Raw genomic sequence first — 141,250 nt, 5'->3', positions numbered from 1 at the left:
GTAGGTCAAATTTGATACATATTGCTTTACATGATTAACTTAGATTAATCAATTTAGGTAAAGATTAGGCACCAAATCAAAGATTATGTCGCACTCAAGATGGAGTTGTACATCTATCATAACACTCAAAAGGTTTAAAAAATTGATCTGACCTTGCTGGTCTACCAAATCCAGGTTAATTAATATCTAAGCTAGTCTAAATCAACTCCGTTAAAATTTACTATGAGTGCAGGTCAGCGATTGCATGTGAAATTAACCTAATAGATAGTTACTAGTTGTTGTTCCACGCTATATTTTTGTCAATTTAATTTTTTTTAATATAAATATTAATATTTTTAAATATATAAGAAAAATTTGAAACTTGAATCATTGACATAACAATGTTTAATAAATCCGATTAATTTAATAATATAATTAAATAAAAGGCATCAATGGTAGATAAAGGAAGCAAAAACATGATAAATATTAATTATAAAAAATGAGTTGTTAATATTATACTCGGAAAGAAAAGAAAAAAAGTTCGTTGAAGACTCATCGTCGCTCTGCCATGAAATCCGCCCCACCACAAGAAAAAAAACTCATCGAGACGGTTCTAATATCATTACAAAAGGCTAGATGACAACACTAAAAAAGATCGCACAAGCTGTCACATGAAAAACAAACCAAATAAAATATCATGAAGTTTGTATTTCATGCTTATATATAATCCATTAATTTAATTTAATTCAAAAACAAATTATGAAAAAAAGCTAAATTTAATAAAGAACGACAAATAAAAAAATCTAAGATAACCCAAGTTATTTTTTAAATTAATGAGAAATCCTATAGATAGCAAATAAAAAAATAATTGAGCCCGATATCCGATTAAATATATGCTGAAAAATAAAACTGAAAAAAAATATGAGCTTAACAAAAGGGAAAAAACCAAGAAAACTCTGGCAAATCTCCTTAAACTAGGTTAATTTTCCAAACTCACAACTCATGAAATCATAGACTCAAACTCAATCAAGAAACTCAATTTTCAACCAATTTAATATTGAATGATGAAATCATTAAAAAAATATCAATTAAAAAAATCCCAGGGTAAAAGCATGGTAATCAAAATAATTATAATTAAATCTAATAGGAAAAAAAACTAAAAGATAATGAAATTGTAAAAAAAAAACAACTAATTTTAAAAGTTATTCAAATAAAATAATAGCAATAAGAAAATGATGACCAGATTTGATAGATGAAAGATTTGATGAATGAAGATGGAATTGAAAAGCAAAATTATAAATTTATAAATTATTTCAAATAAAATAAAAACTAATAAAAAAACAAAACCAAATATGAAAGAAAAACAAATTGAAGGGCAAAGGGTTATGCGCAAAAATTAAGAAAAGAAAAAAGAAAAAAAAAAGATCACCAACACTAAATTGAAAATAAGTGGCTATGTTGTCTAATGAGACAATTGGAAGGCGGTGTTTGGCCTCTAAGAAACGCTGCATGCACCGCCTAAAGAGTATTGATGTCTCCCACCCGCGCTAGCTCGTACTTTGCACACACCAATTATTTCTTTGTTTTAATTTATATTTTATATTTATTAAAATATCAAATTTTCCCTCGTCAACTTGATTATAGCTAAAAACAATGAAAATATAAAAATACCCTTAGAAACCAGTTAAAGAATTCTTGCTTATAAGGATAATTTAATTATCTTATTATGCTTTTAAAAAGTAGAAACAAAAAAAAACTGGGACAATGATTAGATATTCCTTGTTTTTTAGAGCAATTTAGTTATTTTACTATGAAAAAAACTAGTTATCCCAATCAATTTAATAATAATTAATCAATCATGTGAAAAGTTTAATAAAAAACCCAGGATAATGGTTAAATATTCTTTATTTTTTAGAGTAATCTAGCTATTTTATTATATGAAAAAATAATTGTTCCTAATTAATTTAATAATAATTAATGAACCAAAAAGTTTATATTAACCTCAATAGACGGTAGAGGATTTTATTTGGAAATAGCAAATTCATCATTGCATTGTTTCAATGCACATCCTTCTTGATGATGCAAATTATTACTTTTAATTTAATTGTAATTTTAATTTGTTGTATTCACGTCCTTCTTCTCCTTCTTTTCATTTTTGGGAATTACAGGTGTCGGATGTCAGTATTTATTCTCTTCCTTTTTCTTCCCAAGATTGTTGAATGATAGAATCTTTCCTGATATTATTTAGAAGACGTAGCTATTGGAGTGATTATTTTTTATTTAATTCGGTTTTTATTAAAAAAAAATAATTAAATTGAATTTTTTTAAAATAAAATCAAAACCGGTTCAAACCGACCGGTTTTGGTTCAGTTTTTTAGGACAAAAACCGGTTCAAATCGGTTTGGCTTGGTTTTTCCGGTTTAGCTCAGTTTGTTTCTTGTTTGGCTCGGTTTTTTTTCCAGTTTTTTTCGGTTTGGGTTCGGTTTTTTTGGTTTCGGACTTATAAAACCGAAACTGAACCGGTTAGTTTTTTTAAAATTTTAATCGGTTTAATAGATTTTTTTTCACGGTTCGGTTTTTTCGATTTTTTTTTCTCAATTTAATTAGTTTTTTAATTTTTTTTTCTCACCCCTATGTAGCTCTGTGCTTTTTTTAACATTTATTATTATTATTATTATTATTATATCCTTATGCATTCGATGAACTGATGGAATGCAATAGATTTAGACATACAAAACTAAATTTTTAATTAGAAAAGGTAAGATAGAAATGTGGATATGGAATAAGTTTCTCCTAGCATCTTATAGGTGCATGAAACTATAATATATAAATGAAGTTCTTGTTTAATTCTATATACCAAGCATTACTCGATAAAGTTTCCTCCTCTAATTAAAAAAAAAATCGAATATTTTAAAATTAGAAATTAAATTTAAAAAATTGGGTAAAGTATACACCCTTTGTTCCTATAATTTTAATTTAGTTCTTTGATTATCAAAATTCGGCCCTTTTTTTAATCATTTGCTAGATTTCAATGCATAATTTTCCCATGTCTCGACACAAAAATTAATGATACGTGATATTAAATATAACAAAACTGAACCCTTGATGAAACTTATGGTAAAAGAAAATAAGGGATCAAAAAGTTTATACAAAAATCTATTAAAAATTAAGATTGGAGGAGTTAGACATGGCATTAACACGTCAAAATACGCAACGCAAAAGGTTTTTTTTAAATTATTATTATTATTTATTAACGTGGGTATCTGAACCAACTTTCGTGTATTTCGAATAATTCTACGGACCTTGAAGTTAATGATTATATAAGTTTCCAGTAAACTGAGATTTATGAACTTAAATAAATAATGTTTAAGAAGTTAAAACCTAACTAGTTGAGTTATATCAAGATTAATAATAATAATAATTATTATTATTATTAATTTGTTTGCGGCGGTGGAATAATACATTCACAAGAGAAGTCATATTTGAAGGTTGTTTGTTGTCAAATTATTAGCGGTCACGGGAGATGAATATGTCCTGTCCCGACAGAAATAAGAATATTGGAAAAAGAAGTTTTTTTAAAAAAACAAATTAGCATTTTTTAAAAAATATTAAAAAATAACATAATTTTTTTAAAAAAAATGATGAAATAACACAATTCTTTTTGCTATTTAGAAATGCATAAATTTCAAAAAACAACTATAATATGGTTAATAATAATAATAATAATATCAAAAATACATTGAAACTTTAATTACAACACTTCTTATACTATCAAAAAAATCTTTAAAAGATGAATTAACGACATCTAGAAATGTTATCAGTAATAACTTGAGTGTGCCAAACCTATCGTCTCAATATGACGGGTACGTAGTTCACTCAAATTATTGTCGATGATCTTTCATAATGTATAATTAGATTTTTTTTATTGATATTTTTTTATTAAATTGGTGATATAATAATCAGAATTTTTTTTGAGATCTTTTGCTTTTTATTTTTTTCAACTCTTGCATTCCATTTCAAATTTTTTTTTATTGTTGTGTTACTGGAAGTCACAGATTTAAAAGTCATGATTTTCAAGTTCCACATATATAATATATTATTCTACCAATATTTTTTTAAAAAAACCATGCTAATAAACAAAAATAACCGGAAAAGAAAGCTTCCTGTAAATCTAAGCATCTCTAGGCTCACGAGTTGCTACAATACTGTATTATTTTATGTGAAAAAATCATCACGTAAGCTGACAAAACTCACTAATGTCTTCATTTACCTTGTGTTTTCAATTCCTGATAGAAGATGCCTCGAAAAGTAGTCTTTTGATTATTTATTTTATTTATTTATCTGGAATTTTGAGAATTGATTTAGAATATAAACGTCTTGAAATTGCCATGTATCATGAATGAGCTCGAGCAGTTCATTTGGAGCATGGATGTGAAATGCTTTTTAAAAATATATTTTATAATTTATATTTAATTTTAGTATCAACGTATTAATACGAAAAACTTGAAAAAAAAACACCATGTTGATATTTTTCCGAGAAAAACGGCCGATTATCACTTGCACTTCACGTAAAAAGCAAGCCACAATCATCTTAAAATACAGCATGGCAATTTCCTCTTTTCCGCAAAAAGATAAAAAGCATTAATCATGAACTCAACTTTAAACTTGATTCTGCAGTTCAATTAAAGAAATTTAAATGGCAGCAAGAAAGAATGTCTATGTATTAAAGTGAAGAAACAAGCTGACAAATGGATTGGATTAGAGAGATAAAAAGGAAAAGGAGAGCTTTGGACGGGTGGAGATGCTTTAATATGCTCTTCAAGATTTGACACCTGTCCATTTCTCTCTGTTGTTAACTTTATATTTCTTGATTTCCCATCTCTTGTCCACCCTCTTTCTTGCTCTTTCAGCTTCCAAGACTTGAGCATCTCCCAGATATTATTAAATAGAGATATGCCCAAGGGCTTGATAAAGAATCAAGCAAGCCAAGTCTTTTTATTTGAGCTGACAGTATTTTTTAGATGGTAAGGTGAGCAAGCACTACTCTCCATATCTTGTTTCTTGATCTCTTTTTATGGTTCTTGGTTCTGAAGAGAAGTTGTGAAAAGCGAAAGCCTCATTTACAGTTGACACAATTACGTAGTGCAGTGTCTTTGTTTTTCTCTTCCTTGTACCTTCACTTTCCTTCTTGCTTTCAAGATTAATTTTTGCAATTATTAGAGAGAGAAAGAGTGCTAATTTACAAGAGGCTGAGATGGGTTGCCTTAGATCCAGGGATGTGAGAAAGGGTAATATCTTTTTTAGGGTTTTCTTGTGATTATTGGGACTTTAAGTTTTCTTGGGTTCTTTCTCATGACCTTTTTTTATTTCTCTTTCTTGTGTTTAAAGACAAGGGGTTGGCTTCCAATTTAGTTGCTCGCTCTATTTTTCTTTTTTTTTTTGAGATTTTGTTCCTTTTTTTTTGTGTGTGGATTTAAAGTTACTTTCGTGGTTGTTTCTCTCTCATTGTAGTTGATGGTGCTAGATAGAGAAGACTCCAGAGAAGAAGTTAATGAGGCCATTAACAGGTCTAGCCCATCTACCTAGAGTCTCTAATTTCCACTAATGGAAATTTGGATCCATTGCTGTTGACCAGATCTGACTAACCATTTCACTTTCATTAACTTTTAACTCACCCATATCTTTGCATCCTCTGGATTTGCCTCCTGATTTAGTTAAAGTATTGAACTTTGTTTAACCTTTTCCTAAAAGGCATGGAAAATGGTCTGTCAAAACCTCTTGCTCACATTCCAAAATCATTCTTGATAAGTGAAGGGTTGATAATTTTACTTGAATAATGACAGGCTGTGTGATCTTGGAGGGGTTAGAGGGTAACTTTTTGTACTGCCCAGATAGTGATTTTGATGGAGGAGATGTATCCGGCGGTTGCAGTGCCATTTAGAGTAGGTAATTCAGCCTGTGAAAGTCCATCCATAGATACCCACATGGATATCACAAGACTTTTAATGGCAGACACGGCTAGCTTATTATCTGATACTGTAACTAAGGTTCCTACTGCTGGGGATAAGGATTGTAATTGTGGTGATTTAGATAATGAAGTTAAAGATACAGCGGCTCCAGCTTCAAAAGAGGACAGGGGAGGAAGAGGAGCCCCTTTGTTGGATATGATCTCTGAAACTGAAAGAAATTGGGTTGTTGGCGATGATGGGATAACACGGGAAAGTGAGGAAGATGATTCTTTGTCGTTGGAGGGTGATCCAATTCTTGATAGTTCTTGTTCTCTTTCAGTGGCTAGTGAGACAAGTAGCTTATGTGGAGAGGATCTCTTGAGTTTGGAGACCACCTCTGAGGTAGGAACACTGAATTCTGTAGAAATTAAAAAGAGCATTGGAGGTGTTGATATTGTTGCCAAGACAGCAGATTTGGGGGATTCAAACGGTGACACTGTTGTGAGCGATCCCTCTTCGGTGGCAGGAAGTGTTGAGGAAGAGGCTGGGGATGGATCTGATGCAAAGACATCTTCTGTGGTTCTTCAGTTGACTCTGGAAAGAGGGACCAGTGGAACAGTCTCAAAAAGTGTTTTTGAAGTGGACTATGTACCCCTTTGGGGATTTACATCTGTTTGTGGAAGGAGGCCGGAGATGGAAGATGCAGTTGCTACGGTGCCTTATTTTTTAAAATTTCCTATTCAAATGCTGATTGGCGACCGATTACTTGATGGAATGAGCAAGTATTTGCCTCACCAGACTGCTCATTTCTTTGGAGTTTATGATGGTCATGGAGGCTCGCAAGTAACTTATCCTTTTTTTTTTCTATGCTGCTTTGATTTTCTTCCTACTTTCAAATCATGCTGTTGCTTCCTTTCTAGAAGTGATTAGTTTACTTTCTGCTGGCTTTCTTTGTTTAGGTGGCAAATTATTGTCATGATCGTATCCATTCAGCTTTGTCCGAGGAGATAGAATTTGTTAAGAATGGCCTGAGTGATGGAAGTATTAAGGATAGTTGCCAGGAGCAGTGGAAAAATGCTTTCACCAATTGTTTTCTCAAGGTTGATGCTGAAGTCGGAGGAAAGGCTGGTGCCGAACCAGTTGCCCCAGAAACTGTTGGTTCTACTGCTGTTGTGGCCATTATTTGTTCATCCCACATCATAGTAGCAAACTGTGGAGACTCACGAGCAGTTCTTTGTCGCGGGAAAGAACCAATGGCATTATCAGTGGATCATAAAGTAAGAGCCTTTTACAACTGTAAGCTTGGATATTTTAAGTTTTAATGGTAGTAATAGACAGGAAAGCTGATTCTTGTTCATTTGATTCTCGTGTTAAATCTTATCTTAGCCAAACCGAGAAGATGAGTATGCAAGGATAGAAGCAGCTGGAGGCAAGGTCATACAGTGGAATGGGCATCGTGTCTTTGGTGTTCTAGCAATGTCAAGGTCTATTGGTATGTTTTTCTACCCTGATTTTTTTCTGTTTCTTCCTTCTCTAATTAAGCCATGGCATCTGTCAGCAATATCCTTATCTGGTTTCTTTTGCATATAAGTTAGTATTGTGCTCCAAATGGTTAATTTTGAAGGCAAGCATAAAATGACCACATTCACTTTCAAAAAGGACTCCATGGCATCCAATGACTATTCGACCATAGCTGTCTTTTCCCTCATCGTTGATTGTCTCTGGTAACAATTTAGGGGATGCATGTTCATAATCATAAGACGTGGCAAGTTGGTACTTACTATCAATGAGATGCTTGGACATTCTTGGTGATCAGAAACAAATATTCTTGGATTAATTTTAGGTGTTGGAACCTCTGGAGAATATGTCCAAGTCTGAAAGAATTTCCTTGTCCATGTCATCAAAGACAAGTAAATAGAAATACTTGGTATTTGTAATGCTAGGATAAGCAAGTGATCCATCAATGCCTGCTAATAATTTTTACATGTTAAATTTCTCTTTTTCCTACTTTGTTTATTTTCTTGGATAGTGAGTTCTTTGATGTTGAGGTATTTTTTGGCCAGTTCAAGGACTTGATGATTATGGGCATATAAATTTGTCAGTCTCTCTTTATGAAAATAAATGGATCATATAGCCTAAAACGTTATGAATCATTCTTGCTTTTGGATTGCAGGTGATAGATATTTGAAACCATGGATTATTCCAGAACCCGAAGTTATGTTTATTCCTAGGGCAAAAGAAGATGAATGTCTCATTCTGGCAAGTGATGGTTTGTGGGATGTCATGTCAAATGAAGAAGCATGTGATCTGGCACGCAAACGAATACTTGTCTGGCACAAAAAGAATGGCGTTGCGCTCTCCTCCTCAAGGAGCGAGGGAATTGATCCTGCAGCTCAAGCAGCAGCTGAGTTCCTCTCAAACCGTGCCCTTCAAAAAGGAAGCAAGGATAACATCACTGTAATCGTGGTGGATCTGAAAGCGCAAAGGAAGTTCAAAACCAAAACATGACAGTTTCTTTTGGCAGCTCATTTTGTATACTTCTCATCTGGTATGATATAGTGTTGCCCGTCTGTTTTTCATCTGGGCTTTATTGCTAAATGGAATTAGATGCCTGTATGTATCTGTAGAACTCGCAGCATCCTAGAACTCTTCTTTAAACTGAAGAGTTGCCATCTTCTGGCTAGTTCTGGCTATGTAAATCTTAGCTGCTTGTTGTAGGATAGGAGGTCGCAACGGTTCGTCTTATGACATTATGGGCTAATGTATTTGTTATGCCTCCGAGTTGGAAAAGAAAACAAATTGCTCTGTGAGGTATTAACTTCCTATTATTTTAAGCATGTGCTTCTTAAAAAGGAATTAGATAAACTTTGGAGGTGGTTGCCAGTTTTGATGATGCCCGTCATCTCACTTTCTGGAGTTTTTTCACCTAGCTATTATGGAGTTTATGATCATCCTAATTAGTTCTACTGATGCAAAAATAGCAGAGAAGGCTCTGGTTGAAGGCAAGGAATGTGTGTAAAGCGGGCGACACCGAAGTTTCAGGTCATTGGCAGTGGTTCAGGGCAGCTCAGCAGCTTGATGCTATTCTCTTTTTCAGTCATCTTATACCCAAATGTATCGAGAATATGTCAGTAGCTTGGAGGTGGGATGCATGCCAGCCAGCCATGTTGTCAGGTTTCAGTTAATGAGTTCTCGATGTCCAAGTAACAAACAGATTCAGAAAAAAAATACAGCACTTTCTTTTCTGTGAACCTGTGATTTGCAAGTTTGATGATACACTGCCGACTACTTCATTGCTAATGATCAAATATATCGAGTAGTTGATGAAAAAACATAAACGCTTGTGATACTCAAGTCTCTTTACAGGCTAATTTTTCAATACCAAGTTCTTATTTTGACACAGAGTCCATTATTTTTCTTCCTCAAAACATAAAGCCACGACGCAAGCATGGGGAATTCATCCCTAGTATTTCCTGAAAGCCAATTCTTTCACAGCCTCGCCAAGTTTTGTTTCCTTCTGAATGCTTTGAACCCAATTTGCATTGATGTGCACCCGCTCAATGCTCTGCTTCAAGGTTCTAGAAATGGCAGGCTTCGTGCGGCTTGCAAAGAACTCCTCTACCTCCTTGGCCTTCTCAAATGAAGCAAACTGTAGAAGAGAGAACAACATAAGAACATATTTCAGAAAAATATTGTCCAGATATAAAATATTTACACTAGAAAAAACCAAAAGAAAATAAAGCTTGAGAAATCAATAGTATGAGAGAGAGGGGGCGAACCGGTGAGACAATCATGCTGACAAAGCGAGTTAATAAAAATCCTGAACCCCAAGTATTTGTAATGTGATCCCATTTATCCTGCGTACAAATAATATAACAAATTTTATTTTATTTTTTAAAAAAGGAATAGGAGGAAACAAAACCAATTAGATGAAAAGCAGGTTTCATATTGTTCTTCCAAGTAAGAGTTGCAAGATGGTAATTCTGTGAACAACTCGTGTGCGGTGTCTTGGAAAACTACCCAATGTTGCAGATGTTCATGCTCACCAAACAACTTTACCATAAAGCTTCCCGATGCTTCTAGGATGACTAGCTTAGTAAGTATTACCTTCAGCCAAGCCCAAGCTGTTTCACGTCCTTCCTTGCTAACAGCAAGTCCAAAAACAGCATCTTGACTACGAACCTATATAAATAAAAAATGCACTCGTGGCCGTTAAGCTTCAAGAGATTTTACTTCTAGATGTGAAATGCTGACCTCAATAATTGTTCAAAAAAAAAAAAAAAAACCTCTGATGTCAACAAAAAGTTGAGAGCTTCAAGAATTATGTTTGGATCTGGACAAGATGCTATTGAACCTGCAAAGCATTAAAACATAAATTTACCAGAAATTTAATGGTTCATATATCAAGCATTACTTTAGCAAAAGACAGTAAATACCCAGAATGCGTGTTTTCTCCTGGCTTAGATCAGTCTCTCTATAAACCTGTAGAAGAGAATCATAATCTGATCTGTTTGAAGTGCTGACTCTCTGCATTACAGCCACATATGCTGCCTGCAACCATAGTCATTGGCCATTAGGCACTATAAATGGAGGAACACTTGAATTTAATAATAAACTGCAAAAAGCTTACAAACCTTTCTTATATCAGGTGGGAGGAGTGGCGTATTTCTGTCCTCTAAAAATGCATGAAAGCGCCTACTTGCTTCATCCAGTGTCAGATCATGTCGAAAATAAGCAAGGGCAGTCAAAACTTCTCCTCTTAACATTGCATCCAAATGGCTTTCGCCTTGCTTAGGATCCCAACCAAGCTTCCTGCAAAGACAAATTGAACATTGGAAAAAATGGGAGCTAAAAGCATAAGAATTAACGAAAAATTATGCTTTCTGGAATTGATAATGCTAGATATTTAGACCCATATATACACACAAACATATTTTGCTTAACATATGTATTTATATAGCTTGATATTTTGTTCCCTATGTGTTGGAGAATCCCTCCAGAACCAAACCTCTTGGTAGTCTTATACAAGCTTCTGTAACTAATTTCTTGCAGATTATGGGAAGTGACTTTGAATCTTTTTAGTTATGTTTTTATTCACAATACATCACAAGAACCTTAAAAGTGCAGGTTTGATGTTTTAATGAGTATGGTGAGCATGATCTTGGATCCACATTTTGCTTGTGCGCCACTTAATGCAAATACATGTTCCAGTTGATAGGGTGTACATGCTATAATTTCTAGTCGGTAAAACTTACTCTGCAGAAAACTGGAGAAGATTGATAAAAAATTGGTTAATGTCATCCTTTAGATCAGGGGTTGCATCTGCTGCAATCCTTCCAACTTTAGAACTTATCTGTGAAGAGAAGGGATCTTGATCAGGACTAATAAAGCATTGAAATAAATTGAGATGAAAGATATATGTTGAGGTAAAAATTACATTAATCAAGTTAGATAGCACAATGTACTCAAGTTCCTCTCTGTAAGCACCCATCAGTGTAAGCAAAGAGGTCAAAGATTGCTGACGAGCCATACAAAGGGCAAATGAATCATCCAAAATGCCTGTTAAAAGAATAACTGGGAGTTATTTTTCTCTTTTTCTTCACTTGTCAATGAGAAGCAATTAGTAATCCAAATTACCAAATCTGTCTGTTTCAGTGAGGTTCTTCTTCTCTATAGCACATCCAAGTCTAGCTCTGAGCTCCTCATCATACTTAACCCTATAGAAACCAGTCTGTTCCACATTAACTTTAATCCAAGAACTTCCACTCCCCGCCTGGCAGGAACCCAGGAGTTCCTTGACATCTTGAGTTTCTGACTTTGTTTGCAATAAGAAACTCTTGTGTGCATCGTATGAACAGCAGCATAAAGTTATTGGGACAATCCATTGTCCATCTCCAGGGGCACCACTTGACAGGAATTGTGACTGCCAATTGTTACATTTGCTTGTTAGAGAATGAGTCTTCTAGAAGACAAAGTATTTGAATTGAAGTAAATTCAAGCTTTAAAAGAGAGAACAATAAAATAAATGTGTTGAAAATCAGAAAAGAAAACCTGTTCAAATTCCAATTTCTGATCCTTGAATTTGACAGATACAACTGGATATCCTTGCTGCCTCGTCCATGAATTCATTAGCTTGTTCACAGGTTCACCAGATCCCTCCTCAAGAGCAGCCCATAAGTCTTCTGTCTTTGCATTTGAGTACGCATGCTTTTTTATGTATGAAGCAAGTGACCTCTGATTTATATAGACAGGGCATCATTAATTAATTAAATCATGTTCACCTATAACATATGCAAGTAGTGCGAGCATGCATATGCATTACTCCAACAACAATAAGCTACAGTAATTGAAAATAAAAAGGTTGACTAAAAAGGATCAAGAGGCATGTTATGACAGACATTTATCAAATGAGCAACACATGCTATGCTTCTCTATGTCTCTGTTATATAGATGAAAATAGATATAAGAACAAAGATATAAAAGGCTGCTTCAATGGTAAAGATAAATCTTGAATTATGTCATATCAAAATATGAACCTGAAAGTTCTTGGCACCAAGATAGCTTTGTAGCATCCGGATAACAGACGCGCCCTTTCGATAGCTTATTGCATCAAAAATTTCATCAATCTCAGAAGCATGATTTATGTCCACCTGGAGACAAAATTTTGGTTGAGATGAGAAATGCTAGAATGAAGTGATAGTGTGGGAAAAAAAAAGTCCATTTACCTCAATTGGGTGGGATTCTGCGAGGCCATCCAGCTTAAGACCCTCCGTACATTCATCAAGAAACTGGGTCCATATTTTCCAATCTGGGAACAAGCTATCAGTAGCTAGATAGCTCACCTGAACACATGCAAATCATTTATACATGATGCATTAACTAGCATCTGCTGCAACTGGTGTAAGAATAGAGCAAGAAATATACCCATGTAGCAAAACCCTCGTTTAGCCATAAATGCGTCCACCACTCCATTGTTACAAGATTGCCAAACCACTGGTGTGCTAGCTCGTGTGCCACAACAGTAGCAACCTGGACAGCAACCAAATTGAAAATAATTAAACGTCTCACCCAAAGCAATCATACATTATGTCAATAAAAGTCTGACATCCAAAACCAATTTTAGTTAATGGACCTACCCTCTGCTTGTTGGCAGCAGCAGAATGCTGATCATCATAAAGCAAGGCTGTTTCACGGTATGTAACTAAGCCATAATTCTCCATTGCCCCAGCAGCAAAATCAGGGATTGCAATCATATCCAACTTCGGAAGGGCGTATGGCACAGCAAAATACCTGTGCCAGTCAGAAGAGTTGGTTTAGCTTTGACAATCAAATAGAACACTATAAACAACAAATAGGGCAAGAACTTTATGCCATAGGTGGTATAGTTTTTAGTTACTATTGATCTGTATCCATCTGTTGACAGCAGACACCTACAGCTAGTGGTCAAAACAAATCGGCCAAGACATAGTTTCAAACTAGTAGAGGCATGAACGTTAGTGATTTCCTTTTTTATCCATCCAATTCTGTTTAGAATCGAATTTTCAGTGAGCTATTGCAATCTTACCTCGCTGGCCCCACACCTATTTAGACTACCCCACCACTTCTTTACTCCCGTAACTTGAAATCTAATCACTCTACTGGACTGCCATACACGGCTAATGATCAATTAATTGAAAAGGTTACTAATGAGGGTAAAACATACCCTTTAAATAACTCAAGCGTCTTCACAGCAACATGCAATGCAAAGTTCCCTTGTTTTGTTTTCCCAACTTGACAATATACACGAACTTTCACCCCTGTGAAAATTTTTATAACATCCCATCATCAAAACAGAAACATTAACAATCATAAAAATCAATTCAAATAAGAGAAAAACAGCACCATCAGATGTATGATCTTCCACATAATCAAACAGGCCAACGACAATTGCAACCAAATAAGTAGACATGATAGGCGTTTCTTGATATGAAACCGTCTTCAAATCTCCATTCACTTTCTCCTCGATAATCGGCATATTAGAAAGAGCCACAAGTTCAGCTGGCACTTCCAATGTGATCTTGAATGTAGCCTACAAAACACCAGCAAACAACCATTAATAAAGAAAAAATAACACACTCACTCCAATTTTTGGGTTTTAAATTGACAAACCTTGCAAACAGGCTCATCCCAACACGGAAAACATCTTCTAGCATCAACAGGCTCAAACTGCGTGACGGCCATGTTCTTCTTCTCTCCATTAATCTCATAAGTACTAAACACAACCAGAACAAAAAATCATAACATAACTAAAAAAAACTTACGATTTATTAACCTTTTTTTTACCTTCTGTAAAAACCTTTCATTTTGTCATTCAAAACACCATCAAATACAATGTCAAGAACCCCAATCCCAATCGGAAGCGTTTCCGCAAATTCCAACACCAATATCTCATCTGCTTCAACCAACTCAACTTTCACTGGTTGCAAAACCTGCTTTAATTTTTTTAATTGATTAATTATCAATCGCATTAATATTATTATTTATAAAAACGACATCGGATGAGGTCGGTTACCTTGGAGGAGGAGGAGTAGGAGACGGAAGCAGAGTTGATGGAGAGGTCAGCAGCGTTGAGGACGATGAAGTTGGTATTTTCAACGATATCGAGATCGATCGCGACGGAGCCAGCGAAAGTGCAGGCGGTTAATTCGGGTTTGAGGCGGATGTCGTAGCGTTTAGGGATGGCGAATTTTGGGAGGCGTGCCTGTCCTTTGAACTGATCCATTTTTCTGTTTGTTTGGGTTTGAGAGAGAGAGATAGAGAGTCAGCGTGTGAGATGAGTAAGAGAAGATAACCGGCGGAAGGGTGGGAATTTATAGTATATAAAGCGTTCAGTACTAAAGACAACATCGTTTTTTAGATGACGACGTTTTGGAATTTTGGTATTCGTTTTTATTTTTTACTTGAAGTATATTAAAATTATATTATTTATGTATTTTTTTAAAATTAATATATTAAAACAATCCAAAATCATAAAAAATAATTTAAACATAAAATAAATTCATAAATTTTAAACACTTTTTAAATGCACAACAAACACATTCTTAAAGGCCATTTGAGATTATATTCAAGATAATATTTTTTTAATATTTTTAGATCATTTTGATATATTAATATCAAAAATAATTTTTAAAAAATAAATATAAAATATTATTTGATATATTTTTAAACAAAAAAATATTTTACAAAAACAATCACTACCACACTCTTAAACATCTAATTTATATATTATTATTATGAGGAATTTCAAATTTGTTTTCTAAACGATAATGATTGATTGAGTTGGCTTGGTTAAATTTATTTTTAAAATAATTTTTTAAGAAAATATAATAAATTAAAATTTATTTTAGATATTTTTCAATGTAAAAAAATATACTGATAATAAATTAAATTTTCATACTTGATTTTTCATATAAATTAAGAAATGTATTGATAATTAACATCTCATGTTACTATTATTTATGCACACATTTTTAAGAATATCCTTTTCCAATTATAGAGATCATACAGATCGAGGTTTCATTAAAGGTACTGTAAGAGAAAATATATAATATCATGCTTTAATCAAATAATTATTTTGAGATAAATAAATAAAAAATTTATTTATATATATATATATATATATATATATATATATATATATGTATGTATGTATGTATATATTGGATAACCATTAAAAATTGTTAGACTTCATAACTTTTGAGTATAGTCTCTTGATTTTTCATGACACTTAAATTTGCTAATATCTTTTAATGTTTTTATATATATATAAATAAACTATTTGTCTTGTATTTAAAGATTGAAATATATATATATATATATATATATAAAAGAAAATGTATGAATTTTTTTAAAGTTTTATTCTAAATATGCATGTTTTTACTTATTTTTTTTTATTTTTTAGTACATTATCAGTACGATCACTTTATATAATTTATATTGAAATCTTAGCATGCATTAACTCCTATATTACGGGGCTTGTATCAATTTTATTTTATTTCTTTTCATTATTATTCATATTTTATGAGATATATTTAGTTTTGTAACTTATCTTGACAAATTTTATTTTCTTTTTATTTTTCAAGATTTAAAGTTCCTGAAAAACTAGTATGGTAAGTTCTTGAAGAATTAAATAAATCAAATATAGCTCTTGAAGAACTAGCATTTCTAAATAACTAAATAAATAGCAATCTTAAAAGACCGATTTTTTTATATTCATGATTTTATTTAATAAGTTGTTTTTTTTTATTTTTTAGATAATATCGAATATGATGAAACTTGAATCTACCGCTCTTGATATATCCAAGAATAATTTTTTGTCACGAATCCTTGATGCTGAGATTTATTTAGAAGCTATGAATCTTTAAAAGACCATCAAAGAAGAAAATAATGTAGTCTTGCAGGATTGTGCAAAAGTAATAATTTTCATTCGTTACCATCTCATGAATAATTAAAAGTTGAACATCTCATAATAAAAAATTATTTTGTTATGTGGTAAAATCTAAAGGAAAGATATAACTACTAAATGTTTACTATATTTTCTCAAGCTTGTTATGATTAGTTGCATCTAAAGTTGAAAGATTTTTAAGCGATTAATGAATATAGTTTGATTTTTTTAAAATTACCTAGTAGTTAAAATTATATGGTGAAAATATTACAGATTGATTTAATTTCCTTTGCTTTCTCGCACACTACATAAATTTCCGCCTCCAATTTTAAAAGATGAGAAATTAATTATTTTTATAAAATTTTAAATTTTAAATATAGATTCATTATACAACAAAGATGGGTTTTTTATACAATTTTATTTATGTTTATTTCTAAATAAAGATATTCTATCTTATTTACAAATAAACAAAAAAATATATAAATTATGCAAGCTTCGTCGAAATCCTACGTTTTTTCCTTTCGTTTGTTGCTTTCTTATTTTCTTTAACGTAGTAAATTACGGTTCACATTTTTTGGCAAGTCGCCTTTTATTATTTGAATAAATTTACAATTTTGTTTTCGAATTTTAATTTTATTTTACTTGGTCAAATATGACCTACATAAGGTTGCATACACTTGATAGTTTCTATAATTAAAAGCAGTCAACCAACAAAGTTTTTGAATTTATAAAACAGTTAAATAAAAAAATAAAAGTGCACATACTTAAATAAAAAAAGATTATAAAAAAAAGTAAAATGCTTATGAACATTTGACATACACACTAGTTTACTACATATCAATTTAATGATAATATCAGTATAATAATCAATAGAATATAATATAAGCATCTAATTAATAAAAACTACACACTCAAATAATATAAATAAAATATAAACATTCAAATAAAAAACTGAAAATTAACACATTAAATATATAATAACAGCTAATATCAGTATAATACTCAATAAAATAAAATATAATATAAATTTTTGATATTAACACATCAAAACTATATATAAAAAAAAATACTCTTACCCTGTACTCTTATTATAATAACACAGCTATTATATGAAATTTACTTTTACTGATTCCATTCTCAGTAGTGAGAGGGATAAAAAGTCACTTTATTAAAGGTAGAATATTTGTACCCATAACTACATTATTACTAGCCAAAAGCAGCATCGTTTTGAAATTTTAAAAAGTGAAAGCGACGTGTGTTACCTTGAAATTGGAATAAGTTCTTGCTTCCCGGGAGAGGCATAATTTTTATTATCATTAGGGTATAGGATATTATATATATATATATATAGAAAAGCAAGCTACGAGGGGCTCAATGTTTAATTATAAAGAAACGAGAAGGAGGTTAGATGGAAGATTTTGATTAGAAATTGATGCATTTTATGAGAAAATAAAACTATCAATAAACTATAATGACTAAAATGTAGTAAATTATATAGTTAACTCTTTTAGTGTTTGGGCATGGTGTTTTTTAGAAGCATCTTAAAAGTTGCGTTTTAAAGTGTTTGTTACTTAGAAATATATTAAAATAATATTTATTTTATTTTTTAATTTTATTTACATCAATACATTAAAATAATTTTAAAAAATAAAAACAAATTAGTTTTAAACATTAAAAAAAAAAACATTTTGGACGAATTATATATTAACCGCATTACTAAACATGCCATTATCCTTCATATTTGTACTGCCATGGGGATATCGATGGCAGTCTGCCAGCAAGCAGTCCATTTTGGGCGTGCAAGCTTTGCTGCATTGAAATCTTACCCCGTCGGCTGATCACGTGAAACTTACCCTTCCTTATTCCATTCTCACTAGTGAAAGGGAAAAAATGTCACTTTAAAAAGGTGGAATATTTGTACCCTAACTACATTATTACTGCCCAAAAACAGCATCGTATTGGAATTTTAAAAAGAGAGAGGCTTCGCGTGTTCCCTCGAAATTGGAATAAGTTATTGCTTCACGGGAGAGGAATACTTTTTCTATTATTATTATTATTATTATTATTATTATTAACATGAATATTCAGATATATATCTCATTTAATTCAACGAGTCTTAAAAATTAACGACTATATAAGTTTCAAGTGGTCGTAAGGTTTGTGAGACTTGAACTGGTAATCCTCGAGAAGCACAACCTAAAACATGACTAGTTGAGCTATGCCCCTCAATGTTAATAATTCTTATTATCACTGATGATATATTAGCTCGCACTTCACGGTTTTACAGTATAGATGGAATGCAGTACCGTTTGAAAACACGATGCAATATGTGAGACATTTTCCGACGACCAAACATAGCTTTAAAATAATTAGGCATAAGTCTTACACCATTGTTTTTCATGATTTGGTGCCACCATTTTAATGGCACTACGTTTTTTATAACTATGGACCATATATAAAAAGACCTTTTTTGGGTTGGGTTTTTCTTTAGTTAATTTTTGGGTTGCTTTCATGTGGATTTATATGAAAAAAAAGTTGTAATTGGGACTGAAAAATTTAGTATTTTATGGCTGATATTGAGGTTGGAGATGATAGTGATTTGGTTCGTTGTTTCTCTGTCCATGTTCATGGCTTATGATTCATGAAGATTTGTCTTTTCAAAAACTTCACCATGTGAAAAAATGAGTTCCAATCATATCTAACTAGTTTTTTCCTCGAGATTTAGATAGTGTTTGAAATTATAATAATAATTATTTTTTAAAATAAATTTTACTTGAAAAATATATAAAAATTACCATAACTACTCTTTAAAAAATCAGGAAGGCATTTCGCTGTTGCTTTTCAAACTTGCCCACTATTATAAAGCGAGAGAAGGAATCTTGAATAATGCAGCTAACTTCTTTTGTTTGTTTGTTTTTCCTTCCATTAGTGTTTAATGAATCATCTAGGTGGTGGCTCAGTGGTAAGAGTTTGGGACCAAGAGGTTTGTTCTCTTTGTGGTTTCAGGTTTGAGCCTTGTGGTTACTTATATGATGGCCACTGAAAGCTTAAATGATTGTTAATTTTAGAGCCTGTAGGATTAGTCGAGGTGCTTGCAAGCTGGCCTGAATATCATGTTAAACTAAAAAAAATTATGATGGTGAATAGCTTATCACTTTGGCGGATTAGACGACCGCCCGCAGAGAAGACCCGGGCCTAGCCAATCACGTACAGCTATAATTAGAAGTGGCAGCAGTGCTGTACTGGGGAGGCGATGCCGTGGTTCATGCATCGGGATTTTTTCTTTTTTATAAGCTGACTTTGTGACATTATCAAGAATGTGGTCGTGTTGTTATATGATCCCATGCAATAATTGTTCTGAAAAATAGAAGAAGAAAGGAAACCTATCCCAAACCGGATGAGCTCACCCTCTGAACTCTACTATATACTTTTTATTCACTTTGTTTTATTTCCTGCTATAAAAAATATTAACAATCCATTTTATCTATCTATCAAATCTATTTTTTAAAATATTTAATAAAATAATAAAGATTTTAAAGTTTTAATTTAAAAAAGTCATATTGTAGCATACTTCTTGCTTTCAACTTGCAGCCTATAGTACTTATTTACATGCTCTAGTTTGTTTTTTAAAATATTCTTTTAAGATTTTGAAATGATGATATCAAAAATAAATAAAAGATGTAAAAAATAATTTTAATATATTTTTAATTGGTATATATTTTTAAAAATTATCATGAATCATGTTATTGATAACATATTTAATCAGTAAGTTTAATCAATCATGGTTTGTATGATTTATCCAATACGATATTAAATTGATATTTTTTAAAAATTTCTTTTATGATTTAGAAGTGATAATATAAAAAATAAATAAATAATATTTTAATATATTTTTAATTAGAATATATATTTTTTAAATAGTATGAACCATGTTATTCACCAGACATTTAATTAGCAAGTTTAATCAATCATGGTTTGGGGATGTCTTATCCAACACGACCGACTTTGACTTTATTTTTGAATTTCGAGCACAAAAGCGTGTGAAGTATTGACGAAATTAGTCTTGGTTCACGAAGCTGGGAAATGTGGTGGTTTTTTCTACAAGTGGTAGGCTGATAGTCGTTTATTTTCAAGACACGACAACGACTCTGAGAGAGTGGATGACGTAATATCTCCGCGTCCTTGAAGCTTCCCGCCTCCTTCCTCTTCTTTTCCACAACAGTAGTTTTACTTTTATCCACTCTCGTAACAAACATAAGAGTATCTTAACTTGTGATTCTTAAATATCTGTCATCCATGTCACCGTATGCTACGACAAAAAGTATTGAAGAAACAGTACTTTCCAATTATTAATATATTGCATATACCTTAATTAATTTAATCGGTTTTAAAGTTAATGATTATATAAATTTTAATTGGCTCTGAGGTTTATAAGATTCGAACTGGTTACCTCTAGAAAATAAACCTAAGACCTGACTAGTTGAGTTATACCCTTCAAGATTAATAATTATTATTATCACTGATGATATATTAGCTCGCACTTCACGGTTTTGCAGTATAGATAGAATTGCGATACGGTTTGGAAACACAATGCAATACATAAGACATTTCCCCACGATCAAACATAGCTTTAAAATAATTAGACGTAAGTCTTACACCATTGTTTTTCATGATTTGGTACCACCATTTTAATGGCACTACTTTTTTTATAACTAGGGACCATAAAAAAGACCTTTTTTGGGTTGGGTTTTTCTTTAGTTAATTTTCGGGTTGCTTTCATGCGGATTTATGTGGGAAAAAAGGTTGTAATTGGGACTGAAAAATTTAGTATTTTATGGCTGTTATTGAGGTTGGAGATGATAGTGATTTGGTTCGTTGTGTCTGTGTCCATGTTCATGGCTTATGATTCATGAAGATGTGTCTTTCCAAAAACTTCACCATGTAAAAAAATCAGTTCCGCATCTTAGCCAGTATTTTTCTTGAGATTTAAATAGTATTTGGAATTGTAATAATGATTATATTTTAAAGTATTTTTTATTTGAAAATATATAAAAATAATATTTTTTTATTTTTAAAAAATTATTTTTAATATTAACCCCTTAAAACATCCAAAAATAATAAAAAATTAATTTTAAAAAAATTCTAAATTTTTTAAATAAAAAACAAATACACTCTTAGCGTGCATTTCCCGAAACCTCTTTTTTCCACTTCCAATCAAAACAAAAAGACTCGATTGTCCATGTCCAAATTGTTTGAGAATGAAGGTTGAAGTTACAGAGGAAGGGAAGCCACGGGTATGGGCAGAGGTAGTGGTGGTTTATACGTTGCGTTAGCTTCCTTGGCCTGATGTGAAGATGTTGCCGGTTAGACTTCCAAGAAAAAGATTAGGAACCAATTTTGGGTTCCCCATAATTATTTTTTTAAAAAAATAAAAATAAAAAAAAATTGCAAGAGGACAATCGATTTGGTAGGCACCATCAGGCTGAATAAGAATCTAAATACAAAACTATCTAGGTGGTGGCACAGTAATAAGAATTTGAGATCAAGAGATTTGTTTTTTTTATGGTCTCAGGTTCGAGCTTTATGATTGCTCATATGATGGCCACTGGAGGCTTACATAGTCGTTAACTTCAGGACCCGTGGGATTAGTCGAGGTGCGCGCAAGCTGACCCGGACACCCACGTTAAACTAAAAAAAAAAAGAATCTAAATACACATATGAGAGATGAAAAGATCAAATTGTATCTTTGATAATATTGAAAACGCAATTGCACCATTAAAGGATCTAAATGTAAGAGATAATACAAGTTCAAAATTAACTTAAAAATATTAGATGAATTTGCTTAAAAACTAAGTCTGAGAATTTAATTAGATTTTTAATAGGTTGATTTGATTTAATCATGAGCCTAATTAAAGATTTAATTAAGTTTAAAATTAATTTATGCCAACATTAAAAGAATTAATCAAGTGCAATGACTTAATTAGATTTTTAATAAGTCAAATTAATTTTATCAAGAACTTAATCAATGAAAAATTAAGTTTGAAAGCTTAATTTATATTTAATTAAAAAGATTAAAATTTTAAAAGATCAAATTTAATTTTTACAATTTAATTAGTAATGAAATTGCAAGAAATTTAAAGAGTCAAATTAAAGAATTTAAAAAACCAAGGACATTTTTTTGTATTTTATGAAATATTTTCTGACGGACTTACTTAAATTTACGACTATGATGGCAATGCGAAAAGTAAACACATTTACAAGTTCCTTTGATAACACTAACTATGTAATTAGAAAGTGTGGAATGGAGATGAAGATTTTTATATTTTCATTGGGCAAATCTTTTATTTTTGTTATTTCATTGTGAGAATTTTCAATTTTTTCTATTAGATTTCTTTAAATATATGTCAACATGCCTATTAAATTACATATGTTACATTGACTTGCACATCAAATATTTATTTTTCTGATCGGGTTTTTGCACTTTAATTTTTTTTTATTCGAGCAAACCTGTGTATGTTTATGTATATTTTTTTTTATTTAAGTGTTTGTGCTTTCAAAAAATTATCAATCATGTATATATCATTTTGAAAATATTTCTAACGAATTCAATTTTTTTTTTATATATATATGTTAAGTTTCTAAAATATCATTTTTACAAGATTTTCACTTCAAAACCACAGAAATTTTATTCTAAAATGCCCTTATAATCCAGACAAATTGAAGGCTTTCAAAATGGTCCTCGAAATCATTTAGATTTTTTTTTTGCTTTTTATTAGACTTGTTTGGCTAAATATTAAAATAAAGATAAATTAAAAATTAAGAGAAAAACATTAGGGTGTGTTAGGCAAACACGCTTTTAGCCTAAGAAATGGGTTGGCTGGGCCCGAGGCTCGAGCCCGGTCAAGTTGGGTTAGACCGACTGAAGGCCCAATATTTTTTTTTTTTTAAAAAAAAAGATGACCTGGACCAGCCCCACCATATGGGTGGGGCTGAGCCCATCTTAACCTTCGTTGGCAAAAGCCAGCAGATGCAGGTTCATGTCATGCATGCAATAAAAGAGCATATGCAGGAGCTAAGGATGATTACATGGCATAAGAGAGAGATGTTACTACCATTATTAGTCTATTGGCGTGGCTGAGACGCTGCTAGAATTGCTCCGGGCGACGTTGCTGGAGGTTATGATGTAGAGGTTAGAATTGCAAAAAGGAAGCTTGCGACGCTGGACTTGTTTAAGGTGCAGTCACTTATAGTGGAAGGGGTTGCTATTGAAGGAGAAGCACGACTATTGGTATAGGAGGCTGGTGTTGGTGAAAGAAAAAAATGGTAGGGAGATGTTTGGTGGTGAAGAGGAGATGTGGGGACTGGGGAGGTCGATCTGAGAGGGAGAAGAAAAATAATGGTGTAAATAATGATTTTTTAACTCTCTTTTCACTCTGATTTCTCCTTCCCCGATGCACGAGATTCACCTTATTTATAAGAGATGAAAGATGGATATTTGATGTTTATTGAGAATAAATCTTGGCTCTTAATTCAAATGAGAACGGTCTCAATCATTGGGAAAAAATCATCATCACAAGTTGTAAATTTTGGCTGCAAAGGTTGTTCGGGTCGGGCTTTTTTGGGCGGCGATGTGGTGGCTACATAGGCAAACAACCGACAAGAATTACACTGGGATGTAGTATGGTGTCAAGCCATGAAAGTGGTGTCTTGTTTGTTTTATTTGGTGTAGAGATTAGACATTAAATGCCCTTGAAAAGTAGTCACCCGATCAGCTTTTCGGGTACAAAAGGTAAAAGATTATGAACAGTAGCCAGACGACAAGTCGCCTAACACCATTTTTTTTTGTTTTTGTGTTGGTCAAAACGACATCGTTTTGTACCAAAACAAATCGTTTTGGTTAAAATGCATCGTTTCATTTAAATGAAACGACGTCGTTTTGATATCCTTAGGGATTTGACTAAAATTTAATTTAGTTTCTTTTCTTTTGATTTTTTTTAATTGTATCCATAATTGACTTTAAAGTTTTAATTTTATGTGATTTTACCCTTGCCAAACTCAAATATCAACCTTGAAGTTCAACACCTTTTTATTTTGATAATTGATTTTAGATTTATGCAAATTGATCATCAATTGACCATTTAACTTTTAATTTGCTTCAATTTCACCCATGTTTTCAACCAAATTGAGTCATTGAAGTTTAACGTCTTTTTCAAAAAGGTCTTTGGTTGTGAATTTCTCCAATTTAACCCTTAATTGAATCTAAATTTTGATTTTCTTGTAATTTTATCCTTGATTTCAATCAATTGACTTTGTAAAAATTAAGTTTGGTCATCTAAAATTCCAATCTTCTTGATTAAGCCAAAATTGGGCTCCCAAACTTAATTATTCACTAATTAAGTCTTCAATAAAATTTATTTGACCCATTAAAAGTATAATTAAGTCATGACACCTAATTAAATCTTTTATTTTGACCCAAATTAATTCTTAAACATAAATAAAATTTTAATTTGGCTAATGATTAAATTAAATTGGTCTATTAAAAATCTAATTAAATCCTTTGACTTAATTTTTATTTAGATTCATCCAATAATCATTTAATTTAACCTTGAATTTATATTGTTTCTTTAGTCTTGGATACAATGGGGTATGATTAGGCTTTCAATTTTGTCTAAAACTCTAGCTTGATTCTTCTATACATTTGAAATCCTCATCAGCTTGCTTTTGCTAAGTTTCTGGTCTTCTTGTTATTATTATTATTATTAATTATTGATTTTTTATTTTAAAAGAAAAAAGATAATTTTTTTTCAGGGGGAAAACCAAAAATAGGTTATGACACCCTTCAAAGTAATAAGAACTAGCATCTAAGGGTTTTTTCGTACTCTCACCCTGGTTTTTTTAGCTATACTCAAGTCAACCGAGAGACAATTTGGTATTTTAATAAATATAAAATATAATTAAAAAATAAAAAGTGATTGGTGTGTGTGACTAACGTGTTAACGTGCAAAGAACCTCTGTTGTCTTTAGACGACATGTGAGGCATCTCCTGGCAACTAAGCATAGCTTTCACGGTGGTGCTGGGAGTATCGCATTGAGCTTTTTTAGATGGTAGAGCGCGTGTTGGAGAAAGATCAATAATGGAACTTTGGCAGACTATTTTTTTTCCTCAATAATGGAACTTTGGCAGACTATTTTTTTTTCCTCAATAATGGAACTTTGGCAGACTATTTTTTTTTCCTCTCTCTCCTCGCCTTGAGTTTTGTGTCTATTCTTCCAAGAATAAAATATGTTGAAAAAAAGAAACTTTAGATTTATTAACCTTTGTTTACCTTATGTAAAAACCTTTCATTTTGTCATTCAAATCAGCATCAAATACAATGTCAAGAACTCCAATCCCAATCAGAAGCGTTTTTGCAAATTCCAACACCAATATCTCATTTGCTTCAACCTACTCAACTTTCACTGGTTGCAAAACTTGCTTTAATTTTTCAATTTGATTAATTAACAATCGCATTATTATTATTATTTATAAAAATGACATCTGGTGAGGTTGGTTACCTTGGAGGAGGAGTAGGAGACAAGCAGAGTTAATGGAGAGGTCAGCAACGTTGAGGATGATGAAGTTGGTGTTTTCAACGATATCCAAATCGATCGCGATGAAGCAAGCAAAAATGCAGGCAATTAAGTCGGTTTAAGACAGGTGTCGTAGTGTTTAGGGATGGTGAATTTTTAGAGGTGTGCCTGTCCTTTGAACTAATCCATTTTTCTATTTGTTTGCTTGGGTTTGAGAGAGAGACAGAAAGTCAAAGAGTGTGAGAGGTGAGTCAAAAATAATATATGACATATGCTTGTGTGAAGATGTATTTTTTTTTAAATTATTAATGAAAGATCTTGATGGTTAAATATGTAAATGATATATTTAAATTGATACGAAAAATTATCATGGAACATGTTGAAAGTAAGAATAAAAAAAAGAAAAGAGAAACGGTTGTTTCTGAATTTCAAAGAGTAATATTTTTTTTTTTAGTTTAACGTGGGTGTCCGGGCCAGCTTGCGCGCACCTCGACTAATCCCACGGGCCCTGAAGTTAACGACCATGTAAGCCTCTAGTGGCCATCATATGAGCAACCACAAGGCTCGAACCTGAGACCACAGAGGGAGCAAACCTCTTGATCCCAAGCTCTTACCACTGGCCACCACCTAGATGGTTTTCAAAGAGTAATATTAATCAATGGATAAATTGATTTGCAGAGTTACCTTGACAATTGGGCCACTCACTTGAGCTAGACAAGGGACTTCATATGCATTAAATAGGTACCTAATGCCAATAAAATTTTCAAGTTATGTTATTGCTATTATTGTTGAATTTCATTCTCTCATTCTCGGTATTATTATGAAAAATAAGTAAATAAATGAATAATGACAGGAAAGAAATATATGGATGAAAAAACTTGATTAGGTATTCCTAATAGAAGGCTAATAATGTCAAATGACCTTTGATATCGATATTAACGAATGATGAATTAAAATATTTAAAAGAATTTTATTAGCTATTCCGAGTTTGGATAACTAATGATATCAATGAGTTGCATTGATGTCGATATTTACATAGAATTTGATTAGCTAATTCGGGTTGGAATAACTAATGATGTCAACAGGTTACATTGATATTGGCATTGGCGTGGAACTTGATTAGCCATTCCTAATTAGAGGTTTAAGCAGTTGGAATGACATTCCTCAGCTTGCAGTTCTTTATTTGGATTCCACTTGTTAACTTGGGCCTGCATGTAGTTTGAAATTTTAGTTTCACTTTTTACTACAACTTTTTGTGAGAAACAGTCTCTATAATTTTTTTTATTAACGTGGGTGTTCGGGCTAGCTTGCGTGCACCTCGACTAATCCTACGGGCTCTAAAGTTAACAATTATGTAAGTCTCTAGTGACCTTGAAATGATTCGAACTCGTGATCATTGGGGGACAAACCCAAGACCTGACCAGTTGAACTACCTCTCAGGTTTACATGTGATGTACTTAATTATATAATAACTATGTTAGACCTTTACTTTTGATGAATGAATGTAAACAAACTCTTTAAATTAAGATGTTTTCATAATTGATTTATAATTTCCTTATGATACATGATTATATATGAATATTTCCTTGAGAATTTGGGTGAAACAATGAGTAACCATTTCTGAGGTTAAAATCCAAGATGATTGAATCTTGAATGGAAAATATGAATTAAAAATGTAATATGTTTTTTTCGATAACTTGGGATTTCCAGTTTTAAAAGAAACTCTGTTGAAATTCAATAAATAAATAAAAAATCTCGTGTTTTAACAAGTATAATTGCGTTTGTTTTGAACCAGTATTTAGAAATATTACATTAAAATAGAATGTATCATTACTATAATATATTCTGGTCACCTCTAGTGATAAAAAAATTATAGTCCTAAATTTTGAATCCATAAACCAAATTTTAACTTATTTTCACCTCATAACACCTCCTTAAATATCCTAAAGACCTTAATAATTTCAACCTTAACACACCCTTTAATTATTTTAAAATTTGCACACCCTTTAATTATTTTAAAATTTGAAAATCAAATTGAATTAAAAAGCTTTATCCTATCTATTTTATAGTAATTCTTCCAGTTTTATAAAACCTAGAAGGATAGGAGCAAGGCTACTTAGGTATAAATAAAAATCATTTCTAATTATACAAGTATCCCCAAACTCAAAATTAAGCAATTTGTTTTTCTATTAAGCTTCTATTTTAAAGTGTGATCTAAACAAAAATTGATTAAAATTTATTTATTTTTTTAAATTATTTTTAAATTTTTTTAAAAGTCATTTCTAATTATACAAGTATCCCCAAACTCAAAATTAAGCAATTTGTTTTTCTTATTAAGCTCTTATTTGAGAATGTAATCTAAAGAAAAATTAGTTAAAATTTATTTTTTTGTTTAAAATTATATTTTAATATTTTTATTTGTTTTAATATGGTAATTTTTAAAATAAATTTTAAAAATAAAATAAATTATTTTAATATATTTTTAAATAAAAAATAAAAAGCAGTAACTATGATATTGGAACATCCAGACCAAGACGCAGCCTTTATTTGTTGTTGCAGAAAAAGGGGCAAAATCATTAGGGAAGCAAGATGAGGATTACAAAGAAGGACAAAAGAGATCAATCTTCAACATCTCCCTGTGCTCATCTCAGAGCTGCTTACCACAATTGTTTCAACAGGTCCTTCTTCTTCGCTCCCTTAACAATAACGGGTCTCGTTTCCTTTTCTTTTTCTTGGCTGTTTTCTTCACTAAAACCCCTCTTAAACCCTAACTATTATCCTCTGCATACTTTTTGCATAGGTGGTATTCAGAGAAGTTTGTCAAAGGACAGTGGGGAAAAGAGGAGTGTGTTTCTGAGTGGCAAAAATACAGAGCTTGCCTTTCTGTATCTTCCATTTCCCTTACTTTCTTTTTCATATTTTCTCTTTAAAAATCCTGAATCCCATCGTTCAAAGTTTATAATTTTATTCGTTTATATTTTGTTATAGGAACATTTGGATGATAAGCATTTGAGTCGTTTCTTGGAAGCTGAAATAGTTCCATCTGATTTAGGAAAGCCAGTTGACGGTGTTTCTCAGTGAATTTTATACTTTAATCTTTATTTAACACGCTAGAGAACAAGTTAGAAGGTGAGTGCTGTAGCTTTTGTGGGTTTGCTGCTTGATTGGTTATATTTTTTGTAAGATGGTGTTGGATTAATTCGATCAAATGGTTTACTGGGTTGTTTGAGTGGTGTGATTCTATAAAGAAATTGATTGCAAAATATTTTGATGAAAATGAACTAGAACCCGTAACCTTGCTCTTGGACAGTAGACTGTCTATCTGTCTCTATTTATGTAATCTGTGATATCTCCATTCTGTAGCTCTTCGCATGGTTTAAATTCTGTTCATGCTAGGGTACATGTTCAGCCTAAAAGATTATCGTGCTTCAATTACAAAACAAGAATCGGTAATTGTTCTTTGTGAAATATCAGCTCACTTGTTTGTGTTTGCTATTCTATTGAAATGATGGGTTAAATCAACATCTCTGGCAAACCAAGAACGTGCGTATTTTACTTTTACAAAATGTCTTCCTTGCATTTTGTGTTTTTGCTGTTTTTTAGCAAGGCAAATATAGGATGAACATACTAGCTATTGATTTTCGTTGACTGGTGATAATTGTTGTTTTCTTCAGGTAATAAATCTGCAGAACCTTCTAGCAAGCAAAACTGATAAAATGTATAATGATGGCATCTGGATGCAGACTATTACCATGCGCTAAATTGCTGGAGATGCATATCCATTGAATCTAGAAATTTATCTATCCCAGGTTCCTCCTTTTGTTTTGCAATTTCTGATGTAGGAGAGGTTCGTTCTGTAGAATAGATGGAGAGAAGCCTGCTGTTGAATTATTTTATGGGTTGTACCATGTGAATTTGAGGGCATGGCTCAGGAAACTTGTTCTGACATGCTAATGTTGAGAATTTCAAGTTATATGTTAGTTATTTACAACAACAGATTTTGATTTGGAGATCTTGTTCAGTTGCATGTACTCATTGATGATGAAATACAGCCAGGTTTCTTGTTTCCTTTCTTCTTTTGTACAGGGCACTGCTCTTAAATGATCAGTACTTGATACTAATGCTCAAGCTTGATGGCAAACCCATTTATTACACTGCAAGAGGATTTTGAATCTATTTGACAGAATATATCTGCTTGCATTACAATGCTTGCAAAAGCTATTTTTTCTATCACGTGCTATGTTTGGCAACACGGTGCGCATACTAAGCTCAAAGTTACATGGTGACTGAACATGACTTCACCCTTGTCCAGTTCCACCACCTGCACTATACATATGGTTTTATTCCACCAGATACTCAGATAATAGCAAGCAATTCCTAATATAGCATTGAAAACTGAAATCAAAGAAGGAAATTTTAATTGAACTGAGAAACTTGGATCATAGCTGGCCATAAAGCAGTTCCTGACATTGATTCTGGGAGCCCAATTGCAACTGTACTTGTGATATAAGAATACTGTTATTCACCTGATGACGGGTTACACTTTCGAAATGCTAAAATACATCCTCCTTATTCAATCGACAGATTCGCTTAGACCATATCATGAAGGCTTTATTGACTTTGACAACGAGATTCACAGCACCACCTCTTCCACCATAGTATTTTCTGCTGAAAAGGAGCTAGGAATCCTTCATTTTTTCTTAAATAGGAAATGTGCAACCATCCACCCTTCTCCATTGTTCTATGCAAAGAGTTCTGCAACAGCAATGAAGAATGTTCTCCTGTAGAAGGTCCATTTAACAGCTTGATCTTTACCATAGGTGGAATCCTTTATTGGCTTAATGGAAGCCAAGTACTGGTCCATTCTTTTGAGCCACTCCTCATCGCGAGATTTCAATGTATCTTGACGAATGAGATGATCCATGGCAACCACACACAGAGTAGTTGATTTGGCAAGTTCTGCACTTTTTCCCAGGAAGTAAAGCCTCTTAACCAAGTCTATTTTTATTAGCACAATTGCAGAGTTTTTCGTCTTCACCTTGTCTATGAATAATGTTTCCCATTCACAAGCCAATGATCTGCAACGGAAACACCATCCTGCACAGCGAGTTTTTAGAGGGAGGCTTTCACAAGTGAGGAAGTGAAATTCATGCCGCGGTTGGAATTCTTTCTTGTTTGAGTATGCTTCTACATATGATTTCATGATTTAATTTTGTAATTCTAATCCTTTGGCACATCACCATACATTCATTGAGATTTGAATCTAGAGCCTGGTATGCTCGGAAAGTAAAGCATGTATTTGAGAATGAGATATGCAAGCGCAGACCTGGAAATAAAGTAACAGATTTGCAGAAGGCATTGCACCTCCGATGAAGAAATACCTAATAATCTCCAGTCATCTTCATTTACATCCTGAATATATTAGAAACAGAGGCAGGAATGTAACTTTATTCAACATTTCAGGTGCTCAATGAATAGATGCTTCAGATATAGCTTACTTAGAGCAATAATATGAATTGAATTCCAGGTAACAAATTCTGACAAGCTTTACCTGAAAGTTGTAAAAGCAAATGCTCCGTGGCAGAAATATTAGAACAAAAAGAAGGCTATCTTGTTTCATCCACTTGGATATCTTGTTAAGAAGATCGCTATAATTCTTCATATGCTGGGATAGAACAAATTCGATCTTAAACCAAGTCAACTACGGTCATCACATCCCTAATGTGGCATGAAATTCACCGACCTCAAACATTCCAATGCAGTGTATACGGTCATAGGACGCATCCTTTTCAAATGTGCTGATGTCTGCAACAATGATCTCCACAATCTGCAGCTGAAGATCTCTAAAGAAACGAAACCAAGAGACTAACTTTTGAATATAAAATGGGAATATAGTTATCAATAAGACAGTCAACACTCGACGTCTGAATGGAAAGCCAGAACCCTACAAAGTACATGCCAATATAACAGGTAGCATGCTGGCACTGCTCGTCAACGTATGCATTCTGTGTTGTTGAGTTACAAATCCCAGTAATTTCACAGTTACTGTACTTTTGAGCAATTTATAAAGAGAGTGATCCCCAGCCACATCCAACGTCGAGGACAGCGTGTCCATCTCTTAACTGTGACCTCTAGCAATACAGCTCCAACAATGCTTCCTCGGCATCTGACAAGGTGTTCGGTTCATAAGAAAAACAACAACAGCTGCACCATTTCATGTATAAACCATATCAGCTCACAAAACAGTAACATTGATGGCATTTACTCACTACTTTGACATAATTAAAGGTGGAAATGCTGATAACTTGATTGCGTTGAAGGTTCCATGTCAAATTAGAGACGATGAGTAGGGTGGAAGTATAGATACTGTTTAGCTTGTTTTATAGAAGATATGATTATTCAAGAGATCTTCTACTGTTACTTGCATGGTTGCAAAAGATGTGAGAAGTCTTCAACAAGACAGCTAGGTAGATTTGGTTTTGTAAGCCTTAGGATGTTGATGGGTTTTGATTGGGGAATTGAAAGAAGCTTTAGAGAGAAGTTAAGCACTAGGGATCTTGATTGTAAACAGAGAGAAAAGAGATGTGACGAAATGAAAAAAAATAATATATATATATATATATATATATATATATATATATATATATATATATATATATATATATATATATATATATACACATGTTGGACATTTATAACAGTTGTGTTGATGAGATTGAATTGGCCACGAGGCAATTTTTTAAGTTCAAATATTTTAAAAATCCGTATCCTCTTCCAATTGTAAAGAATTTACAAGTTCATTAATTAATTTATTTTCTATTCCTTTCTCATTTAAAACAATATAAAATTCAATATATTTTATTGTGACAATTGAAAGCTTAATTTGAGGATTGATTCAAATTCAATATTTTATGATCAAAATTAATTATATACTTAATTCAAAGCAACCTGAATTTTTTTAAAAAATAATGCATCCCAAACTTACCAAACCAATGTAATAACTAGAATCATTGGACCGTTTGGTTAAATCCTCCTCCTAGATCGAAGTGCAATATCTTGTTTATTGCATGGACAAACATTTACACAAAACATTTCTTTTCTAATTCAAGTGCTTATTGATATTCTAATTTGAATTTGATAAATTAATCGGAGTTTTTTTTTTTTTATTTTTTTAATTTAATTTTTCAGCATGAAATTAATTGAGTATTAAAATTCATTTTATTTTTTTATTTTTTATGAGGTTATGATAGTTTTATAGTCCGAGTCACGAGTTATGATGATTTTTAGTCAATTATTTTTTCAATTTTATCTTTCAATATTATGTTTATTAGGAATTAAACTTCATAATTTGCATTAGGTTATTCCGATCTCATGACTCAGATGAATTTGATCGGTTGACTCAGGTGATTTTTTGTGTCCTTTTTTTAATTGATTTTTTTAAAAAAAATTTCACTCTTTAACATTATGTTAATTGAGAATTGAGTTTCATAAATTGTTTCAATTTACTTTCTATGAGATTATCCTGGTCTCATAACCACGGTTAACCTGGGTTAATTCGATTTTTTTTAGTTGAATTTTGTTTTCAATTTCATTATTAAATTTTGAGTTGATTGGGAAATTGGGTTTGATAAATTTTTTGAATTTTTTTTCTATAGTATTATCATAGTCTCATGACTTAGGTAGCGAATTTAAAAATTTAACCCGAGTCGATTTAATATACTATCATTTTATTATTTTTTAAAAAATGTTATCTTGTTTTTCTTTTGAGTTAAACTATAGTTTTTTTTTGTTATCCTATTGTTTTTTAACTTTCTAAATTAATCAGATTGTTTGATTTTTTAATTAAAAAACATTTTAACAATATTTTTTACATCCAAAACAAATTTGATTTGAAATTTACCGTTGCACGGATAATAATATAGTTTCTTTTGTAATTCAAAGTTCTTGGTACGAAGTACAATGGCAGATCAAATGCAAAATCATTAATGTGGATTTGTTTGTATCGTTTTTATCACCAACCAATTAAAATAATTTAAAAATATATAAAAAATAATTTTAAATAAAAATAAAATAAAATATTTAAAAAAACATAATGTCAACTGGATTATCTAACACCACCGCAGACAAAACATTGATTTTCTCACTCAAATCTCGTGAAAACTTTTCAGAAGACAAGACACGATCCCCGATAAATTACCGGTATAACCAACTGCAATTATCATATTTTTATCCCCATTTCCTTCGACCTTTCTTTTCCCTGTTTTGGACCCATCCAGAGCTTAGCTATTGAAACAAAATTTGATCATTGGGAACCGAGTTTTAATCACTGTAAGTTAACTATTCTATCTTTTGTTAATTTTTAGAGCTCATTTGATTTGATTTCTTAGAAGTTAAAAAGATTGGTTCTTTTTGTACGATGTAAGTGTTTATTTATTTATTTGAATTGAATGAGAAGTTCAAGATTGATTGGTATGTTATTTTTTTTTTCATTTTTCATTTTTGGGGTTTCTTGTTATTTCCCTTTGGCTAAAGTGATCTGGGTTTTGCTTATCTGAAGGGGTTGTTTCTTTGTTTGTTATTTGATGCATCCAGTAATCTCTGATTGATTAAATTGTGGATACTTATTTATCTTTTGTGAATCATTAAACAGTGAAAACTGAATTGGCAAGATGTTCTATTGAGAATTGGGTTGTATGTGAGAGGTTCTTTGTTTTGATGATGCCAAAATGATGCTTTCGAAAGCTGAGTCTAGAAATGGTGATGGTGATGGAAGTTCGAATAGTGGTCAACTGCTGAGAGACATTGAGGCAATAAGCAAAGCCCTATACTTGCATAAAACCCCACAAAAGGCTTTGATTTCCCCATCCAGTGCTCGATCTAAATCAGTTGAGAAACCCCGCTTACCAGAATCAAAATCGAGTCTGAACCCACAAAGTTTTAATGAAACTGTGTCATCTAAGGACAAGAAATCATCATCAGCATGGAATTGGAAGAAGCCCTTGAAAGCTTTAGCCCACATTGGTCGTCAAAAGTTCAATATTTGTTTCTTTCTCCACGTGCATTCTATTGAAGGGTTACCCCCGAGTTTTAATGGTATGAATTTGTCTGTGCATTGGAAGAGGAAGGATGTGGTTTTGCAGACACGTGCAGCAAAGGTTTTGAAGGGAGTTGCTGAATTTGATGAGACTTTGATGCATAAATGTTCTGTATATGGTTCAAGAAGTGGGCCCTATCATGCAGCAAAGTATGAAATGAAGCTTTTCTTGATTTATGCATCCATAATTGGGGCTCCTGGCATTGACATGGGGAAACAGTGGGTAGATCTGACACTGTTGTTGCCATTGAATTCGGAGGAACTGGAGGGAGAGAAAAGTACTGATAAATGGACTACAAGCTATAAGCTTGAGGGCAAGGCTAAGGGTGCTACTCTAAATGTTAGTTTTGGTTTCTCGGTATTGAGAGACAATTTTATTGAATCAAGAAGTAATATGAGTGTCTCTGACCTTCTAAATTTAGTGCATGATAGGCCTGCAGTGGATCCCAAAACAGGTATTGGGCACACTAACAGTAATGGAATGCTTCGGCGACTTGAAAGTGTTCCTAGTGATTTAAATCGTCGGCCTCCTCTCTCTTCTCAATCTGTTGATGCGAAGAGTTACCATGATGTGTCATCAAATTTGGGATTGGAACTCTCCAAGTCAATAAATTTTCTATATGAAAAACTCGATGAGGTGAACTGGCAGAATTCAGAAAAACTTGACGCATTATCTGGCCATATGCAGCAACTCAAACCAAAGTTTCACTTGGAGTTTGAGCTTGATGAAGCTGACCGTGGAAATGAGTGTGATATTGAGTTTACTGTTGTTGAGCAGGGGATAGAAACATCTGAAATGGAACAAATGGAACCAGAACAAGATGATGTTCAGACTACTGATGGTTCTGCAATTGAAACCATTGACTTGGATGAAATAATCAAGGATGATGATATAGCCCCTGATGAGGAGACAAAGTTCCATTCGGAGGGAAATATTTTCCATGGACATGTAGATGAGGTTTTAATGGATGATTGCAAACATGAAGAGAATAGTGCAAGTAGGAAAGGATCAATTATGGAAGATCTGGAATCAGCTTTTAATAACCAGCTCATTTCAGAATCTGAGAAGTTGGAATCCCAGCTTGCTATGAGCAAGTTTCTAGAGAATGAAAATTACATGGAAACTAAATCAAATTACAAGGCTAATAAAGTGGCAAAGAAATCGCTGAGCCTGGATGAATTTACCACGTCTGTTGCAAGTGATTTTTTAAATATGCTGGGGATTGAGCATAGTCCATTTGGTCTGAGTTCAGACAGTGAACCTGAGTCTCCTAGAGAGCGCTTGTTAAGAGAGTTTGAAAAAGAAGCCATAGCTTCCGGCAGCTTCATCATGGATTTTGATGGAAACAGAGAGCATGAAGAATTGGGTCGCATTGCTCAGGCTGGGTCTAGTTACGAGGACCTTTCTGATGATCTTGATTTATCTCTGGTTATTCAGGCTGCTGAGCAGGAGCACTGGAGAGCAAGTCAGTTGCTAAGTGGAAGAAGGAAGGTGAAGGTGCTTGAAGACTTGGAGACAGAAGCTTTAATGAGAGAATGGGGCTTAGATGAGGGGGCCTTTCAGAATTCTCCACGTTATTGCTCTGATGGATTTGGGAGTCCAATTGAGCTTCTTCCTGAGAAACAAGTTGAATTACCTCCACTTGGAGATGGCTTTGGACCCTTTATCCATACCAATGATGGAGGTTGTCTGCGGTCTATGAATCCTTCTCTTTTCAGAAATTCTAAAAATGCAGGGAGCTTAGTTATGCAAGTTTCTTGTCCTGTAGTGCTACCTGCAGAATTAGGTTCTGATATTATGGAGATATTACAGTATCTGGCATCGGTTGGCATCACAAAACTATCTCTGCTGACAAACAAATTAATGCCTTTGGAGGATATCACCGGGAAGATATTGCAACAAATAGCAGAGGATATTACTGAAAGGTTGGTGAGCATATGAATTGCATTGAAGCATGTTTGCCTAATTTTTTATCATTGAAAAAGTCATTTTACATGTTGCCTTATTGGATCTTATTTTCTCATTGCTGTCACAGGAAGGCTCCTTTGTGTCATGAATCATTGTTTGGGAAAGATCCATTTAATAGGAGAAAGGAAGTTGAAGGTGTTTGTTCTCATCAGTTCTTTAATAACATAAAGTCCAGCCTTATCGGCAGTGAGGTAGACTGGGAATATGTTAGTCTTGAAGATCTTGCACCTTTGGCAATGAAAAAGATTGATGCCATGTCCATTGAAGGGTTGAGAATCCAGTCCGGCATGTCTGAGGAAGCGGCACCATCAAGCATCAGTCCCCAGTCTCCTGGAAAGATGCTGGCTTTTGAAGGGAAGGATGCCAATCTTGTTGGGTTTCTCAGTTTGGGAGGTGCAGAATTGCACCATCTTGATGCTGAAGATGCTGACAGTGGTGCTGATGGATTATTGTCTCTCTCTATAACATTGGAGGAGTGGTTGAGACTTGATGCTGGAATCATCAGCGAGGAAGATGAAGTTGATGAGCACACAATAAGGATCCTTGCAGCCCATCGTGCTAAGTGCATAGATTTTAATGGAAGGTTTACAGGAGACATTAATTGGGGCACAGCATCTGGTGGAAAGCATGGTTTGTTGGGGAACAACCTCACGGTAGCTCTCAAGATACTGCTTAGGGATCCTCTTCGAAATTTTGAGCCGGTTGGTGCTCCGATGCTTGCTCTAATCCAAGTGGAGAGGACTTCTATCCATCCCATGTCAAAAGTGTATGGTTCGGTGTTAGAAAGAAGTAGAAATGAAGAAGATGATCATGAATGGATCCAGTACGAAAAGAATGATTGTCTTTGGTTTAAAATCACTGAAGTCCATGTTTCAGGGTTGAATACTGAACCTGGCAAGACACAACATTGGGCTACCAAAACACAGCAACAATCTGGGACACGCTGGCTGGTGGCAAGTGGCATGTCTAAGTCGTACAAGCAACCATTTTCGAAGTCGAAGGCCATTGTATTAGCATACCCACAACTAATCAGAAACGTGGAGGCAGGTGATATCTTGTGGAGCATAAGCTCTCAAGCTAAGGACACAGTAACTAGATGGAAAGACCTGGCAGGATTTGTTCCACACGTACGGAACCCTAATGTTATCTTTCCTGGATGAAACTGTGAAAATTTGAGTATTGCTCTTACATGGTATTTAGCATGAACTGAGCACATTTAACCTTGCTACTTGGTCTATTGAGTTTTTGAACATAGCAAGACTGGATCCTAGCATGCTCAGAATAGATTTAGCGAACAAATATACTTGATCGGTCTAACGGACCCTGTGAAAATGGTGAGATATATAAAACCTGCAGTTGCATATTGTTTGTTGATGCTACAGAATTGTCGAACAAGAATACATTGCTGAATTCCTTCAATTCTTTTTGTAAAATCAAATGTTTTTAATGCTTTGCTTTGTTGCATTCGCAACAGTGTCAGTAACAATACTGTAATCAATTGCTATTGGAAAACCATAGGATATATATACAGCCTCTATATTTATATATGTTAAGAGAGAGATACGAAACTATTTTTTTCCTTGGATTTCTACTAATTCTTGATTCATTGGAGAATTTCTGAAATGATATTCATACATTTCAAATACAGGTTGCTTCTATATTCTCGCCGGCTGGACTCCCAGTTGTGTTTTTGTGGTTTTACAAATAAAGAATTATTGCGGTCTGGAGGATATAAAGGGTCATGGCAAAAACGGGTAGCTTTTACAAATATTGTAATATAATAGTAACTGTAGCAGAAAAACACACCACAATTTCGTAATATCTATAATTAAATATTATTATCTAAGATCTAATCATCTATCAAGTTTTATTTTCTCTTAAACATTTACAAGGATTTTTAAACTGTAAATATTTACTAATTTTTTTTAATCGAATCCAAACTTCAAGAAATATATTGTTAATTTATTATCAAATTTTTTAGTATACATTGTAATCAACTTATCAAACTAATTTTATTCTAAATTTAGTTATTATTTATTTGAAAAGGTATATTCAAGAAAAAATTGTACAAGAGGATGCTTTTATATATATATATATGACTAAGATAATTCTTAGCATATCATATTTATAATTCAATATTAAGAAGTTCAGCACAAGCTTTCTAGCCATATATTTTTCCTTGTAGGCAGCAACAGCTCTGATAGAAAATATATCATCAAAATTAGGCACGAAAACGAGATGAAAGGCAACATTGAAGACTATGTACTTAGTTAAAGTAGAAGCCAACACTACAAGAGTTTCCTCCTCACCAAGAATCAAACAAGGCTTGTTGTTCACATCATGAGAAGGTACCTTCCATTGAAATGAGCAACCCTAGATTTGGTAAATACCTCCCCGATAACTTACTACCCCACTGTACCTCATGATTAGCCTCCTCCCTCTATATTTCTTTAGGTGCACGAGCTTATCTTTTATGTAAAGAACCACTAAATGTTGCTACTATCATAGGTACTCTTGACCAATTGGTAATAAACCTTGAAGAGGTTTATGATAGGCTCTACACAAACAAACACATGAAACTTGTCAAATCTTGACAATATCACCCATTTGCTAGGGTGTAGTTGTCCCAAGCCTAACCTATAATATCTAAAAACATCATTAATAAACCCTTGAAGAGGGAAGGAATATCCTAATTCATCCATGCACAAGGGGCTGTAATTTGGAAGGACTTCTGAGTAGAAGTCAAGGTCTCCTCATTGATTTTTCTCTCTCCTAAAAGGCAATAGAGCCACATAGGTTTCAGGTTGTTGACTATTGGCAAAAGCCACCTCCCCGTCACTTAAAGTGTCGGGAGTCTTATCTACAAAAGTTTGAGGTGACTTTTCTCTTCCATAAAAATCTCTTGAAACACTTGGTGAAACGATGTTTATGGCTCTAGAATCAAATTTATCCTTATAGAAGTCTATTTTTTTTTTTTTAAGAAAAGGAGTAACAAAGGAATGCAAGACGAAGAGGAAGAGATAAACTTACTTAACAAAAATCTTCAAAGAAAAAACTGACAAAAGATTGGGAAAAGATAAAGAAAAGAAAAGGATAAGCAGCTAGGATTATAAAGAAAATGATTTATCATCCCCATTGTTGGATAAATGACCCATCATGTCACCACAAATCCCTATATTGCAGCATTAAAGGTGAGCTGCCATTTTAATTCTCGAGAAAGATCCCCTTTAATAAGAATGTGATGTCTAGCCTCAAGAATCTCAACAGTTCTACATTGAGAAGACAAAATGCAGGAGGAAGGTAAGAAGATTTCTCAATTAAAAAGGATGGCCTTTTCAAGATTTTTGTGCATTAAATACGCTAAGACTTGGAGGCTCCAAATAGATCGATGTATTTCATACTAAAAACCTTTTTTTTCTTCTCATAAAGCCTAGAAGGGACCAAAAGAAAGAAGATCCATTATAAAAACTCAACGAAGATCAAGGCCCATGGCAAGAGGGTCTGACATAATTTCTCTAGGCTCGACTACGCGTTAGGCCTAAGGGTTCACTTTCTTACAACTTATTCTCAATATTTATCATATATTAACTAAGAATAAATTTTCTTGTTCTTAAAATATAATGTTTATTTACTGCAACTTCTCATAATAAAATCATTGACTTTATTATCGGAGAGTCTCTAAAATTCTAAAAAATAGATTGTTTTGTAGGAAATTCAGTCTTTGTCACTAACCCTTGGAATCCTCAGTTATGGAGAATGAAAGATTGACATGAACATATGATCATCAATCATCCAAACATTACAAAAAATAATTTCCCTAGCATTCTGGATTTTAGAAGCATCATCATGTATATAAATTACATTCTTCATATCCTTTCAGAAAATTTTCACTTTACACCTCCGGTAATACCATTAAAATATTTTGTTTTTTTATTTATAAAATATCAAAACCGTCTCCTTTTAAGTTTAGCCAAAACACTTTTTTTCCCGTCTCTTCTCCTCCGTTCTTCCATTCTATTGCTACTTACTCTCTCCCCTCTCCCAATACTTGCCAAAATTTGAACCAGACACAAATCTTTTCTTGTTTTATATGTCATCAGTCGCCATGGGGATTGACCTAAAAATTAGGTCAGAAGTCCTTTTTGCAATTAGCCTTAAAAAACCATGATTTCTTTCCCAATTGAAGTTTTTCTTTTTTTAACTAATGCTAAACGTTGCTTATATATATATATATATATATATATATATATATATATATTGGTTCAATGCTTTGACAATTAAAACTCTAAAAAATACTTCAAACAAGTTAATAAAAAACAATCATATTAAAATTACATTAAAATCCGTAATATTATTATTTTGGATACTTCCTTACTTTTTTTCTTATAGGGAATTCTTAGATATTGTCTGATGTTACTTTTGATTTCTTTGATAATAAGATTATACTATCCATTTTTATTAACAATGCTGATACGAAAAGAAAAGAGAAATATTTAAAAAAGGATTTATAATCTTTTTTACTCATATAATATCTTGAATAAAATCATGCATCCTATCTATGCATTTGATATAGATAGATTTCGTTCAAAATAAAGGAATCCTTTGAATAATTGAGTTTAATTAGAAATATTGTGATATAATAGTCGTCATTGTAGTGGAAAAATATCTGCAATTTCATAATATTTAAAATTAAATATTATTATCTGACATCAAATGATCTATATCAAGTTTTATATATTTTCTCTCAGACATTTACAAGATATTTTTTAACTATAAAAATATTTACTAAACGTTTGTAATCAAAACCAAATTTCAAGAAATATATTTTTTATTATCAAATTTGAGTTTCGATTTCTTATTACCAACTTATCAAACTAACTTTATTTTAACTTTAGTTATTATATAGTATTTGAAAAGGTATATACAGAAAGACATAATTAAAATTTAATTATAACAACATGATCTAAAAAATATTATTTCAATTTCTAACGATCCTTGTTAAATTTCTTACTGATTGTTAAATTTCAAGAACTCCTGTGATGAACATATACAGTCTAGCTATTGAAAGAGAAGCCAAACGAAGTAATTTAATAATTAATTATCAAACTTTATAAGAACGCATCCTCATAGCACATAATCAATGACAGCTGAAATTGTATCAGACACAATATTGCATAGAGGGGATCCCGGTTAATTAGTACCAAAAAACCACTCAACGTCCTATATTATAGCTAGTCAAGAAGTTGGCAAAGCTGACTGTTGTCTGATATTCTCCTCAGACATCTTGCAAGTCGTACATGAGCTTTCCAACACTTAAAGATTGCAGCAAAGTGAAACCAAGATCGATGCAATACGTTATCTTTAACAAGTTCATCAATATCAAGCATGCCCGAGGATCTGAAACCATGAGCCAATGCAACTTCAGTACTTGAGTATTAGGAAAAGCTCTGGTGAGTGTGAATGCCCTCGTAGGTTGTTATTACATATCTTGGATCATCCCTGTCTCTTTCTACTCTCTTCTTCACAGGGCAGCCTTCAACCGAGCACCTGTAGTAATTCCTGGTAACAAACACATGATTCTATAAGGTCATTATGACATTATGCATTGCAGATTAGTACTGATCTTAGCTGCAGTTCTCATTGATCAAGTTATGGCTCGCAATTTCTTAACAGTGGTAAAATATTTAGTATAAATCTCGTTCATCTAGCCTATGATCCAAAGCACAAATATGTAACAAAGCATTGTATGAATATATACCTCGGGTTTGGACTATTCTTCACCATCTTTTTCCCATATTTCCTCCACTTGTACCCATCATCTAGTATTTCAATCTCTGATTTTGTTTTGAAAGCAACCCTTTCTTTGGCTTCCTTCTTCTCTCGCCCTTCTTCACCCTCTCCTAAATAAGACACGAGCAATTAATTACTACCACAAACACGAGGATGCGAGAAACATATATGGAATTAATATATAATGAAAACAAAGATATCAGGTTGCTAATTATCAACATCCTTACAGCAATGGCTAAACTGCCAGAATTATCATGGCTTCTTAATATGTATGTGCACGTACATGCTTATTGATTCATGACTTAATTTGCTTACCACCACTTAGCTCTTCACGAGGGCTGCTACTTCCACCTGACTCACCAACGACATGTGCTCTATAAACCGGGTTGCAGGCATAACTGGAAGCTATGGACGATGGAGCATCTTCTAGCGCTATCCATTCATCGAAGGTCAAGAACTCTGAGAGCTCAAAATTGGAAAGCTGGTCGTGAGCGAAGTCACTCAGCTCGGGTGTATCCTGCTGTGTGCTAAACTTAGGACTGGACATCTTAGTATAAAAAAATCAGATCATAATTCTCTTGATCACCAAAGCAATCAACCTGAATGTTCAGTATTATAGAATTATATATCTAAGTGTCTCTATTTATGGCAACCTAGTGTTGGCTGCTTCGTTACGACCTTCCTGTGACGTTGCAGGAAACTTCAATGCTAATGCAAAGTGACCGGGAAGCTTGATGGTCAGTCATAGCATTTTAGCTTCTTGACATTTAAAGGTGGTGGGGCATACCAAGGATGACTTCGAGGAAGACTTGGGCTTGATTTTTGTGAATTTGGTTTTAGGTCTCGTGGTTAGACCAACCCGTTCACAACGGTGAAGATTGCTATAAGTATAAAAAAATGATAATGAGGTCATTTGAGTGTGACAGTTCTAAAAGAAAAAAGAGGGTGTAGTAGATTATTTCTAGAAGCATAAGCATTTTTTTTTTATTAAGATAATAGTTATTAAACCTCGAGGTTGGATTGTTAAAATTTGAGTTACAGAGTAGATAAGTTAACTTTGTATTGTCCTTGAATTAGTTTTTTTTTTTTAAAGATTAAATTAATGTTATTTTGAAAAAGAAAAAAATTAGTTTGTGATAGGATTGAACAGGTTTAACTAGATAAATTACTAATTGATTTTTTTTATACTCATGTTGAGCCAGTAGCAAGTCAATTGAATCTCAAATTAACTTATCGGCCGAATAGATATGAATTTTTGATATTCAAATCTATTTCAATCAGTTCTTGAACACTTATTTGGTATTCATAACTGCAACCCGAACTTGAAATCAAAACCCGAATACTTATAATTTACAATTATACAGTATATTAGTAGCTTTGCATACATGTAAATTTTTAAAACTTTAAAATTATTTATTTATTTTAAGCTGGGCCGGGTTTTGATAGACCAATATCTATATTCAACCCGAAACATGATGTTTTACGTTTAGTTTTTACCCGAAATCGATCCGAACCGAAACAGTCTGAAAACTTTTTATATATTCATGTGAGTATCCATTGGTCTAGGTAAAATTGGAATCCTATTGGTCAGTGACAAGGACGTACAAAATATGAAAGGACGACCGGTTTTTCATTTCAGAGATACATCTTATGTGTCCAAACAATATGAATATTAGAAGGTCTGAATTCATTTATTGAGTACTAAGTTTGCCGCCTCATTTATTTTCTCCCAAATTTGCCACCTGTGCCGTGAGAGATGAGCTAAAGCTTTCAAAATCATAGATGGATGACAGTCAGCGAAGAATGCATAAAGCCTTGTCAACGAAGTTTCACATTTAGCTAAGGTGATGTTTGTTTTCATATTTTAAAATTATTTTTAAAATATTTAAAAAAAATTATTTTTTTTTATTTTAAATTAATATTTTTTAGTGTTTTTAGATTATTTTAATGTGCTAATGTTAAAATAATTTTTAAAAAATAAAAAAATATTATTTTAATATATTTTTAAATGAAAAATATTTTAAAAAGCAATTATAACCACACTTTTAAACTTAGTTTTTTATTTTTATTTTTAATTTTTTAAAAAATATGTGTGCATAATAGTTTTTGACGTAGTTTTATTTTATAACTTGATGTAAAAAATTAAAAAAAAAATACATAAGGTTTTTTGGTGTTGAATTATGTTCTTTCGATGTTGACGCCTTGAATGTGACCGGATTGTGAAATCTTCAAAATTCCAAGAATATTCCCGGTTTTTTTTGAAAAAAGGGATTCGAAAATATTTTTCTATGTTATTTCTGAGGGGTATTTTGGTCTCATTTATTTACTGGAAAGTAGTTTTTTTTTTTGGAAAGTGAATTCTAGAAAAATAAATTCTGGAAAAGTGAATTATTTTCTGATGTTTGGTAGTGTAATGGAAAATAAGTTGAAAAATATTTTTCAATGTTTGATTATGTCATGGAAAATAAGCTGGAAAAAAACTTATTAATGTTTTATTTTTCTCAAGTTTATTAAAATAATAAGGAACAAATTTTATAAATTAAAAAGTTGAATGATAATGAAATTGAAAAAAAAAATTCATAAATTATCTCAAATAAAATAAATAATAATCAAAATAATAGAGATCAAATCTAAAAAATAAAAAAAATTAAGAAATTAAAATAATAATAATTAATATTTCATAAATTATTTCAAATAAAATAAGTAACAATCAAAAGAATAAGGATCAAATTTGATAGATAAAAAATTTCAATAAAAAATGATAAGGGAAAAGCAAATAATAATTATAAAAATAAGAACCAAAGTTAATATAAAAATTAAATTTTAAGAGATGAAATTGAAAAATAAATATTCAAAACAAAATATATATAACAATCAAAAGTTTGAGGACCAAATTTGATATAATCAGCAAATAATATGACATTTCTAAATTTTTCACAACTTCCGGAAAGTGTTTTCCGCCTAAATTTTTCAGGAAAACACTTTCCTGGAAACCAAGCTAAATTTTTCTTTGACTGGAAAATGTTTTTCGTTGACCAACTTTTCTAATAGCAAACAAACATAAAAAAAATTTAAAAAATAATTTTCTAAAAACTATTTTTAAAAAAAACAAACATGGTCTCCATGAGCAATTATTATTATTATTATTTTTATCTATTGAAAGGTCAAATATTAGTCTTGATCTCAAGAAAGGCATAGGCTAGACAAGTAATAAATTGTACGGAGACAGTTGTCAAAGAGCATCCAACTATCACCTTTCGAATCCATACCACACCATTTCATGGAGTGGCTTCGGCAGCTTTTTGCGCGGGGTCTTGTAGAAAACACAGTAAAAATATTTTTTATTGTCTGTATTCTTATAACCATGCAGAACAGCAAACGCAAACGCAAACGCAAACGCAATCTCTCCGAGCTGCATGATTATAGACAGAAGTAGGGGGGATCTCTTAAAGGCATTCCTACAGTTACCAGCTGATTATAGCCAATTAGCCACAGTGTAACGTAAAATTCAAACTTAAAAAACGTCGTGTTAAAAAGTCAAGCCCATTCACCAACCAAGGTGAACATTTGGAATCTTTCGACGGTCGAAGGGCATCGCCATTTTAACCAAGTTTAATATCTTCTTCAATTCAATGCATCGAGAGGAAATCAGACTCTTTGACTCACTCGGAAGCTTATGAGTAACTTCCAGCTTAATTAGAGTTGTTTTCTTTGGTGCCGCCCACCGATCCGATCTTGAGCCTTCCCTTTCGATATATATAGTATCTACAGAGCAAGCACGTCGACTCAGTTTCATTGGCAAGCTGCCGAACTAAAATAAGTCCAAGACTTTACGCCACCAAGTCTATCTTTTTTAGGGTCTGCCAATTCTTTCAAAGACACCTTTCTTCCAGGAAGCCACTTGCTAGACCTCACCAACGTTAAAAAAGTGTTAAAGAAGCAGTTTGAAGTAAATTTAGGTTATGTTTGGAATGGTTTAAATAATAATAATAATAATAATAATTTAAGTTGTTTCTTTACTTTGATTTAAAAAAAAGATGTTATAAGACGATTTGGTTATAATTAATAACCTCGAACTTAAATAAAAATCTTGTTATAAAATTGAGTTAATTTTTTTATTTAATTAAAACTTAAAATTTTTAACTTTGAACTTATTAATTATAACTTATATAACATTGTTTTCTTAAAAAAATAAATACTTTGGGTCATTTTTGTCGGTCAAATATATTTCTAATTTAAAATGATTTTAACTCATTTTATTACAGGTTATTTATGAAAGATAAATTTTAGATTATAACTCAAAATAAAAAAATCATAATCCCGGTTGACTTCAGTTTATCTTTGACTTATTTTCAAATTTTATTACTTCTGGATATCTAATGGAACCAAGTATTCTTGTCCTTAAATGAAAATGTGTACTTCCATAAGTCTACAAGTATGATTTGCAATTTTTTTATTAAAAAATACATTCCACCAATTTTTTTTCTTATGTATTATATCTTCATCAAGAATTCAAGATTTGAAGATCAACATAATAATTATTTGTATCTTAAATTTTATTTTTTCATATGAGCATTTGTTTTCTCCTTATGTAAAATTGCGAAAACTTAATTTCAAATTTTATTTAGTCAAGTGCTTCAATTATATTTCACCTAAATATATATTTACGGAGTTATTAAATTAACATGTTCACCAAATATGCATTAACTTTTCAATTTATTTCTATTTTTATTCTTTTTACTTAATTTTATTTTTTTATTTAAGTTTTTGAGCTTTTAAAAAATCATCAATAAAGTGTTTTTGTTATAATATATTTATTAGAAAATAATATAAATCATATTTAGGATCTCGCTTATAACTTAGGTTTTTAGGTTTAGATGATTTTTTGACATGGTATCAAAGTTTTGTTAACTAGATAATTATGAGTTTGAATCTTATTACTTATATTATATTTGATGAAGTTAAGTATAAAATAATAACGAGTTCATGTAAATTTAAAATCTAAAAAACATTTATTTTAAAAAAACATGTTAAAAAATAATATAAATTATAAAGATAATTCTTTTACATAGATGATTAATTTTTGACATTCACTTAAATATCTAGTTGAAATCATAACAAGGTAAAAGGATAAAAAAGATAAAAATAATTTTGATTAAAGATAACTAAATCAATCCATCTCAAATAGTTATTGTGCAAGGTTGTTAAAATCGCGATTTTGACACGGCACGGAAAATGCAAAACAAACTCGGATCGTAAAAACGGATCGTAAAATCGTAAAATCGTAAAATCGTAAGGAATTTTTAAATACATTAAAAAAATTCATGCTTCAAATAAAAATCCATACATAGTTCAAGCACCTTAAAATATACGGTTCAAATAAAAATCCATACATAATTTAAATAACTTTTCATTAGCTAATAATTAACAAACTTAAAACAAATAGTTAACAAACTTAAAGTTAACAAATCCATAGCCCTTGGTCTTGCCACTCCGCTTATCCTTGACAACCTATTATGTGAGAAAGCACAACAGCATATGCATATAAGGTAACCGTTAAGCTTCAAAAAAAAAAAATAGAAATAAAAACCAGAAGGAAAAGGCAAGAAACAGAACACCGAAAACATAATAGTAAATGCATGCTGAGTGCCGGTGCACAGGCACACAGAAGAAACATGCATTTTCAACATAATCACAGCCCAATTCCCCAGTCAACAACAGGCATTGCAGATGAGGTAACAACTAAGAAGGACTAAACTGAAACAAGCAGAGGCAGAGCATCATGAATCAAGTCCCCAGGAACATGACTAAGATTAGTAGGTTATTTCAACAGCCAAACTTCTATGAAAAACCTCATTTTTAGACTCATACCACAAGGGAATTTCAGAAAATTGAAGTCCTTATAGAGATCATTGCAAGTAAAGGCAAAAAATCTACATTGAATACAACTAGCCAGGCCTAAATTAATCCAGATACTGCTTATTTCAGATGAATCTCTGAAAGACTTTATTAGATTGCTCCATCATACTAATAAGACAAAATAAATTCCACATAAATAAGTTCAAGAGAAAAATGGGAAGCAAATACAAGTTGCTTGGTAACTGAACCAAAACTACTAAACCCAGGCACTCTGGAGAACCTAGTCAGATCTATTGATAGTACCAGACCTTCAAAAATTCATCATCTTATCAAGATCAACTCAAATAGAAAAACATCTAAGGAAAAGCACCTGCATGCTTAGAGGTTATGGAAATTTTATGGTGAGCAAAAGATCCTGAAACTCAGGTTTCTAACGAAATCAGCACATGGAGCCCATTTAAAAATTTTAATGGGTTACTAACCTGACTCCAACTTGTTCAGATCAAGAAACAGAGACAACTGATTTATGTGAAAAAACAGAGTCACACACACGGTTAAATTTGAATCTAAAATTCACAGGCAAAATCTCAATAATAGACAGAGTCACAAAAACTTTGAATCAAAATCTCAATCTTTAACATCATTAAACAGTAAAGATTAAAGCACCTAAATGTCCTAATCAACAGTCACGAAAGATTACAAACAGGGTAAGAAATTAAGAATCTTATCTCTGTTCTGAGCAGTGAGCACTGAGAAGATCAATATTGTAGTCAAACTTGGAGCCTGCGAATCCAATCAAACTAATATTAGCATCAGAGTAAAAAACAGACAGGGAAAAAAAAGCACCCCCAGCTGCTGGTAGTTACCAACAGAGAAGAGAGAACCAGTGAATTTTTGAGGAGGTGAAACAAGATAAACAGAGCAACTTACCTGGTGGAGACTGGAGAGACGCCGTTGTTGTTGGGTGGACTCTGGTTCTCACGGTGGCTGGTGAAAAGGACGTCGTCGATGATGGAAAAATAAAAAAAGATGAGGGGCGAGGGCTGTTATGGAGTACCGGTGGACGGTGGTTGATTGTTGGCTGAGAGAAAGAGATTAAGAGACTAGGTCACTTAGGAATCCTTAATGAGGATTTAGAATTTTGGGATTTCAATTTTGGGATTTTTTATGTTTTGATTCTTCTGAACGAGAATGGTGAATGTGAAGAGAAGAGAGAAGACTGATTCGGTGAATTTGCTTTTGATCTGTTATAGCCAATAGGCGGTCGACACCTGGCAGCAACATTGCATTCTTATTCCTTGCGGGTAAACTCGTTCAATCGGTGGTGAAATCACGATTTTACTCAATTTCACCCGATTTTACCTGATTCCGAGTTTTATACACGATTTAGCACGTAAAGCCTATATCAACTCGTAAAAATATACAATTTTACGAGTTGAATCACGATTTTAACAACTGTTATTGTGAGTTTGGTTGAAAATAAAGCTTTTATTGGGTTTGATGATTGTGATTTTGTTTTTTTTATAATAAAGGGTATTTTCGAACTATTCTGAGTTGTGTTTGATGATGCATGGGAGAGAAAGTAACTAATGGGGGCGAGTTGATATTGATGATTTTGGTTTTTGTTTAAAATTGTTAATTGTTTAAAAATATTAGATTTTTTAAAATAAAAGTGGATTTGAAAATATAACTATCTTGTTAACATATATCAAAATGAGTCTAAAAACAAATACTTAATTAAAAAATATTTGAAAACTCAAGCTTAATTGGAAAAGGTAAATATAAACACTAAAAAAAATAGAAAATATATACTATAATTGTAAAATTTGACTGGAGACAAGGCCAGGTTACAAATCATGAAAATCAATTTTTATTTTTTTAAAATGATAAAAAATACATTGTTTTAACAAAATAAGTTAAAAAAATCAATGGTTAATATCCAGATCAACCAGTCAAAATAATTTTTTAATTAGATTATTTGAGTTTTTTTTTTTTGTTTTTTTAATTTAAAATTCATTAAATCCCAACCCACTAAGTTAAAAAAAATAAATCAATGGTTAATATGTATGATGATTTTGTTAAAAAAGCAAAAGAAGGAAAGTAAAAACATTAATTTTACTTTCAAAATATTTTTCATATTAATTTTACTATTAAATCATTTTTATTTCTGAATTACGAACTTATTGTTAGAATCGCTTAACAAAAAGTATTAATTTTAATATAAAATGATTTCATTTTTTTACAAGATACAATATCATTTGAATAAATTATGAAAAAGAAAGCTTCAGAATAAAATGAAAGTTCTTAATTGAATTTTTTAGAAAATAAAAGGATAAAATAGATATAAAAAAATTGTTTAGTGGTAAGCATAGTTTTAAAACTCCAAACCGGCTCGACTGACGGGTTGACTGGAATCCAGTTGACTCAGGACTTTAACCGAGTCTTACAAAGCAAAAACCAGAGTCACAATTGACCCGGTCAAGCTCAGATGACCCGCCAGGTCAACCTCAGACCCAAAAATAACAAGTACCCAGAATCAAAATCAAGAATCCATGATTGAATCTATATCTAGATGCAAAATCAAGGTAAAAAAGCTAGAAACAATGTGAAGATTGAATCTAGATCAGAAATTTAAGAATACTATAAAGATTGAGTCTTTTAGAAAAATAGTAAGTACCCAGAAGCAAAATCAAGATCAAGAAACTAAAAGGGCTGTAAAGATTCAGACTTTTCTCATAAGAATTAACATACAGATGGTTAGATTATTAGACTACAGATAACCACATGAAAGATGTAGAGTTTCCTCCGATTGATTGAGTCGGTGGGCAAGCGAACTCTCCAACCCAGTCTCCTAGAGTCTAAGACAGGGAGGGAGCAAGTTTTCAAGGGGAGACGGCAGGTTAACGAGCCAGTTTCTTTCACCAATCCTGTGAGCTAGCTTCTTTCTTTCTTCCATAAGAGAGGCTAGACAAAGAAGGATTTGCAGTGATTTACTTTAGTGAATGTCAAATATGTATATTTAAAGCAAAGAAAGAATGAATTATGGAGATTTGATTGTCTGGAGGGGTGGATGGTTGGTGAATATAATTTTTATTGAAAGATTCTTATTTTTATTCTTAATTTATTTTTTATAAAAAATAAATTAACCCGGGTGAGTTTTAACCAGGGTTAATTGCCGGACCAGATTTTAAAATTATGGTGGTAATATTGAGATTACACAAAAGAAAAGAACGCCTCGTCGTCTAGTTGCACTTTTAACTTAGCGCAATAAAGACATCACTTTCGCTCCCTCACAGTTACTCAGAGCCACCACACTATGGCTCGAAACAAGGCGCCTTCCGTCAAACCCAAACCGAAACCAAAACAAACCACCGATAAATCCGCAAAGCCACGGCTGAACAACGCCGAACGGTCTGCTTACTTCGCTAGAAGAGAAGCAGCCAAGGTCCTACACACGGTTCTTCAAGGAGACGCTAAACGCCAAGCCGTTGCCTCCATTAAATCACTTGTCTACAGCCCTTCCATTAGGAACAAAAAAGCAACTTTCGCTCTTGTTTGCCAAACTCTCAAACGTAAGTCAGCTTTATCAAATTTATAATAGTATTTTTCCAATGCTAACCAAACAGTGCCGAAGAGAGTGAAATGCTTATAATTCAAGCTAAATGTGTTTTTTTTTTTTTTGAATTTTCAGATCTAAGAATAATCAAGGATGTTTTGGAGATTGCAAATATACTTAATAGCAAGTGGAAGGTAAAGAAAAATAAAATGTTTTTACATTTTTTCATTTTATTAAGATTATTTTTTTGGATTAAATTTGTGTTTATTGCTGTGTTATTGCAGAGACAAGAGGAATTGATTTATATTATAGCATATGACGTTTTATTTGGAAAGGTAATTTATGCTAATTTAATAAATAAAAAAATATAATTCTGTTATGCGTGGAGTGATATTTGATATTTTTGGTGGTGGTTTGATGTGGAGTGTTAATTTTTCGTAGGGGATTTCATTGGTTGGCGGTGATGCGGAGAAGTTCCTTGCATGTCGAAAAGATGCTATGCAGTCAGCTTTAGCTAAGCTTGTAGTGAGAAAAAAAGCGAAGAACATTGATGACTTTATTGCTCTTTATCAGCCTCCGGGTACATATTCTTGTTAATTTTGAATTTTAGTTGCGCTCCGTGGTAAAGCTGTTAGAGTGAGAAGGGTTACTTGGGGATAGGTTTAGTTTTAAGTTCTACATTCCTTTGCTATAATTGATCTAAGTTGAGACTCTATTATTGTTAGATTTTGGATTTTGTTTTTCCTTGTCCTTGACCTTCTTTGAATTTTTAAAGGTTAGTTGTCTGCTTTCTTACAATTTTGTGAACATTTGGGTGCTAATTATGGTGCAGATATTACAAAACCCTGTTACGTTCGCGTAAATACCTTGAAATTGGATGTTGATTCTGCCTTGCATGAATTAGGAAAACAATTCAAGGTACTTTCTGAGATTTCTGTGAAGCTTTAGTGAGGGAGTTTGAAATATTTGTGCAAAGCAGCTGTTATCCTTTCACGTGAAAGGAATGTTGAATGTCATGAACTGGAAATAATTTTTTTATGTTTTTTGTTCTTTTGTTAAACAGGTTCAGAAGGACGACATGATACCTCACTTGTTGGTGCTCCCACCACATACTGATTTGCATAATCACTCTCTGGTCTTGAATGGAAGCATCTTTGTGCAAGTAAGAAGTTATTTGAATTTTACTTTGATGCTGTAACTAAAGCTTTTGATATTCAAATTCACACTCTGAAAACATGTCAAGTCCAGTTTCTATAGGGTTCTTTTAAATAAGCACGAGATTGGAAAGGTGCAGGGGTTTAATTTAACCAAAAAGGTTTGCAGTGAAAAGGCAACTTTTATGTGTATTTTTTAAGGCCAATAAATGTTCATGGACAGAGTGATTAATAAATATGGAATCAATTCAAGAATCAAAAATCAAAATTTGGGAGCCAATATTGGTGTTTTCCTGGTACTGCAAATCAAATCCCTGAAGTTATATTGTGGTTCTTTCTTGTTCTTTTGGAATGAGAAACCAATCTGAATTTTTTGTAATTGTTTTGGAATCTAAGAGATGTGGAACATTCTACCATATGCATTTACGAATTCTGGAAGGCATATCACCTAAGTTTCCATCTGCTTCATACCCAGTGTTAGATTTCCTTCCACAGTTGAAAATTCTAATGATTCTGAATCACTTTGCAAGGAAAGTGGCTACATATTGAGACATAAAATTGAGAGTCAAACATGAATCCTGACTTTGACCAGGAAAAACCAAAGGAAAATTACTTATCAAAACCAACAAAACACACATACTAGAAGGAAGACCCACCTATTGTAGAAGAACAAGAAATTATTAATACATCCCTTAACTCCTAAAAAATCAACTTAATTAAGGAAAATAAGAACATACTGAAGTATGGAAATTAGCAACATACTGAATTATGGAAACATGAAATTGAGAATTAATGCAACTAAAATACAGATATAAAACACCATAGAGATAAGACCACACTGCATCTTTTACCAATATAGTAGGCTTCTTTGATTCTTGAGACCCATATTGTTCCCATTGAAGCATTTTTTTTTCTTGATAAAAAAATTGTTGACTAAGGTTTGCTGATAAATTCTTATTTAGGTCTTTCTATATGACTTATAATGGAATCCTCTATTTTCATAGGGAAAGGCAAGTTCAATGGTGGCAGCAGTTCTTGATCCCAAACCAGGATGGGAGGTGAGTTTTGGTAAATGCTAGCTACTTTCTACATTCTTTCTCTGCTTCTTGTATTGGTAACTTGTTAAAATCTTTTACTAGTCAGTTTTAGATGTGCCTTTTCTTTTCCCCTCCAGAACCTGGGGTATACCCATTCCCATTTGATTTGATAATTTAACATAGTTTGGTAGCACGTGTTTTACCTGTTTCTTGAAGAAATAATTTTTGGTGCTCAGCATAGTACCCTTTTAGCAACTAATTATTTGCCGACAAGTTATTTTCAATGTATGGTGTATAATCTCTTTTTTTTGGGCTATTTTATAATGTTTATCAAAATTATTAATTCTTGAACCATAACAATTGAGAATTTTTACTTTGATATGCCTTCTTTCTTTCTGAAACATGACGCATGAAGTACAAAATAATGTTAAAAAATTCCTTACAACAATTCCTTTACCTTACCATGGATATATTTTTTTGCTTCATGTTGGCAGTGGGGCCCCAGTCCATTGCATTTCTTCTGTAGTTTCCCTCATGCTCACTGTGGTTAATGTTTCATTTTCTGTAAAGGTTCTTGATGCATGTTCAGCTCCAGGGAACAAAACCGTTCACCTTGCTGCCCTTATGAAAGGAAAAGGGAAAATTATTGCTTGTGAGCTGAATAAGGACAGGGCTAAACGTTTAGAAGACACTATCAGACTCTCTGGTGCTGCTAGTATCCTTTCTGCAGTTTTCTGATATTTTCACTTTTGCATGAGATCTCTCTCTCACTTGGCTCCCAGTTTTGTTCATACTAAATTCTCTTTCGTGGTCAATAATTTAATTTATTATTGCTTTTATTCTTAGCTTCTTAGTTTTCATCTTACTTAACATCCCATTTAGCCTTAACTGGCTTCTAGACATTGAAGTTCTGCATGGTGATTTTCTAAACATTGACCCAAAAGGTCCTTTTTCCAAGGTAAATAAATGGAAGATGTTATTTAAGATTCCTGATGCCTAACTGTTTGCACACTGTTTGGCTTTTCAGTGCTCAAATTTTTATCACATTGAAAGAATAATTTAAGCTTGAAACATAATCTATTGGAATTCGCTAAGCTCTTTCTTGAACTGCAGCATCCCCACATGCCACCGCTTCTGCAACTGTGGTGACTGATACCTAGTATTTCTGCTCTTTTTTAATGAACATCGAGTTGCTTTTTCCTTGTAATTAGCAAGTTGTTTCCAAAAATTATTTAGCCAGCTAACCCTTAAAAAATGCCCTCGTTTTTTTAATTTTGGTTCACTTTAATAGGTAGGGAAATATTGTTTATGGTAGCCTTACTATGAGGGATCCATCTACTTGGCATATCATGTGCTCTTACTTACGAGCAATACTTTACCACAGGTCTCTGCTATTCTTCTAGACCCTTCTTGCTCTGGATCTGGGACTGCTGCTCAAAGATTAGACCATTTACTCCCGTCTCGTACCACTGATGTTGTAGACACAGAGAGATTGAACAAGCTTGCAGCTTTTCAGAAGAAGGCCCTGGCCCATGCTTTGTCTTGTATGTTCTCCTTTTTAATTGATTCAAACACGCTAATTCTACAGTTATTTTCATGGTATCCTTCCTGCAACTTAAAATTGCTTATATCACCAGAACCATATACCAGCCAAAATGAGAGAGTGCTGCGTAGAAGGGTATCGAAAAAGTGTGGGATATGAAAATTATTGGCTGCTATTAGTTGTTTACTGTTGTGCACTTCAAAACGTTCTAACTAGCATAGTGTGAAACAAAAACTGTTGCAGTTACAGCCGTTAAAAGAATTGTCTACAGTACATGCTCCATCAATCAAATTGAAAATGAAGACGTTGTTAATTCAATTCTACCTTTGGCCACATCCAATGGTTTCCAGCTTGCAACTCCCTTTCCTCAATGGCAACGCCGCGGTCTCCCAGTTTTTGAAGGCTGTAAGTGCTTCTGTGAATCATTATTGTATTGCTTTGTGTAAAACTCCTGATTTGACTCAATTGAATGCAATCGCGTGTTACTGAATGAACTGTGCAGTATGAAGTTCAAACCTTTGTAACTATTTCTTGTTTTTTCCCTTGCAGCCGAACATCTGCTTCGAACTGATCCAGTTGAGGACAAAGAAGGCTTCTTCATTGCCCTTTTCGTCAAGAAGGGCTCTGAAAAGAACTCAGAGGAACGAAGTGGAAGCCGGAAACTTGCTGGATCTCTTTCAAATGGTAAAGGCCGGTTAAAAAGATTTTGCCATGTGAACAAGAAAAATCTTGCGCTGCCTGTATTCTACAGAGGTATTTTTAAACCATGGTTGCACACCAAGAGCTCGCTGACAAGAAAGACATACAATTCCTCTAATTGAAGAACTATCCAAACCTGAAAGAAGTTCAAAGACCTCTCCATTTGATTGGCATACTTTAATAGTTTCGCTCATCGTCCTTTCCTTTTAGATAATTGCCTTTTGTTTTCAGTTTAAACACTGACGAAACCCATTACATGATTGATGAGAAGTTCGAAAGCTTTTGCAGATAAATTTACCCGTGCTCGATAGACTTTCAGGCTCCTGCTACTATCGGCAAATCAATATGGCCGGCAAATAGGGTTTCAAGTTTATTAGTTTTAGGATAGAGTTTCAAGAACCGCAAGGTATGTCTGCTCCGTTTCTAAGCTAGTAGGATTAATGTGAATTGTTATGTCAATGGTATATGGCTGCGGTGATTAATTAATGTAGCTCTATCATGCAATGATAGTCGAGAATTCCAAATAAACCTCGAAAATATCAGAGATGAAGATGTTCAGGGGAAGAAAATTGGCAGAAACCTAAAAATACATATGAATTAGAGTAAAGCAACCAAGTAGAAAGAAAAAGTAATATATAACGCCACCACTACATTCATATATTTCATACCACGTTTTGAACAACAATCACCAGTTTCCTAAAGAGAAAACTAATAATGAACTCATTCAAACGCAAACACGCCCAAAATCATCCCGCACCCCCAAGCAAAGCACCCAGCAAAACCCTCATTATTTATCATCACCTTAGCACACAGAACAAGCTACATTATATATGTAATCAAGCATTCTTCTTCAAGCAATCTTGACCTCGATAGTCTTAGGCTTCTTAGGCTCTGGAGGTGGTAATTTCTCAACAGTAACAGTCAGAACCCCATCTTGACAAACAGCAGAAATAGCGTCAGTGTTAGCATTCTCAGGCAACACAAACTTCCTCATAAACTTACCAACCCTCCTTTCCATTCTCACATACTTGGCCCCTTCTTTCTCCTCTCCGCGCTTCCTCTCTCCACTGATAACCAGCACATTGTCATCCTCCACTTGAACCTTGATGTCCCCTGATTTCAGTCCCGGCATGTCAATGACGAACGCATAAGAGCTTGGATACTCTTTCACATCAGCTGGTGTTGATGCCATTGCCTTGGCATCACGTACGTAAGTGCGTGTTGGCGCATTGAAGGACTTGTCTGCCTCATGATCACTTGCATCCATCATGTGCTGGAGGGTGTTGAAGAGTGGCGCGTCAAGACCCATGATTCTGAAATCCATCTTTCTCTTCTCGCTGGAGATTTCGCTTGTGTGATTTTTTTAGTGTTTCTTCTCTTGCAGGTGTTTGAACTCGTCGTGGGGAGGGTGGTTATTTATAGAGGGATATTGGGGGTGGAGAAATGGGAGTTTCTGGAGAGATGTAGAAACTGAAGGGACTTTCCAGGGGTTTCTGCTGGGTATACGAGTTGGGTCTAGAATGTTCATAGAAGAAGCAATAGTGCCCAGTCTTTACGAGGAGCCCAAAAAGTAATTGCCAAGACTTACTATTTGAAGTCCCACTCTCTCTGTTCCTCTACAGTAGAAAAGTCAAGTCATTCCCTTAGCAAGGATTCCTTCCTCAAGGAGAGAGAGAGAGAGAGAGAGAGAGAGAGAGAAGAAAAAAAAGCAAAGATTATTTAGGATTGGTTAAAACGACAATAATATCCAAGAAGACCAGGAAATTTTGATTAAATTAAAAGGGTCGCAATCCGCTATACCATTCGTCAAGGGCGGTGTGCTCTATTGCACATTGCGTAATTTTTAACATAGAATTAATTATTTTTTTTAAATCTAAAACCCATGTATTACTATAGAAGTAGATTTAGCATACCATGGATTACTATAGTATAATAATATATTTTTTCTTTATAATAAAAAAAATTTGTTTTTCAAGGCAAAATAATCTTTTAAATATAATCCATTTATTATTATGAAATTGATTGGGATGTAATTGTCTATCAACTTTTTTTTATATAGTTAAATAACATAATTTCAGTTAAAAACGAATAAAAAAGTAAGGTTTTTATGTTTTTTTTAAAATAAAATTAATTCATTGTCCTTGAAATAAAATAAAAAACTTAAAGAAGAAGTCCATAGGTATTTTGGTATTTTTATCATGGTTATTTTGTTATAATATACTTGAATTAGGGGCAAATAATTTTTTTAACAAATAAAAATATTAATAAAAAAAATTGTTGGCAGTTGTAACATACGCCAACGAGTGGATGTCGTCCGCGCTCTTTAGACGGTGCTTGCAGCAACTTCTAGCAGTAAAAAACGCCCAATCATTATGTCTTTCGAAACGTCTAGTAACAACAAGGCTAATGGTATGGCACATGTAGTGAAATTCACGACAATGGTGGGATTCTTTTCTCCCCCCCTTTTTTCTTTCATTTCCTTAAGAATCGTGCTACGTCAACCAAAATTCAGAGTTTTCCTCACATTTATCTTTCTTTCAATTGTGATTTTCATTTCTTTGATTAGTCCTCATTTGTTTTGGATTCTTTTTTTGATTGATTTTTTTTTATTTCATCCCTTACCGTTTGATTTTATTTTATTTTTATATAAAAAAATGTTCTTTATTCTTTTGATTTTTGTTTTTCTATTCTTTTTTTAATTTTATTTTTTCACTTTTATCCCTTAATATCTTATTTCATTTAATTATTTTATCTAATTTTAGTTCTCATTCTTTTAATTGTTCTTTTTTTTTATTTTCTTAATTTAATTTATTTTTCAATTTAACCCCTCATTATTTTTTTCACTTGTTTTTGTATGAGATTTGATCCTTATTGTTTTAATTGCTATTTGTTTTTTTTTTTTTATGATTGAGAGTTTTGTTCGTAAGTTTTTTTTTTTTTTTTTGCCTTCTACAGGGTCATCCAGGTCTTATGACCAGGGTCATTGATTTTAAGAATTAGCTCGATTTAACTTTGGTATGTTTTAGTTTTTTTTTTCAATTTTATCTTTTAACATTAGACTATTGAGCCTTAAGATTTCTAGTTTTTTCTACTTTTCTTCTATTGGGGTTATCCTATGTCGCAGGTTAGTAAAGATCACCTGAGTTGACTAAGGTTTTTTTAATGTTTTTTTTTAATTATATATTTTGACATTAGATTATTGGGTCATGAACTTTCTAATTTTTTATGTTTTTTGTTCTATAAGTTTATCCCTAGTCGCTGGGTAGTCAAGTCAACCTAAGTTGACTTAGTTTCTTTTTTCAATGTATTATTTTTAATTTTATCTTTTGAAATTAGGTTATTTGGCCTTGAGCTTTCTGATTTTTTCTGCTTTTCTTTTTATATGGTTATCCCGGGTCTTAGGTTAGTCAAGTTAACCTAGGTTTTTTCAAAAAAAAATTATTTGTTTAACTTCAATCCTTTTTTCTAGGTCATTTTTTTTTATATCTCAATTTTATATCAGAGGTGGCGGGTTAATAGAGTGAATTTAGGTTGACTTGAGTTTTTTTTTTTATCTTTGACATTTCTTTTTTTGAAATTGATTGTTGTTTTCAATTTCATCATTTAACATTAAGCTATTGAACCTTGAACTTTGTGATTTGTTTTTCTGTAGGGATATCTCAATCTTATATCTCAGATCACATGATGGTTAAGTTAACTCAGGTTATTATCGACTAAATATATTTTTTTATATTAGAAAAAAATTGACCTGACCTGCGACATAGTACGAGCATAAAAATCTAGTCTTCTACTATTACTTCTATTTTATTTTTTTCTGTTTTTGGGTTTAGGGTAGGATTAAGAAGGATGAAAATACATGATCTAGCTAGAACTTGCTAATTAAGAATTTGGAAAGGGACTCATTACTTTATTGATATGTAATATGTTCATTTCAAAATACTTAATCACACACCAATCACTTACTATGAATTTTTTTGCAAAGCCGTCCTTAAATTTAAACAAGACCAGAAGAAACTCTCATAAAAAATTAACATTATCACACAAGAAAGTTAAACTTTCATAACTAGACACTTACAAGTTGTTTATAAATTTATGAATTGAATTCAATTCATATGGTGAAATCAATTATTGTGTTTGGATTTTTTTTTAAGGGTATGGATTTGAATTCCAAATAGATTTGAATTTCTAAAAATTATGTAAAAATAAATTAGAGGGGAGATTCTATTAGAAACAAAACACACATAAGTATTTGGAACCTTCCAAAATTTTGTTGATTGATATTCAACTCTTAACACACACTTTATTTTTCTACATACAAGACCCTTTGTATTTTTAAAAAAATTATAGGATAGACTCAAACTATCTTAATCCAATAAGGATTCTAAATACTAGTTTACTAAGGATTCTAAATCCTTTTTCTTCTAAGACATTAATTCCTAACTTACATGGAAACTTGGTTTAAATAATTATTAGTAAACCATATGATTTGCCACAACAACTTGTCTTAGAATTGATATCAAGAACAATATTTCAAAAATATCCTTAACAACACAAACCTTATTTTTTACAACCCCCTGGTGTCTCTATGGACAAGTTATTTCAATACTGGACTTCTTTTGTCAGTGGTGATATTAAGAGAAAAAAAATATCATAACCCAATTTTGAGTTCTTCAAAAACTTTATATTTTTCATGTAGAAAATATTTTTCTTTGAAGAAAAAAAGGAAAAGAAAATAAATAATAATAATGATAATAATACTTCAGATCACAATCAGACAAACTTATAATTTATAGTTGGTCAAAACATCAGGTGGAAGGACAATTTGGGGTCTTGCTAAAGAACTTTTTGAAGATGGATTGAAAATTAGTTAAAACTGCATAAATTGAAAGTTTAAGGACCGGCATGAACATGGTCACAAATTTTTGTAGTCCAATTTTGATAGATCAAGGCTTAATTAAGAACAAAGATAAAAGATAAGAGTAAAATTGGAAAAATTAGAAAAGCCAAGAGCCCAATTGAACTTTAAAAGGGATTAATTGGCTTAATCAAAAGTTAAAATGAAAGAAAAATAAAGTTTGGAAGTCTACTTGACCAAAATTAGAAAAATCATTAAGCTTAAGAACTTAATTGAAGAAAAATATAAGTTTGGAAGTCAATTCAGGTCAATACTACAAGAGTTAAAGATTAAAGGACTAAAATGAATGGGTGTTGAAGTTATACGGGGCTAATTGATTTAATCAGGGTAAAATCAAAAGAATTAAAAGTTCAAAGAGCTAATTAAGGATGAAATTAAAGAATTTTAAGACTAAGGACTGTGATGTAAAATGTGTCGAAGTATGAAGGCTCAGTTGAGGAATGCCAGTTACACAATTGAAAAGCTTCCCTAAGATTGGAACCAATTGAGGATGTGATTGCAAAATTACAAGAAAAATAAGGAGCAAAATTGACTAGAAAAAAAAAGGCAAAAAAATCTATTAACATAAGTCGAAGAAACAACATAGTTTTATCTTTAATGAAAAGTGTGTTTTAGGGCAAAGTTGTGTGTATTATGAAAAAATAACGTTATTTCTATGTGTTCAATTAAAAAAGGAAAAAGGAAAAATCAAACGACTTATTATCTAATACCATACATTGTCTTCCTCATTGTTTTATCCCATTTTGAACCAGAATAGCTACCCTAAATCCCATTTTGAACCAGAATAGTTACCCCAAGTAGCCACCTAAACATCTTGGTTCAACATGATATTCCCACCAAAATACACCAAATCTTTCCCAAATCATAGCCTAGATGACCTCCTTCGAATCTAAAAGGAGAGGCCCACCATTGCTACCTTTGCTGCTTTCCAGAGTCTTGTTTTTTTTTCTTTTAAAATCAATGGATATGTTGTCTCAAATAGTAATACTCTATTTTCTAAGGTTACATGTTACATGACATTCAGGTTTAAATTGTTAGCTGGGTTCTCACAGCTTTTGTTCTTGGTGCAATTTGATTGGTTCCATTTATAAAATAATTGATGTTGCTGTTCTGAATCATGATATTTAATTGATGTAGACGATCACGACAAGTAAAAATATATCTCAATTTACCCTTTAAAAATATTAGGGCAAGACCAATAGGGTGGTGTGGTCCTATCCTCATGGTGATTTTTGTTCTTTGTTGTTTTGATCATGTCACTGTGCAAATACGACTCCAGTTATTTGCATTGTCTCATTTAGATGGTTTCTGCTTCTATGTAATGAGGCGCAAACACTTTTGTTTTTAATAAGGCCCTTCATTGTTTCTTTGTTTTACTTTTGTTCCCTCATTTTTTATTTCTCTCAAATAATAAAATTAGTTTCTTCTTCGTGACTCAACCCAATAACAATTTTTTTTTTAGATTGAAATAATTATATAAAAAATAGATAAAAAAAAATTATAAACCCTAAATCCAATGAAAACAACATTGAAGGAACAAATCGACAATAAAAAGAATTTAATTATCAAAAGAAAAACAAAAAAAAGGACCAGGGTTGACACTATTTTTTTAAAAAAAACAAAAGGACTGCTATTTTTTATTCTTTTTTTAGTTTTGATCCTCTCATTTTTTTTTTTTGCAAATAACAAAATATGCTTTCACCCCCCCCCCCCCCCGCGGTTCTTTAAAAAAAAAATACAGTAGGTGACATGTCGCTTGTTGTTTCAAATTAGGCACTCAACTTCAACGGCTAAAAAACAATTTTCATCAATTTTTTCAATTGAAAACACCTAAAAACACAATAGGAACCTCAATAAACCTGTTTATGGTTTTTAAGTAACATTCAATCATTTTAAAAATAATCAACTCGAATCTAAAAATATTCTCAAGCCCCGATCTATTTTTTTTTTTTGGCAAGATGAAGAAAACAAATGACCTAAATGGAACTTTAGTCATCAAATAAAACATGTCGACACTAAGAATAACTAGTTTTGTTGTTGAGAATTCATAAACTTTCTCTCTCCTTCACCATTTTATGATAACTCTCTCTTACCTCTCTCAAAATTAGAGACTCAAATGCAAGAAAAATAAAATTTTAGATCAAAATATTTAATTTCCAAACTAAAAGTACCAAATGTTTTTTAACAAAATCTAATTCAGTTAAAGGCCTTCCATTATTTCTCTATTTCAGTTTTGGTCCCCTCATTTTATATTTTTCTCAACTACTAAAATTGGATTTATTGTGAAACCAAGCCTCAACCCAATTACAAGACTTTTTTTTAAATCAAGATAATCAAAACAAATTATAAATCTTAAATCTCAATAAAAACAATATCAAAGAAACAAATTGACAAGAAAAAAATTAGATGATCGAAAGCAAGACAAAAAAAGGACCAAAGTTGATAATATTTTTTTAAAAAAAAACAAAAGGACTACTATTTTTTTCTCTCAATTTTGGTCTTCTCATTTTTTATTTTTTTGCAAATAAAAAAATTGATTTCTGCTACTGAAATGTTTTTCCAAGACCACGATAACTAGATAAAAAGCAAATCGAGATAAATTATCAATCCTAATTTTCAATCAACACAACATTGAATGGTAAAATTAAAAAAACATATTCAACAATCAAAATAAGAAAAAAGAAGAAAAAAAGAAGAAGAAAAACCTTGAAAGTGATTCCTCTCATACGGCTTGAGTGAAAGATTGATGACTTTTTAGTTTTTTTATTAAGAATTTTATTTTAATTATAAATTTAACAAATTAATAAATACTATCATTATTCTATAAAAAAAAAAACACTATGTAAATGACTTAATAACATACCTGAAAAATTTTCTATTTCAATATTCTTCTTCTTAAGAATTTTTATAGCTAGGTCCGCTTAATAAAGTTGGAGTCAAGCTACCTCTTTCCTGGGTTGGTTTAGTAGTCAACAAGAATAGATGGGAATTTCAAATTCTGATACACATTTTTGATTGATATATTCAAACATGTCGTCTAAGACTTATTTTATATTTTATGTTGAATATTACGCTTTGAAGTTTTGAGTCTTGACTCTTGACTTCGTAGAAATTTCTGTTCATACAAGAAATAATTTGCTCTCCTATTATTGAAGTAGAGTCGTAAGACTAATCATCCTCGTAAATCGAGGGAACTGAAGCAAATGGTACTCATAAAGATAGGATTGGAGGGGACTATGGAGGAGATGCAAAGAAGACTTAAAGAAGCAGCGGTGGAAGGGAATGTAATTGCCTTGCTGAAATTGCTTGAAGAAGATAAGCTTGTCCTTGATGGATGTGCTACAGATTGTTTTACAGAGACACCTCTGCACATATCTGCCATGCTTGGACACTTGGAATTTACAAGAAAAATCTTATGTCGAAAACCTGAATTCGCAAAAGAACTCGATTTCCTTGGATCATCTCCACTTCACTTGGCAACAGCAAATGGGCACCTTGAAGTGGTGAGAGCACTGCTGTCGGTCAACCCTGACATGTGCTTTGCTCAGAATCGAGATGGCCGGAACCCACTTCATATTGCTGTGATCAAAGGCCGAGTTGATGTCTTGAAAGAATTGGTTCAAAACAAACCCGAAGCTGTTCTTCATCGGACTGCACGAGGTGAGACTGTCCTACATCTCTGTGTCAAACACTTCCAATTGGAGGCATTGAAGCTCCTGGTCGAGACAATCAAAGACTATGGATTTATAAATTCTAAGGACGAGGATGGCTCAACTGTCCTGCACTTAGCGGTAGCCGATAAAGAAATTGAGGTATGAGAATAGATTTCTCCAACTACGAAACACTACAATCCCTTTATGGCTTTAGCGTGACATGAAGAGTGTAGATTTTGAATTAAAAAATTAACAAGAACTTGTTAGACACAGGAGTAAGAAGAATTCGGTGTTTCACACTCCACAAAGAACTTGCATGTAACTAGATTAAGGAAGATTAATTAGAGGAGTATCTGACACGATTGAAAATGTTAATCGAAAGTTTTTGGGTGCCCATAATAACTTGAAAAGACAAATTTTCAGATCATAAGTTTTCTGATCATGAAAACCGAGATTGAGGTAAACGCGATAAATGCTAGTGGTTTCACAGTGCTAGACATTGCCTTAGCACAGGGTCGAAGAAATTGGAAAGATGTAGACGTCCAGGATTCCCTGCATCAAGTAGGGGCTTCAAGTGCAAAAGACCTCTCTTCAACAATGCACAGATTGGAAGCTGTTGGGGCCGTGAACTTACGATCAGAAGATCATTTTACAAGCTTACAGTCGCGGTTGAAAAGGAAGTATCAAAGGAGACAGAGCTATGGGTTGGGAGAAAAGCGAAATGCGTTAATGATAGTGGCATCCCTCATCGCAACCATGGCTTTCCAAGCTGGGATTAGTCCACCAGGTGGTCTTTGGCAAGAGGATTCACAGGGGGCAACATCAAATGAACATCATGAAGCTGGCCGGTCCATAATGGCTGATAAGTTACCAGCTGCTTACAATAAATTTGTGATGCACAACTCCATAGCTTTTCTAGCATCTCTCAGTGTGATCTTGCTACTGATAAGTGGCTTACCATTTAGGTGGAGGTTTTCAATGTGGATTCTGACGGCAATCATGTGGGTTGCAATCACCGAATCAACATTTACGTACTTGATTTCCATATACTGTCTGTCTAGCCTTCATCAGCGTAGGACTTACATTGTGACCGTGGTTGTACTCAGTGTGGTGATGCTTGGATTGTTGAGCGTTCTTCTTGTGGGGCACTCTGTCCGCTTGATTGCAAAGATTGTCAAGCTTGGAAGAAGGTTAATGGCGCCAAGGGATCGTCGAATTTTGTTTGAGTGAGTCACGCCGATGCTGTATCTGTACACAATCTTCCTATAAAAAATGCCAATTGTATCTTGTCCTTCAAATCTCACAAGTTCTTATTTAGTCTGTTAATCATATATTATTCCATCCAAATTGTATATTTCTTTTTTGCAAGAAACGATTTCATTTTTTAGTTAATTTTATGTTTTAAGTTAAAAAGTTCTAAAGAGGGACCCAGTCGAGAGATACAAATTGTTTGGATTCCAAATCGATATAATAAAAAACTATATATTAAAAAAAAAGTTATAATTAAACATTTGGTGTTCTCCATGCAAAAGTTACCACTTTTACATGTTAAAAGTTAAACGACCAAGGAATTGAATAGGAAAAAAAAAACACATATCTTGTTTAGACTTAGGGTCTTGTTTAGTCAAAATTAGAAGTTAGATCGGTAAAAATTACATAATTTTGGGAATCAATGATGAATTTGTAACAACTAATTAAATTTAAAGATCTAAATTGATCCAATTAATAATGCAATTAAAAAGAAAAGGAGGATTCAAGATAAATTTAATTGAAATCGCAAGAATTTAAGAAACAAGAACTAAATTAAATAGACAAAATTAAAAATATTTGATTTAGAGATTAAATTGAGAGAAAATTCAAGATTTAAAACCGTAATTGAATGAAGCGAAGGACTGTAATGAAAAGGAAGAAATATCTCGAGGACCAGTTAAATCTATTCATATAGCTTCATTTCGGTCCTATTTGTTTCAATCTAGTCAATTCATACCAATTAAGTCTAATTAAACTGATTTAATTCAATTTAGTCCCAAATCATTTCATACCAGTAGAAACACAGCTACTACCATCTCTCTCACACAAATTCAGCCAAACCTTAATTAGTTCCCAACACTACCATCGCCTTCAAACATCCAAAACCCAGCAAACACCTATAAATTCCACCCCTTAATCCAAGCAACAACTCATTGCAGCATGTTCCTAGCCAGACCTACCCAGAAAAACCAGACCCAGATAACCCAAAATCTAGCAGACCCACTAAAAGCCCGGTTCAAACACCACAGTGACTCTCAGTCTCCAAATCCCACAGCCCTGAGCCACCATATGCATTCTACAACCATCAACCACCGTGTGAACCTCCCTCTCAAAAACCTTAGGAACCACCGTCGGAATCAGTAGGCAGGGCCCCCTTCACGCTGCCACCATCAAACCCCCACAAACCCAAGCGATCCTCTCATCCCCGTCATCGAAAACCACCCAAACCCAGCTCATCTTCTCGCCAAGATCACCATCGATCTCACTAAGCCTACCACAGCAATCACTATCACCCTCTCGATTTTGCCCATAACACCAACAGGGAGAGAGACCCAAGTGAAATGGAAAAATGTGGGCTACGGATTGATGTTGTGTCTTTAGGTTTTTGCAGGTTATTTAAATTGCGCGTGAGCTACAGGTGCACTCCACTTCAGAAGACTCAAGTCACCAGCGAGATTTTTGTAGAATGTAGTATCTCTGCTTTGATACCATGTTATAAATATGTGTAAAGGCTTATCTTTTCATTGATACATACTAATATTTAGGCTAGAATCAAGAAAATATTTCTATGACTCAGTCTCAATGTTGGCCAAGAAAAATAATAGATTAATTCCCTGATACAAAACTGCTTATACAAATTAAATGTTGGCGTGAGTTATGGTTGTTGATCGTGAAAATCTCCTTGCTCTTGACCTTCTTGCAAACGTGACAATTTTGCGTATTAGACGGATGGAATGTCCTATAAGAACAATGCCCATCACTCCATAAAATACAACAGCGGCGCCAGCTTTGGCTGTAGTACTTTCACCCCGACGGCTAGACAAACAAGATATAGAGATGTAGTATGTCCAGATTGTTGCTATAACTGCGATCCACATGATAATCATCAAAATCCACGTGAAAATCCTCCATTTGAATGGTAGCCCACTAATCAATAATATGATCACGCTAATGGATGCTAGAAAACTTGTAGTGTTGTACCCCACAAAAAATGCAAAATCATCTGGCATTTTATCAGCCATTATGGACCGACCAGCTTCATGTGATTGTGATGGTGGTTGTTGTCGGTCTTCCTGCCAATTACCATTGGGTGGACTAATTCCAGCTTGGAAAGCCATGGTTGCAATTAGTGATGCAACCACCATTAATGCATTTCTCCTTTCTTCCAGCCAGTTTTTCTTCCTCCAACAATTCCTCTCATTTAGAGTTGTGGAGTTATTGGGCCTGATGGCATCCAATCCGTGCATTGTTGATGGCATATCCTTGGAACTTATAGCTCCACCTTCTCTAAGAGTGTTTTGAATGTCTATATCTTTGATGTTTCTTCTGCCTTGTGCTAACACAATGTCCAAAGCTGTGAAGCCATTTGCGTTCAGTGCGTTTACTTGTATTGGACTTTCGGAGATGAGATAATTTATGACCTGAAAATTGATTTTGCTACCAAGTCAGAAGGAGCAGATAAACAAGTTTTAGCACACCAGAAGAGGATCGGGAAAGATTACATTTGTTTCTTAATCAAGCTCCTGTTATTAGAGCTGGTTTAATTAAAAAAAAAAATGCCTAACAGTTTTCTGGTACAAAACCTTTGTTCGCCTCTGATGCCGATTGCGGATCACCGTGCTTTCCAATTTGGCAAACAGAACAGGACTGGAAGACAAGTAATCTTAAACAAAATGACTAATTCCTAATTGGAGGTGAAACTATAATGGGTCATGGTTCAAGGTGCTGAGAAAATAAGAGGTCAAAGCATTTGAGCCTAAATGCTACGGCAGTTCGAAAAGTTATTCTTTCTCATACCTCAATTTCTCTATCAGCTACTGCTAGGTGTAGGATAGTGAAGCCATCATCATCCTCTGAATTTACAAATTCAGTGTCAGCAATTGTGATCCCTACCAAGAATTTCAATGCCTCCAATTGATAGTGTTTGACACAGAGATGCAGGATGGTTTCGCCTCGCTGACCTCTGGTTCGAATGGCATCAGGTTTGGCTTGGACCAGCTCTTTCAAGACATCAATTCGGCCTTTGATCACTGCAACATGAAGAGGGTTCCATCTATTTCGATCTTTAACAAGGCATAGATCCGCGTCCACCAATAACAATACTCTTACTACTTCAAGGTGGCCATTTGCTGTGGCCAAATGAAGCGGAGATGATCTATGCAAGTCTAGCTCGTTGACCAAATCAGGCTTTCGCCAAAGAATTTCTCTCGTGAATTCCAAGTGTCCAAGCATGGCAGCTATGTGCAGAGGCGTCTCTGCTGGACATGTAACAGCACATCTATCAAGAAAAAGTTTATCTTCCTGAAGCAATATAAGCAAGGAAGTTACATTTCCTTCAACAGCCGCGTCTAGAAGCTTTCTTTGCACCTCCTCCATTCTCTCCATTGTCCAGTCTATCTTAACGCGCACCATTTGTCTCAGTGGCCTAGATTTATCAAAGAGACCTTGAGCCTTCCTTAAAGAATGGACACAAAATTTCCACCTGGTCATAACTTCAAGCTCGCATCAAGTCACATCGATCTCATTGTCTAAACGCCAGTGGAAAATTTTCGTCCTGACTACGAGGTGGAATTTTCTTATTGGACTTTGTCTAAGTTTATACATGTTATGACGTGTAACCAATCTGAGATAGTGGCATCATCAACATATTTGAGTCCTAATCAAAGAACCTAGCTACTCCTAAGAATTTGAAGAAAACATGGAGAATTTATTAAGCGGTTGTTGAATTTTCAATGCCTGAATGTATCCTTCTCCAGAAAGCAAGTAATAACAGGTCAAAGGTTGTTGTCATAAACATAAATATTCCGGGGTTGATGTAAAACCAATGCACCTAATTCTTTTCTTTCTTGAAATTTTTTTTATTGAACAGTTTTTTATTAATTGGTAAATCATCATCCTTACTTATTCATCTATACTGCTCTAGGTCAACTCGTTATCCCTCTATAACTACCATCGTAAAATAATCTTTGCATCACACACAAAATAAATCTTCTTCAGGAAAATTTTTTTTGAATAATCTTGTGCTAAAAATCAAATGAAGATATAGAGTTATATATTTTAAAAAAATGATATTTCATCCTTTAATTCCCTCAAATAAATTTTCTACAAGCTTTTCTTTCATATATTTTTTTTTTAATTTAGAGCTTTTAGATGTTAGTAAGTTAAGGTAAATTAATAATATTTGTATAAAGATAATGTAAAGAATATATTATGACACCCATATTAAATTAAGTATTTAATCCCATACCAAGGGAGTGTTTTATTAATTTATTTAGTATTATATATGAATTTATCATGTATTATTTCCACATAATATTCACAATATTCATTTAGACTATTGTAATATTTTTTATTTTAACTTTAGTGTTATGAGTTGTGGGGCTCATTAAAAAAAAATATAAACTGTTAATTTTATGATTTTTTTTTTTTAATTTGATGAGTCAAGTGTTGCATCATATTTTTAGTGTCAACATTAATTGATTTTATGGAATATATTATCAGTAAATAGAAGATTTTATCTCATTAAAACCAATCTGAAGAGGATTCTGTTAGATCAAATTTTAAATATTCAAGGACTAAAAAACTTTTTCTATTAGTTTTAACAAATAATTAAGAGAGAATATTGATCCATCTAAAATTATCAAGCAACTAGCAATGAGAAGAGAATAACGTACGATCTTCGTCCTTTAACTATCAAAGAGAGACTAGCAACTCCTACGATAGACAAACAAAGCACATCGAATCAGCTAAAAGAAGATGGGACTTTTCCAGCAGGGGATTCTCTAAAATATCAAATTTAACTACCGTTTGTTTATTCTTAGTTTTTGTATTTGCAGTCTAAAAAATACAGTTAAATATTTGATAATATATTAAATTGTGTTTTATATTATGAGATTCATTAAAAAAAAATTAAGTTTGAAATGCGGTTTTTATAAAATATTTTTTACATGTTTTTTCAATTAAGTAAAACTCTGTTTGTTTTTGTGTTTCAAAAGCACCTTTTTTAAAATTTAAAATTTTTTTATTTTTTTCTTTACTTTAAATTAATTTTTTTTTGTATTTTCAAATCATTTTAATGTGTTGATATCAAAAATAATTTTTTTAAAAAATAAATTATTTTGATGCATTTCCAAGTAAAAATCACTTTTGAAAAGTAATCACAACCAACATATTTTATACATGTTTTTTGTTGCACATAAACCTCAACTATAATTTTTAACAAACACGTATGTAAATCCAACTAACCACACCTGACCATATTTTTTTAAAACTTACTTTTAAAAAAAAAATCATAACTACAAAAATTACCACAAAAACAAACCCATTCTTAGATAATCTGAACAGGAATTAGCTTTTTTTTTATGGTACGTTGAAGAATAACCTCCCACTCGACTCAATAACTCCTAATATCCAAGATAATATCTCCAAACTGATAATACTGAATATTATATATCCTCCCGAGCAAGTCATAAAACCTAGCTCCATAGAATCTGAGGTGCACAAGATCCTTCGAAAACCCTTATTCCAAGTACCCAGCAGCCCATGTTTGAAGGCCAGGAGCTCAGGAAGAAGTTATGTTGATATAGGTTTTTTTTTTTTTTTTTTTTGCATACTCTCGTATAAGTTTTCATTTCTTTCTACTTTTATCATTGAACTTTATTTTTATTTTTTTTTGTAATTTGTTATTTGAAGTTATGTTTATGTTTTTGAATTTCTTTTGGTGTGCATGCTCTCATGTATGTGAGATGTTTGAGAATATTTTGATTTTAAATGAAATATTGATTTTATGAAATAAAATTTTAGATTATTATTAAAAAAAAATATGAAAGAAGAACCATAATTAACATAGCAACAAATAGAACCCCCTTTTTTTTATTTGCACGACTAAAAAGGCGTGGAAAATTAATTTGATCCCTTAAGTTTATTTTTTTAATAACTAGCCCTATTTTTTTAGGTTTTTATGTTTTGTTCCTCAACTTTATTTTTTTATATTTTAGTCCATAGATATTAAAAAAGGAAAGAGAAAGGATCTGACTGACCATAAAAAAAATTAAAAATTTAGATTTTTAAAGTTAAAAAATTTAGACTTTGATTTTTCATTTCATCATAGGTTTCTGGAAAATATTCCAATGAAAGAATATATTTTCTACTCAGATGGGGAGACGATGTGTTGACCAATTTATTAAAAAAAAAAAATCAGGTAGAAAAACCAATTAGGAAAAAAAAAAAAGGGTCCTGAGTGAAGAAACGCTTGGCCTGGAAAATTTCCCACAATCATATCATAAGACATTAGATTTTTTTTTTATCTCACAGAATTTCATGCATATATTACACATTTACGTGAATATTAATGATAGATGTGATCAATACCATGAGATGCGTATGTTATATGGTAAAGAGAAATATAATCAACTCATGCTGATAGATAAAGAAAAAAAAGTCAGTAGTCCTCCATTGATTTTTCATGGTTTATTGTGATGGCAGTCAATTATCTATTATTATTATTATTATTATTATGTATCTATAAAGCTAAATAGGGTGATATTTTTACTGTTGCTATGCCACTGTTCACCTTTATATATTTTATTATGGGTTATAATAGTAGAATTTTTAAACATTTTCAATTTAATTTTCAAACTTACTTTTTTGCACAATTGAGCTCAAAATAAAATTTAATTGCATATTTTTTTTGTGATTAAGGGTTGAATTGCAAGACAGTGACTAAAATACAATGCACGAGTAACATAGATGGTACACTTGAATTTTTCGATGAAGTATAATTTTGTCCTCCATATTTTTGCTATAAGGTGACCGGTCTTTTGTATTTTTCAAAAAGGTTTGTTGTAGTGTTTTTTTTCTCTCTTTTTTATTGAATTTGACTTTTATTTTCGTCTGTTTTTTTTTCTTGTATTCTAAAAAAAAGTTTCATAGAAAAGTTCCGATGAATTTTTTTTTTCATTATTGTTTCCAACATCGCAATATTAGGTTAGTGTTTCATTTTACAATCGTCTATTTTTATTATCATGTAGTTAAATAAAAATAGTTTTTCAGAAACAAATTATAATCTCATTAGAGTCAATAACCCGATTCACAGGTTTGACGTGCTAGCCCGGATTACTCGGTTCATAGGTTTGACGAGTTCACCCACTGACAGGATATGTTTTTTTTGTTGTTGGTTCTTTAATTGTTTTTTTTCTTAATTTTATCCTTCAATATTAAATTAGTTAAGAAATAGACTGCAAATATAATTAAAAAAATAATTTAGAAAAGAAAAGCATCATTAAATTTAATGGAGACCATGACAAGAGTTGCTTGGGACTGAAATATCATTTAATTATTTTTTTAAAGATAAGTCTTGTATTTACTGTTAATCATAATTGTATTTAAATTTATAAAATTAATTAATTTAATTTAAACTAAATTCTATATAATTCAATTAAAAAATCAAGTTAGATAAAAAAAAACTAAACGATAAGTTTTAAAAAAAATCAGTGTAATCCGCGGGGGAGCGGGAACCACCTATACATATAAAGATAATTACGCAACTCAATTTAATTGAGTCAAAGTCTTTATCTAATATTCCGTGGTTTAATTTAATTGCGGTCAATTATATAGACTGCTGTCCTCCACTCATTTGAATCCACCAGGACTGGTTTTATATTAATTGTCTGTCACAAGTCAACTTTCCTCCTTGCTCATTTTATCTTTGAATTTAATTCCCTGCAATTAATTTTGTTTTCTAAGAAATAATATAATATGGATGGAGAAAAAAATTAAAATGCGATGAAAACCTTTAATTTCTGGAAGTTTGAGTGTAAAATTGATATAAATTATTATTTAATGGTAAAATTGAGACTACATATAGTTGTGGGATTTATTATCACTATTTTAACTCATTAATAGAAAGATTTTTTTTAAGGAGGTAATTAAGGAATTTTGATGATAAATATTATAAATAGAACCAATGTTAAACTATAATTAAGATTTGGTAGAACTTGGGTTTGAAGTGCAATTTTTACTTTATTTTTTTCTTTTCCCTATTTTCACCGTTTTTTTCTTGGGGATATTTTTTTAGGATGAGATAGTAGGACACGTCAATACCCAATATACTAATTTAACAATACTAAATAAAAAGTAATAAAATATTGATATGGCATTTCACTATTTTGTGTGTTTCCTCTTATTTTCCTCCTTTTTTTTTTTTTTCTTTTTTTCCCCTCCAGTATTCGTTAACCTTGTCATGTTAAGCTTCACTTCCTATTTGGTGGCAAGCTTTAATGAAAAGTTTGATTATTATTTTATTTTATTTACTCATGGAGTTAGGTCAAGTGATCAAACTTCAAATGCTTTCCAAGCAGGCATGAAAATACATGTTTCGACTAATTCCGTGAACTTTCTAACCATTTAGCAGGTGGTCCAGTGTAAAAACTTGGGACCAAAGAGTTTACTTCCCATGTGGTCTCAGGTTTGAACAATGTGGTTGCTAATATGATAGTCAAAGAAGAAATAGGGCTTTAATGCATCCTACTATAGCATGTTACTAGATTATTGACACGGAATATACGGTCGGGTTAAAAAAAAATATTTAAATATTTTTTTTCCAGTAAAAAAAAAACTTAAACTGTATAGGGTGATTGATATGATTTAATTGACTTTGCGAATCCAAAAACAACCCATAAAAATATAGTTTGACTCGAAAAAATTCAAAATTATTTCTTTTACTATTAATATAACAACATAGTGGATTGACTTTGATCAACTCGGGTTAACACGTCAAATCTACGATTCAAGTTACAAGACTATGATAACCACATTAAAAACAAATCAAAATAAGTTATGAAGCTCTATTCTCAATCAACCCAATATTAAAGGTTAAAATTGAAAAAAAAAACAATTAAAAAAAAGATCTAAAAAAACAACCTGAATTAACTTACTAAACTCGTGACCTGAGTTATAAGACCAAGATAGTCCCACAAAAAGCAAATCAAAACGAATTACAAAGTCTACTTTTCAACCAGTCCAATTTTGAATGATAAAATTTAAAAAAGAACATAAAAATGAATCCAAGTCAATTTGCAAAATCTCATATAAAGAAAATTAAAAAAATGACTTGATTTAATTCAGATTAATCTGCAAAATATACGATTCTAGTCATGAGAATAAGATAACCTATAAAAAGTAAATCAAAACAAATTATGAAGCTCAATCCTCAATCGACCCTGTCAGACTTGATATTGAACGATGAAATTTGTAAAAGTTTCGATTAAAAAATGACAAAAAAAATAAGTCATGTCAACTCGGGATAACTTATTAAGTATTATTTCCGAGTCATGAAACTATGATAACCTAATAAAAATCAAACCAAAATAAATCATAAATTCTAATTCTCAATCAAACACAATATTAAATGATAAAATTGAAAAAAAAAATCAACTAAAAAAATAAAAGAAACCGAGTCAATTGGGTTAACTTGTCAAACCCGCGATTCAGGTCATAAGATGGGGACAACCCAATAAAAAGCAAATCTAGTATTTAAGGACTCGTGACGCGAGTCATGAGACTGAGATAATCTCTTAGAAATAAAATAAAATAAAAAACAATCTGATTTAACAGGGGTTAAAATATCAAAACCCGCAAACTTGATCATGAAACTAAAATATCCCAATATAAAGCAAATCAAAATATATTATGAATCTTAATTCTTAACCGACTCAATGTTGAGTAATGAAATTGAAAATAAATAAAATAAAATAAGGACACAAAAAACACCCCGAGTCAACTCGAGTTAACCTGTTAAGCACAATTCTCGGGTATTGAGGCCAGGATAACCTAATAAAAAACAAACAAAACAAATCATGAAGTTTAATTCTCAATCAACCTAATATTAAAGGATAAAATCGAAAAAAATTAATTAAAAAAATTAATTAACCAGGTTAACTTGACAAACTCGCAATAATGTGATAACTCAATAAAAAATAAATATAATATTAAATTATATATATAAAAAAACATTAATTGCAAAAAAGAAGGAGGAGTATTCCGCTATATAAGAAAATGTCCAGTAAAAACTCATCCTCCGTTATTAATTTTTTTTTTTAATGTTAACACAGAAGTCATTCTCATCCTCCGTTAGTTAATTAGTGTTTAGTGTCTCTCAGCTAATAGAACAGACAATGATAATGAGATAAAAAAAAATTATTTTAAAAATATAAAAATTTATTTCAAAACTTTTTTTAAAATATATTTATTTAATATTTTTGTTTTTATATTTTTAACTAAACATGTTTTTATTTATATATACAAAATAATAATAATTCAATAATAATCAAGGGTGGGTCATTCTACGGTCCTGAATAAAAGAACTCGGGTTCTTAAACCCAATAGATTAGGACAAGACAATTATTTACATTAGATTTTAAACCTATTTAATTATTAATAAATTACTAAACTAATTAATTTTTTTTCCAGAAAAACAATGTATGCAGCTACCTTTTTCTCCCTCCTTTCCCAGTAGCACAAGTTGTCGCTATATTTCTTTAAATTCGAGTCATATAATTTTTAATATGATAATTATTGGAAATTTATATAGTTGTTAATTTTAAAACTCGTAAAATTAATCGAGATACACATAAACTAACTCGGATATCTACATTAATAATAATAAAAATTCATGTTTTTACATTACGTGCTTGTAGATAATTTTAGTGATTTTTTTTTCTCTTTCATTAGTATGTTTATTTTTTCTATTCCTTTAAAGTTTTTTACACAATTCACAAGAGGGCAGGTTTATACGACATGTAATGATAATATTTTAATTTAATATTTGTCCCAAATTGCCTACTTAAGAACTATATAAAAAGCCAATAATCGAAGCATAATATAACAATTTATCAAACGGTCAAAGATTTCCAACAAAATAAAGGTAATAGTTTTTAATCTTTTTATATTAAAGTAGACAAAGACACTAGAGAAAAACACTATTAAAAGATGTTAAGCACAAAGGGGTCAAATATTAATCCATGTCAAAAAAATTACTTTTAATTATTTTTTCACTTTACTTTATTTTTTCAGAAATTACGATTAGCATCCAGTCAAATAATTTTTAAAGTTGTATAACATTTTACATTCTAATAAAAAAATCAACAAATTTTTTTGGATTATTTACAAGATTACAATTATATTTTAATTCATGACTAAAAATTTATTTTATTAAATATTAAAACTTTACCATCAAATTAAAAAAAAAAACCTCAAGCCACCTAATAACTCTGTCCTTTTGCTTTGCTAATTTTTTTTTATTTTTGATTTTTGATGTGTTAATATTAAAAATATTTTTTTTTAAATAAAAAAATATTATTTTAATAAATTTTTAAATAAAAAATACTTTTAAAAAATAATTACGTAATATTAAAAACCTTATTAATGGTCAAAAGATGAAACATTTCTTTAATTAGCGTCGTACTAAGCCACAATTCCTGTCGAAGAAAAACCTCTCCTGTTCATTTCACATTTGCTTTCTTCAAAGCTAAAAGAAAAGAGAGAGGAATCAAATAAAAACCCAAATACTTTTATTTTTGCTTTTAATTTTTTTTTTAAAATATTTTTGGCTTTAAAAAATAATGATTTTTAGTGTTTTTTTTATAATTTTAATATACTGATATTAAAATTAAAAAAATTATTTTAAAATTAAAAAATTATTTTAAAAAATTATTTTAAACATTATTGTATAAAAAACCCTTAGAATATTAAAAAGTTAATAACCATATAACACTCAACAAGATATATAATAGCAACACTTGGCATGTGTAATTAATCTCATGCTCATCACAAATCACCTCTCAAAACTTGGCCTCAATTTGGTTTCCATATTTACCCCTCTTGAATGTGAAGGATTTTTCTCCTTCTGGGCCTTTGGCACCGAAGTTCGCACCTTTTTGGGGGTGATGAAATGGGTTTTTCGTGGGATTTGAAGGAGAGAGAGGTAATTGAGGATGAACAAATGGATGAGAGGATATATGTGGATTTTTGGGTGACCGAACAAACGATAGACATAGATATGCTTGATAAGCTTTAGTTTGATGCTGTAATAGTTTTTTTTATTATTATTTTTTATTTGAAAATATATTAAAATAATATTTTTAAAAAAATTTATTTTTTATATCAATACATCAAAATATCTAAAAATATATATAAAAAATTAATTTACAAAAAACAATTATTCATTTTACAAAAACACTTTCAAACTACAAAAATAAATATCAATTAATCAAGCGAGATAGCAAATATCCCAAGTTCCCTTCGATCTTTGCAATCACCACCGTGTGCTTGTCCATGTTTGTGAAATGCAATAAGTCTAATTTATTTGTCATCAACGTAAGTTTTGATTATACTTGAAAAAAATAATTCAAGAGAGAACATTCTTGTTTTACTCATTTGTGGGTGTTTGTAATATATATAATCAAAATTAAAAAATTAGGTTGATCTAAAATATAAAGTATAATTTTTGAAAAAATAAAAGTAAAATGAAAAAATATAGAAGGTTTAGGGTTATTAAAAAAGAAAAAGGAAACTAAAACAAAAGTTAGAATTGGATATTTGGTGTTGTTGATGAAAGAGTATTTGGAATTGCTGTAATTTTTGTTTTTTAATTAATTTTAAGAGTACGTTTTATTTTAAAATATCAAATTAATATTTTTCTAATATTTTTAATATGTTAATATTAAAAATAAAAAATCTAAAAAATATTATTTTAATATATTTATATATATAAAATATCATTTTAAAAAACACACAACATCTCAGCTCCAAACATTCTATTCCAAGGAGTAAAAAGCAGAGGCGGCAGTGATTCAGGGAGCCCAAGGCAAAAGCGTTACATGCTGAAACACCCACAGAGTTGAACTCGAACTTTGAACCAAATTTCTGTTTATTAGTTGGAAAGTATTTTTTTTTTCAAATAAATTTTAAAAAAATAAATTATTTTCTGATATTTGGTTGTGTAATAAAAAATAAGTTGGAAAACACTTTCCAGTGTTTGGTTATGTCATGAAAAATGAGCTGGAAAATAACTTATTAATGTTTTATTTTTCTGAAGTTTATTAAAATAATGAGGAACAAATCTTACAAATTAAAAAGTTGAATGAGAATGAAATTGAAAAAAAATATAATTTCATAAATTATCTCAAATAAAATAAATAATAATCAAAATAATAGAGATCAAATCTAAAAAATAAAAAAATAAAAGATTAAGAAATTAAAATAATAATAATTAATATTTTATAAATTATTTTAAAAAAAATAAAAATTAAAAGAATGAGGATCAAATTTGAGTGATAAAAAATTTTAATAAAAAAATGATAAGGGAAAAACAAATAACAGTTATAAAAATGAGGACCAAAGTTAATATAAAAATTAAATTTTTAGAGATGAAATTAAAAAATAAATATTCAAAAAAAAATATATATAGCAATTAAAAGTCGAGGACCAAATTTGATATAATTAGCAAATAATATGACATTTCTAAATTTTTCACAATTTCTGGAAAATGTTTTCCGTCCAAATTTTTCAGAAAAACAATTTCCTGAAAACTAAGTCAAATTTTTCTTTGACTGAAAAATATTTTTCATTGATCAATTTTTTTAATATCAAATAAATATAGAAAAATTAGAAAAATAATTTCTCAAAAATTCAATCCCAGAACACAAACATATCCCAAGATCTGATCCGATTAAAACAGGGAGGAAAACAAAGAGAGGGCCTCCGTTCCTTCCTCTTATAACTGTTCCTACAAGTGTTTCCTAAGCTTGAACCACCAGCAGCAAACAAAACAAAAGGCAAATTATCTAATCTGTGACCTGTACTCCTCGAAATGGTAACAGACACGTGTACACTTCCCTCGATCCGCAAACCCCTCTCTAAAATCCATACTCTTGTCTTCCCTTTTCCGTTAAATTAACGTCTGCACTCACTCTCTCTCTCTCTCTCATTTCGCTTTCTGCGATTTATCCACTTTCTCTTTCTTTCTCACTTCCTTTTTCTCTTGATTTTCTGTTTGTGATAATCTTTCACTCTCTTTATTGCATGTATTTTATCAAGTTGGGTTCTTGTTATTTATTTTCCAAGTGGCGAAGCGGTGAAGAATAGATAAACAATCATAAGATTTCTGGTAAGATTTTGATATCACCACTATCTTTATTGATTTGGGTTTTATCTGTTTTTGACCCTTTTATGGTGATCCAAATCTGGTCTGAAATATGTTGGCATAGAAGGAGAAAAAAACCCAACAAAATCGAAATCACTTCCAATCTCTAGACTCTTTAACTCTTGCTATACCTAACCCTTAAATATCTTCCTAATATTTCAATTTCATTTTTCTTCAAGATTCGATCTTTCTCCTTTTCTACTTCAGATTTGTTTTTTTTTTAATATACATAATCGTATCGCCAATTAGTAGTTGAAATAGTGAAGACTGAGGCTTTTTGGATCTGGGTTTAGTTTATTTTAGTGGGGTTCTTATCAAATTAGTTGTTTATTGGTTTCTAAAGATCATAACTTTTTAGCTAGTTGAGCAAAAAGGGCTTGTCTTTTGATTGATGATTTAGTGTTTTAAAAGTGGCTAAGATGAGTTTGAGTGCTGCCGAGGATAATTCGGCGTCAGAGATTCATCTACCAGCTGATATAGATTGGCATATGCTTGACAAGTCCAAGTTTTTCTTTTTTGGAGCAGCTTTATTTTCAGGCGTATCAGCTGCTCTTTACCCTATTGTTGTTTTAAAGACTAGGCAACAGGTTTTGCCTACTCAAATTTCGTCTCTCAAATTGTCATTGTCAATTATGAATCATGAAGGTGTGAGAGGATTCTACAGGGGCTTTGGTACTTCTTTGATGGGTACAATCCCAGCTCGAGCACTTTACATGACAGCACTTGAGATTACCAAGAGTAGTGTTGGGACTGCAACTGTTAGGTTAGGGTGTTCTGATACTACTGCAACAGCTATTGCTAATGCTGCTGCTGGGTTGAGTTCTGCCATGGCTGCACAGCTAGTTTGGACCCCAATTGATGTTGTGAGCCAAAGACTCATGGTTCAAGATTGTAACGCTAGCAGTATCAAGAGTAGCAAGAATATGATTCCCTGTTCAAGTCCTTGTAGGTACGTGAATGGTATCGATGGCTTTAGGAAGATCTTGAATGCAGATGGTCCAAGAGGGTTGTATAGAGGATTTGGGATATCAATATTGACTTATGCACCATCTAATGCAGTTTGGTGGGCGTCTTATTCTGTGGCTCATAGGCTTGTTTGGGGTTGTATCGGTTGCTATGCCAATAAAAAAGATGAGAATGCTGTAAATGGTGGTGGGGGTTGTGGTTATACGCCTATTTCAAAGGAAATGGTGGCAGTACAAGGAGTGTGTGCAGCCATGGCTAGTGGAGTTTCGGCTATGATTACTATGCCACTTGACACAATTAAGACACGCTTGCAGGTTTTGGATGGAGAGGAAAATGGAAGAACAAGGCCGTTGACAGTTATGCAAACAGTTAAGAATTTGGTGAAGGAAGGTGGTTTTGCAGCTTGTTATAGAGGTCTGGGACCAAGGTGGGTTTCAATGGCTATGTCTGCAACAACCATGATCACAACATACGAGTTTTTGAAACGGTTATCTGCCAAGAACAGAGAGAGCTTGACCTCATGACTCCAGAGCAACAGGAGAGGAGACACCTTTTCCACTTGAAATCTTTACAAATTTTTTTACTTCTATCCTGCGTGTCTTTATTGGCGTGCTTGCCAAGATGGCTTATCAATGTAAATTCTTTTGTTTTCCTTTCTGCTTCCCTGTTAATTGTAGTGGAAATCATTGCAAAATCAATGTAAACTTATGTGCAGTAATAACAAGGCCTTTCTCTATGTGCTTCCAACTTTACATTTACTTTGAGCATGAATAATGCCTGTTTTAGCAAACCTAACCTCGTATGCATTGTAGTTGAGATGAAAGGTTCAAACTGTAAAGTATCTGTCTCTTTAATCTTGATGTCTCGTCTATGGAAGAGAAGATACGTATCATGTAGAGATTGTTATGCATACTTTCTGTAGGGTGAATTATAATCGTAGCCGATGATGACACTAATCTACCATTCGTGTACGTATATGCTATGCATGGAGAGACAATGAACTCCTCCATTTTCTTGTTTAACTAGCATATATTATGAACCTAACTGTTACCTCAGCCAAAAAAGAAAATCAAAATATGGCAAGACCTCCGCGAGGCAGTTGACGTGACAAAGCCGTCCTGATGTTAGTGGCTCGACCCTGGAGCACTTGAGGGGACAAGGATTACCGGTTGCAGGTGAGGACTAAGCTTCCATTATGAGGTCATGTATTTGCCTGACACGAGTCCCCTCGTTACACATCCATTACTACCGCTAAAAGAAGCTACCCGGTATGGCTCTAGCTTTGTCCTCTTGTGCCATTGCTAAATTAAATTAAGGCCCAGAAAATGTCTCCTCACTTATTGATAATGTTATTGTTAAAGAAGATCAAATAACTGCCTGATAGGCTTATCAGACTGCCTAGTAAAGAGTGCAAGTTCTCTCAACATAGTTTGCTGGTTACGGTTTTCCTTAAAAAAAAAAGTCATTTCAAAACTTATTGTCTGTCTTTGTATCGTTTATATTTACATGACATTGACCGAGCATGATCCAAAATAATAATGTTTTTTACATGTCTGGCAGATTGTATGGGCAAAGAGATGAGCTTTTGTACTTTATTGAGGTTAAGAGGGCATGAAACCATGGGCTTATATGGAGAAATCCATTAGCCAACGTGAATTCCGTGGACCATCCAGTTTCTGCTTTCATTTTGCGTTTTAAAAATATATTTTAAAAAAATTAAAATTTTTTAATTTTTAATTAAATTTTTTTATTTTTTTATATTATTTTAATATGCTGATATAAAAAAATTCTAAAAAATAAAAAAATATTATTTTAATATATTTTCAAATAAAAAATATTTAAAAAAACAACAGTAATCATATTTTCAAAAACAATTTAGTCCCGCGGAAACAATGGGTGCATTCCCTCTCCCTCTTTCTGAGATTATCCTCAGCCAGGGCACTTGCGTCAAAAGCAAAGTTGAGGACCCTTTTTAGCCTGCCACACCCCAGTGCGCTTGAAATATGAGATAGAATTTGTCACTCATCCTTCACAGGCAGTCACAGGTTTCACCATCCATTAGGTTTTTTAATTAAAAATATATAAAAATAATGTTACCATAATAATATTAGAAGTACTGTAATACTCCCGGAAGGTGTTCATCATACGTGTCAAAAGTGTTTCAAGAACGTTTTTCTAGAAAAAAGATTCCTTATATATATATATATATATATATAGAGAGAGAGAGAGAGAGAGAGTTTTGACGAGGTACTAGGCAAGGCAGACATGGTACTTTTCTCGTGCTGGCCTGAAACTTCTTCTGATCAGAGGGGTCGCCGAGGGCTGAGGTTGGATTTTCAAGAATTGTAAGATGGGAGAATCTAAACTTTGATTGTTTGTTCATGAAAAGTGGAGCTGCAAGCACATGCAACCACTGGACGACTTTTATGCCGTGGCATCTGATTTAGGTCTAAGATTCGCACTTACGCGTCCGACTAGTCTCTGCCCCTTTATACTCTGACACGTGCCAATGGCGCTATCACTCGCACATGGTGAGCCATGCATCCGTGTAGCTCATGCCTGTTCCTAGCAAGACCCAATCGGTACCAGCCCCAAGTGGACAATGCCCCAAATGAGCAATTGACATTTTCAAGACTCGGTGGTTAACTCACTAATGTACAATGCTCCCACAAGGATTGTGGCTCCTTTGCCACCTGCTTCTCTTCAAGCTCTTCACTGAGTTCAGGCCATCGAGATTTTGGCACATCTATTACGCTATTACTCCTGCCTTGCAATCATAATGCCCAGAAATGAAAATCATTTGCTCTCCCAGGTGTACTACAGACAGGATAATCTAAACGCTGATGGATATGGCGAGAACACAAGAGACGCTGCTCAGAGTTGCTGATGATTTTTCCTCTGAAGGGAAGCCCCTTCAGAGCATATTGTCAGATAAACAAGTCCACGCTCCATTGAATAAGGCCATGTACCATTCAGACTAGAGGCCGGGACAATAAAGAACAAGTTGAATCCAGCGATGGCGATACTCAGAACTGGTGCTCGCAATTGGGACAAAACCAATTTTTAACCAACATCCTGGTGACAATCCAGCTTTGAGGCGTCTTTCTAGATTTTTTTTTTGTCCTCCGAGATCCGAACCTGGTTTAAGACATCCATAATTCAGGCAAAAGCAAAGCTAAAGCTGAAAGGTGAGACGGACAGAATAAACGGCCTTCATAGAACTGGACAGATTGAATATAAACATAACGTCAACAAACAATCATATCCCAATCATGGGGAAAATGGTTGCCAAGCTGAAAGTGTAACAAATATCCTAATTTATGGTTAAAATAAACAGCAGATTTTGCAAACTACTCATAACACCCAAATAGTTTTCCTAGATAAATAAAGGACACATGACTAAGAACAAACCTGACCTACTAGACAGTTAGCAGTCCCACATGCCATACATAATACACAGAGAGCAAGCTCCAGTCTTCATCAAGGCCGTGCTCTTTTGTTGCTGCAAGATGGGCATTTGTACTGCTTAATATGCTCAGCCCTTGCTGGGGTGATCTTCACACATTTTCCATGGAACCACTTTTCGCAGATGTCACAGCAAATCCAGAACTCATCAGAGGCATAGTTTTCTCCACAAGCACCACATAGTGTCTCTCCATGCTCTTCTTCATCTTCTTCATCCAAGCCCTCGCCGTCTTCATCTTTTGCTTGCATTACCTTTGAAAACTTGCCTTGGGATTCAGAGCCTCGCTGCACAGTCAATCAAACAAGATACACTGCCAACATTATCATTATGAAACTTATAAGAGTACTAAGCGTCATAGTTCAATATTGCCATACCAACAATAATATAGCTGCTAAATCAATTAAACAAGACTGAGTCATCTTTAATTTTAATAGGAGCAGATAATTAAAATTTGGCATCAAATCTTGCAAGGTGGACAACTATGATTTCCTATCAGTACAGATATAAGAGACCAAATAGAGTTGCAGCCTCAAAGTCCTTGATACCTTAGAGTTTGATTTAGTTTTATTGCTGCTGTGATTTGAAACTGATGACTTTTCTTTTACTTGTTTCTTGGCCGTTCCAGTCACAACCTCAAACACTGTTGGAAGATCATTTATCATGTTGAAAAGGCGTTTTCTGCATCATAAAACCAAAAGAATATTATTAAAAAACACGATAAAGCTTAAATCAAGAAATTCTATCCACAAAGAGAGGCCACAAAAACATCATAAACAATAATAGTTAAGAGACATTGTTAGGCGAAGAAGCAGGACTCAAACATGCTTCTTGGAGTCAAGAATAAAGCATAAAACTACCACCTTCACTGCAATTCAATCTTGACAAGATTTAAGTGTAGAATCTTTTTAAAAAGAGCATAAATTTCATTGATACGCTTTAAAATAAAATAAGTTCACTTACAAGCAATAAATTTCATTGATATGCTTTATAATAAAATAAGTCCACTCAAAAGCAAGAAACACATAATACATGACTAATATCATTTATGGAGGATGAGTTTTCACCAAATCACACAGAATCATTCATTAATGTGACTGCTTGTTGATAAAACAACCCATGATGAATTTCATAACATATTTGCTTAGAAGATTTCATTACCCAAATCCGTACAATGTGCTGCAAACCTGATTCCATGCCAAAAAAGATATTACTAACTAATTCATGTAATTAAGAGTTAAAGACACCAAAATCGATTTGCAAAGTAGTAGGACAAAAGCAAACCACTGATCAAAATAAAAGTTGGAGTAATTCTTCATTATTAAAAAGAAGAAAAGAAAAAAGTTGTAGTTGTTCAGAAAAACAATTTCTTATTGGTAAAAAAGTGAACCATGGAGACCAGTCACCACTGAAAGCGAAATTCTTATGCTACTCACACAAAGAAGTTACACTACAGTTGTACCACATGTGCAAGTGAAATATACCTATCCGCTTTGTCAAATCCAAACCTAGACCCAAAATAGAAGGACACAGAAAGTAACCATGCATCACTGTGAACAGCAACCAGAGACAACCAGTCCTTTTCTTGCATCCCATCTCTGGCAAAGTTGATACCTAAAGCAGGCTCTGGAAGCTCAGGAGGCACCTCTTCAGCAGGTAAATTGACCTCCCACTGCTCGCTAGGAAATCCATAAAGGCAGAGATTTTCCTTCTCTGCAATCATGAAGATCACATAAATCTTATCGAATCTAACACAATACTTTCAGATGTCATGAAAAAACTGTAAAAGTAAATAAAAAAAAGTTGTTTTGACACAAAAACAAATAGGCTCGAAAGCCAATAAAAAAAAAACACATTCAAAGGTGGGTTTTTTTATAACAGAGATGAAAAGAATACGGTAAAATTCATGTAAAAAGGGCCACCCAATAATAATTAAACATGATTAACTGAGGAAGAAAGCAGAATAAAGAGAGAAGCTATACATGGACATTAAAACAAAAGGTTCCAATTAAAGCAATCAATTCATCTGCCTACCAAAGCATTAATGAACACAATCAATCCAGATATTATGTTCATCTCTGTCAACATACCATAATAAGCACCCGGAGCTCTTAAAACCTAAACTTTTATCACAACCAAACAGTTCCATGCATATAAAATTACATCCTACTTATGTCATCCAATTAAATTGTGATATTTGAGGCTTCATTATACGTGAGGCGGACAATTCCGTGCTTATTTCTTCACCACTGCATTCAAACTCATTAAACAGATGCACAGGTGACCATTATAGCACTTAATCTAGGATTTGTGATCATCAACTAAATTAATTACATTTGATACACCCTCTTCCTCGCAGTTAAGCCTAATCCGCATGTGGATATCTTAGACAGGAGCAGTAAGTTGGCAGGACTGCCTTATCTTGTTTTACATATCAATACCGGAGGTTGTTACGTCAAAGTGGATGCAGCTTATCCTGAAAACATCTTTTTGTATCACCCATTTGCTTGAAAAATGTGACTCTGCATCTAACTGTAAATGATAACCACTTTCTAATTAAAGAGGCTTAAATGACTACAAAAGATGAGCTGCTCCAATGTAACCAGTGCCACATCTCTGGTTCGCAATTACGAAACATTTTTTATACACTTTTTCTGCATTAACATTGATTTGTTGCATTCATACTTGTTTTGATATGTAAAATCAAGAACACTTGACTGTGACCGAGTGTGCACATTAAAATCATGAAACTCAAATATTTGAACAAATTTAAAAACCTCAGTGGTACATGCATACTTTTAGCCCACTCAGATTATAAGCTTTATGGAACATGACAATAGTGATTCAATAATTCAAAACTAATTAACGAGGTTACTAAAAATCACTGATATCCTCAATTCCTTTCTTATTTTAAAACAACTGTTTACACTTCCTAATGATACACACCGTAAAACCTCAAACAACTGTCAACACAATAACAAATCAACAATCATGGAAAATACGTGCCTTTACAGCTATCTACAAGTATGCATAGCTTATCCGCGAATAAATTTGTCAAAGTCAACTTTCACTTCCACTAAAATTGTCAAAATGAACGGGCAAACATAGCTTATCCGCGAATAACAGCATCTGTCATTATTAACAGAAGGAATGCATACAGCAATCATGATTAATAAAGCTACATTTTATCTGCTTCCTTCAGTCAAGATATTAATGAATGTTTTTTTTTTTAATGAAATACACCTAAAACAAACGAATTAGAAATATAGCTAAATTTTACAGGATAGTTAAACCAATGCAGTTCAAAAGACAGAAACCTTTAGCCAAAATAATCTAAATGCAAAAACAAGCGGCAAAAATTCAATAGCAATTAAATACATGACGTCCATTTAACTACTGAGATTAAAGAAATCTAGCCCATTTTTAAAAAACTAACTTAAAAATTTTACTTCAAGGAGGTAAAATCACCACGTAACCCACGGTAAAAAGAAAAGGTCCAAAATTTTCCGTATCCAAAACTCGACCTCTCCTTTTCCCCCGCAAATTTCCCAGAAACCAAAAGGTTAAAACGCGAGAAAACAAACCAAACAATCCACCATAAATTTTTTTATTTAGAAAACAAAAACTAACCAGGATCACACTGCTGGTAAAACTCTTCAACATCTGCAACAAAAAACGAAAAACGAAACCACATTTAATAATTCTCCAAAAAGTTATATATCTAAAAAAAAACCTCAAAAAAAGAGTACCAGTAGTAAGAGCTTTAATCATGCCAGCTCTTCGACCTTTAAAATCCCTAAAGACTTCCTCCACCGTGCGAGGATTATAAGATGCCCCGCCGTCCATCGTCACTAAATGACCCCCGCTTAATCAAGAAGACGAGCTTCGTCCTTTTATAGAGAGAAGAAAAGAAAAGAAAGTTGAAACTTGTAGAGAGAGTAAAAGAATGAAGGAAAAAAGAAATGGAGATCGAGAGAAGAAACAGAGGACAGCGAGAGAGAGAGAGAGTAAGGAGAGAGAGAGAGTTCTATGTTTTAAGGAGGGAAAAAGATAAGAGAGAAATATTTGACCTCTGTCTGTCACTCTCTCTCTCAAACACGGAGAGAGATAGAAGAAGGAAGGTGTTGGATTTGAATCGGGAATGAAATGGATCAATTAATCGGATTTTATAAAAGGGTGAAGAGTCCGCCAAGTACCGGAGATGGATGTGTCTCTCCAAACAGGCCCATCATCTTGCTTTTCTTTTCTTTTTTCTTTTTTCTATATATATTTTCTTTTAGAAAAAGCAAGCAAAGTAGCAAACCCTTAAAAAACACACACACACACACAAATTTAAGGGTTTTTTCTTTTTTCTTTTCTTTTTCATCAAGGTCAAATCCCTTAAATCTAATGCCACGTGGGTTTTGTAGACTGGGTTCTTGGTTTTTTAGCGTGTAGCTGCTGCTGAAGGATTAAAGGAAGAATGATTAGGAAGCGGTTAAAATAATGATTTTTAAAAATTTAACTTTATTTTTATATTTTATATTTTATATTTTTTTAATATACTGTATCAAAAATAATCTTTAAATATAAAAAATATTATTTTAATATATTTTTAAAGATAAAAAACACTTTAACCAATAAGCTAATGGAAACCGAGGCCAATGTGATGAGAGCATGTTAACAAGCAAAGGACATGACAGAAGTAATAAAATGCGACGACATTCTTTTACTACGAGGCTTGCACATTCTCTCCAAGTCTGTGACATTGCAAAAACTTCATGTCTCAGCATGGTTCTCCCTTGATTCAGCTGAAAGCATAGCATATTCTGAGCATTCAGTTTAAAAAAATAGGTCAAGAGCAATTTCTTGTCCTCCTATATTCATTAGGGTATATTTGCCTTTTGGAGGTCCAGTGGTTTGCCACATCAGTTTCCTCTCATCTTCTCCCTGAGTGTTTATGCAATTGATCATCTAGGACCCTCTGGTAACTGTCCACGTCAACTAACGAGCATCTCCTACACATATCCTTGAATATTTGTTCAGCCTCGATAACCTTTCCCTTTCCACACATCAGGTTGACAAAAAATGAAAAGCTCTGCAAATTAATGACATAATTCTTATTAATTGAGTCATAAAAGGCACGCATTGCCATTTCCTCATTGCCAGCTTCACAGAAACCACCGACTAAGCAACTATACAAGGTCGCATCCATCTCAAAACCATCCTGAAGCATGTCATCTACAAGACCTGCAACTTCTTGCATCCTACCATGGGACCTGCAAAGACCACATATCACGGTGCTATACGACACCAAATTTGGAAGGCATCCCATATTCTTCACTTGTTTAAGAAGAAGAACTGCTTTATCAAGCTCCCCAATCTCCACAAGAATCCTAAGCACAGCATTGAAACTTCCAACACTCCGACTAATGCCCTTAGCCTGCATTTCCTTCAAAAGGGAAATTGCTTCATCGGGTTTCCTCATCTTGCAATACGCAGTAATCACAACTTCATGCTCTTTTGCATCAAGTTTCATTCCTTTTCTAATCATCTCGCTGAAATATCCAATAGCTTCTTCCGACTTCCCCGCAACGGAAAGGCCCTTCAAAATACTCAAATGAGTTGCAACATTTTCTTTCACCCCATTCAGTCTCATCTTTGTCAGCAACCTCCTAGCCTCATCAACATTTCCTCTCAAACACAAACCATAAATAATAGCATTATAGGTCCATAAATTCGGGTTGCAACCCCGAATCAACATCCCATCCATCCACTTCCTTGCCTCATTCAATTCCCCTTTCTTACAATAACCATCAATCAGAGTACTATAAGTAACCGTATCTGGCAAACAGTCCTTACTCTCCATCATCCTACACAAAAATATCCTTGCATTCTCCATATCACCTTTCTTACAATAACCATTAATCAAGGTATTGCAAGTAATCAAATTAGGCTCACAAATCATTTCATCAAACACTTTCCTAGCATTGTCAATCATACCCACTTTGCAAAACCCTCTAATCATTGTTGTATAAGTTGAAGCATCAGGCTTTACAACGGCATCATTCACAATTTGATCAAAAAATGACTTTGCTACATTAATCTGATTGACTTTCACTAACACACCCAAAATAGCATTCCAAGAAAATAAGCACTTCCCTTGTTGAATCTCTTTCACTTTATGAAACCAAAAGATTGCACTTTTAGTATCCCCACTATACCCATAAGCTCTAATAAGTTTACTAACTAAAAGATCAGAAAACGTGCCATGTTTTTCAAGGAGGTTTTTGGCAATGGGAAAAAGCGAGTGAGAGAGGAGAAGGTCAATGATGGCTACATAGCATCGGTGATTGTGAGAGTAGTTGTTTGGGTTTGGGTTCAGGTTTGATGCCCAGTTGAAAAAGAAGAGGGCTTGGTAAGGATTGGGTTGCTGTTCTTTGATGACTTCAATGACTAAGTTGGAGTCCAGGTGAGGGGAGAACTGGTTTAGATGGGTTGGATTGATGTGTTTAGGGTTAGGGTTTTGTGGGTTTAGGGTTTCGAGACAAGAGGTTATGGCAGTGACCAGGGAGGCTAGCTCAGAAGAGCGAGGATGGCGGGTTAGGGTTCTTGCTGTTGCTGCTGGTGGTGGCATAGCCATTGCTGCTGCTGAAATGAAACTGAAATGGATCTTTGGTTTTCAGTTCTAAGTTTTTATTAATTTTTGGTTGGTAGGGTACGGCATGGGAAGTATTAAATTAAGTTTTTTTCATATATAAAAAAACTAATTGCGCTTCTTTCACGGTAAAAAGACATATTACACATTACACTTTGAATTCAAACATTATAATAATTATTTTATCATTCATATAAAAAATTATTGAATTCATTATTAAGGGTAGTGCATGTGGTCTTTTACAATGATTATTAGTTATTATTATATTAATAAAAAATAACTTGGTTTTTTTTTAAAAAAAATAATAAAATGATTAAATTATGTTAAAAACAAAATTTATTTAACTAGTATTTAAAAGTTTTTTTTGTTTTTATTTTTAAAACACATTAGAATAACTAAATTATTCTTAGAAGTAAATATTTTTTAATTGATATTCAGGAGCTTTTTATATTTTCACTAGAGTTTTTTTTAGTATAATCAAGTTGATAAAAGTGTAATTTGATATTTTAAAAAAATATAAAATTTAATTTAAAAACAAAAATAATCGGGCATGCGCCAACAAGTAAGAGATTTTTTAAACAACGTATGAGGAGTCTCTTGGTGGCCAAACACTACCTTCCACAATGATGATGGAATCATCTCGACGTTCTCTCCATCCCTAGGTGGCATAAGTGGTTTTATGGATCCATTGTTTAGCATCACTGACCTTTTTTTTTTCTCTCTCCTCCTTAATTTTCATATCTGGCCCTTAAATTTTCAAAACACCTTTCAACTTTTTTTCTTCAGATTTGATCCTTATTGTTTTAATTATTATTTTTTATTTAAAATAATTTATAAAATTAGAATTATTTTTCAATTTCATCCTCCTTCAAATTTTTTCCATCAATCAAATTTGGTTCTTATTCTTTTGATTACTATTTATTTTATTTAAGATCATTTTAAAAATTGATTTTTTTGTATGATTTCATCCCCTTTTAGTTTTTTTTTATCAGATTTGATCCTCTTTATTACTTTTTTTTTTTTGGAAACTTTTTAAAATTGATATTTTTTTATTTCATCATTCAACATTAAATTAGTTAAGAATTGAGCTTTCTAATTGAGTCCGGATTTAGAATTTCATGGATTGCAAGTTAAAAGATTAACCCTAATTTAAAAAATTCATCTAGGTTTGCTTAGTTTTTATTTCTTTTTTTAACAAAAAATTTTATATTTTTTCAGTTTCATCCTTCAGCACTTATTTAATTGAATATTAAGCTCTGTTTTTTATTTGATTTCTATAAGATTTTTTTACTAATTTTAAAAATAAATTAGGTTGTCTCGTGTCTTTTATTTGTAAGCCTCATGAAATTATTATAAAATAAAAAATTAAATCAAGATAATACGAAGAAGGGTATTAAATGTTACAAGAAGTTTAGAAAATAACCAAAGAAATGAATTAATGGAATTATGGGGCAAAATTTTAAATTTTAAAAACTCTCATCCTCTCCTTTTATATATCCCTTAAGGCCGGTTGCTGGACATAAGAAAAAAAAAAAGGAAGGAGAATGTCGCACATGTACGGCGTAGAGGTCATCTTCCTCCTGGGTTAGGTTCTCTATGTGGTGATGAGGGAAAGAACAATGAATTCTTGTTTTTTTATCAGTAAAAAAGAAATGAAGTCGCTACCTAATATTTTAGTCATTAGAAATTCTAACTAGTCTCAAAGTCTGGTTAAGGAGACTGGTTGTGTATAGAGAGGATATATCATCACTAATACACCTTACCTAAGGTAAACTGCATTGTTTATTTGTCTGATATAAACTAAGATATTATTGTGTTTTTTAACCGTTAGTCTGTCTAAAGTTTAAGAAAAATCACTCTCGGTAAAAATATCCTTATCTTATCAGGTTTAAACCTAACCATTCTAAAGTTAAAACAAGAAAATAAAAGAAAGTGTCTTTTTATTCAATATCTGGAATACATCTTTTGTATAAGTTCATAATCTCGTATATTAAAAGAAAACAAAATAATTTTTTTTGGTATTTTTGAAATATAGACCAAGTTTTCATGACTTTAATAAACTTGTTATTAAATCCAATATGCATGCAAAATAATTTTTTGTGATTTTAAATATGCTAATATAATTTGTTTTTTGAGAGATTTGGCCATATATACACAAATAAAAAATTTATTTATTTTTTATTTTTTAAAAAATAGATAATTTTTTATTTTTTGTATTTTTTTCTGAAATTTCTTGAAGGATCTGAAACCAAAGATCACTTTATAAAAAATACTAAAATTTAAGGTTCCTAATGAAGAGGGCTAATGGTGAAATTACAAGGGATCCAAAAGATTATGATTGATTGAGGGCTCTATTGCAAAGTTCCAAAAATTCAAGGATCAAATTGAAAAAGATCATAATTTTACTATTTATTGTTTTCTTCCCCTAAAACAAAAGAAATAAAGATGCACAAGTGCTCCCCTTTTAGCTCTAATTTTTTCCTTATCTTTTCACCACACCACACAAATCTTATATCAACTTATATTATGGTATTTGTATTTAACTCTAAGCCAAAACTCTAGCTCTTGTTGAATTAAAAATATTTTCATATTATCTTCTAAAAACACTATTCAATATTGATCTAGCTGCAAAAATAATATAATATTTTTTTTTATTAGTTTTAGAGTAAGACAAGCTTTTCATCCTTAACTTTAATAAATAGCTGGGATCTATTTCTAAACATCAAAGTTTTTTGAGATCCCATAAACTTACGAGCCCAAAAAACTCTCTATTTCTTCCATATAAATCCTAACTCAAGCAGCCGAGAAAGGTGAGGGAGTAGATGGAAAAAAAAAAAGGCCAAAGAGAAAATAATTCACTCCCAGCACTTTTCATCTCTATCAGAACTTGTGCACTCCTTCTAAGTTCTAAGCACCACCACCACCACCAACCTCTTCTCACAACGCCCATTCCTTCATTGAAGCGATGCCAACACTGTGACACCCTCTCCATCAGCACCACTTTGTGCCTCTCGTATGCCACCACTTAGCTGACGCTCACGTTTCCTCTTATTGACGAGCACCTCTATCACTACTGTTGCTAGAGTTGTGCCTTGCCACTGTGAGAAGCTCTCCCTCATCCAGCCAGCAACCCAGTAACAATGAGCTTTTGATCTTCTTCTCCAGCGACAGCTCCAACGTTTCAGCCATTCCTCCTCAGCAGTGCATCTGTGAGCCTCTAAGTACACTTCCAGGAGTGATATCTTATAGAAGTAGCTTTGCACTAGCTCGTCAGCAGCTTCTTCTCCTCAGCAACGTACCTCACCAACTGTTAGCCAAGCACCCAAAAGAACCGTGAAATCCTTTGCATTTCAAAGCCATTAGCGTGACCAGCTTCACAGCAACTATCTCCTCAATCGTGCAACAACAGCTCAGCCTTCATCTCCTCTATACCGTGAGCAGTAGTGGAAGATATTCTTCATCACTAACCACTGGTTCCACCGTGACCAGTTGTAGTCCAGCATCTTCCTTCAAGTAACAGTAGCAGATCGTGCAACAACTGGTCTTTGTCTCTTCATCACAGCTAATCCAAGGTTCCAACAGAGCAATAACATTAGCACGAGTTTCAGCGCTTCATTTTCTTTTTAGTCCAGCAACAGCGTCTTTTAGCTTCTCCTGACAGAAGAGATGGAAGCTCCTCCTTCCAGAAGCGTCATCTTCTCTGCACCGTGAGCAAGCAGCAGCAGGAGGTTTGCCTTGTCAACCTTCAGCCTTTCGTCTGTTTTGCACCCGCGGGAGTAGCAGTGGAGAATCGTCTTCATCAGCAGCAAACTCACCCTAACTGTGAGAAATCCAGCAGCCTTACGTCCTCATTTTCTTGCTATTGAAGGTCTAATCCTCAAACTGCTTGAAGCATGAATTCCTAGATTAGTTATATGCATCATTTTTGTGTGTTTGTTTCTATGATTTACGTACATGTGCCTGATTTGGAAATAATGTTTGAAGAAATTTGTTCATAGAAAATTCATTTAAATTAGTGTTTTCATATGATGCTTAGATATATTAATTTTTAGGGAAACCATGCATACATATAATAATACGAAAATGGCATGAACACTGGATGAATAGTGTAGGGGCTTTTCATTTTTGTTGAAGTTTTTGAGTGCAGATCTTTTGTCACGGGTGTAGCTTGCGTTTATAATTTTTTTGGGCATGGGTTGATTTAGAGCTGTTTTAATTATCTTATTAGTAGAAGTTGTTTTTTAAAATATTTTTTATTTAAAAATATATTAAAATAATATTTTATTTTTATTTTTTTCAGATCATAATGCAATGTTTAGGTTATGCAAACTTTACGATGAAAAAGAATATATTTTTAGTTTTTAGGGCGTGCAAGCGCGTCCTAACAAACTTTTAACGGTTTTTTTTTGTTAATTTTTTTTATTTTATCAAGCAAATTCTAAATAATTTTCAAAATTTTTAAAAAAATTTAGGGAGTATTTTAAAATTATTTGTGAGTCCTTCACATATTTTTCTAACCCTTTCACTTAATATCGGGTTATAGATTTATACTATAAGATACTGACCTAGTATTAAATATACCTATTTCACTACTAGAAAATCGACAAAAACCAACAGAATTACCGACAAAATTTTTTTGTCGGTAATTTTTACCGACGGATATAATTACGTCCCTAATGTTGTCGGTCTATACCGACAGACCTTTGTTGTTGGTAATAATTACCGGCGGCTCCATTTCGTTTAGTGCACATGCGAAGCGGATGGTAAGATTAATTTAAATGAAATATATCGTTAATTAATTTGTTGTTACTTATAAATCTATTTAACTTGCAACTTTTTTTTTTCCTTACAGGCTATGTCTCTTGGACGTGAGCCGAGCTCAATAGAGCTGTTTGTAGAGACGCACGTGCGGAGTCAAGATCGTCAAAAGGGGGTGCAACAGTTCGTGGGCAACCGTGCTCAACACTTTGTGGTATGTTCGTTCAATCATTTTATTTTGTAAGTTATTATTTTCTTGAATTGAACATGATGATTTTTTTTTTAATTTTCAGGAGACCTATAATAGCCGGTTGAGAGAGAGATATGGGGACGATCATTCGACCTATCCGGATTTGTGGATGGAGGTAGGATCGTTTGGTGGACCCTATAAAAATCGGGTCTACGGGCTCTCCAACACTACGACCGAAAGCTTGCGGGCGGCCCGTAGTGTTTTAACCGTTGGGAGCTCTCCATCAGTATCAAGCACCTAGTTTGAGGAGTTCATGGCCTTGAAACAACAATATGAACGACTCTCAACGGATTATGATCAGCTCCGTCAAAATGGACATTAGATCAAGGATGGGTGATGATACATGTGCAGCCCCTTTTTGGCCGTACAGTCCCGAGAACAACCAACCTTCTCCTCCTCCTCCAGCTTCGCCGTTATTCTAGTTTTATTTTATTTTTGAAACACATTAAATTTGTAATGAATATTTGGATGAATATTATTTAACATTATTTTTATGTTTAATACAATTTTATTTGGTTAATTAGTTTTTTTTACTATTAATCAATACAATATTTGAAAAAAAAATTATTTATTCTAATTTTTTTAAAAAATATTTTTAAATAAATACCGACGGCCTTACAGACGGAACAGAGCCGTCGGTATTTTACCGAAAGTTGCAAAACAATTATTGCCCATGCCACAATCACCGACGGATAGAGTCCGTCGGTATGGTACAGAGAGTTCTAAACTATTTACTGTCCATGCCACAATCACCGACGGATTGGCCGTCGGTGATGTACCGTTGGAAATACAGACTGAATAAATCCGCTGGTAAAGTTCTAGCGGGAATTTTTTTTGGCGCGCTTCCTCTGTCTGTAAGACCGTCAGTGTTTGTTTATTTTTTTTACCGACAAAAGTAGCGATGGAAATGAAAATTACCGACGATCAATATTTCGACGGACGGATTTCATCGGTGATGCTGTCGGTAAAAATATTACCGATAAATTGTGTGTTTTACACCGACAGAATTAATTCGTTGATAAAACTGTTTAATGGTGTAGTGTTCTTCTTCAAAGCATGATATGTTAATAGCTCATTTGTATAATCATTATTGCTAATTTTGTTATTCATTTTATTTATTATCAATTTTTTTAATTATATTATTAAATTAAAATTCAATCAAATATTAGATTCTTCTTACTCTTTTAAAAATCACCATAATTGCATCAGAAAAAATTTAGCAGAAACACGAGTCACCTGAGTACAGCCTAAACTCTAGAGCTACACGTAAAAGAAAAATTTTTTGGTGGGAATTCCGTGTGAGTGGACATTATTGCCATTTTGACATTGTTTACTCCATCGTCATTGTCGAAGTCATTTGTTAGGAGAGTGGATCATGTCTGCAGGGACAAATGTGCTACACATGATCCACCTTCTAACATGTTTTGTGAGGCAATCTTCAATCAGGTTAATCAGTTACCGTTGACTGGTTGAGTTGACACATCATAGAAACAACACTCCATGCATGCTGGCAGTGTTCACTCCATTTTCATTGGTTATATATGGCTTCTGTCACGTAGGGGTGATTGTCGGTTTCATTTGGAACTAAAAATTTGGATTTTTATTTTTAACTGAAAATTAATTTGGTTTGGTTGGATTTTATATTCTTAAAAACTGGACAATTTTACCATTGTCCATCCCATTCCAAGAATAAAACGTTTGATCTCTTGTTTTCTGTCTGTCCCAGTTTCTGCATTGCACTAAATGCCACTGATCTTATGGTGATCTTTTGAACTGACAGTGATTTTCTTTAGCTTCCTAAATAGGAAGAAAAGTCCATTAAGAGTTGTGCTTTTTTCTTTTCTTTTTTTGTATAAAATTTGCGCAGAACAATCAACAAACAGTCTTGGAGACTTGTGTGTGTTGGGGTCTCGGTTTTTCCACCATTTCGAAATTGTGGGCTGTGATGGACATGTAAGGATTATGGACACCACCTATCTCCACATTGGTATGATATTGTCCACTTTGGGCCTAAGCTCTCATGGATTTGCTCTTGGGCTATACCCAAAAGGCCTCATACCAATGGAGATATTTGTCCATCCTTATATACCCATGATCCTCCCCATTTCTAGCCAATGTGGGACTTTGGTCGTATACCCAACAATCCTCCCCTCGAACAAAGAACCACCGAGCCTCCCCTCAAACCGATCATTCATCCGTCCATTCTCTACCAACCAGGATTCTTCATTCTCTACTTCATCGTGTTGGGGTTAGAACACGTCCATGAAGCATCCAGAGAGCACTACCTGACTTGAGAGTTTTTGCTCTTTCTAGGTCAACTCCTCTTCACCGTGTTGGGATCAGGACACGTTCATGAAGCATCTGGAGCACACCGCCTATCCAATAGAGCTGATCCATGGATTACATCGTGATTGGGGGCCCACCACCTTTTGTTCGGCATTCCGAGGATTCATCCATCATGGCTAACTCCGGGGCCTGGCTCTGATACCACTTGTAAGGATTATGGACACCACCTATCTCCACATTGGTATGATATTGTCCACTTTGGGCCTAAGCCCTCATGGATTTGCTCTTGGGCTATACCCAAAAGGCCTCATACCAATGGAAATATTTGTCCATCCTTATATACCCATGATCCTCCCCATTTCTAGCCAATGTGGGACTTTGGTCGTATACCCAACAGGACACACATCCAGGAGGGATTGCGGGCTAAAATCTCATACTTAGACATTTAGGACATCAGCTTATCATAGGATATATTAATTTTTGGCCATCAGAAACCACAAGTACTGTCAGGACAAAACATGGAAGAAAACATACCTTGCAGCTGATCAGTGCATATATATATTATTCCAAAGTAAAGTCTCCTAAAACTGCAACAAGCTTGTTGCTTCACTCGTCTAACACAAACTAGAGTAGCAGCCATATCTTCCTACTTCTTGAAACAAAAGTACCTTTACATGGAATCTAAAACTTATATTCAGAGTATGAGATTATAAATTTCTCAAAAGTCTTAGCATTTTGCAGCCGTTACTGTACAATTAAGAAAACTCCGATGTGGTCAATTTAATTTTAGGTTTTCACGTACCATCACATGTGTTTTCCTATGCCATTTGTGTAAATATTCTTTTATTTTCTATTATGATAATGCCATGAAGGCCGTCTCTATTGATTTACTAAGCCTACAGGTGCATCCACCTATCACCACCTTCCTCATCAGAGAAAACATATAAAAGCTGGCTCAACTGTTGCAAGAAACTTTGCCAATGAATGAGTTTGCGATACAAAGACATTGGAAATGAGAGATTTTGTCGACTTTTTACTCTGGTCTCATTCACTTTGTGAGATCTGATATGGTGCAAGGGCAATAAGATTAGACAAGAGAAGACATATTTCGCATACATGTTTCTGCCTAGTGATTCTTTAAAAAACCAGAATGGACATTTCTAGTACTTCCTCGTAAGCTCCTAGCATGATAAATCAAAGATCAGAAGAAAGCAAAAGGATAGCTATTGATAAATATTTTGCTAGTGCATTATAGATTACAGCCACAAAATAAAATCACAATCAACAAAATCTCCTCGATCTCTGATCAAGAAGTGTCTCAGTACTGCCATGACAAATTAAATTCAAATGCCTCCTCTACTCAGCATTTCACAATCCTAGGAGAAAAATTAAATAAAAAAAATAACTTAATTAACTAGCTTGCTTGTCTAATATGAACACGCATGTTATGCACATAACAATATCATCCAGCGGACCCAGAACAAGCATTTCTTATTTCTTCTTGAAGCCTCATGATTTCTACTTGTGCACGTACCCTTTCTTCTGCATCGTTCGAATTTAAGAGTACTTGGAGATCTGTTAATTGCCTATGGATGCTTTTGATCTATATGTAACCAAGAGAAAAAAAATGGAAAGAATATTCAATGATATGAAAAGTTATGGCGAAGAACAAGGAGGATAAAAACTTAAGGACCAAGGCATGCAGACCTTTCTGTGTGGCCATCGAGTCATCCCGAATTTCCGGCATATCTTCTTCACTACAGTGGGACACAAGTGCAACCTCCTCGCTGCATCTTCTATAGGGAGATGGAAATACTGTCTAAAGTCATCCAGTGTCAACCTTCCTGCTCTTTCCCTCTGCATGAACCCACAACCCCATAAAAATTACTCAATTAGTACTAATAAACAATATAAGGACTTAATTGTTTTCATCTATCCTTTTATTGCAATGCGAATGCAAGATTCCTTTATTGTGGATGAAGATAGTAACTAGAACCTGTAGTGCAAGATTGCTTCGAGTCGTTCTCTCTGTCTCAATCTCTCCCTCTCCATGATTCGTTGCTTGTCGTTCCCCTGTTAAAGTTCCAGCTTGCAAGTCTCGTGATATTGACATGTACAAAAAAGAAAAAAATTCAATTCTCCTCGTAATGTTAAGAAAAATCTAAGGAGTTTGCAATTGCAACAGTAAATAAACGTATTATTATGTGGAGTCTAGTTCATGCAGAGAAATACTAACCTGAATTTGGTGGGGATGGATCGTGAAATTCATCAAAATGCAAATCGTCCGTCCACTCGTATCCAACACAAAGGGCTTCATAGAAGAATGAGTGTGGATCTTGGACCATAATGAAGCCTGCCTGCCTTCTGTCATCGCAATACTTCTGCAGAAATTCCTTCACATTCTCCAAGCTTTTCTTGCAGAAACTGCAAAATGTATGAAACCACGTGCACGGCGTTTACAATTTCAGAAAGTGACTCATAATCAAAACACTATCAAGTGCTAGTTTTCTTTTATCCCACAGTTTTAATTGCATTGCATCTCATCAATCACACACTTCTCTAAATCAGATGAAACGAAAAACAACTAAACTAGACTAATAAAACTTACTCAAACATATAATATTGAGGATGAATTGCCTTGACATGATCCCGGTTCTCAAGAATAGCATGACAGATGATACCCATTCTCCCATGTATCTCAAGTTTTGTAGTATAGTTTCCTGCCACCACAGGAATAGGTAAACTTTACAAGAAAAAAAAAAAAAAAAGAAGAGAGAAAGAAATGCTATGTAAAACACACCATCAGTGTGGATTATTTCTCTTAGAACTTGACAGCAAGTGCATTGAAAAGGGACTGGTTCAGGTGGCCAAACAGCAATATTCCTCCCATCAAGGAAAATCTCTTCACTTCTTCCAGATGCATTTGAAGTTTGTCCATCAGGAAATGATGCGTTGGGAAATGACGCGTTAGGAAATGGTGCATAAGGAATTGGTCCAAAAGAACTTTGTCCCTGATTCTGATGTGACGGACCAGCCTCATGAGATTGCACTCTAAGATTTTCATAATAAAAATTCCAAGCCATTGGATCCTCATATGGGTTATTAGGATCCAAAATGTTTGCATTGGCATTTGCACTGCCACTGAATGATTCAGGAATTGCTGGGGTAGGTTCATTGTCAGAGGATAAACCTGCAAGGCTTGGATTTGCATCATTCATGAAATTTAGATGTTCATAGTCAATAGGGCTGTCATACGGGTCATGGTAGGGTACGACGGACCGAGGATCTGCCATTGATCAATCAATACAACACTACATAAACAAGTAATCGGTGGTTTTTCTTTCTTTTTTAAGAGAGATCAAGCACCAGACACGTCTGGTGCTTGATGAAGAAGAAGATAATGGAATATGAAGATTTTCCCGAGGAAGTTCTTGCATTTGAAGGAGATTTCAGGGGGGGCGCGAGTGGCAGTTAATGACCGTTGTGGGTTCATGACGGTTGGGTTTTAAATCCCTCCGTTGAACAGTAGGTTTAATTGCAAAATGCATACGACACGTCATGTGTTATATTTAAATTTAATGAATTCTCCCAAGTATTGTTTCTAAAGTTCGAACTAAAAAAATAAATCTTCTCAACCATTAAATCAACCTCTTAACTTAATTAATGAAATAAATAACACATATGTTATATAATTTAATCCTTACTCTTTGATTCCATGACTCCTATTCATTAGGTGAGTGGATTTTTTTAAAAAAAAAAAATTCTCAAGAAAATAATTTAACAAAATAAAGTTTATCAATTTCTTAACAACTCAAAATTGATTATAGTTTATTTAAAACACTTTATAATTATAGTTTTTATAATGTATAAATGTTTATTATGTGAAAATAGTCACTACTGTTTTTTTCTCTCGTAGATACACATCCAATCACTCTGGAGTGTTTAACAGTATAGTTTATTTTTTAAAATATTTTTTAACATAAAAATATATTAAAATAATATTTTTTTTTATTTTAAAAAATTATTTTTGATATCAATACATCAAAACAATATGGAAACACCAAAACAACAATTATTTTAAAGTAAAAAAAAAAATGAAACAATTTTAATTTAAAAAACACTTTTAAAACACAAAAACAAAACAATTCATCATCATCATTTTTTCTAAATTTTTTAATTGAATATATTTTTTTAACTCTATCCTTTAACATCATGTTGATTGGAAATTAGACTTTATTTTTTTTTATAGAGTTATCGCGATCTACTAGCCCAAGTTTGACAAATTAATCTCAATTGACTTGGGTTATTTTTTTTTAATTTTTTTAGTTTAACTCTCAATATTGTGTTTATTGAAAATTGGGCTACATATATTTTTTTTAATTTGTTTTCTATGAGATTATCATGGTTTTATGATCCAGGTCATAGGTTAAACATGTTGACTCGAGTTTTTTTTAATCTTTTTTAATTGAGTTTATCTAATTTTATCTTTAAATATTAGGTTGATTGGAAATTAGGCTAAATAAATTGTTTTGGCATGCGTTTTATGAGGTTATCTCGGTCTCATTACTCGAGTCACGAGTTTGGTCGGTTGATTCAATTGATTTTTTATGTTATTTTTTTAATTGATTCTATTTTTATTTCAAAATTCAACATTGGGTTGAAATTGAACTTTATAATTTGTTTTTTTTCTATAGGATTATCCCGGTCTTATGACACAAGTTTGACAGGTTAATCCAGATTGACTTCACTCATTGTTTTTGTTAAATTTTATTTTCAATTTTATCTTTCAGGATTGGGTTGATTGAGAATTATTTTTAATAAAAAATGATATGTTTTCCTTTGAGTTATTTGGGTCTCATGACCTGGATAGCGGATTTAACAGGTCAACCTAAGTTGATTTGAGTCGATCTAATATATTGTCGTTTTAATATTTTTTTTAAAATGTCATCTTGATTATTATTTTTAGTCAAACTATATTTTTATCAGTTGTCCAGGTTGTTTTTTTATGTGCAAAGTAGACTAAGTTATGTTATATCTATCCCAATATAATTTAATTTTGTTCTACTAGAAAATACATTAATAATTTTTGAATATTTTTTTTTATCTTTAATTTTTTTTATCCGAACTGCCATGAAAAACGGTCTAGTACCAAACTAAAATGTCCCTTTTGGTTTATATGAAAAAAACTACTTGAATTAGGTTTTACTATTTTTCTACGTGTGATCGAATAATTAAATTTAAAGTCGGTCACATAGTTCTATAACATACTATTAATTTTAATACAATTTAATATATATTAAATTTCTTATCTTTTTTTTAGATCTACATCTTATTAGATAGGTTGTATGCGCTATGCTTTGAGTCAAGATAAAATTTTCATTGAGTGATAAATAGAATATTCAGGCAAAACTAGTGTTTTTAATTAAGCAAAAAAAATCTGAAACTCAGGTCATTGACTTAGTCTAGTCTAGTTCATTAAACTCGATTAATTTAATAATATGATTATAAAAAAAATTGACAGTAAATAAAGCAAAAATAAAGGACAATAATTAATTATAAAAAATGAGTTATCAATATCATGAGGAGAAGAAAGAAAAACTCGTTGGAAACCCATCATTACTGTGTCATGAACATAGCTCACTGCCAGAAAGAGCTCATTAAAATGATTCTAACGTCGTTGTAAAAAGCTGTATGACAATACTAAAAGAGATCACAAGCACCATAAGAGGAATAACTCAAAAAGCAAGATTTCTTTTAAAAAAACTCAATTTAACAAAGAAAAATAAATAAAAAAACTTGAGATAACCCAAATTATTTTTAAAATAAGTGAAAACCCTATAGAAAAAAAGAAAGAAAAAACAGAACTCAATCTTTAATTAAATAAATATGAAGGGTAAAACTGAAAAGATTAAGCTTAAAAAAAAAGGAATAAAAACAAGTATACCCTATCGAATCTCTTCAACTTGAGTTTATCTCCAAAACTCGCAACCTGTTAAATTCTAGATCAGGGCTCAATCAAAAAACTCAATCCCTAACCGATTTAATATTGAGGGATGAAATAAAAAAAATCAATTTAAGAAATTTACCAAAGTAAAAAAATAGAAATGAATGGCAAATTTAATATGAAAAAAATTGAAGAAGAATAAAATCATAAAAAAATAAACTTTAATAATTATCTTAAATAAAACAAATAGCAATCAAAATAATAGGGACCAAATCTGACGGATAAAAAATTAAAGGAGGATGAAATTGAAAAAAAATTAATTTTATACATTATTTCAAATAAAACAAATAGTAATCAAAAGAACATGAATAAAATCTCAAGTAGAAATAAATTGAAGGGTTGCTTTGAAAATTTGGTAAGCAAAGCATAGAAATTAAGGAGGAGAGAGAAAAGAAGAAAAAGGACACCAAACCTAAATCAGAGGTTTGTTTGCCACATACGTGAGACTATGGATGGAAAAGTTGCCGAGACGATTCAAACATTTCTTTGAAAGCCACTTTTTGGTCGCCAAAAGCCCCCTAATGTGTTGTTCGATGAAGCAGCCACAACCCAATCATGAGCCACTTTTTATTAAATAATATTTATATATTTATCATATTATTTAATTTCTTATCAATCAACTTGATTATAACAAAAAATAAAAACGAAAATACAATAAAGCCTTTGAAAGCCAATTTAGTAATATTTGCTTTTAAAAGTAATTTAGTTATTTTATTATTTAAAAAAATAAAAGGAAAAAAATCCCGTAAACACTAGTGTAATATATATTTTTTTAAGAGTAATTTAGTCATTTATTCATAATAAAAAAATGTGAGAAAAATAATTTATTTCTAATTAATATGAAATGAAAAAACTGTATTAGTTTTTGTTTGGAAAAGATAAAAGAGTCATTTCATTGCTAGGTCCTTTTATATATATATATATGGTCTATTACTGGTTTTGAAATTTTCATTAGTGAAACTAGTCGTGCAATCCTCTTTTGTTTTCGTTGATATATGGTGACTTAGACTCGTTTATATGCATTAGATGCAATTAATTCTTATATGGATAGCTCATATTTAAAAATCTTAATTTTTTTTCAAATTATTAAAAGTTCCAATTATTGCTTGAAAGATCATTTTACCCTGTTGGTGTTGTCGATTATCTTTCCAAATAATATATAATTTCTTTGAAAAATATGAAAATAGTAATTTATTTATACTTTGTTTAATATTAATTAAATTACTATTTTCTTTTCTAAAAGAAACCAAAATGAAAATTTTCTAGATAGACAAAACTGGTCTAAAAAAATACAATAACAAAAACATATGATCTCATCAAACATGAATGATAACAAGATGGATAATAAAGTTTATTCCGTTGGTTCGTAGGTATAAATACTATTAATTATATAGTAAAAAGAGATAAAAGAAAAAAATAGATAATTATAAATAATCTCTTTAAATGTAATTTAAAAAAATTAAATTATTTTTCTTAAATTTTCATTCTTCTTTTTCTCTATCTTCTTGTATCTATAAAGTTTATTAAAATTTTTTGTTAATTTTATCTGCATTGATCCAGAGAAATCACCTAATATACTAAAATGCCTCGCTAAAATATTGCAGCAATATAAAACAGTATTGAGGTTTTTTTTCAATTTAATCCTTATATTTTTTTTCTTTTTAATTTTATCATTTTATGCCAACCTTAATGTCCAATTTGTCAAAAATTATTAAGAGAAGAAAAATTCAATAAAAAGAGAACAAAGTATAAAACAAAAAGAAATCTCATGGCCAATATAAAATGAAGGGAAAGTTCTTTTTCTCGTACTTTTCTTTTTCTACCTCTATATTCTCTATAATTTTTATAATTTTAAATTTATTCTAAAAGTTCATTTCTTTTACATTTTAGTCCATATCAAGGAAATGAGAAAGAGAAAGTCAGAAGATTTCAGTTGAAGAAAAAGAAAATCATTAATTGACATCAATTTTGCCCATGAGAATCATCAATATTGGTGTCAATAGGTTTATTAGATGAGAGGAGTTGTTTCCAACCTTAATATTGAATAGAAAAACAAATTAGAGTTGACAAAGAAAAGAATTTTTTGATTTGATTTTGTGTTTTTAAACAATTTTAGAGGTTTTGTGGGTTTATAAATGGATTTTTAGATGTTCTAAAGGTCTTTATTATGTATTTTTAGATGAAAATAGATTGAAATTGAATTTTTAAATAAAAAATAATCGAACTTGAATTTATAACCACCACAACAATTACCGAATCATGGAAAATTAAATGACTTGTTTGCATATTTATTTTCTAAAAAACAAAATCAGAGCAAATAGGTGGCTTGTCTGTTATAAGAGAAAAGAAATTAAAATGGCCCAAACAAACAGGTCTGAGCTAGAAGGCTTGCGTGCGTGGATTTTGTTTCAAGGGTCGAGGCATGCTGGGCATCCAAACCTTTTTATGTGCCTGAATCTATTTTTTTTATTTTTTAATATATTTTATTTTTTATTTTTTAAGGTTTTCGATCTTCTTATTTTCTCTTGTTTAAAAATTAAATTTTATTTTAGTGTTTCCAGGGATATTTTAAAAAAAATGACATAAAAGAGAAAATGTGAATTTTAAAACTTTTATTTCATTAGATATTTGAATTTCTAAACAAGATTTATTTTTGGTTTTCTAAAACAACAACAACAAAATAATTATTTAATCAATATATTTACCACATAAAAATTATGAGCAAAAGACTGAATTTTATACTTCAATAACTAATTAAATAATTTAAAGAAATTATAAAAATTAAATTATGAAGAGCTCTTATATTCATATTGCTATTTGTATAATATATTCTAATATTTAATGGTTAATTTGTTTTTTGTTATGTGTATAACTCTCTTTTTTGCAATTTAAGTTTTCAATATTAGGTTTTTGTTAAATTTTTTTAACTTCATTTTAAGTGTTTATTTGATTTTAAATTTATCTTTAAATTTATTTATTATATAGTAATTGTATTCCAGAATCACAAGTTTAAGAATTAAATAAATTGTTTTTTTATTGTTTAAAATAAAAAAAATCATTTTAAATTTTTGGTCCGTAACTCGAGAAGTGACCTGGGTGTAAAATAAAAGAGAAAAACAAATTCTTCAACAAGGATAAAAAAATAAATAAAAATAGTGGAAGTAGCCATCTATCAATCGAAGAAGGGGAGAGAGTGAAATGAAGTCAGCAATATCATCAACGACAACACTCTTGAGCTCAAAAAATCTGAGCCTGAAGCTCCATCTAAATCATTCCCCTTTATCTCGCTTACCCTCTTCCCTTTTCCGCTCAAAATCAAACACCCACTTCCCTTCTCTCCTACCACGTAACAACAGCACTCACAACCAGAAATCCCAAATCCACACTCCAATAATGGCTTCTTCTTTCATGCCCGAGCAAGCCAGAGCCCCTCCCGCTCTTCCCTTACCCGTTCCTCCTGTCACCAAGGCACGATTTTTTGATTCATTTATTGATTTTCATACTCCTGTAATTGATTTTTCTTTTCTTTTCTTTTTTTGCTTGCTGTGTGATCTAATGCGATGTGCAGTTTAAGATTGGGCTGTGTCAGTTATCGGTGACGGCTGATAAAGAGAGGAATATTGCGCACGCTCGCAAAGCAATTGAAGAGGCTGCTGCAAAGGGTGCCAAGCTTGTTATGTTGCCTGTAAGCTTTCCCATTGAGCTTTGTATTTTTATTGCTAAATTAAATTATACGCCCTCGTAATCATCATGTAATCATGATTCTTATTACTCAAGGAGTGTTTTTGATGTATAAATGTGGTTAGATGGAGGTTTTTTTTTTTTGAAGACAGAAAATTCTGGCTTTCATGTTTGGTAGAAAACTTTTCAACTGATGCTGTGGGTTTGTTGTGTTTATTACAGGAAATATGGAATAGCCCGTATTCGAATGATTGTTTCCCAGTTTATGCTGAGGACATTGATGCAGGTGGTGAGGCGTCTCCTTCTACAGCCATGCTCTCTGAAGCTGCTGGTCTTCTGAAGGTCACAATTGTGGGTGGCTCTATACCAGAACGTTCTGGGGACCGGCTGTATAATACATGTTGTGTCTTTGATAGTGACGGAAAGTTGAAAGCCAAGCACCGGAAGGTACACATAAAAGCATGATGAGATATTGAATTCAAACTTCACTTTAGTATACAGGCAGAGAATAGTGATTATACAGATCAGTTGTATGATGCTATTTGATCATGATGACAATCTCTTAAGTCATTGTTTGTGTGTAACTGCAGATACACCTTTTTGATATTGACATTCCTGGGAAGATCACTTTTATAGAATCGAAGACTCTAACAGCAGGGGAGACTCCGACCATTGTGGACACAGGTTTTCTGTTCCTTAAAATTCAATTTTCAAGTCTGAGAATTTATTACACCTTTCTCAAGTGCCTGTTGAGATAGCATATACATTCTGATAAAGAACTTTGTCGAGGTTCAGTGGCAAAGATTCTTACACTGCATTCTGGAGCACTTCTTTTCTGGTTTTCAATTGTTTCCATTGAGATGCCCTTGTGCTCATGAAGTTTAGAATTCTTGGAATCCCTTGGGTATTCTTGATTGGTTTGACTTCTGATCTAACTATAGTGCAAAGTCATATCTCTTTGGTTTCAAATGGTCTTGTAAATGTATAATTGAAAGAAAAAAATTGTGGTATGTTGTTTGTGGATTAGCCTCCTGAGATTCCCATCACAAATACCTTTTCCAATTAAACTGTTGAACGCAGCTTGGCCACCACTTCAAATCATTTGGTTCATGCTCATGACTCAGTTGATGACCCCATAGTATCTCATTCTGGATTGTGGTTCCTTTTGAACAGCAAGTGCTGCTCAGGAGTCCTATTGGAAATGCAAGTCTCCAACATAATGTTTTTGTTTGTAGAACATCAGATAAATGAGAATACATAGCAGTAGCCATTAAATTGCTGCTCTTTTTTTAATGTGCAGTAGCAATTCTTATATTGAAGTTTTTTGTTGATCCTGTTCATCTGTTTCACACCTCCATTCTCAGTTGAGACAAACACCCTATTGTTATTGTTGTTTTGTTTTCTCGGGATTGGGAAGTTAATCATGGATTGGGCCTTGCAGAAGTTGGTCGTATTGGTATAGGAATCTGCTATGATATTCGTTTTCAGGAACTGGCAATTATATATGCAGCAAGAGGTTTGTTTCTTCCTTCAGTTGACCAGTAACATACTTTTCTTGTTCTTGTCGATCTGCCTGCTGATAATGGAATATTTGTTGCAAGTAGCATAATTTAGGTGATTATGTTAGCATATAAGTGACCACTAGTAATAGAACTCATGATATCTATCTATTAATTTACTTACAACTGTAGGAAACCTCTGTTTTAGTAATACTGGGTAAGTTGCGAGCTCCTTCTTCCCTCCACTAATCAGTAACAATACTTCATTAAAATCAAGTCCTATGTAGAAGTGCTTAAGAGGTCTTGGATCAGATCTAGTCATAATACTAGCATACCATTACTTCCAGTTTTATTAGATTTTGCTTCTCAACGCACCTATTGGCATCTTTTATTACACAACATCTCTTGCATCTATTGAGTTTAGCAAACAGGGAGAAAAAGCCTAGCACACTCTTAAGGTTCTGTGTAATAATTTTTCTTATCCTAAATGTAACATTTGTCATGTTCTTTTACAATTATATCTCTTGTTTCAGCACTTCCATTGACGGTCAAAGATATGACATATTTTGGATTTACATAGCTTTGTATGGTGCATTCTGTAAAGCTTTCAGCTTTAATATCATCCTTCGTATCATCTTCAATATCAACCATCGTATCATCTTTAATATCATCCATCGTTTCTCTGTTGTAGTGTAGGCTTCTAGTTTTTTGAAAATTCTTGCCCTTCCCACAATTGTCAGACTTTTATGCTGCTGATCATGTTGATTGTTGAGTTTATAAATAGACCGAATGCTGACAGTAACTGCTTTTGGCACCAGGTGCTCATTTGATATGCTATCCTGGGGCATTCAACATGACCACTGGACCATTACATTGGGAGTTATTGCAGAGGGCAAGGTACTGCTTTATTTACATGGTCGAGTATATCTGGAATTATTCCTGCTTTATTTACATGGTCGAGTATATCTGGAATTATTCCCGTGTACCCCAAACATTTTTATTGTATGCTTTATTTCTAGACTTTTTAACCAACATGAAGTTTTGAACTTTCCCTTCTCAGAGCTGTCCTCCCTTCTTTGATAAGCCAGTGATCTTCATGATAGAAACATAAAAGAGTGTGATGTTTGCTATTTTTTAGTTCTAGATTATGGTTAGGGAATCTTGCTGATTACTACCTTCTCATTTCATTCACAGGGCTGCGGATAATCAGGTAATGTATCAAACACCTTTTTTAATGTGGAAATTATAGAGCTTCAAATGTTTCAATATCAGTATTTTGAACTTTTGCGTTCTTGTAAAGGTTGAAGCAATACCTTGCATGCAAATTCTCTCTCTCTATCCCTCCCTCCCTCTCCTTTTGATAAAAAATAAGATTATTTTGAATTAAAAAGTAAAACAGAGCATGTATTTACTATTTACAAGAGGGGGGATGAGTCATCCCCTAAGAGGAACAGAAACAGAAGACAATTTTACATGATGAACTGATGATTTTTAAAAACCATTCTTAAAACCAGAACATAATTACAAATTCACCTAACATTGGCTCCCCTGCCAGTAAATACATGATCATCGGATGATGCCCTCCTTCTAGTGGTTAAATTGGTCACTGCATCAACCTCTTAGTTTGTGCCTTTGTGGTAAAATGTGGGGCTTCACTATAGTGAGATTGAGGTACATGTAATTATTAGATTTTGTAATTGCTATTCTGGGCAGTTCTCTCTATTGCCCTAGAAGATAAGTCTTATTTCAGTTTGAGGTGGTGTTTGAGAGTGTGGTAGCGGTTGCTTTTCAAAATACTTTTCGCTTGGAAATGCATTAAAATAGTATTTTTTTCATTTTAAAAAAAATCATTTTTGACACCAGCTCATCAAAATGATCCAACAATATAAAAAAAATAATTTTTAGCAAAAAACAAATTCAGTTTTTTTAGAAACGTTGTTTGGAACACAATTCCAAGCGGCCCCTAAACTGCTCTTTCCTTTTCCAGTATTAGTTGTTCCTGGAAAGATTAAAAGTAACATAAATGAGGGGTGAGAAACTTAAAGGAGATTCATGTTATTAGTACAAGTGATTGTTGGCTTCAATATTGGTCTGTGTGTAAAAATATACAAAGTGAAACATTTATAAGGACTGCATGTGCACTGTGCTTTAGTATCGAAATGTGAATTTCCTACCATTTTGCGACCTATTTTCTTCATTGCCAGAAACCAACCTTCTGAAAGAATTTGCAAGTTCTCCAATGCAACACTACATGTTTTCATGAGTTTGGTTTTTCTGTAGAAACCTGTCTGGAGTTTCTCACAGGTGCTTCTTTTATGGTAACTTCTAAATGACAGCTATATGTGGCAACTTGTTCGCCAGCTCGGGATGTTGCAGCTGGTTATGTGGCCTGGGGCCATTCCACTCTTGTAGGACCTGTGAGTAATTTCATCATTTCTTCATTCTATTGGTCTATTTCTGCAACTAAGCCATTCACAAAAAAAACTATATGAGTTACAGTTTGGAGAAGTTCTGGCCACTACTGAGCATGAGGAGGACATAATTATAGCAGAGATTGACTATTCACTACTTGAAGTGAGAAGGTGATGTGCCTTCCAATATTGCAGATTCCCATTGTTTCCAGATGTTACCGATTAATTTTCGTTTGCTGTTTTTCGCTTTATATTATTGTCTTGTGTCAAAAACATTCAGGACAAACCTCCCCTTGACAAAGCAACGAAGAGGTGATCTTTACCAGCTGGTGGATGTTCAGAGACTGAAAAGTGACTCGTAATAATCGCTGAAAGACTGCTACAGAGACTGAAAAGTGAGCCTTGGTGATTATCAAAAGACTGCTAAAACAGATGAAAGTTCCAGGAACGAGTTATTTAGTGGAAACTATTGGAGGCCTCACCTCGTCAATGTCGTCTTTGAAATTGTATTGGAGAAAAGTTACGACCGGAAGTTCAAAATAATTCCCAAAAAACACCGCTACTCGCAAATTTCAAAGGAATAAATTCCCCTGTTTGTGCCCTTGTTTTAATTAGAGAAGGTAGATGGTTATCCTGATTTTCCCTGATAAGTGGATATTGGAAAGGAAATGAGGATAGATTTGCACAAATTATTCCCATATAATTTTGCTGCAGTTTGAACAAAAACACTATGGCTGTAATGCTAGATCGCTCTGTCGACATTTCTGACACTCCATCCCTACAATTCTCCACTTGGAGGAACATGCACGGTTTCAACTTCATCCTCTGTAGCTGCTTCCCTATCTTCCGATTGTCGACATTCCCAATCTTCATCCCTTCCCACTTCAATGATATACAATTGCCTCCTTTTGCACCTATGTTTAGGGTCATATTGTTCACCGCACCAGTAACATTGCCCCATCCCCCTCTCTGCCCTTCTCATTAATTCTGTTTGGGTTAATTTTTGAGGTGTCAAGCTAGGCTCCAGTGGTTTATTATTCTGGTTGAAAGTGTAGCTGGCATTAGGTTTGGGTGGTGACTTGTAAGCGGAAAGGAAAGGGATTTAATAGTGTTTTCCATATTCCATCTCAGCTAGTTCTATTGCCTCATTCAACGTTTTCGGTCTCCATTTCTCCACAACATGATAAAAAGGAAAACTACGAGGGAGTGTCTGGTTACTCTTCTAGATAGATAGAAGGAACGAAGATAGTGAAAATAGAAATGTGATTATTAGGGTTTGATTACTCTCCTACAATAAAAAGGATGAAAATAGAAATGTATTTGGTTAATAGAGATAAAGATATAAAAATCAATTTGTTTTTAAAATAATTTTGGTGTGAATTTTTATATTTTCAAAACATGAGGTAAAGAGGAGACTTGTCTTCAGAGATAATATTTATTATTTTTTATTTTTAAAATATCACTATAAAAAATTTATAATTCCAAAATTGTTTAACCATCATATGTAAGGATAAAAATGATTATTATTATAGTTTAAAAACTCATCTCGAGAGTTGATCCAAGGAAAAGCCTGGATCACAAGTTAGGTTGACTCGGGTTAGCCTAAAAATAAAAATGGTTATCATTATAGTTTTAAACCCGATTTAGAAGTCGACCTAAGAAATGCTCGAGTCACGAGTGAGGTTGACCGTTGATCCTGTTGACCCAGGTCTATGTAAGGACAAAAGTGATTATTATTATAGTTTTAAAATCTGAGTCGGGGGTCGACCTAGGCTAAGGCCCGAGTCACGTGTTAGAAGAGTCAACCTGAGTCAACATAAAATAAAAGTGATTATTATTATAATTTTAAAACTTGATTTGAGGGTCAACTCAAAGCAAGAAAAAATTGTTATTATCATAGTTTTAAAACCCGACATAGTGGTCGATTGAAGCAAGGCCCAGGTCACGAGCTGGGAGGGTCAACATACAAATAAAAATTGTTATTATCTTAGATTTAAAACTCGACTAGAGAGTTCAACCCGGTGCAAGGTTCAGGTTATAGTTTGGGAGGGTTAAACAGGCTGACCTAATTATTATTTTTTTCAAAAAAATAATCAAAATAACCTTATTTTGACCAATTTTTTTTCAAAAAAAATCAATAGGGTTTTTATCTATGTTTTATCCTGGATTGACACGGGTTTTTGACTGGGTCAGGTGAAGTCAATCATTCATCTATTTTTTCTTAAACTTGGACCAGTTCAAATCTCGGATCAACCTGTCAAGTCAATCATGATTTTACAAATAAGGTTATTATAATATTATTAATTTCAACACTTAATATAAACTAAAGTAAAAAATAATAACATCTAAATATTTTTTAAAATAGTAAGTTCGATAAAAATACATATTAAGAGTAAAATAATTTTTTTCATATTTTATTATGTTTTATCCACCATAACCAAATAGAATACATAGGCAGTCACTTTATCTTGTACATCACTAGCAATACATAATTTTGTCTTTGTCTTCTTTTCTATCTTGTTTTCTTTATCTTTATTATTCCTATCTTTTTTATCCCGAAACAATAATCAAACATCACCTAAAAAATGGTAAAACATTATTCGCTGGACACATTACATTGTGGATGAGAATAATATTTTTACTATCTTGTCCTTCAAATGAAAAACTTCATAGGCTAATGGTTAAGGGTGAAAGTGTCTTTGTAATGGGATTTTTGACATTTTTAAATTTACCCAAAAATAAAGGTTTTTTTTACTTTGTAATTGCCCAATAAAATAATAGTTATGCCTTTAAAAGTAAGAAATTATTGGGCTAGCATGGAGTGTTATTTTTGTATTTTCATGCACAAGTGCACTGTGAAATCACTTCATATTGATTGAAAGACAGAGATCCTAAGTTGAACCCACCACCATCAACCCCTGTATGTATTCACATTAGATCCATTACCAAACCTAGGATTCTAGGTTTGGAGATAGTCATAGAAATAGGCGTGCTTTTTGACAGGAGAGCCGTTATCCACTTGATGATTTATTAATATTAAAAATAAATTATAAAAAATAAAAAAATATATTATTTTAATATATTTTAAAAAATAATTAAAACTATACTTCCAAATATTCTCTAACAAAAAAGAACTATTTAACTTAAAAGTTAAAAATAAAACGAACAAAAACAAATGGTAATATCTTTCAATCATTCCCTAACATATTTATAGATTTCACAGTTATTTTAAAACTAATCTTAAAAATATATTTATTTTATATTTTTATTTCTCGCATTATCACCAAACTCAGCGTGGTGTGAAAACATTTTGTACACACAATTAAAAATTGGATAAAAGACAAAATATAGAAAAGGATAGAACTTCCTTCCCTTCAATCTTATCAAGTTGGGCTTGTGGGGAAATATTTATTCTAATTTTATAATATCTTTCTTTCCATATTCAAAGTTTTGGAAAAAAAATTCAACGAATTTACTCGCAAAATCCACTTATTGATATTTTTTCAAGAAAATGTACCCGGTAAAATGAACACTAGTCAATAACAAATCCAAAGCTTGAGTTTGAATTTTTTTTTATATATTTAATAAATAAATGTGTGTTTAATATTACGATATATATTATTTTTTAATTTTTTAGATATTTTAATTTTTAATATTAGCCTATTAAAATTATTAAAAATATATTAATTTAATATATTTTCAAAATAAATATACTTTAAAAAACTAATGCACTTTCAAACTTTGAGGCCTATGAGAATGCATTTGGAATGATATTTTTTAAAAATTTAAATTTATTTTTACTTAAAATTAATTTTTTATGTTTACAATCATTTTGATATGTTAATATCAAAAATAATTTTTAAAAAATAATTTAATGTATTTTTAAATAAAAAAATAACTGTTACCATACTTTCAAACATGTTTTTTATACGAGTTCTAAGAGTCTGTTTGTTTTTGCTTTTCAAAAATATTTTTTAAAAAAATTAATTTGTTTTATTTTTTATTTGCTTCAAATTCTTTTCTTTTAGTTTTTTCAGATTATTTTAATATAATAATATTAAAAATAAAATTTTATATTTCCAAATAAAAAATATTTTAAAAAATAACTCCCCCAAACTCAATCACGGGCTACAACTTCCAAGTGTGAACTCAATTCAATCCCAAAAGCGAGTACAGGAAGCAGATTTGGACATTCGGCACAAAAATCCAAAGTAGGTTCCCTCTTTCACACTACTCATTATTATTATAATAATAAAATAATAATAATAATAATTAATATATTTCCAATTACTATATATATGTATATTTAAAAGAAGGGCGTATGTGCTCGCTCGCTGTCTTCTCTTATCCCTCGTCATTTCATTTATCAATCAATCTCTCTGAGTCACAGCAATGGGGATCACCGGAACTCTGAGTTCAGACCAGTTCGACTCGTTCAATTCTCAAGGATATCTTGTGATCGAATCATTTGCTAACCCTGAAGATATCGAATCCATGATGAAGAGGATGGATAAGTTACTTGATGATTTTGATTACACTAACGTCTCTGTTTTCTCTACTAAGAATCAGGTTTCTCTCTCTTTTCTCTCTCTCTTTTTTTTTTTAATATTATTTTACAAATAAATAAACTCTGATGTTGTTGTTTCTGTTTTGTTTCAGCGAAAGGTTACTGATGATTACTTCTACCAGAGTGCTGAGAATATTTCTTTTTTCTTTGAAGGTATAATTTTCTTTATTATTATTATCTTTTCGTTTTCTTTTTGGAGACTAAATTTTTGGGTTTTTGATTGCGTAGTTAATGGGACCTGTCCTGTCCTGTCCTATCCTTTTTTGTGCCATTCTAATTAATCCCCTGTATCTGTTGTGGTTACAATCACAATTTTTTTAGGTTTAGATTTAGAGGGTAGACAATTGATATTTGTGATATTTGGCAGAAAAAGCATTTGGGGATGATGGAAGCTTAAAGCAACCAAAGCAACTATCTATTAACAAAGTGGGGCACGGTATGCTGTTTGAAAATTGCATCTGCTGTTGTTACTTTTTAATGTTACACAATGATGCTTCTGGAAGTGGAGTTTCCTTATAGTACTCGTAGGAACAATATTAATATTGCTTTTTCATTTGTTCAGAAAAAAAAAAACGGTACTAATATTGTAATATGTGGGATATACTTTGTGCAGCCCTCCATGAGCTTGACCCGGTGTTCAAAGGCTTCTCTAGCTCTGAGAAATGTTCTGGTTTGTTATCATCGTTAGGTTACAAGAAACCAGTGATCATTCAGTCCATGTACATTTTTAAGGTACACTATTAATATTTCTAGTGCTGACAGTTTCATTTGCTTTGTCTTTTTGACAATTCTTGACTTTTTATCTAGTTTAGCTAAGGCCTAATTATGGAAAATGGCCTTACTGCTTGTTGGCATTATGGTTTCCTTGGATTTTATATCTTTACACTACCAGGGTCTTTTACGAGGTAGCATAGCAGATTTGTGTGAAGCAAGCACAGCAATGTTTTAACTTGGTCAAAACTTGATTTTTTTGAAAATATTTTCTTTTCTTAACTACGTATTCTTTACTTGCTGGGATTGCTATTGATTGCAAAATTTAAGGAATCTAGCATGGAAAAAAAGCTCTGAATAATTTTTAGGGTTCTGTGCTGGATGCTATATGCCATTGTATAGGGTAAGGTCTAAGAGTAATAGAGGGATACTTTGAAATATAGTGAATTTAAAAAGCTAAAAGGTTTATAGTGAATTTTAAGCTCTGAATTTCTGCAGTTAAGGCTGATATGATACTAGAGACTGCTGTAGTAACCCTAATATTTTATTTTATTTTATGAATCAGTAACCCAAGTGTTTGAGTAGCCATTGTTGGATTGGTATGATGAACTTAGAAGATTTCAATTGTTTTTTATTTTAAATCTTTTTAAAATTGACACCCTCTGTTTCTTGTAAAACTTGGGTTCTGTTGTTTTGGTGGTGTTGCCATTTATGACTGTTGTGTTGTGTTTTGAATACCTTTTACCCTTAAGTTAATCAAAGGCATTGTTGTTGTCTTTTTCTTTTTACATGTATTTGTTTTGAAAACTTTATAAATGGCCTGCATTTAATTTGTGAAGTTCTTTGTATATTACATGATGTAGCAGACTTGAAATTCTTTGGCATACATAGTAAAAACTGGCGTTTATGATTTTGCTGTATTCCTAACTTTGTCAATTGTTTCTTGTTTTTGCTTTATACACTCACATTAATTATTATATTCTTGAAAAATGTTCATGCATTTGTAAGATGTGACATCTAAACAATTTTAACTTCTCATTTATTATATTCTCTAGTATTTGCTACATTTACATTGGATCGTGTCCATAAATAATGTTAACTCTACTATTTTTTGGGTTGCAACTATTCCTTTGTTTCAATGTTTTTGTCAAGGAACTGACTTCTTTTAGTGATTGGAGCTGGCTTTTTCAGATGTTTAGAATGGAAACATTTGTAACTGGAGATTGATTTAAAGTTTAAACTTTTTTATTTCTATTATTTGCATCTAATACAACGAGATTGTTTTAAACTACAACATGTGAGTTTTTGTTGTATGAAAGGTAACACTGTTCTTTTTTTTTATTTTTTTTGAATTTGCTGTTTGAAAATGGCCATCATGGCAGCATCTCTTCAAGTATGCATGCTCTTGCCATTTCCTGATTTTAAGTGCATGAAGTAATAAGGTATTTATTCACAGCAACCAGGTATTGGAGGTGAAGTAGTGCCACACCAGGATAATTCATTTCTGTATACTGAACCAACTACTTGCACGGGGATGTGGCTGGCTCTGGAAGATGCAACTCTACTAAACGGTTGCCTTTGGGCCATTCCTGGATCTCACAAAAGTAACTCCCTTCTCCCATATCACTTCTGTCTTGCAAGAAGAATAAGCCTGTTAGAATTTTCCTTGTCTAATATTTTTTTTCCTGCTCTGTGGTGTTTAAAGATGGCTTGGTCAGAAGGTTTCTTAGAGGGGAAAATGGGGTGTACTTTGATCAGCCTTCCCCTTCTTATGACCAAAAGGATTTTGTGCCTATAGAAGTGAAAGCTGGTTCTTTGGTTCTCATTCATGGAGATCTTATCCATCAAAGGTAAGTTAAAAGGAAATGTTGCATGATTCATTTTCCATTCAATGGATTAAACAAAATTAATTTTCTCCAAAGCTGATGTCCCCGAAATCTCCCTTTTCCCTTTCTTTGTACGTGTGGGGAACAGTTTTGAGAATCAGTCCTCGAAATCAAGGCATGCCTACAGCTGGCATGTGGTGGATACTGATGGCTGTAAATGGGCGCCAGAGAATTGGTGAGTGAAGGATCTGGTTTATGTTTCCTTTTTCTTTTTAGCATCTACAATTTCTAATTTGAGTTCCCTGAATTTCACTGTTTGTGCTCTGTTTATCTTTTTTTCATCCTAACAATTTGAAAAGGTTTCTAAAACTTAACTACGCTTTTCTTTGTTGAAGATGACATCATCATGCCCCTTAACTACTAGAACAACAAATAATTCTTGATAGATTTTAGTCTTTTCTGAATGTTTGCTTGCACTTAGTTTTCACATGGAAGTACTTGTAAGACCAGTAACAGTGTCTTTATTGTGAACTTTGTGTTGTGGCTCTACCAAACAAAAACGCTAACCTATTCTTATATTTTAGGAGTTGCCTTCAATATGTCCCAACATGTGTAGTTGCATCTATTACTTCCTTATTTTGCAGTTAAAAATATCAACTAGGTCTTTCTGTTACAATGTGCCATCCAAACTAACCAAAATTATACATGTGAACCGCCCATGAATTTTAATTTTCTTCTTTAAAATAAAAAATACCTCCTCTTAGGAACTTAAAACGAAGACATGCACATGATTAGTCCTTTTCTGTGTGTTTTGCGACACATGACAAAAAGGGTGTTTAACCAATCAATCCTATTGGAGATTTCCTTGAATTAAGGACATAATAGATACAATTAAACGTGCAAGGAAATATTGGAAAGATGTGTGTTTAATCAATCAATCCTATTGGAGATTTCCATAAATTAAGGACATAATAGATACAATATTGGAAAGAACTCAGAATACAAGGACGGATTGAGTTATTTTTACAAAGAAAAACTTTGTGCTGTCAATGGTATATTGGTGGTATCCATACATGCCCTTTTTTGGTCCTTCCCGTTGAATCCCATTCACTTTCTTGTTCTGGAATTAGGATGGAGAGTTAATATTCAGTCATTGCATGGCTAAACTTTTATTCATGTGTATGAGCTGTTGGATTTCTGAAGAAGATAGCTCTGTTCATAACATCCATTTCTTGGCTGTATGTATCAACTACTGGAAAGATTAAATTGATTGACTGTTTTCCAATAGGAGCAAATTGGTAGCAGATGATTTAGTAATGAAGTTTTTTTTTTTCCTTGCTCAAAATGTCTGAGGAAATCAACTATTCTTTAAATCTTATTGTGCCTGTGAAGGTCTTTTGTGTGACAGTTCCCTTTTGGTAAAACGAACCATTCCTTCATTCTAAACCACAGTTCCTTTTACCTTCTTTAGAAACAGGCTATGAGTCGACTAGGTTAAAACCAGTAGTGTTCATACTTGACCCCAGAGCTCAAAGAATCCCAAGTTTACACCACTTCATCAGCTGTGGCACTTTGCTTTAGAATGATTTCGAGTAGAGTGCTTTTGCACCCCCACCCTGCCAACCGCTTGTGTATGTGGTCAAATGATTTTGTGCTTTGATATTTTTCTCAGGATTAGAAGAAAAGTGGAGCCAGAGCCTCTATATGCATCTTGATCTTGCCTAACAGATAAGAGTATGATCAAGTTTAATAAAGTTGTCGTGTGAATTTCAATGTGCCTTTCATATTTGCTTGTCTGCAACATGTAAAATCGGGTCCGTGAGACCATAAATAACTTGTTAGCTGTAACTCCTGCTGCTATTCAAATATTTATTCCAGAAGCAGGTTGCCCTTTTTCTTCTGATTTTAGATTAATGTTGATTTCTGGGACCAAAAACTGCCATCTTAACACTATTAACAAAGCAAGCAAAGAGTTTTAGGAAAAAACCAGTATTGTCAATGAGGGTTTGTGATTTGTTCTTTGGATAAAGGACTGGACAGCACAATCGGTGATGCACTGATATTCCATGGTTGCTGATAAGGAGGATAGAAATAATAAAAAGAAATAAATGTTGGCAATCCTATTTCCATAATAATAATAATAATAATAATAAATATTTTTATTAGATTTTGTACAGTATTATCAATCTTTTATATTATCTGATTTTTTTATTTCTTAAATTGAAAAACCAAAATAATGTTTTTTTTTTTTAAAGAAAAAATGGACAAAAAGGATTAAGTTACATGTAAATTCTAAAACACATGGACTAATTAATATTAATTTGTTTTTTCATATTATCTTCATTCCTTCTCTCTTTTCTTACGTCTTAACTACTTATGAAGAGAATCTCAGCCCTACTAATTCAAGTACCAAATCTCTTTGAAGGATTAAATTATAAATAGATTTTAAAATATATGAAATAATTAATAATAATTAGTCCAGAGAGGTCATCTAATGCGTTTTGCAAAAACTAAAGGACCTAATTTATAATCTACTCATGAAAAGTCCTATTTAAAAGAAGAAAAGAATAGGAAAATAAAATACTGGAGAAGCAAGCCCTCCCTCTACTTCTTTCAAGCAAAAGAAGAAATTTGGTGTCAGGTAGAAAAGTCAGAACGGCCGTCGTATAACTAAAAAACCAAAACAGCCCTCCCAACACAACCTAACCTTACGACAGATTAAGGGTAAGAACGGCATTACACTATTAAAATCCACAGTGGATACCAGACGAAGTAAAATCGCCACAGCCCTAAGTTTTTTTGGTTAATAGGAAAAATGTCCGAGTAATTACTAAAGCTACTAAAATAGCCAATAAGCCAAGAATATTTATTTAATATTTTTTCAAGCTATAAATATTTTTCACAGCCCTAATATTTTATATGCGGTGTGCCTTGTTTAAATGCAAGCATACGAAGGTTTTGACTCGGACCACAAGAGTTAGAAATTAAGATTAAAAATAAAAAAGATATGAATTTAGATAAGAAAAACTGAAATGAGATTTTAAAATAATTAATAATTTGATCCAGAAATTTAAAATAACAATTTTTTTTTTAAAAGGAAGTAGTTTGTTTCCGCGCGCTAGGGCATGCAAAGTCAAAACAGCAACTTCTAGGCTAGCCCAAACGGCTACACCCAGCGCCACAAAATATTCTCGAGAGCCAGATTTTATGAGTCCTCAGGAGCATCGCCCTCGAACATAACTTCTCTATACTGATAGATTATGCAAGTGCAAGTTTTTATGCAGGTAGACACCATTGTTTTAAACAATAGTGACAGCACAGACAACACACCACTTTCAATGTAAAACATGCGCATCTTTCAATATTTATGGTTTTTTAAACATAATTAAAAACTATAAATATCTTAGATCACCGATTACATTAAAAAAAAAAGCTTCTCGGGTCATAAATTTATACTCGCCATTTTTTTTTTACGTTACAAGACTTTGTCTTCCATTCTTTTTTTTATATATTACAGGACTCAATTTTCTCTTACATTATATTTTTCTGCTATTATTGATGCAAGTATCGAACAATCCCTCATTTATTTTCAAGAGTACTCAAATCCAAGCATGAAGCCCAGCTCACACGTCTTGGCCCGCATAGCATGGAAATCCCAATTCCTGAGTGAAGTTATGAGCTGTTTGTGTGTGGCCTGGGACTGCTAAAACAGTTGAAAGTTCTGAAAGAGAGTGGAAACGATTGGAGGCCTCAACTCTTCACAAAAAAAACTCGATGATATTCCTAATTTTCTCATATATGTTGTTAATTTCTAGGAAACGAGAGTAGGTGTGCACAAATTTTGTCGGCAATTTGAACGAGAAGAGAATAACATGCCATAATGATAGAAACCTCAGCGGCTCAGCCTCCATTTTTGACACTTTGCGTCCTTAATTATATAATTAATCTCCACTGGGAAGAACATGCTACGGTTGCACTTGACCGTAGTCTGGTGGCTAGCTGAAGACCTCAATGTACCAAATTTAGATCCGGCGGGTAAATGTTTTTGAGGTTCCACATTAAATTTCAGCTGAGATGGACCTGCGTAATATTCATCTTATACGGCCAATATTTCCTTTGGCAAGCAGGCTTCAAGCTCCTTATCAACTTGTCTCTCCTCCACCATTAGTAAATCAATGGTGGAAAAAATAGCGGGTCTCTTTTACTGTGACATGCATAGCAGCTATCCATTCACAACTACCTACTCTGCATGCATGAGACAGTATTATTGAAGAAGACGACGACCTTGGGTATATCACATACCCTAGATCTCGTTTATTCACATGGCTTATTCCCCACACAGAAAATGGTGGGCTTCTATACTAATTGCAAGATGTATTAGCTAGCTAGGGACAGTCAACCTTCACCTTATCCCAGAACAAAAGGGTGACGATATTGGTATCCCAAACCACAGTCATCTGGGCACTGTGCTCATCTAGGGCATACAAAAAATCCTTGTTCAATTCACATCATCACCCCCATAGCAATTTTCCTCTCTTCTATTGTGTAACCTCATCCATTTACCACATATGACTACAAAAATAAACTCACAGAACTCTTGAGTAAATTGACTGATGCATTCACGTTCAGGCAGTTTTTTGCCCCAACTTGACACAGAAGAGTAGTCGAGCACTCCGTCGAAGGTGGGCTCGATCGATACTTAGAATTAAATTATGCCTATGCTAGAAATGAATCGGATTATTTGAGAGGAGAGAGACGCCCTTTCTTTTAGGCTATGATTTAATGGGCCTCCAATTGAGTTCTTAAAAAATTATATGAGTGATCATAGGCAAATGGAAACAACAATAAATTCATAATTTTTTAAAAAACAATTGTTGGTAATTAAAGAATATTTTTATTATTTTTTAGATTCAAGTATTGAAACTAATAAACTCCTTTAAATGCATTGCAATACGAAGGACGCACTTATATTTATTTCCAAGAAATTCTTTCTCATTTTTTATATTAACTCCCTGATAAAAAGTCTCGGTTAATGGAAAATATTGAACGATTAAAGGAAAAACAAGCATTAAACAATAGAAAGAAACTTAAGATTCTCAGAAGATTAATTATCTTTCAAACGTAAGTTATTTCGCATGAAACAACCAGAATCTAAGTATAACGTTAACTTGCAAAATAAATATTTTTCTCAATTATTATTCCTTGAAAAACATTATTTTCTTCTTGTTCCTTTCAGTTTTGCAAGAATCCTAATAAGTTAACGCGAATTCATTCATCACTGGTTAGATTCACTCAGTTAGGAGGGGGGCCGGGAGTCTGAGCATCATTATCAACACGATATCCTGCACAGGAGGGCTAGGTCAAAGATAGAGGGCAATGGCAGGGAGGGGGGGCCATGAGGCATGCAAATAATGCACATGACGATGAGATGACGACTGAGTGAGAGAGACCCTCAAGAAAGCAACCTAGTCATACAGTGCACGTGGATGCACCATGCACGAAGTCACTCAGAATCGCAGAGACACAAACATTAAACATAGAGAGAAAGAGGCCTTCTTGCCTTGCCTTTCATACTTGACAGTCAAGATGAGGCACAGCCCTAAATTACAAGGAAAGAGAAGATGCCTTGCCCTAGCCTATCGCTTTGCTTTTGCTTTGTTGGGAAAAGAGCACTGTTCCTTTCTTGATCATTGATCACCGCCCCTAAACCCTATATTGGGATCCCCAACAGCACCACACCACTCTCAAACAATCTCCTTCAAACACTTTAATTCACACCTTGCCTGCAGCGACTGCCTAGTTAGACTTAGACCAGACACATGACTCATGAGCTAGCTAGCTAGCTTTTGCCCTTCAAATTCTCACCCTTGGATCATCTTTTCACTAGTATATACTAGAATCATCCCACGGCGAATATTGCAGGACCACCAGGCAAGAAATGTAATCTTTTGCACGTGAAATGATACTTGTATGGAGAGGGCCACAGTGGCAAATACCAAGTAGGCAAGTAGCAAGTGCAATGTTTCTTCTATGCCTTTGAGAGTCTCTAAGGCAAAGCTGACTAGGGAGTACTGGGAATGATCAGGTGTGAGTCCATGCCATGCCACGTGTTAACATTGCTTAGGAGGCAGGGTGTACGTCCCAATTCAAGCTTTGTTCCCTTGTGATTTGATGGCGAGGAGGATGTTGGGGACAACAATTTTCTCTGGACAGCTCGATCCATTTGTGAAGTTTTCATGTTAAATTAGTCCCTGCAAGGGGACAATTCAAGAACGATTTGTTATAATATTCACTCTCATTTTAGATTGAAAACTATATGCTTAGTCTATTTTTGGATCTGGTTTGAAGAAATTTGGAGCAAATTGTTGTATTGGTTTGGTTATTCATATATAACGTGTGAAAACTGGCTGATCAGAATACCTTGTATTTTTTTTTATAAAAAACAATTCTCCAAAATACACTAATATGCAGAATAGGGTATACTTGGTGTGTGTATCGGTCATGAGGGTCCTCTTACGGCTGATTTGAGATTTTTTGTTTTTTAGAAATGGGATTTGATTTGAGATTAATTATGTACATAATCGATACATTACTTTTAACCCCAGTATCGTAAAATCGATAAATACAAACGGAAATATCGAAATAATATTTTCGTCGATAAATTTCTAAGGGATTTTATCGACGAAAATATTCCATCGGTATATACCGAGAGAATTACAGTGGAAAAAAAAATTAAAACAAAGCAAAAAAAAAATGGTGTCATGTCATTTTTACCAACGAAATTACCGACGGAATAAATTTCGTCTGTAAATTCGTTGGTAAACTGTGAATACTGTTCATCATGTCAATTACAAAGGGAATCACCGACGAAATTTTCCAGAGAACTTCAGAACTATTCACTTTTCAATTGCACTGTTAATTATTGTTCTTTACGAACAAAATCACTGACGGATTGAAAAGTTGTCGGTGTTATTTGGCGATTTTCTGAAAAAATTCAATTAATTTAAAATTTTCATTTAAATATTACAGACAAAACCACTGACGGATTGAAAAATCGTCGATGATTGTTGGCGGTTTCTGAAAAGTTTTTATGAAATTAAAAATTTAAATTAAATATTACAGACGAAATAATTAAAAAATATTAATATTTAATTATCTGTCGGAAAAACCGTCGCTAACGCGCCCCAATAAAAAGCTTAAATCCCCTTATTTCACAAGAGACAGACTCATTTATTATTATTATTCTTCTTCACTATATGTAAAAAACATCAATATCTATTTCTTTCTCTTCTCTTCTCTCCTCATCTCCTTCTCTTCTCCTCCATGCTCGGATATGTCTTCTTCTTCTTTCTTCTTTTATCCTCTTAGTTTTTTTTTTAATTAATATGCTTTACAAAAAAAAATTTCTCTCCTTAGCTTCACTTGCAACTACATTAAGGTAAGATTTTTCTTTTTTCTTCTTTTTTCATGATTTTTTCACTATATTTGTTTTTTATTTTATTTTTAATTGTTTTTGTTATTAATAATTGTATAAATGTTGTTGTGAGATTTTTTTTCATATGAGATCAATTTTTAGTTGATTTATTTATAGGATTTTTAAATTTTTAGCAATTGCAACTTTATTTTTTTCATATGAATTTTTTTAGTTGAGTTTATTTTTTCATTTTATTTATTTGTTGCAAATTTGTTTGAGTTGATTTTCCTATTCTTTTTTCCAAGCATTTTGAGTTTTATTATAGAGTGTTGATTTATGTTAATTTAATTATTTTATAATTTTATAAAATAAATTTTTTAAAAATGTTTTTAAATAATTACCGATGGTCTTTTTCGAGGGATATACCAACGGAATCAAGCGGGTAATTTTTTTTTTCGCGCTTGTTCCGTCAGTAAATCCGTCGGTAATAATATTTTTTTATTACCAACAGATTTACCGACAGATTAAAAATTACCGATGAAAGATTTACTGACGGAGCATTTCCGTCGGTGATTTTGTTGGTAAATTATTTACCGACGGAATATGTGTCTTACGCTGACGAAAAAATTTCATCGGTAAAACTGTTAAATGTTATAGTGCCCGCTCAAGAGAGTTTTTGATATTCTTCAAGATACTGTGGTGTTTTGTCCACTCCTGATCAAAAACATTTACAAGGTTTTTTTTTTTTTTTTTTGTTAAGCTTCAATTAATCACCTTTTTCAAGAAAAAATAAGAACAAAAACGAATGATTTCAATGTGGTAGGGAATGAAATAAATAAATCAATCGTTGAAACTTTCAGAGAGTGAACCTATTGAATGGACGACTAATTAGTCTCAATCTCAAAAGAAGCAATTCGGATAGAAAATGTCAAAATCATTTTGGGAGTAATTAACTCAAATCAATTAACCACTACTTCTTCTTTCCTAACTCTATTGGTAGAGTGTGGGATTTAAAATCTTGAGTAAAAGTCCTCAGTTTGATTATTATTATTATTATTATGGAAATTTTATTTTTTATATATAAAAATCTCTTTTTTCAAAACAGCATATATTTATAAATTGTTTTCATAGCGTACCTAATAATTTCTGCACAACGGGGAATACTTTTTTTCTTTCTTTTCGGAATAAAATACATCATCTAATGATCTAATCATGGGTTAATCGTGTGTAATATTTTAAAAAATTGGTTTAACCAATACCCTGACATTGGAGTGTGCTAACGCCAGAGTCAATAAAGAGTTTTTTTTTATTGTTTTTAGCATGGTAAAACAAATTAAAATAATATGGCCAAAATATATTTAGAGAAATAACTTTGTTTAGAGAATCACATATGACATCAACAACTTGTGAATCATAAACGTCGTATGGAATTTTCTTAAATGGTAAAATAGCCTTATACAATTTACAATAAAGAGATGAAAGAAGAAAAAAAAAATATTGGAGACACACTGAAACTCCAATGATAATACAATCGATATCGTTGAAAAGATCTTGATGAGATAAATGCAACAACACCAAGAAAGGTGACTAACGATGCACGAAGTGGGTCATACGGGTCGTTCATAGGTGTCGATGCTCACTTGCCTTTAGAAAGCTTGTGTAGCCTACTTTGGTCATGTTGGTAATCTTCTTTAGTGTTATTGGTCTTTTCTCTTCAAGATATTTTTTATGATACTGGTGATGTCATTGGATTCATATCATCGATATCTTTTCAATGATACCAGTAATGTTGTTATTGGAGTTTCGATGTGCTTTCAGAATCTTGTTCTTTCATTTCTTTTTCTCTCTCTCTCGTCTCTCGTTTCGATGTTATTTTACAATTTAAAAGAGACGTCACAGAAGATATTGCGACTCACGATGATTCTCTAAATTATATTATTTTTCTAAATATTTTTTCAATTGTGTTATAAAAAAAATACAAGTTAGAGTCTGAAAATACTCTTCAATAAATCTAGTTGCCAACACAAATAGAGACTGGCATCCACGTCGCAAGAGGCAATTGGTAAATATGCTCATTAGATGGGAAAACTAAACGTGAGCATGACGCATACATGCTTGTGAGCAAAGATATAGTGTAAAGACATAAGGGTGTTTGGGATAGTGGTAGCGGTAGCAGTAGCTTTTTAAAGTATTTTTTTAAAAAATGCATTAAAATAATATTTTTTTAATTCATTTTTAACATCATCACATCAAAATAATTCAAAAGCATAAAAAAAAATTATTTGAAGAAAAAAACTTACCAATTGCCAAAAAAATATTAATTTCATGAAACTTCGGTTGCATCGCTGCTCTAAACTGACACATAAAGACAGAAAACAGAGGATAAATTGGGCAATTTACACTCAAAATATAATTAAATGCTGAAATAACACAGTTTGAAGATATCACAGTTCAGAAACACGTGATTTCAATAATGTCGCGGTTTGAAAACGCGACATTTGATACATGTTGCGTTTCAAAACTACGACAACTGATGTCGCAGTTCACAATCATGACATTAATAAAATGTTACGTTTCTGAATCGTGACATTCTCAAAAAGACTATTTTGAGAAATGGTTGGGCTGTAGCAAAAACGGTCACACTATTTTGGCTACTGTAAGGTTTTGGGTTATTTTTGTGTCTTAAGCCTGAAAAAATTTATAAAATCATAGTTTTTGTTAATCTGAAATTTTATTTATCTCATGATTTTAGAGAGTTAAAATATTTATAATTTTATCAAAATCTGGACAAAGTTTCCTCTATATAGTAACTATATCCAAAATTTTGTACCACTTAAAAAAACCACAAAAACCACAAGTAAAAACTATATCCATTTAGTTAATATTGCGTTTTAGAACCCCAACAAGATCAAACTATATTATATGCATGAATTTTTTTTCAAATGATATCATTCTTTCAATTTTTTTAGTTCAATGTGCTAATTTGGAAGGAAAAAAAAACATAGAGGACCCCAAAACCGCACGTGTCAGATGGGATATTAATGTCCACTACAGTGAATGATACGTGCCACATAGTGGTCCCTACAAGTAAGAAGAAATAATCAGGGCCCCACGAGGTGCGTCCGCAAGATGGGTGAGAGAACAGCAGTTAATTATTGGGAGCCCGTGCGAGATAATTGGTGTTAGCTGTTTCTATTCACGTGTAGGCCCCTCTGCCAAGATTTCCGTACTCCGTTGCCCTCTCCCAATCCACTGGCCTCCGGTTTGGTGACTCTGTGCGCTCTCGCAACTAACCATTTCCAGTAAGAGTAAAACTAATATAATATATGTGTTCCAAGTTTGAGACTAATAGGTTTGTTTTTTCTGTAATTTCAGGTTCAAACTCTGTGATTGTTCATATGATGGTCACTGGAGACTTAAATGGTCGTTAACTTCAGGACCCATAGGATTAGTCGAGGTACTCGCAAACTAGCCCGAACACCCACGTTAAACTAAAAAAGAAAACTAATATTTGTTATGATGATAAAAAAAAATGTTTTTTCATTTGATTTCTTAATTCAATTATTCTTAATAATATTTTAATATAAGATGCATATTTAAAATCCTTTCAAAAATAATAATCTCAATTAATTAATAATGACCCTTTATTTATATAATTATATAGGTCGTCACAATTTCATCGCCAGGTAATTTTTTATATTTAAACTTTTAGAAATTCTCAATTAACGAGTTTCTGTCTATATTTCCCTTCAAATTGTGCTAGTCTTTTTTTCTAAGAAAAAAAAAGAATCATTTTGTAGAAAACTTAGTGTTTTTGTAAAACACTTTAATAAAAAAATATTAAATGAGAAATTAAAACGATTTAGTGATATTAAAATTGATATAAAAAAATTAGTTTAGATGCAAAATTGATAATAACTTAATAATTTAACAGTATATTTGATGTTTGCCTTTTAAAAATAATGTAGTTTGGGAAAGAAATTGCAAAATTTCCTAAACTCATGGAGATTTGTAGTTTATGCTACAGAAAGAAAGAAAGAAAAGATTTATGAAAAATATTCTTAATAATTTGTTTCTCATAAATATTCTTAATTAATTGATAAATGATAACACTGGATCATTGAGGAATTTATCAAAATAAATGGTTTGACTTGGCATTTAATTTAATATGAATCATATTTTAAAATTGAATTAAAACGGTTATGTCATATATATATATATATATATATATATATATATATATATATATATATATATATATGAGTGTTAAGACTGGAAATCTACTCCCTGGAAAACAGGGTTCGTATAGAAGAGTTTGGGAAAACTAGAAAAAAAAAAAAGTGAGTATTCTAATTAAAAAAAAATATCCAGCGAGTGAATTTAGAGTTTATTTTGAAGTATGGTAGATATTGGTTTTTATAGTGTTTTTTAATTGAAAATATATTAAAATAATATTTTTATTTTTAATATTACTGTATTAAAATGATAAAAAAAAAATATTTTAAAAAACTATTAATTTAAAATTAAAATATAAATTCAAAAATTCTCAAAGCATAGTTCAATCACGTTACCCAAACTGCTTAATTCACTGGAAATCGTGTCTGATTCCGATTAAAAAAAAAACGTTGAGTTGATTGAAATGATGGCCATGTCAAGGGGGTTCCTTGAAAAGAAGTTCGAAAGACCAAGACTTGAATCTGTGGGTCAGTCCCGAAAGACAAAATGAGGTTCTCCGATGTGCCCTGGATTTGATGGCATGCATTTTCTCTCATCTTGGTTCAACGGCAGATGGGCTCCATCCATGACCTACCACATATTTAATCTTCGCTCGAGATCTTTTAATATCTGATGCTGAAATTGCATAAGAGCATTGTCTAGATGTTGGTGGAAGCCACCCTTGCCTGTACCTTATTTTAACTTCGAACCACAATTCATGCAAAGTACTGTTGGAACCGATTCGAGAGACCAGAGACCGAAGACCTTTCTGCATCCCCATTCTTTTATCTTCAAAGCTAGCTCGGGGGTGATAAATATTGCGTGCATCGTAGCGATGTCTCGAGAGGGATGAACATGGAGCAAACCAGGAATGGAAATCATGTGATCTTGGCAAGGATTATGGAGGCAGATCCCTGCTGCTACTGTGCTCTTTAAGGCATGATGTGGGGTTTCTTTAGATACAAATTAAGGATATTCTCAGGCATCCTTTTCAGTCCACCAATGATGTCGTTTCTTGTCTTATAAGATGATAGATAGATACACAAGTTACAACAGACATTGGAACACAAATATGAATTAATATTGTCTTGCACGTGAATTCTTTTAATTCTGGGTAATGCTCCTCATGTGTGATCAGCTCGCACTCTCAGACACCTTTTCTTTTTTTTTTTCTTCTTGATTTGTTTTCCTTTTTAGTTATGAGAAATGCTTAGCAAATTAATATATGTATATAGCTATCAGGGTGAGCAAAAAAACCGAAAAAACCTAACCGTGAAAAAAAACCAATTAAAATTTAAAAAAAAACCGACCAGTTCGGTTTTATAAGTCTGAAACTGGAAAAACTGAACCGAACTCAAACCGAAAAAAAACCGAGCCAAACCAAAAAAACCAAGTCAAACTAGAAAAAACTAAGTCAAACTAGAAAAAACCAAGTCAAACTAGAAAAAACCGAGTCAAACCAAAAAAACCGAGCCAAACAAGTTTGAACCGGTTTTTGTCCTAAAAAACCAAACCGAAACCGGTCGGTTTGAACCGGTTTTAGTTGGTTTGTTTTTTAAAAAAATTCAGTTTTATTAATTTTTTATAAAAACTAAATCCAACTAGAAATAACCATTCCTAATAGCCATGCGTTAGCCAAGGCTGTAGGCAGATACTTACACATGGATATGATCTCTTCCTTCCATGCATCTTCACATTTTTAATTATTTTTCTTATTTTCCAAGAGTTGATTCCAATCCAATCTCCTTTCCTATAAATACCCATGCATAGTTATTAAACCCGACCCGGCCCGGCGGGTCGACCCGGGACCCGATCGACCCGGTGGCTGGACCGGTCCGGGTTTAATAAAAGACCGGCTGTGGCAACAGCCCGGGCGACCCGCCGGGTCGACCCGGAACCCGGGTGACCCGGGCGAACCCGGACGAGACCCGGTTTTTTTTTTTTTTTTTTTTTTCAAATGTAGGATTTGAAACCCATTAGTATATATACTCTATGTTTCCATGAAAAAAACCATGTTTTTTCAATGTGGGATAAAAATCTTTTGGTTTAAATATTTCAACTTAAAAGGATAACATAGTATCTTTTCAATGTGGGATTTGAAGCCCTTTCATACATATACACTATGTTCCCATGAAAAAAATCATGTTTTTCAATGTGGGATAAAAAACCTTTTGGTTTAAATACTTCAACTTAAAAAAATAACATAGTATCTTTCCAATGTGGGATTTGAAACCCTTTCATATATATACACTATGTTCCCATGAAAAAAACCATGTTTTTTTCAATGTGGGATAAAAAACCTTTTGGTTTAAATACTTCAACTTAAAAGGATAATATATTATCTTTTCAATGTGGGATTTGAAACTCATTAGTATATATACTCTATGTTTCCAAGAAAAAAGTTATGTTTTTTCAATGTGGGATAAAAAACTTTTTAAAATATTATTTTAAACTTCATAATATGTATAATCTATATTTACATAAATTTTTTCATATGAAATATTAAAACTTTAATTTTTTTTTAATTTTTCCGGGTTAATCCGGGTTGACCCGAGTTGACCCGGGTTGACCCATGAAACCCGGGACCCGGCCCCTTGGCCGGGTCAACCCCCGGGCCGGGTTTAATAACTATGTACCCATGCCCTTATATATATACATTTTCTTATTAATATCCATGCCCTTATCAAATATATAGTGCAAGTCTTTTTCAATCATATGATCTAAAAAACTCAATTAATTGTGATTTTTAGTTTATTTATATTCTCTAATATATTTCTTTTTTTTCCATTACTTTTATTAAAATTAACAGTCACCTAGACAACATTTTAGCGATTTCAATATAAATTACAAAAATACCTCTTTGTAGTCAATATAAAATACCAAACAACTATACGTAGGTTCATGAATTCAAGATTGGGTAGACTTGATTAAATATCAAAACTATCATGCGTGGAGCATGTGAATGTTATTTTTTTCACTTGAATTTTTTCTCTTGACTTAAAGAGATATTTTTGTTAAATCATATTAAAAATATAACATATTATGCAGATGATCGTCAATTTAAATAAAAATAATTGACAAATAGATATATTAGAGAATAATAATAACATTTGATTTTTTTACATAAAAATACGGTATAATATATAAAAGGACGATTGATAAATAGTGTAATTATAATAGTATACTGATAGTCTCTCCCTAATTAACTAAACTATATTTATTGAAATAGGTTTTAGAAAAAAAATCAATCTTTTAATTGCTTAAAAAATAAATGATAGAATATTGTTTTAACATACAAAACAACTAAACTTTATTGAAGTACTAGTTTATGAAGCTACCTTTGTGTTACATGAAGAAAAAATGAAAAGATATCCTTATCTTTATAAATATTGCATGGAATAGTAAATAGAGAAAATGATTTAAATTAAAAAGGGGGGGTGATTCTATAACAAGAAAATAATATTGTATAGCATGCAAAATATTCTTTTGGAACAATTTAAATTTGGTGATATATATATTGTCCAATTGACAATATCTTTGTGTGGGTCAAATATGAGTAAAAAGATCAAAATTAATAAATAATAAAAGAAAAAAAAAGTTAAGAGGTTTTGATTCATTAAAAAATAAACTAATCCATTTCAGATATATAGTTGTTTTGGATTCGATTATGATGAAGGTTTTGTTGGGTTTAATTCTTATGATTTTGTTTTATTATATAAGGAGTTGGTTTTGATGATGGGAGCTGAGAAGAAAGCAATTAAATGGTGGTTGCAGTACATGTTAGTTTTTCTTATATGAAACTTGGTATGGATTTGTATTTTGTGTTTGGTTGAGTGAGATCAATTATTTTATTAAAAAATCATATAAAGTTTAAAAAAATAGCCAGCTTGTTTTACAGTGAATTTTTATTTAAAATTTTGAATTTTATTAAAAATAAATAAATTTGTTAGCATTTTAAATTAGATGTGAAGAATATTTGTTTGGTTTGTGAGAAATAAAGGAAATTGAATATGGTTTTTTTTTTTCCGAACTGGTTGCCTATATATATATATATATATAATTTTAATGAATTTATTATTTATTATCTAGGTTTTATTTATTTATTTATTTTTATTTTTTTGATTAACATGGGTGTCCGGGATAACTTGCGCGCATCTCGATCTATCCCACGGGCCCTGAAGTTAACGACCATGTAAGCCTCCAGTGACCCTGGGATTTGTAGGACTCAAACTAGTGATCTCTAGAAAACAATCCTAGATTTTATTTATTTTTTACTTTGGTCAAATGTGGCATATATATATATATATATATATATATATATATATATATATATATATATATATATATATATATATATAAAGGATGTAAACAGGACATGATATGAATGTGATATCACCAAGACAATTAACTAATGGCTCTTAAAAAAGCATTCAATTGATAAATTTTGAAAAGCTTGAACGCACAAATAATAAAAATAAAATTATCAGAGATAAATTGAAAATGTGATGCGTACTTGATATGTCAACGCACATGTCAAGTTTCGATTCAATAACTATATGTTAATGTATAAGCGATATAATTTACAAAAATATTAATTAAAAATAAAACCACTCACTCAAATAACAAAAAGAAATGATTAATCAATCCATCACTCCTTATATTTCATGTGAATTCTCTCATGTGCCCTTACAATAAGTTTTGACTCTCATGTGTCTTGGTATATTTATTTTTTTCTATAATATGTTCTTTTCTTTTTCCATTTTGGATAAAATTTGAATGAGATAGAGTTAACAATGCTATTGCAAAGAGGGTTTTGAAGAATCACGTTTGAACTAGGTAAGATTGAAATCAAGATAAAAAATTTTAATCCTTTTATTTAATTTTTTTATTCTTTTACTAACAGATAATTGATTTGTACGATATAGCTAGGTTGTATGATTTTTTGTACAACACGCAAAAAAAAGCCGAAAAATATATGAAAGAAAGAGAACTTTCATGTTGGAAGGAATTAGCGGTTTGAAAGAATTTCAAATCATTGTTCGTCTTGGAGGCCGTGTGGACGAAATATATTTAGCATGTGATGTTCGTTCGTTTCATGCAACAATCACACTTTAGTGCGGAGAACCGAAACCGGTGTGTTCACGGTTCCATTACAACGCACACCGATGGCTCCATTCCGTTCGTTTTGCATGGAAAGCAGATGGTAAGATTCTTTTTTAATTACATCCATTTTTTATTTTATATTTAATAAATATATTTAACTAACAACAATTTTTTTCTTATAGGTTACGATTCCTGGACGCGAACCAAGCCTGATGAAGCTTTTTGTGAAAACACACGTGCTGATTGATGACCTTCATGTGTTACAGTGCGTGGATAGCCGAGCTTAACACTTTATGGTATGTTATTTTCAATCATTTTTTCTTAAGTTATTATTTTTTTGAATTTGCTAACTTTTTTTCCAGGACACATATAACACCCAGTTGAAGGAGAGATACGGTGATTATCCTTCGACCCATCCAAATCTTGGTTCAGATTTGTGGTTGGAGGTAAGATTGTTTGGTGTACCCCGATAGAAATCGAGTGTATGGTCTTTCTAACACTACGGTCGAGGACTTGGAGACAACTCGTGGTGTTTCAATCGTTGGATGCTCGCAATCGGTTCCGAGCACTCAAATTTCAGAGTTTGAGGTGATTTTAGACTAGCGAATTCAAACTCGGACGACCCATCTTGCTGCTGATTATGAATGATTCAATGCTAAGATGGACGAACTCCGCTGATTGGTAATAGAGATAAGATTACAAATGGGTGTTTCATATGCTCCCTCTTATTCGCCTCACGGTCCAGGCAAAGACCTGCCTCCTCCTTCAACACCTTTATTCAAGATTAATTGTATTTGAACTTATAAATGTTTAAATTTGTAATAAATATTTGAATTTTATATTAATTTAATTATATTTTCATTTATGTTTAATAGTTTTTTAAAAAATATATTTTGAAATGATTACCGACGGATTTCGTCCGTTGGTATATTCAAGAGAGTTGAAAACGAATTATTGCAACTGTCACTGCCACTGTTTACCAACCAATAGAATAACAGATGATTTGTTTGACAGTTATATGTCAAATTCATTGATGAACAAAAAAAATCACTGATGAAATGACATATGATTTTTATATCGGTGATATATTATATTCAGCGATGGAAATACCAATGGAATGAAATGGGTAAACTTTTTTTCACGCTTTGTCCGTCAGTAAATCCATCTATACAATTATTATAGACGGACTCACCAACAGATCATAAATCACCGACGAGAGTTTTTTTGATAAATTATTTTTGTTTGTGAGCCCGTTTGTAAGTTTCATGCCGATGGAATGTGAGTATAAATACCGACAGAGAACTCCGTCGATAAATCAAAAATTTTGGTAGTGTAGAGGTAATATGTTGAAATAAAAGTGGAGAGAAGAATGAAATAAAATGTAAGAGATAGAGAAAAAGAAAATAAGTTGAAGTTGGAAAGAGATTGAGTTAGAGTGAGAGAGGTAGATGAAGAAAAATGTGTTTGAGTGAGGGATGGAGAAAAAAAGAATAATCGGGGGGAGTAAGATGGAAGAAGAATGAGAAAATGTGTTAATGAAAGAGACAGATAAATATAAATATATTTAAATGAGAGGGAAGAAATTGCAATGTAAATTTGAAAAAAAGGATGAAAGTTTGATTTTTTTAAAATTTAAGGAGTTTATGATATATCTATAACCTCAAATTCGATCACAAATCTATCATATATGATAAAAAAAAAAAAAAACATACAACATAATTATGTGATGTTGTAATTTCTGACCGCAGAGATTAAATACTAAATTAAAAAATAAAATAAAATTATGATCAAATATAATTTAGTAACAAAATAAAGAGTTGTTTTTAATGAAATATCATCCCTCAATCCATCTACTATTTGTCGTAGTTGTATATCTCATCTAGTTTATATGTACTCATTAATTAATTATAGTTGAAGCATCAAAATAAGCCTCAATATGTCCTAAAGGATGATTTTAGCACCAAATCATAATAATTTGTTTATTTCCCTCAACTTCACAAGCTCGTATAAAAGAAAAATTACAATTATATATATGGTGCTAAGATTATTCATTCTGTTTAGGGGGAAAACCGATAAAATCAAATGGATTGGGACTCCATTGATAATGGGAGATTGAGGTTTTTTTTCTTCTAAATCAGGAAAAAAAAAAGAAAAAAAAGATTTAACTCAAGGGTCGTGAGTTAGCAAATCAAGCCCATTAATTGATTATCGTGTTTAAAACTTGAGCAGGTGGGAGAGGACCGTTATTAAACTCAGCGCTCGAAGGTTCTGAGGTTAAATAAGCATATGATTAAAGAGCAAATTTACAGGCTCCTGGGATTAATTACCCATGGTTAAAAGCTACTAGTTTGATTCCATGATTAAAGGCCATCCAAGACATCCACTAGTTCCTCCCTTTTTAACTGTCATTTCTGGATTTTGGTAATAGAGCTTCCACCTTTTTCAAATTCAAAACACTGTGCATGAGCGAGGGACCCCATGAAGATGGCAAGTACAAAACCAGTCATAGAAAGCAGAATCGGTAAATCTCCATGTGCATCTATAATTATGTCTTGATCATGTTTTATTATGTATGCACAGATTTACCACTCTATTATTACTCTCTTGAATGATTATCGTGATCTATGCTATGCATGCCAAGTCCAACTTATAAGACGGTTTTCTCAACATGCTCTTGCCCCCATTTTTTTAAAATGTTGGAGCATCTCATCCACGATGTAACAAGAAAAAAAATTAGTAAAAATACGAGAGGGATAGTTCAACTGGTCAAATCTTGAGTTTGCTCTTCAATAATTACGAGTTTAAGTCATTTCAGGGCCACTGGAGGCTTACATGATCATTAACTTCAGGATCCATAAGATTAATCGAGATGCGCGCAAACTGGACCGGACATCCACGTAAATAAATAAAATAAATAAATCTATAATGTTGTTGTGATAAATTCTGCTTAAAAATATTTTTGACTTAAAAAAATATCAATTTAATATTTTTTTAATAATTTTAATATACTAATATTAAAAATTAAAAATAAAACTGTAAGAGCTCAGTAGCCAATCTTTAAACCCTTTATCTCAATACTAAAAATAGAAAATAAGTTTTCTTGCTAAATTGGAAATATGAGTTGCTGCTCTCATAGAAATTAAGTTTTTCTTTGATTATTAGGATTTGAACCACGAATTAGATTTTAAGAAATAAATCTTTATCCGGAAAAAATAAATCATGTTCTTCCATTCAATAAAGAATTGGAAGGAAAAAAAAAACCCCAATCGAATGTCCTGATTCCTGTTTAGCAGAATCAAGATCCTTCCGCTATGCAATGGATGATCTCCACTAAGTTGCACGAACAATATATATATATATATATATAAAAGCTTTTCAAGAAATACATGTGCCATGTTTTAAATAACATGTGTAGTGCACAATAATCCAAGTTTCTACCTAATCAAACTCGGCCTGATAAAAACAACCGAGCACTAAACAGTTATTTTTAATTTATAGATCCATCGCTTTTCGTGTTTCATGCTCGCTATACATGTCATGGGCTTCGGTTTCTTCCAATAATTTATTGTCCGACCATGCCAACTCAAGAACGAGGATTTATGACCACCGCCGCCGTACCTTCCACCCTCCTCACGAGTCTCATCACGCGTCAGATTTTTCCGTCATGGGCTTTTATTTTTCTCTCTATTCTTCCGGGTTCCCCCCCCCCCCCTCCAAATAATAGAATACGTACAATTTACAATTGTATTTGCAGTCACTACGAGTCTTCATATATCATTGATGTTATTCAGAACGTTGAACGGTAAGAGCTATGGCATTAAAACTTATATATATATAAAGATTTTTAATTATAACTTTCAATTTTTCATGTTTGTAATTCAAATCTTAATCCTAAATCTCTAGCTATGCTTGCCATGGTGTCGTTGAGCGCAAGATGAGGTTAATCGTGACATACAACCCAACCACCGCATAAATGTACATTGATATAAAACCCAACCACCAAACAGACACATTGATTTAGAAGATTCATAATAAAAGGTAGGTTTTTTTAGAATAACAAGAAAACGATGAACAAAGACATGATCATCTGGATATTTACCTCGGAAAAGAATTATTCAAGAATATTTATTTTATACTTTTATTTTTATATCTTCAACTCAATCCTTGTTATTTTTTTTTATATCTGGGGACAATAAACAAACTCTATATTAATTTGCTCCAAATTTTCTGATAGCTGCACATCTTAATTATTCAATTAATAGTTGCTCCAAATATGGTGCTGCTTCTCAGCACATTAAAATCCATGATAGCATTTCCAGTTCACCAAGTCTGTTCACGTCCAAAAGGGTTTTTGTCCAGCTTTTTTCTTTCCAAAATAATGCCACATCTCTGTTAAATTAGTAGCGATCCAATGTCTCCAATCCCCATTCCACCATCTTTATAAACCCAACAAAAAATCTCTATCCTTCACCCAACACAAGGACCCACCATTATTGCACACAAAAAAACTTCTCTTTATATCACCACACACAAGAATCGCATCTTTTCTTCAACATGATCAACGGCTTCAAATTCAAATTTGGACAGTGATCATTCGAGGTATGCAACATTAAAGTAAGGGTAGTTTGGGGACAAGACAGTCAAGAAATGAGCGCCAAGTAAGCACGATTCCAAGCTGGCAATGGCTCCAATTAGGATGGACATGGGCATGCATGCGCATGGAAGCATCCCTTTATAAAGCCCCTTGCTTCTGTTCCCGTTCTCTTCATCTTCCTTCCAAGGCGTGCAAATTTCCCACTTTTTTCCTCTCTCAGTCAAG

General features: G+C 32.5%; 16 protein-coding genes and 1 long non-coding RNA gene across 27 annotated transcripts in view; 9 read left to right on the top strand and 8 right to left on the bottom strand.

Annotated features, from left to right (window-relative positions):
• The first annotated feature begins 4,656 nt into the window (after positions 1-4,656).
• Positions 4,657-8,792, top strand: LOC7470679 (protein phosphatase 2C 53). Of its 6 annotated transcripts, none has more exons than XM_052454064.1 (5): positions 4,657-5,008; positions 5,491-6,770; positions 6,887-7,204; positions 7,314-7,419; positions 8,101-8,792. In XM_052454064.1, the coding sequence occupies exons 2-5, from the start codon at positions 5,883-5,885 to the stop codon at positions 8,433-8,435; spliced, it is 1,647 nt and encodes a 548-aa protein (XP_052310024.1). In that variant the 5' UTR covers positions 4,657-5,008; positions 5,491-5,882; the 3' UTR covers positions 8,436-8,792. The 6 variants fall into 6 exon arrangements, with proteins under 6 accessions (XP_052310024.1, XP_024459337.1, XP_024459334.1 ...); XM_024603569.2 differs by having other exon boundaries at positions 4,695-5,003; positions 5,823-6,770; XM_024603566.2 differs by having other exon boundaries at positions 4,695-5,008; positions 5,823-6,770.
• A 350-nt stretch (positions 8,793-9,142) lies between these two features.
• LOC7462240 (aminopeptidase M1) lies at positions 9,143-14,760 on the bottom strand. Its single transcript, XM_024603563.2, has 19 exons — positions 14,479-14,760; positions 14,250-14,395; positions 14,076-14,178; positions 13,809-13,995; positions 13,630-13,723; positions 13,064-13,217; positions 12,852-12,956; positions 12,653-12,769; positions 12,464-12,577; positions 11,979-12,161; positions 11,565-11,850; positions 11,365-11,486; positions 11,183-11,280; positions 10,562-10,739; positions 10,364-10,478; positions 10,214-10,281; positions 10,035-10,109; positions 9,707-9,784; positions 9,143-9,576 (listed from the first exon to the last, which is right to left on the bottom strand). The coding sequence occupies exons 1-19, from the start codon at positions 14,686-14,688 to the stop codon at positions 9,391-9,393; spliced, it is 2,619 nt and encodes an 872-aa protein (XP_024459331.2). The 5' UTR covers positions 14,689-14,760; the 3' UTR covers positions 9,143-9,390.
• A 13,683-nt stretch (positions 14,761-28,443) lies between these two features.
• On the top strand, positions 28,444-29,991 carry LOC7470678 (uncharacterized protein At4g33100). Of its 2 annotated transcripts, none has more exons than XM_024603571.2 (3): positions 28,444-28,598; positions 28,721-28,805; positions 29,595-29,991. In XM_024603571.2, exons 1-3 carry the CDS (start codon positions 28,510-28,512, stop codon positions 29,679-29,681), a joined length of 261 nt encoding a protein of 86 aa, XP_024459339.1. In that variant the 5' UTR covers positions 28,444-28,509; the 3' UTR covers positions 29,682-29,991. The 2 variants fall into 2 exon arrangements, with proteins under 2 accessions (XP_024459339.1, XP_052310026.1); XM_052454066.1 differs by lacking the exon at positions 29,595-29,991 and adding an exon at positions 28,909-29,051.
• Positions 29,992-30,054: 63 nt separating this feature from the next.
• LOC18100644 (uncharacterized) lies at positions 30,055-31,490 on the bottom strand. The gene is made up of 2 exons (XR_002982472.2): positions 31,247-31,490; positions 30,055-31,017 (listed from the first exon to the last, which is right to left on the bottom strand). It is a non-coding gene; the product is annotated as an uncharacterized LOC18100644 (long non-coding RNA).
• Positions 31,491-34,031: 2,541 nt separating this feature from the next.
• LOC7470677 (protein PLASTID MOVEMENT IMPAIRED 1-RELATED 2) lies at positions 34,032-38,402 on the top strand. The gene is made up of 3 exons (XM_024604080.2): positions 34,032-34,248; positions 34,571-36,940; positions 37,051-38,402. Exons 2-3 carry the CDS (start codon positions 34,647-34,649, stop codon positions 38,141-38,143), a joined length of 3,387 nt encoding a protein of 1,128 aa, XP_024459848.1. The 5' UTR covers positions 34,032-34,248; positions 34,571-34,646; the 3' UTR covers positions 38,144-38,402.
• A 3,667-nt stretch (positions 38,403-42,069) lies between these two features.
• On the bottom strand, positions 42,070-43,662 carry LOC7462238 (probable WRKY transcription factor 50). 2 transcript variants are annotated; one of them, XM_002308502.3, is made up of 3 exons: positions 43,089-43,422; positions 42,742-42,883; positions 42,070-42,542 (listed from the first exon to the last, which is right to left on the bottom strand). In XM_002308502.3, the coding sequence occupies exons 1-3, from the start codon at positions 43,318-43,320 to the stop codon at positions 42,419-42,421; spliced, it is 498 nt and encodes a 165-aa protein (XP_002308538.1). In that variant the 5' UTR covers positions 43,321-43,422; the 3' UTR covers positions 42,070-42,418. The 2 variants fall into 2 exon arrangements, with proteins under 2 accessions (XP_002308538.1, XP_024459343.1); XM_024603575.2 differs by having other exon boundaries at positions 42,414-42,562; positions 43,089-43,662.
• An 8,216-nt stretch (positions 43,663-51,878) lies between these two features.
• LOC7470676 (25S rRNA (cytosine-C(5))-methyltransferase NSUN5) lies at positions 51,879-57,125 on the top strand. Its single transcript, XM_002309445.4, has 12 exons — positions 51,879-52,204; positions 52,324-52,382; positions 52,473-52,523; positions 52,630-52,768; positions 53,021-53,106; positions 53,252-53,350; positions 54,347-54,400; positions 54,950-55,094; positions 55,279-55,337; positions 55,764-55,923; positions 56,166-56,327; positions 56,472-57,125. The coding sequence occupies exons 1-12, from the start codon at positions 51,949-51,951 to the stop codon at positions 56,741-56,743; spliced, it is 1,542 nt and encodes a 513-aa protein (XP_002309481.2). The 5' UTR covers positions 51,879-51,948; the 3' UTR covers positions 56,744-57,125.
• Positions 57,126-57,237: 112 nt separating this feature from the next.
• Positions 57,238-58,192, bottom strand: LOC7462237 (17.9 kDa class II heat shock protein). The gene has a single exon (XM_024603731.2). It carries the CDS (start codon positions 57,943-57,945, stop codon positions 57,472-57,474), a length of 474 nt encoding a protein of 157 aa, XP_024459499.1. The 5' UTR covers positions 57,946-58,192; the 3' UTR covers positions 57,238-57,471.
• A 6,408-nt stretch (positions 58,193-64,600) lies between these two features.
• On the top strand, positions 64,601-66,543 carry LOC7470675 (ankyrin repeat-containing protein BDA1). Its single transcript, XM_002309444.3, has 2 exons — positions 64,601-65,348; positions 65,613-66,543. The coding sequence occupies exons 1-2, from the start codon at positions 64,740-64,742 to the stop codon at positions 66,417-66,419; spliced, it is 1,416 nt and encodes a 471-aa protein (XP_002309480.1). The 5' UTR covers positions 64,601-64,739; the 3' UTR covers positions 66,420-66,543.
• A 1,352-nt stretch (positions 66,544-67,895) lies between these two features.
• LOC7462236 (ankyrin repeat-containing protein BDA1) lies at positions 67,896-69,987 on the bottom strand. The gene is made up of 2 exons (XM_002308500.3): positions 69,237-69,987; positions 67,896-68,860 (listed from the first exon to the last, which is right to left on the bottom strand). The coding sequence occupies exons 1-2, from the start codon at positions 69,927-69,929 to the stop codon at positions 68,078-68,080; spliced, it is 1,476 nt and encodes a 491-aa protein (XP_002308536.1). The 5' UTR covers positions 69,930-69,987; the 3' UTR covers positions 67,896-68,077.
• Positions 69,988-80,263: 10,276 nt separating this feature from the next.
• Positions 80,264-82,342, top strand: LOC7470674 (uncharacterized). 2 transcript variants are annotated; one of them, XM_024604485.2, is made up of 2 exons: positions 80,381-80,604; positions 81,166-82,342. In XM_024604485.2, the coding sequence occupies exon 2, from the start codon at positions 81,273-81,275 to the stop codon at positions 82,128-82,130; it is 858 nt and encodes a 285-aa protein (XP_024460253.1). In that variant the 5' UTR covers positions 80,381-80,604; positions 81,166-81,272; the 3' UTR covers positions 82,131-82,342. The 2 variants fall into 2 exon arrangements, with proteins under 2 accessions (XP_002309479.1, XP_024460253.1); XM_002309443.4 differs by having other exon boundaries at positions 80,264-82,342.
• A 2,476-nt stretch (positions 82,343-84,818) lies between these two features.
• LOC7496695 (PHD finger protein ALFIN-LIKE 4) lies at positions 84,819-89,222 on the bottom strand. The gene is made up of 5 exons (XM_024604318.2): positions 88,819-89,222; positions 88,700-88,732; positions 86,554-86,782; positions 85,618-85,750; positions 84,819-85,356 (listed from the first exon to the last, which is right to left on the bottom strand). Exons 1-5 carry the CDS (start codon positions 88,913-88,915, stop codon positions 85,087-85,089), a joined length of 762 nt encoding a protein of 253 aa, XP_024460086.1. The 5' UTR covers positions 88,916-89,222; the 3' UTR covers positions 84,819-85,086.
• A 403-nt stretch (positions 89,223-89,625) lies between these two features.
• LOC7492000 (pentatricopeptide repeat-containing protein At5g46100) lies at positions 89,626-91,734 on the bottom strand. Its single transcript, XM_002308498.4, has one exon. It carries the CDS (start codon positions 91,689-91,691, stop codon positions 89,988-89,990), a length of 1,704 nt encoding a protein of 567 aa, XP_002308534.1. The 5' UTR covers positions 91,692-91,734; the 3' UTR covers positions 89,626-89,987.
• Positions 91,735-100,208: 8,474 nt separating this feature from the next.
• On the bottom strand, positions 100,209-102,388 carry LOC18100642 (uncharacterized). The gene is made up of 6 exons (XM_024602817.2): positions 101,801-102,388; positions 101,609-101,720; positions 101,237-101,424; positions 100,997-101,097; positions 100,708-100,857; positions 100,209-100,603 (listed from the first exon to the last, which is right to left on the bottom strand). Exons 1-6 carry the CDS (start codon positions 102,291-102,293, stop codon positions 100,463-100,465), a joined length of 1,185 nt encoding a protein of 394 aa, XP_024458585.1. The 5' UTR covers positions 102,294-102,388; the 3' UTR covers positions 100,209-100,462.
• Positions 102,389-108,165: 5,777 nt separating this feature from the next.
• LOC7462234 (omega-amidase, chloroplastic) lies at positions 108,166-113,206 on the top strand. Of its 2 annotated transcripts, XM_006381937.3 has the most exons (10): positions 108,169-108,472; positions 108,573-108,689; positions 108,908-109,132; positions 109,276-109,369; positions 110,127-110,201; positions 111,003-111,081; positions 111,379-111,394; positions 112,521-112,601; positions 112,684-112,766; positions 112,876-113,206. In XM_006381937.3, the coding sequence occupies exons 1-10, from the start codon at positions 108,203-108,205 to the stop codon at positions 112,955-112,957; spliced, it is 1,122 nt and encodes a 373-aa protein (XP_006381999.1). In that variant the 5' UTR covers positions 108,169-108,202; the 3' UTR covers positions 112,958-113,206. The 2 variants fall into 2 exon arrangements, with proteins under 2 accessions (XP_052310022.1, XP_006381999.1); XM_052454062.1 differs by lacking the exons at positions 111,379-111,394; positions 112,521-112,601; positions 112,684-112,766; positions 112,876-113,206 and adding an exon at positions 111,164-111,349 and having other exon boundaries at positions 108,166-108,472; positions 111,003-111,124.
• A 3,699-nt stretch (positions 113,207-116,905) lies between these two features.
• LOC7462233 (phytanoyl-CoA dioxygenase) lies at positions 116,906-121,600 on the top strand. 2 transcript variants are annotated; one of them, XM_002309441.3, is made up of 8 exons: positions 116,906-117,164; positions 117,255-117,315; positions 117,530-117,598; positions 117,776-117,894; positions 119,330-119,477; positions 119,579-119,723; positions 119,848-119,934; positions 121,372-121,600. In XM_002309441.3, the coding sequence occupies exons 1-8, from the start codon at positions 116,988-116,990 to the stop codon at positions 121,412-121,414; spliced, it is 849 nt and encodes a 282-aa protein (XP_002309477.1). In that variant the 5' UTR covers positions 116,906-116,987; the 3' UTR covers positions 121,415-121,600. The 2 variants fall into 2 exon arrangements, with proteins under 2 accessions (XP_002309477.1, XP_052310021.1); XM_052454061.1 differs by lacking the exon at positions 121,372-121,600 and adding an exon at positions 121,171-121,342.
• Positions 121,601-141,184: 19,584 nt separating this feature from the next.
• Positions 141,185-141,250, top strand: part of LOC7462232 (protein BIG GRAIN 1-like A) — a 1,959-nt gene continuing 1,893 nt past the window's right edge. The window contains exon 1 of the mRNA XM_002309440.4: positions 141,185-141,250. This exon is cut by the window's right edge and continues 1,893 nt beyond it. The gene's annotated coding sequence lies outside the window, so the exon portion shown is untranslated.

Source organism: Populus trichocarpa, chromosome 6 (genome assembly GCF_000002775.5).
Source record: "Populus trichocarpa isolate Nisqually-1 chromosome 6, P.trichocarpa_v4.1, whole genome shotgun sequence".
Lineage (NCBI taxonomy): Eukaryota > Viridiplantae > Streptophyta > Magnoliopsida > Malpighiales > Salicaceae > Populus > Populus trichocarpa.
This window is presented reverse-complemented; position numbering and strand designations above follow the sequence as displayed.

What these genes read in the sequence shown, in the direction of transcription:
- LOC7470679 (XM_052454064.1), top strand. Translation starts at nt 5,883, where the DNA reads ATGGAGGAGATGTATCCGGCGGTTGCAGTGCCATTTAGAGTAGGTAAT. An exon ending in CATTATCAGTGGATCATAAA is followed by an intron (nt 7,205 to 7,313) that starts GTAAGAGCCTTT and finishes ATCTTATCTTAG; the next exon opens with CCAAACCGAGAAGATGAGTA. An exon ending in AGCAATGTCAAGGTCTATTG is followed by an intron (nt 7,420 to 8,100) that starts GTATGTTTTTCT and finishes TTTGGATTGCAG; the next exon opens with GTGATAGATATTTGAAACCA.
- LOC7462240 (XM_024603563.2), bottom strand. Translation starts at nt 14,688, where the DNA reads ATGGATCAGTTCAAAGGACAGGCACGCCTCCCAAAATTCGCCATCCCT. An exon ending in GGAAGATCATACATCTGATG is followed by an intron (nt 13,724 to 13,808) that starts GTGCTGTTTTTC and finishes AAATTTTCACAG; the next exon opens with GGGTGAAAGTTCGTGTATAT. An exon ending in CACTGAAACAGACAGATTTG is followed by an intron (nt 11,487 to 11,564) that starts GTAATTTGGATT and finishes TTCTTTTAACAG; the next exon opens with GCATTTTGGATGATTCATTT.
- LOC7470678 (XM_052454066.1), top strand. Translation starts at nt 28,510, where the DNA reads ATGAGGATTACAAAGAAGGACAAAAGAGATCAATCTTCAACATCTCCC. An exon ending in TACCACAATTGTTTCAACAG is followed by an intron (nt 28,599 to 28,720) that starts GTCCTTCTTCTT and finishes CTTTTTGCATAG; the next exon opens with GTGGTATTCAGAGAAGTTTG. An exon ending in AATACAGAGCTTGCCTTTCT is followed by an intron (nt 28,806 to 28,908) that starts GTATCTTCCATT and finishes ATTTTGTTATAG; the next exon opens with GAACATTTGGATGATAAGCA.
- LOC7470677 (XM_024604080.2), top strand. Translation starts at nt 34,647, where the DNA reads ATGATGCTTTCGAAAGCTGAGTCTAGAAATGGTGATGGTGATGGAAGT. An exon ending in GCAGAGGATATTACTGAAAG is followed by an intron (nt 36,941 to 37,050) that starts GTTGGTGAGCAT and finishes TTGCTGTCACAG; the next exon opens with GAAGGCTCCTTTGTGTCATG.
- LOC7462238 (XM_002308502.3), bottom strand. Translation starts at nt 43,320, where the DNA reads ATGTCCAGTCCTAAGTTTAGCACACAGCAGGATACACCCGAGCTGAGT. An exon ending in TCGTGAAGAGCTAAGTGGTG is followed by an intron (nt 42,884 to 43,088) that starts GTAAGCAAATTA and finishes TGTCTTATTTAG; the next exon opens with GAGAGGGTGAAGAAGGGCGA. An exon ending in AAGAATAGTCCAAACCCGAG is followed by an intron (nt 42,543 to 42,741) that starts GTATATATTCAT and finishes GTTTGTTACCAG; the next exon opens with GAATTACTACAGGTGCTCGG.
- LOC7470676 (XM_002309445.4), top strand. Translation starts at nt 51,949, where the DNA reads ATGGCTCGAAACAAGGCGCCTTCCGTCAAACCCAAACCGAAACCAAAA. An exon ending in TGTTTGCCAAACTCTCAAAC is followed by an intron (nt 52,205 to 52,323) that starts GTAAGTCAGCTT and finishes TTGAATTTTCAG; the next exon opens with ATCTAAGAATAATCAAGGAT. An exon ending in AATTAGGAAAACAATTCAAG is followed by an intron (nt 53,107 to 53,251) that starts GTACTTTCTGAG and finishes TTTGTTAAACAG; the next exon opens with GTTCAGAAGGACGACATGAT.
- LOC7462237 (XM_024603731.2), bottom strand. Translation starts at nt 57,945, where the DNA reads ATGGATTTCAGAATCATGGGTCTTGACGCGCCACTCTTCAACACCCTC.
- LOC7470675 (XM_002309444.3), top strand. Translation starts at nt 64,740, where the DNA reads ATGGTACTCATAAAGATAGGATTGGAGGGGACTATGGAGGAGATGCAA. An exon ending in TAGCCGATAAAGAAATTGAG is followed by an intron (nt 65,349 to 65,612) that starts GTATGAGAATAG and finishes ACAAATTTTCAG; the next exon opens with ATCATAAGTTTTCTGATCAT.
- LOC7462236 (XM_002308500.3), bottom strand. Translation starts at nt 69,929, where the DNA reads ATGACCAGGTGGAAATTTTGTGTCCATTCTTTAAGGAAGGCTCAAGGT. An exon ending in TAGCTGATAGAGAAATTGAG is followed by an intron (nt 68,861 to 69,236) that starts GTATGAGAAAGA and finishes ATCAATTTTCAG; the next exon opens with GTCATAAATTATCTCATCTC.
- LOC7470674 (XM_002309443.4), top strand. Translation starts at nt 81,060, where the DNA reads ATGAGTTTGAGTGCTGCCGAGGATAATTCGGCGTCAGAGATTCATCTA.
- LOC7496695 (XM_024604318.2), bottom strand. Translation starts at nt 88,915, where the DNA reads ATGGACGGCGGGGCATCTTATAATCCTCGCACGGTGGAGGAAGTCTTT. An exon ending in GGATTTGACAAAGCGGATAG is followed by an intron (nt 85,751 to 86,553) that starts GTATATTTCACT and finishes TTTATGATGCAG; the next exon opens with AAAACGCCTTTTCAACATGA. An exon ending in AAACTAAATCAAACTCTAAG is followed by an intron (nt 85,357 to 85,617) that starts GTATCAAGGACT and finishes TTGACTGTGCAG; the next exon opens with CGAGGCTCTGAATCCCAAGG.
- LOC7492000 (XM_002308498.4), bottom strand. Translation starts at nt 91,691, where the DNA reads ATGGCTATGCCACCACCAGCAGCAACAGCAAGAACCCTAACCCGCCAT.
- LOC18100642 (XM_024602817.2), bottom strand. Translation starts at nt 102,293, where the DNA reads ATGGCAGATCCTCGGTCCGTCGTACCCTACCATGACCCGTATGACAGC. An exon ending in AGAAATAATCCACACTGATG is followed by an intron (nt 101,721 to 101,800) that starts GTGTGTTTTACA and finishes CTGTGGTGGCAG; the next exon opens with GAAACTATACTACAAAACTT. An exon ending in GAAGCAATCTTGCACTACAG is followed by an intron (nt 100,858 to 100,996) that starts GTTCTAGTTACT and finishes GGGTTCATGCAG; the next exon opens with AGGGAAAGAGCAGGAAGGTT.
- LOC7462234 (XM_006381937.3), top strand. Translation starts at nt 108,203, where the DNA reads ATGAAGTCAGCAATATCATCAACGACAACACTCTTGAGCTCAAAAAAT. An exon ending in ATTCCACTCTTGTAGGACCT is followed by an intron (nt 112,602 to 112,683) that starts GTGAGTAATTTC and finishes TATGAGTTACAG; the next exon opens with TTTGGAGAAGTTCTGGCCAC. An exon ending in TCACTACTTGAAGTGAGAAG is followed by an intron (nt 112,767 to 112,875) that starts GTGATGTGCCTT and finishes AAAAACATTCAG; the next exon opens with GACAAACCTCCCCTTGACAA.
- LOC7462233 (XM_002309441.3), top strand. Translation starts at nt 116,988, where the DNA reads ATGGGGATCACCGGAACTCTGAGTTCAGACCAGTTCGACTCGTTCAAT. An exon ending in TATTTCTTTTTTCTTTGAAG is followed by an intron (nt 117,316 to 117,529) that starts GTATAATTTTCT and finishes GATATTTGGCAG; the next exon opens with AAAAAGCATTTGGGGATGAT. An exon ending in TATTAACAAAGTGGGGCACG is followed by an intron (nt 117,599 to 117,775) that starts GTATGCTGTTTG and finishes TACTTTGTGCAG; the next exon opens with CCCTCCATGAGCTTGACCCG.